This window comes from Mustela erminea, chromosome 11 (genome assembly GCF_009829155.1).
Source record: "Mustela erminea isolate mMusErm1 chromosome 11, mMusErm1.Pri, whole genome shotgun sequence".
NCBI classification, from domain to species: Eukaryota; Metazoa; Chordata; class Mammalia; order Carnivora; family Mustelidae; genus Mustela; species Mustela erminea.
The window spans coordinates 81,945,278-82,063,932 of record NC_045624.1 but is presented as its reverse complement, the minus strand read 5'-3'; the positions used below and the strand labels follow the sequence as shown (position 1 = coordinate 82,063,932).

Genomic DNA, 118,655 nt, shown 5'->3' with positions numbered 1-118,655 from the left:
ATTTCCAGTTTCACTTACAAACAGGTGCTGACATGTGACCAAAGTCTGGCCAGTAGAAAGTAGGTGAAATGTTAAGTTCAGTGTCCGGGTAATGTCATTAAGGAACAAAGTTACGCTCTACCCCTGTAGAGCGTACCCTCTTAATAGAGGGCCAGCGGAGGCCACGGCTTCAACAGCAGTTCTGAATGATTTATCTTTTGGGCCATGAGACCAGAAACCACAACAGAGAATAGTAAGAGAAGTGGTTTGGATCCCTTCCACTGTGAAGTGAAAGAAAGAATAAACTTGTTTAAATTATGATTACTCTAGAATTTCTGCCATGGGAAGCATAATCTTATCCTTCCAGAAACTAATATACTGATTTTGATTCCTATTACTTCCTCATTCCTTTTCCTATTATATATAAGTAATAAATACCTTCAATGCATAAATACCTATACTTCTATTTACATGTTATTCATTGTCTTAAATATGTTGAATGATTATTTTTAGTCATATGATTATTGTTAATATTCTTTCCTCCTGTGAAAAGTATTTTGTGTACTTGAACTTAGATATCAGGTATAATATAGAATTGAATTCATCTATTTCATATGCTAGCTGTCGGTCCATGGAAAACTCCTTAGTGCCTCTGAAAATCATTTTTCTCACCTCTAAAATAAAGACAAGAGTATCTGCCTGCCTTAAGCATCACTATGTAGAGTAAATGAAAAAATATATAGAAAATACTAAGTAAATTTTAGTTCTCCTCTAGCTCATGACTCGTGCCTGGCACACAAAATGTGGTAATTGTTGCGTGAATTCTAGTTTGACAAGTCAAAGCCCCAAAATAAATGTAGTTCAAGTATTAAACTCAAGACCATATTGTGAAAACTCTGGACGTGAGGCTAAAGAATTCTCACAATTTTTTTTTTTTTTGAGAGTTGGCTGTAACTTAATGCCTTATGTACTTTTTTCAATTTAAATTTTTCTGAATGAAAAGACTCCACGGAGAAGTATGCTCCTGGGTAAAGAAGGACTTAAATTTGTGTGCAGATACCTCAAAATTTACAGAGTATATACTCTTGGATAGTACAAAAGTAACACAAACCTTCAACTTCCGTAACATATAATATCTCAATTCTGATTCTTAGTTGACTCCCATGGACTACTCACATAAATTTGTAATACTGTATCCCATTTAAAAGGCAGTAAATATTTTGAGCTAAAGATGCCAATACTAGAATTATTTAGGTAATTATCATCAAATAAATAACACTACTAATAAATGCATAATGATAAGAATAGTTGGGAAATCTTCAAAAGAAAAGAAATGTTTCTGGAATCAGTAATGAGTTGTATAGGAAACATCATCTCTGGCTATCAAATGACCATATTTGATTTCTAGGAAAACTATGGGAACTTTAAGGACATACATGTTTCTTTAGAATGAACATCTAAGCATCTATCTAGTTCTTGTAGGGCTATGGATTGTTTCAAGTTATTTCCCTAAACAATATGTAATATATAATAAATAAATAACATACAATAAATAATTGAAAAAGGGCTTACAGAGTCATTTTGGTAGGGGACGAGAAAGAAGTTAAACAAAAAGGGTGATGACTTATTAAGGAAAGTCACTTTAGTGGCAGGAACACAAGCTTCTTTTGTCATCTTGGATGCAGTTAGGATACACATTGCTTTAAGTTACTTTAATTACTGCAGTATGTTCCTTTGAATGTGTTACTGAACACTTGGGGGGCTAGGTCATGCTCAGCATTTTGTTTAGGTTGCATGGTGGTTGTAACATGGAAAGGTTTTTTTTTTTAAATTTCCTAATAAAAGTGGGTTTTAACTACATGTAAAGAAATACTGAAACTGGTGGACCCTTTGACTCAAATATACATCAGAAACAATATGGAGCATTCATTTCAGGGACATGCATTGATGGTGTATTACATACTGCAACTTCGGAGCTAGGCAGAAAAACTGCTACATCTGTATTTTGTATGTGCTCCTTGTATCCTGTAAGAGAGGAAAAGCAAAAGGACCTAAAATAAAATAGGAAAACACACGGGTGATTACAGATAAAGCTATCATTCTTAATCTAAGCTGGACATGTACTCTCCTGTAGATAGAAATCAAGTCTCATTTATTCTTAGAACTTAGGATATGGATATACTCCACAATTATTTGTCAAATGAATAAAAGTGTAGATGGTGAATTCAAATGACCATCCCACACTATGCTACAATATCTCTTTTTTCAGTTTTATATATATATATGAGTATAAACCATGAGTGAGAGTTGATATATCTATAAATGACATACATATATATACAAATGTGTAAATTATGTGTTTATGTGTGCACATATAGGTAAGATAATGAGATTGATAATAGTAATGATATCTGGTTAATATATATTAAACTTCCACTGTATTCTAGATGCAGTACTAGGTGCTACCATTTTCTTTCTTTCTTTCTTTTTTTTTAAAGATTTTATTTGTTTATTTGACAGAGAGAGACACAGAGAGAGGGAACACAAGCATGGGGAGTGGGAAAGGGAGAAGCAGGTTTCCTGCTGAGCAGGGAGCCCAATGTGGGGCTCAATCCCAGGACCCTGGGATCATGACCTGAGCTGAAGGCAGCCGTTTGACTGAGCCGCTCAGGTGCCCACAGGTGCTGCCATTTTCTGCTTAATCATCACATGAGTCCATAAATTAAAAATTCCCACAAACATTGTACCATTAGGAAAATGAATGTGAATGCCACATTGTTAGTGGCAGAGCAAAATTTCAATGCATGTATATTTGCCCAAAGAGACTACAATTTTAACCAGTATGTATATATCTATAAAGATATCCATAAGATCAAATGAACAACCATAGTTCACTTTCTTTTTTCATGAACTTACAACAAAAGGTTTGAAAATGTTTTACTTTTGTATGCAGCCACATATACATGCACAGAATAAAGAAAACTATGTGTCATTCTCACTATCTCAGTTATATCATTTCCTTGCTTTTAAGATGTTGTTCTAAAGGAGGTAGGGGCTACACCAATGAAGCTGGTTCATTGTAATGTGTTCAGAGTGAATTATAATGTAACTTGCTTTTTTGAATGAAGCAGGAATATGATTCCTATTGGTGTTCTATTATCAACACCTATATGAAGTATTGCATAGAACATAATGTATCATTATATGGAATATGAAATCAGAATTATTTTGGCCTCTGTTCCTTTCATTAGTTTAGAGTCATAAGATTTGACCTCCAGTTAAGTCCTTAGTCCATGAAACTCTTAGCAGGTTTCTCAGCTCATAGCCTGGACATCCTCCAGAGTTCTCTCATGTTCTGGACTCTACTCAAAACTGTCAGCCTCCTGAGTCACCTGATAAATGAGCTGAAGCGGTGTTCTCAAATGTCATGTATGCTGCTTCCAAATCCAGACAGGCAAACCAAACTGTGTGCCTCTTTCTTAGACGTACAAAGTGCAAGGCCAGAGGGTCTGAAGGGTCTGCCCTTTACCTTAAGGGGGATATCCTAAAAATCAACATATCACCACACTCCTAAGACCCTCTCTGATAAGCCCATGAATCTCTGTGGGCTTATCTTGGACCCTCTAGGTCCAATGTGTCTAACTAGGCCACACAGAGTACTTGGACTTTATACACCAGTTCCAATTTCCATGAAGTTATAGTCCCTTTCTATGAAATCAGTGACTTCTGCCGCATACAAAGAAGACCAAGCATCCTGTGTACTCTCTTATGATAGAGACAGCAAACAATTGAACATGGCTTTGGACCATGATTGTAAAACCTTACGGTTGCCCTTCTTGCATAAAGGCAAGACGAAGATATAATTATCTTTGTTGATAGGATTGAAAAATATCTGTTTGCCAGATCAACAGATCCATACCAAAGCCAGCTGTTGTGTTGATATATTCGAGTAAGAACAACACATCTACCTTGCAGCAGCAATTGGAGCCACTTGGTGAAGTTGATATTCCGTTGCCATCTGTATAGTTTTTTCCAAGAGCCGTTCAAAAGAAGTTAATGGAAATATAATGGAAACTACCACACCTATATCCTTAAATCTTTAAGGATGGCACTACACCTTGCAATTATGTCTAGAATATGGTATTGCTTCTGAAGTTTCAAGAGTGAGAAATTTCAGGGGCTTTCATTTGGTCCTTTTTATGCTACTTGAATGGCTCTTACTGTCAGGTCAAGGGTCAGTATTAGGGTTTTCCAGCTACAAAATGTATGAATCCCAATGAGGCAGTTGGGGATTAAAGAAATAACCACAGAGTGGGTCTTTGGTTTAGGTCTTAGAATCTTTCTGTTACATGGTCTGTTTTACCCCACAGTTTAACTGAGAAGTCAAGCTTACTTTGATGTCCCTGATTTCAGTGTCAGGTTTTATATGAGTTTATTTCTTGAAGAGAGGAGTATCAAATAATTGGTGGACATATTTTAACCTGGCTATAATGTGTGATGGTAGAAAGTCCATGTTAACCACATACTTTTATTTTGCTTCAGGAAATACGCCAAAGATACTCTTTAATGTATACTCCATTTATCCTGTTTGGTGTTCTGTTTCTCTTAGAATTGATGGGAACAACAAAAACAAAATGACTTTCTGACCCTGACTATCTTGAACATTTTTTGGCTGGATATTGCATTTTTTTTCTATGTTTAGGATAGACTGTTTCCACTGAATCATCAGATTATTTGAAGTGGAAATAATCTATCCTAAACATAGATAGATTATTAACTAGGTCAGTGTTTTTAAAAGCTGGCTGTGGAAATGTTTGTTGTTGTTGTTGTTTTAATTGTAGTTTTCTGTGGGGGGACAGTATCTCTGCTACACATTTAGCCAAGTAAATGGAATTTCTTTTTTTAATTTCTTTTTTATTATTAGTCACCACACAGTACATCATTAGTGTTTGATGTGGTATTCAGTGATTCATTATTTACATATAACACCCAGTACTCACTACAACATGTGTCCTCCTTTAATACCGATCCCCCGGCTACCCTGTCCTTCCACCCCCACAGATACTTTTCCAAAGAAGACATACAAGTGGCTCACAGACCCATGAAAAAATGTTCAGCATCATTACCCATCACCTTACCAGTTAGGATGACAAAAAGTAACAAGGCAGGAAATCACAAATATTGGCGAGGATGTGGAGAAAGGGGAGCCCTCCTACGCTGTCGGTGGGAATGCAAGCTGGTGCAGCCACTCTGGAAAACAGTATGGAGGTTCCTCAAAAAGTTAAAAAAATAGAGCTACCGTATTACCCAGCAATTGCACTGCTGGGTAAATGAAATTTCTAAGCAGTAGGTACAATCATCTGCATTTTCAACAAACTCCACAGCTAAATTTTGCTCTATTGGTTTAAAAATTGCTGAAGTCAATTAAGTTTCTCTCTGTCTTAAATCATCACTTTCAAAGTTCTGCTTTGGTTTTATTTTCCTGGTTCACTAATGGTCACAAAATACAATTTGAGATAATAGTCTACAGCATCATAATTTACATTTCAATTAATTACTTTTATCATTACGTGATTGTGGTCTCTCTTTCTGGGACTCTGTGGCCTTCACACAGTAGAATCATCAATTCCTGGCATTGATTATTTTATATAATGGACTTCTTTTTGAATTTCTTTCTTAGACCCTAAGTTCCTATGGGAAAAGAGATAAATGTTACTGAGAGTGTGGATTATGTTCTATGATCTTTAAGTTATGGTTCTTTAGCCCTAGGCTTTCCTTTCTGTGCACACTTTAAAATATTACTGAGAGTGGTCACAGAATTATTTGAAGTTCAAAAATGAGTCTCTTGATACATGAATAATCATTTTATATTTATGTAAAAGTTTTGGGTTTTTTTGTTTGTTTTGTTTTATTTTTAATATTAGCATAGAAACTGAAAAACAGAGAAAATGCCTCATGTGTTCTGTTAGGCTGACCTAAATATAGTCACATTACTCGTATCATTCAGTTGATGTCATCCGATACCATTCAGGCCTCTTGTTTTTATCCTTTTTTTTTTTTAATTTGTTGGTTTAATTTTAAGGAATATTTGAAAATTCTTTACAAAGTAGACAATATAGAACCTCTAAAAAGAAAACACATAACCTATGTTTCGTTTTGGCCTACCCCCACTCCCATTTCTCTGAAGTAACCTCTTAATTTTTTCTAGGTTCAGTCTTGTAGTAGTTCCCGCCCCATGTATGTATGCATAGTTAGCACAATGTAGTGGCTTAAAGTGTGGAACTAAAGTACTGGCTTCAAATCCTGACTCACCGCTTACGAGCTGGGTCACCTTGGGCTTAAATTTCTATGCCTCCATTTTGTCATCTATAAAATGAAGATGAGAATGTCAAGTTTGTAAGTCCTAATACCTTAAAGTATTCTATTTTTTTTTAAGATTTTATTTATTTATTTGACAGAGAGCACAAGTAGGCAGAGAGTCAGGCAGAGAGAGAGGAGGAAGCAGACTCCCCGCCAAGCAGAGAGCCTAATGCAGGTCTCAGTCCCAGGACCCTCAGATCATGACCTGAGCTGAAGGCAGAGGCTTTAACCCACTGAGCCACCCAGGTGCCCCAACCTTAGAATACTGTTTGGCAAGTAGAACACTAGCTGTTCTTAGTACCTCCAAATCTCTAAATACTAAATAGTTAATAGCTGTATTGCTATTTTTTTTAAGTCATCAATTTAAAATATTTTCTACTGATGGGATGAAAATTTAACTCATATAGACCAGGTTATCTGTCTGCTTCACTATAGTCATTTCTGTATCTATTTTAGGCCATGTTACTTGTTTTACTTCATATTTCAGTAATTTCCAGTCCCTTTACCCTTTTCCAGAAATGTGTTGGAATCTCCTGTATACTGAAAGTCCTCCTCCAACTCATTTTATCAGAGTTATATATTTATTAGGTTTTTACTAATAAATATATGGGGTTTGAGAAGAAAGGAGATAAGTAATATGGACGATAAATAATAAGGAGATAAGTAATAATAAGATTAGATGACCTCTTGAGATTAAAAGAGATGAATTTTCATTAAAAATCATAAGTGAGATAAAGAAGGCAAAATGATATGTACTTGTATGTGAACAGGGAAGATAAAGAATTCTTTGAAAATCACTTTCAGTTATCTAATATTTTTGATACTTAATCTCCCATCTATAAGATAAAGTACATGAACATATTGACTTCTGAGTTCCTTCCAACTTGAACTTTTTATCATTATATTAGGGTTTTTTTTTCCCTTACAAATCTCTAGCCTCCTCCTCACTGAACTCTGCTAGCCTAGTCAGTATCAGCGAAACATAATCTACACATACTGCCCTCTTCCTTTATATCCTCGGTTCACATCTACACACCAAATTTGAAAGATAACACAGAAACATTCTGCCACCTTTCATTAATAATCAACTTCTTTCAAGATTAGTAATTAAAAGGAAATACTCGGTAAGCTTTTATCTTCACTGTTGTTGAAGAATTAAGCTCAGAAATGGCCATTGTAGTTAATGTATTTGGGAAATATTTAGTTACATATTTGGGGGATATATCTATTAATGGCTTCTGCATATTTTGACCTAATAAAGCTGGTAGAATATTACTGTCCTCAGGAAAGCTTACTCATTGATGAAGTTTGAGTTAAAGGGCCCTTCAGAGGCATACATCCGGGATTCATCATGATTTTTCCAGTTTCTTCACATCCATCCAATGTCAAGTCAGTTCATCAGGAACTATGCTTTACTTCTTATATGTATGTATAAGAAGTTGACCCTTGGGGGTGCCTGGATGGCTCAGTTGGTAAGCAGCTGCCTTTGCTCAAGTTATTATCCCAGGGTCCTGGGATTGAGCCCTATGTCGGGCCCTCTGCTCAGTGGGGCTTGCTTGTCCCCTCTCCCTCTGCCTGCTGCTCACCCTGCTTGGCCCCTCTCTCTCTCTTTCTCTGTCAAATGAGTAAATAAAATGAAAAAAAAAAAATCAAGTTGACCCTTGGAAACACAGGACTGAGGACACAAAACCCCTGTTCAGTAAAAAATCTGTGTAGACCTTTTGGCTCCTCAAGAATTTACTAAGAGCCTATTATTGATCAGAAGAGTTACCAATAACAAAAATAATTAACTTATATTTTGCATGTTACATGTATTATATACTAATTCTTACAATAAAGTAAGCTAAAGAAAAGATGTTATTAAAGAAATCATAAGGAAAACATACTTACTATTATACTGTACTGTGTATTTCAAAAAAATCTACATATAGGTGGACCCACATGTATGTTCAAACCCATATTGTTTAAGGGTCAACTGTTGTATATATGTATGTATTACTATATGTATTACTATGTATATATGTATGTGTATTACTATGTATTACTATGTGTGCCTTTTCTCAGCATTTTCGCTGATACTACCCTCTGTTGGGTCACCCCTATACATCTCTGGTCTCCTAAACGAATCTCCTAACGAATCCCTTTTCTCTGGTCTCCTAAACGAATCTCCTAACGAATCCCTTTGCTCCCAATCTTTTCTCTATATTGGCTTATTTTAAAGATTTTGTTTGTTTGTTTGTGTGTGTGTTTATTAGACAGAGAGAGAGAGAGACAGCGAGAGAGGGAAAACAAGCAGGGGGAAGGGGAGTGGGAGAGGGAGAAGCAGGCTTCACCCTGGGCAGGGAGCCTGATGCGGGCTCTGACCTGACTGCAAGACAGATGCTTAATGACTGAACCCCCCAGAGGTCCCTACATTTCCTTATTTTGAAAGGCTTCACACCACAATCAAAACTCCTACCACGACCTATAAACGTTTCTTAATCTGACCTGACCTCCTCCTACCTTCTCTTTGCTCTGTTCCCATAATAATGGCTTTGTTGTTTCTCTAATACACCCATACCTTTCCATCCTTTGGACTTTAGGCTTGTGGTAGCCCTGCCTAGAATGGTCTCCCAGCTTTTTCTGTGGCTGATCTATTTTATATTCGGTTCTTTGCTTCATTGAATGACCTCAGAGAAGCCTTCCGAAAGAACCATGCTCTTCCCTCATCCCCTCCCAACATAGCATTCTGTTCCCTTTATCTTAACTTATTATCCTCATAGCACTTACCATTTTGTACTGTCACATGGAATTATTTATATTTATGGATATATGTTTGTTTATATTTTACTTCTGCCTCTGTCTCTGTCTTTGTCTCTTTCTCTTTTTCCTTCCCTCACCCAAAGAAGGTGAGGCGGAGGTTTTGCCTGCCCCCTTTTCTGCTGTACTGCTCTTTATAGCACCTAGGATAGTGCCTAAAAAATAATAGGCACTTAAGATATTTTAACATTAAATTCTAATTGCATGTTTAATTACTTATAATTCTGAGTAGTCTGGAACCAATTGCAGAGCAGGAACCATGTCTGCTTTACCATTTGATTCCTAATTCAAACTAGAGTTCTTTTAATGGTCTTAAAAGAGAGAAGGAATAAAAGTTCTGAATTCAACAGTGAGTCTTATCTAGAAACTACTTTTTGTGACATTGATATGAAATGTTCTAAAAATTTAATTATTGCCTTCATGGCATTTCTAGGCTGAGGGACACTTTGAATAACTTTTTAAAAATGACAGTCAACTTTTAAAATTGAAAATCCACCCCAATTTTTTTATGATGATGACTTTGCAAGTATTTGTGGTTTTCTGTCTCTTACATACAAACATCTTCAGTTTATCAATGTCCTCCACTACAGTTAGACACACTGTGTTAGAAATGAGGACATTTTCAATAAGCCTAGGAATTCAGGCAAATCACTGAATCCTAAGGAACCCCATCTGCTTCATTTGTAAGCTGAGAAGAATGGTATAGAGGTTCTCCAAAATGCTGTTTTTCTTGCCATACCACAGGTTTTATGTCATAATGTTACTGCTTTCCATGAAAGGGTAGTGAGTCTTTATTAATCATACAGTCAAACGTTAGTACCACTTGGAGATGGGTTTAGTTCTGCATGACTGTTTCAGGAACATTGTTTTAGTGTTTGGGTAGTGGTTAACTAGTGGATTATGCTTTCATGAGCTGAGCACACTATTGTTCTGCTGTCTGTATGGATTACATAAACAGAGCCTCTTCAGTTCAGTTAGGCAAGGTTGCTGAACTTTGACTTTATTTCTTTATTGGATTATCATGTCTTATTAAGGCAGATGACTTTGAATTAAAAAAAAAACTCTAAAAAAATTCTAAAAACCATGTTCAATGCTTTATAGTATTGTTTCACAATGTTTGTGGGTAAAATGAATGTATTCTTTAGATGAACAAATCATATGTTCAGTGATGATTGTCACTCAGATTCTCTTATTTACTATAAACATATTCTTTATTCTAAGCATTTTGTCTACTTCTCTAAATACCACTATTTTGCTAATCATTTTTTTAGTTCATTCTCTTGAGCTACTCTAAAGTTCTTTAAATTTGATTTAATATAGAACCCAAACTACAAAGGCCAGACAAGGAATATGATTAATAGAGGCCATAAAGGAGTTCCTTTATAAGGTGTTAATTTTCTGCTCACTAACGTTTCAATATCATCCTAATTTTTTCAGGAATAGTTAAATCGGTGGGGCACCTGGGTAGATCAGTTGGTTAAGAAAATGCCTTCAGCTCAGGTCATGATCCTCCGGGGTCCTGGGTTTGAGCCCTGCATTGGGCTCTCTGCTCAGCAGGGAGTCTGCTTCTCCCTCTCTCTCTGCCCTTCCCCTTGCTCATACTTCCCCTCTCTCTCTCAAATAAATAAAGAAAATCCTCCTCCTCCTTTCTTTTCTCTTTCTTTTTTTTTTTTTTTCTTTCTTTCCTTCCTTCCTTCTATATGGCCCCCGCAAGGTATCTGGGTATGCTGAGGTGGGGGATGGATGGGGAAGTGTTAGAATCAGCACTTTTAGGAAAAACAGCTTAAGGAGAACTACTTTCTATTGATGATAAAGCCTTAGGCTAACCTTGATATGTGTAGTCTATACCTATGTTCTCAAGAGAGGGTGGCTAGGTTGATGTGCCACATAGGAGGCTCTCAGTTAATTGTTGAGTGGGCTATTTTCCTTATATTCCTGTAGTTTCAATCTCTGCCCTTCCTACTGACTACTTCCCAACAGCACTTCATCGAGCTTCATCTCTCCATCCCATTTCTGCTCCTCAGACCCATAGGTTCTTCTTCACTACCTTATCTCCCTTTGGCAGCCAAATTTCCTTGTGCTTACCCCTCTTCTCCCAATGTTCATGCCTCTCCAGTCTGTCTTCTACCCACAGAAGTGTGTCTGGTCAAGGTCAGCCGTAGCCCGACCTGCTAATTTCACATTGCTCAATTCTTACTGTACTTACTCTCTCCCACTGTTGAGAAATACTCTTCCATCAGCCTGTGTGACCTCAGATTTCCATTTGTTTTTTTTTTTCTTCCTCCCCCGGAGGATGCTCATCTCAGTCTCCTCGGCAGGTCCCTCTTTCTCTGCCGAGACGTTAAATGTAGTGGCTATTACCGCAGGGCTCTGGCCTTTAACCTCTCCTCTCTTCATTTTTCGTGGCTCATCTCACCTCCTTTGGCTTCAGTTACTAGTTATACTCTGTGGCTTCCCAGTCTACCTGTAACCCAAACACATCTCCTAAACCCAGAGGGATATTTTCTAGTACATATCATCAGATGTCTGGATATCCCACAGGCAGCCCAGACTCAAAATCTCCAAAGCCAACTTGCCATTTCTCCTCAAAACCCACTATTTCTTTTTTTCTTTTTCTTTTGTTTTTGTTTGTTTTGTTTTGTTTTATTGTGTTTTGTTTTGTTCTTGTTGTTATTGTTCTTTTACCTTTGGACTCTTTTCACCCATTTCTCCCCCTTCTGACAGCCATCAGTCTTTTCTTCATATCTATGAGCTTTTATCTTTCTTTTTAAGATTCCACATATAAGAGAGATCTAATGGTGTTTGTCTTTCTCTGTCTGATTTCACTTAGCATAATGTCCTTGTTGCAAATAGCAAGATTTCATTCTTTTTTTATGGCTGAATAATATCCCATTGTGTGTGTGTGTGTGTATATACTGTAATATATACTATATATATTATAATATATACATGTGTATAAACATACTGTATATAATATGTACTATGATATATCTTTATATAACAATTTCTTTATCTGTTCATCAACCAGTGGTCACTGAGGTTCCTTCCATATCTTAGCTATTAGAAATCACTGCAGTGAAATAGCTACAGTGAACATGCAAATGTATATATCTTTTTTTTTAATTTATTTGACAGACAGAAATCACAAGTAGGCAGAGAGGCAGGCAGAGAGAGAGGAAGGGAAGCAAGCTCCCTGCTGAGCAGAGAGCCCGATGCGGGGCTCCATCCCAGGACCCTGGAGTTATGACCTGAGCCGAAGGCAGACGCTTAACGCTTAACGACTGAGCCATCCAGGGCCCCCAAGATTTTATTTAATTTTCAAAATAATCTTTACACCCAATCTGGGGCTCAAATAACCTTGAGAACAAGAAACACATGCTCCACTAACTGAGCCAGTCAGCTGCCCCCTAACAAGTGTGGTTTTGAATTGCATTTCCTTGATGATTAATGATGTTGAGCATCTTTTCACGTATCTGTTTACCATGTGTATGTCTTCTTTAGGAAATCATATATTCCGTTCCTCTGTCCATTTTTGAATTGGATTGTTTGGGAATTTTTTGCCATTGAGTTCTTTATATATTATGTTCTTTATGAGTTCTTTATATATTATGGATAATGAGCTTTTTATCAGATATGTGATTTGCAAATGTTTTCTCCTGTTCAGTAGTTTACCTTGTCATTTTGTTGATGGTTTCCTTTGCTGTGCAGAATCTTTGTAGTTTGAATAGTCCCACTTGGTTTTTTTGCTTTTGTTGTTTGTGCCTTTGATATCAGATTCAAGAACTCATTGCCAGGACTGATGTCAAGGAACCTATGTTTTCTTCTTAGAGTTTTATGGTTTCAGGTCTTTTGTTCATATCTTTAGTCCATTTTGGGTTAATGTTTTGTGTATAGGACAAGATAGATGTCAAGTTTCATTCTTTTGCATGTCGCTATCCATTTTTTTCTAATGCAATTTATTGAGACACTGTCCTTTCCTCATTGTATATTCTTGACTCCTCTGTTGTAAATTAATTGACCATGTATGCATGAGTTTATTTATGGGCTCTTCATTCTGTTTTATTGATCTGTGTGTCTGTTTTAATGCCAGTACTGTACTGTTTTAATTACTACAGCTTTGTTGTATAGTTTCAAGAGAGAGAGCATGATGCTTCCAGCTTTGGTCTTCTTTCTTAATATTGCCTTTGTTGTTCGGAGATTTTTATTATTGCATTCAACTTTTAAGATTATTTGTTGTGTGTCTTTGAAAAATGCCACTGGATTTTGATAGGGATTGCATTGATGCAAAGCTATAGATTGCTTTGAGTAGTATGGGCATATTAACAATATTGACTCTTCTAATGCATAAGCACACAATATCTCTCTATTCATTTGTGTCTTTTTCAATTTCTTTCATAATTGTCTTTTCAATATGCAAGCCTTGACCTCCATGGTAAAATCTATTCCCAGGTATTTTGTTCTTTTTGATGCAATTATAAATGGGATTGTTTTCTTTTCTTTTCTTTTTTTTTTTTTTTAAAGATTTTATTTATTTATTTGACAGAGAGAGATCACAGTAGGCAGAGAGACAGGCAGAGAGAGGAGAAGGGAAGTAGGCCCCCTGCTGAGCAGAGAGCCCGATGCAGGACTCGATCCCAGGACCCTGGGATCATGACCTGAGCCCAAGGCAGCGGCTTAACCCACTGAGCCACCCAGGCACCCTGGGATTGTTTTCTTAATATTACCCTTCCAGTATTTTGTTATTAGTCTTTGAAACAGATTTTTGCATGTTGATTGCACATCCTGCAACTTTACTGGATTTGTTTATTCGAACAGATTTGTGATGGAGTTTTTAGGGTTTTCTTTGTGTAATATCCTGTCATCTGAAAATAGTGACAGTTTTACTTCTTCCCCCCCTCCCTACTCATACACTCGAACTTCAAAAAGTTTACAGATTTTGGGTCTGGGAGGCCTCAAGTTTCAGACATTAGGTAACTCAAGAAAACCTGACTGCAGACTGGGTATATAGTGACATTTTATCTTCTGCATGCCTATTTCACTTCTCAGGGCTATAACCTCAGCTCTATAGATCTTTCTGCTGGCATATCTTAGTTCCCTTCATCTCCTCACACAGCCTTTCCTAACCACTTTCCTTTGCCATCAGTACCTGAGCTGAGGTTATATTCTGTCAGTCCCTTACCTTGTTTTGAATTAAATAGCACAGTGATAAAACATGGGTCTATGAAATAAAAAGAGCCCATTCTGCAATTCAAACCAAGCCTTAAAATACTTATATCCTTAAAGCACATGAATAATATTTGCTTATTTTAAATATTAAGCAGCATAAGTGTAAGTTTTCATAATATTATTTTTTTTAAGATTTGTTTATTTATTTCAGAGAGCATGAGTTAGAGGGGTAGGGGGAGAGAAACTCTTAAGCAGACTCCATGCTGATCACAGAGCCCAGGGTGGGGTTCCATCTCATGAGCCTGAGATCAGGACCCGAGCTGAAACCAAGAGTTGGACACTCAACTGACTGGCACCCCTAAATATAAGGTTTCAAAAGAGGGTACCAATGGAAATGGCATAACAGCTTTGATGGGAGAAGAGAGAAGCCAAATCGAGAATAATTTCACAAGAATGGGAAGCCAAGGAATCAAACTAAAACTAAAACTTCGAATTTTTGCCTAAAATGAGCCTTCAGAGTCTCTCTTGCAAAGGTTCCCATCTAGGTGTACACAGCTCTCCTGAGTTCCTGCTGGTCACCAGACTTCGTTTTGGACCACTGGATCATTCTGCAGCAAACGAAAAAACTACAGATGAGCAAGGCAGTATTATTATTTCCATAACAGACAATAAGACTGAGGCCCAGAGAACTTACATAAGTAACTTGCCTGAGCTTAAGGACTGCATCAAGAATCTGGGTCTCCTCCTTGCTCTTAGGAGACCATATCCACAAATCACACTTCAAAGATATGATTCTAGGAAAGCCTGTCATGTTTGCTTACATCCTTCCCCATTTGTTCTTCACTTATTAGACTATTATTCTGCATTCTTCTCTGTCTTTTCCTCTGTTTCCCAAGCGCCTTTGTACTTGACCCTTGATATTATGTGTGTTGCTCCATTATCTTAAATAGACCCAGCCAAAGATTCACATGATAACCTCTGCCATAAGCATGTTGGTCAAGGTACTAGGGAGGCAGGAGGTGTGCCAGCACATTGCATAAGTGCCTTGATCAAGTAATCAGATACTGTGACACAGGACAAAGTGACCAAAGGAAGCAAGGAAATAGGGTAGAGTAAAAGTGAAAAGGAGAAAACCACAGAACTGCTAACACAATGTACTGGAGGCAGAATAGGCTGAAATTCTTCTGCAATCGTACTGTTAGAGACTTTACTGACAGAAGGAGGTTTAAATCAAATCTAGAATCTAATTACATGGAAACTTATTGGGCCACTTGATCCTTGATCAAAGACAAGAAATAGACATTCCCTTTGCAGCCCTGAGTATGATCTCCCCCAGCGGAGCTGGGATATACAAAGCTATAGAGGAAGCTCACTAATACTATTTGTACTTTTTTCTCTGAAATTTCTGCTCCAGAAGATCATAGAACTGGGAAAAGTCTTAGATGGCCCTTTTATGCAAACTCTGAAATGTCATTTGTTTTGTAAAATTTTTAAAGGGAAGGTATTTCATCTCATATTCTTTTATTTTAACTACCATTTTCTGCTCACCCTGAAATGATTGTTTTATAATGTCTTTGTATATTTAGCAAGAAATGCGTAATTGGTGTACTCTAATTTTATACACAGCCAAGGTTAGAAATGGCAGTGGGAAGAGCTGCTTGGGGAAGGTCCTAACATCTCTACCTGTCCCTTGTAGAACAGCCTCATGATGGTAGTTTTCCAGGGCATCTTGTTCATCCCCTACTTTCACAGACCTTAATGTCACCACTTACCAGTACCCAAGATTTTCTAAATAGTTCTTATGCTCTAAAAAGAAACATTCTGGGAGTGGGTGTATTAGACATGTCTAGATGTCAGAGAATTTAGGATATGAGCTCATTCTGTTTATTTAGAGCTTGATTTCTCTTGGGAGGAAATGTACTCCCTTTTCACTTACAGGATCTCCCAGGTGGAAGACAGTTGTGTTTAAGTCATTCTGTTGGCTCTTTCAGTCAAAGTTCTTGGGCTTGAGACTCATTTTTCTTCAAGGCTGTATAAACCTTGGAGTTGGCAGGATGATTTTGGAGGAGGTACAAGATGGCAAAAAGAGAGCACAGACTAGAAGGCAATAATTTGACATAATATTTCTTATAATTCCTTGAGGAAGCTTCAACTGTGTGGTCGATTCCTCCCAACTGAATGAATACTTATTTTAAATTGCATTAATATCGGGACGCCTGGGTGGCTCAGTTGGTTAAGCAGCTGCCTTCGGCTCAGGTCATGATCCCAGCGTCCTGGGATCGAGTCCCACATCGGGCTCCTTGCTCTGCAGGGAGCCTGCTTCTCCCTCTGTCTCTGCCTTCCACTCTGTCTGCCTGTGCTTGCTCTCACTCTCTCTCTCTCTGACAAATAAATAAATAAAATCTTTAAAAAAAAAAATTGCATTAATATCACAAAGGAGTTGTAGAAAAAAATGGAAAGTATATTGTTTATAAGGCAATGCTTGTCCTGTTTCTTATTCTACCATAAGTAATACTCTTCCATTAAAAATGTAATTATAACTGATGGGTTGCATAAAATACTTCCTTGGAAAAATATTCAAACCATAGCTTTCATATTGTCTTCCTTGATACAGTCTTTAATTTTCTGGTTGATTTATTCTGCATAAAGATGAACATGTTCTTTAAATGTATATAGGGAAATACTTGAAAATGAAAAAAAAAAATTTCACTAAGTAAAGGTGACCTTTAAAGGTTTCATGTATTTTCTTCTAGTGAAAAGGCTATTTCTTTTTTTTTTTTTTAAAGATTTTATTTATTTATTTATTTGAGAGAGAGACAGTGAGAGAGAGCATGAGCAAGGAGAAGGTCAGAGGGAGAAGCAGACTCCCCATGGAGCTGGGAGCCCGATGTGGGACTCGATCCCGGGACTCCGGGATCATGACCTGAGCCGAAGGCAGTCGTCCAACCAACTGAGCCACCCAGGCGTCCCGTCTATTTCTTATCACTTAAGAGTGGTTGAAGATAAACTATTGTATAGTATTAAAAAACTAAGAAATTCAGTGTTATTAATTTAGGATTTGAAAGGAATGATTAGAACTAAAAATGGTCAGGGTATCTGGGTGGCTCAGTGGGTTAAGCCTCTGCCTTTGGCTTGGGTCATGATCTCAGGGTCCTGGTATCAAGCCCCAGATCAGGTACTCTGTTTGGTGGGGAGCCTGCTTTCCCCTTTCTCTCTGCCTGCCTCTCTGCCTATTTGTGATCTCTGTCTGTCAAATAAATAAATAAAATCTTTAAAAAAAGAAAAAGAACTAAAAATGGAATGGTCATACTGAATTCATCAGGACAACTTAGGTACTTAGGTGTCATTCATTGAGGCTTTGCTTCTATTCTTTTATTTATTTATTTATTTTTGGTTGGAGTATTTTTCTAGTGTTCTAAATACTTCTTGTTATTTTTTTTAGTACCTCTTGTTATAATTGATTTTGACCATTATTTCTAGATGTTATGACAACAAACTTCTACAGCACATAGTAAAACACAAACAACTTTGATTCTGATTTCAGGCCCTTTGTGCATTTCAATTTCAAATTTATATAGGACAATTTTATAATACATATAACCCAAACTCTAACTTTTGAGAGCCCAGGATTCTGATACCTGTTGTTCAGACATGAGACCTGAGAGCCCAGGATTCCTGTTGTTCAGACCTGAGAAAAGGTTTTATTAAGCCCTAAAAGGGTTAGTTGAGGCATGTGAGTATTGGGAAATCGTCCAGGTGTTTGGAAAATAGAGAGTTATGGATAATCCATTAGACATTCATTTCCTATTAAGAACTCTAGTTGTAAGAGTAAAAACATAACAACTGGCTACCAGAATAAGGAAGGATATTCTAACCAACTACATTTTGACACTTGATTAGTAGCTATTCTAACAGCAAGAATAAATAATAATGCCTGGCTGATAAATAGGACAGCTTCTTCATGAAGTAGTTTATCTGCTCAATAAAAGTATTGTTAACCCAAGACACTGAATGAGGCTTAACTGAGATGTAACTGTAAGATGGAGTGTCATGGCGGGAGTAATGAAAGTGTAGGTATAAACTAGACATCAAAGGAGCATAAGCCCTGACTTATACCTTGGAGACATAAATTCAGTGTAGTGTAAGGACCAGGAGTTGGCAGTGGAGTCACTCACTAATAGCAATGAGACCAGAGGACGGCATTTAACTTTTCTCATAGGCCATATGTGTCGCCTGAGTTGACTGGTAATTTGCATTCACTTGGAATGCACTGCTTGATGTATATGTGTCAACCAGTTTGGTTTTTATAATCACAAGTCATCAGAGTGGTTCTCAAAAATCAGTCTTGGTCTAGAGAATGCAAACATTAAGAAATCATTAAGAATGGCCTGACATTGAGGAGAACTCTGTGACCCAGGGGAAAGATAGCTTATGTTGATTGTGCAATAGGAAATCCTTGTGCATCATGGAGACTCGTTATTCGTGATTCTGATAGTATGGACAATCAAAATTCAGTCAGACTCGTGATAATTATTACATTAAAGAATTCGTGAATTCCTGCATTAAAATACTGGGTGGCTGCTATGTTCTAGACACAAGGATGATTGCCAGTCACTTCCCTCCAGGAGCTTCCATTTCAGTGGATGATGATAATTAACAACACAAGGCAGCATTTGTTAATTTTCAAATGAGTATCACTGAGAGTAACTTCTCCAGGAATTCTTAAGAAGAAACAATCTTCCTAAACAGAGAGGCTCATGCTCCCTGACAGGAATTTGTTCAGCTTTCACGTGAAACCAAACACTCAACTAAATGTACATTCTTCCCCAAGGAGACTCAGCTGCTGTTTGTATTGAATTCCTTTTGGCTTGATTATTGCCATACAAACTTATTATTATGTAATTATTATTATTAACTTACTAGCATTTGTCCAGTTTCCATAGAAAGCCATCAGTGGGACGGGCCCTGAGCTTAAACAAGGAGAAACTCACTAATCCTGAGTTGTGATTGGCAAGTAACAGAGCCAAACCTCCAAAGGACTTTATATGATAATATGACAAAGGTCAAGGTCGTGGAGTCGAGTTCTCCTGTGGAGTTTTCATCAAGAAAAGTAGAAGGGACATTTTTAGACTCAATGATTTATATCATCTCTTTATTCCTATGGATTATTCTCTTTGTTCCTACGACCAACGTATTATAGCAAAATGAACCCGATCAGTTTCTTCTGGCTTGCACGCAAAACAAACATAACATTTCATGACTGCTTTTATCTAGTGACTCCCAGCCTTGGTCTTTGCAGTTCTAACCGAATCTCTGATTTAGCTTTCAACTTTCAATTTTTACATTTCATTTTTCATGTGTCCTCCATGCTTCCCTTCCTATTATTCATCAAAGGCCTTCTGGACTCAGTATATAAAAATGATTTCCTCTCCAAATAGCAAAATATTGATAAACACTGAAGCTGGGAAATGGTCATACAGGTCATTACAGCTTTATTTCCATGCTTAGAGAGTCCAAAACACAAAGTCAAAAGTGTTTTCTGTATCAGTTTTGTGTGCAGTGAAGTCATTGTACGAACGACTGTCAGTCTCCTGTGTTGGTTTTATTTATTTATTTGACAGAGATTACAAGTAGGCAGAGAGGCAGGCAGAGAAAGAAGAGGAGGTAGGCTCCCTGCCGAGCAGAGAGCCTGATGTGGGGCTCGATCCCAGGACCCTGGGATCATGACCTGAGCCAAAGGCAGAGGCTTTAACCCATTGAGCCACCCAGGCACCCCACTCTCCTGTGGTTTCTAAGTCTCCTCAATAGGGTGATACCATGTAAATCGTGATCAAGAGTGAGGCCTTAGAATCCTAACTGCTAATTTCACTATTTCTATGTGGTGGACATTGTTGTTAAATATAAAATTCCACAAGTCAGTGATTCTTTTTTAACACATTACTATTGTCAGGGACCAGATGTTTCCTTTAGATCATGTTAAGGCTTCTGAGTTGCTTCCCTTTTTGCTCTTAGAATACATATCTTGCAATATATTCCATGCAGTTGTTTAAGGAACATTACACTATAGAGTCCTTGAGCTGGAATCTTGAAATAGTGTCTCAGTGACAAGGAAGGAAGCTCTAAGTGAAAAATGTGGAAAGAAAATAATAATAATAATAAAAGAAACAAATACAGTATATGGATATACCAGATGAGGCAAAGAAAAAAAAAAAAGGCAACATTCTCCAGTTGTTTAACTATGATCTTAATGCAGAAGGAAAAATAAAACAAAACAAAAGAAACAACCTAATGGGGAAATGTTCCAGTTCACATTGTTAGTTTAATACTCAGAAAAACTTTTAGTAACTGTCTTTTAGAACATGACAGTATCTCCATGACTTAATAGTCTCACTATATTGGGGCACGTGGGTGGCTTAGTCACTTAAGCGACTGACTTGTTTTTTGGCTCAGGTCATGATTGCAAGGTCATGAGCCAGCCCCTTGGTCGGGTTCCTCCATAGGCACTGAGCATGCTTAAAATTTTTTTCAGCCCTTCCCCTACCTCTCTCTCTAATACATATATATGTATTTTTTCTCACTGTATCATTAAATTTTCTATTATGTGTCATTTAATGGGAAAACAGATATTTAGATTATTCATTATTTTTCTTTTGATGTAACTTTTTTTCCATATGATCAGATAGAAAATATGCATCAACAAAAGGCATTCAGGATTGTAATGGCTATTACAAAAATCAAGTTACTCAGGTTTTATTAGTTTATCATCTTGCTGCTGTGTTTTACAAATGATAAAATTAAGATTTACAGAAGTTAAGTGGCCTGTAATCACATATTTTATAAGTGGGAGAGTCACCATCCCAGATCTCCTGATTCAGTGCTTAATTTTCAAGGGCTCCCATTATGTAAAAAGCTCATTTTTTTTCCTTTGAATAAAAAAGAAAAATAGCATTTAAAAATATATTCCTTTTTTTTTTCAGCTTCTCAAAAGTTTTTTCCTCCATATTTAAATGTGTCTCAACTAAGTTGTCTAACATATTTAATTGGTGAATCCTGTATCTCATTTAAATCTCATTGCAAGTGGTTATGTATTTTTCCCTAACAAACATTATTTCTCAAGATCTCATTATATTTAGAAACAGGATATTTCCAAAGGAAAGAAATGACAAGGCTGTATCTTTTCTTCTTCTTTTTTAAACTAGTGCTATATTTTAGGGATAAGGCCAGCTTCTTTGAAGTCTTATCAGAAATTATGGTGAAGACTCATTTGTCACTAGGAAAAAACAGTAACTAAATTTTGTTTGTTTTTACATGCTTGACAATTCAGAGCCCAGAAAAAATTGATTGGATTTATTTTGCTATCTACTAATTTTATCTATAAACACATACACAGAATATAAGTAAATTCTTAAAATACCTTTAATTATTCAAATGTCTATTCTAAAATGTATTTTAATAGGTGATAGATGAATTCAAGAGGTCTAAATAGACTTCATTTTAAATTCCAAATTGTTAAACACAGGCTGGTCACTTGGGACACCGTATCAGTGTCAAGGAAGAAGATTGAGTTCTTCAAGGACCGAGACCTCATTGAAAATAGCCCACTCAAAAAACTAAGACACCCTCATTGCAGATAGAATGAGCCTAAGCAAAGTGAGTGAGATAAAGCTGAGATCCATCTTTCAGGCAAAGAAGGTAGGAACACCAAGGTCATGATGAGGCTTGAAGTTAAAATCAGAGAGAAGTTTCAGAGCTAGATGAGGTAGTTAGCAATGTAATGAACACAGACTGGAAATGAACAAGTAGGTCTGAATTTCATGGGTTGTCTGAGCTGAGCAGCAGAGTTCAGATGCCAGCAAGGCCCACCAATTTCTTACAGATTCTGGATGGAAACCTATGTCAGTAATTAGATAAAATGACTTGAGAAATTTTTCTTACCTCCCTGCTGGGCTTTTCTTGATCAGGAATTATAGCCTGTGCTCTCAGTGAGAGCCTCCCCACACACACCACACATACACTCAACAGGCCATTTAAACTGGAAATAAAAGGAAAGAAGTTACATGATTACATGTTCAACAATTTATTGACATCTGCCTGCTGGCAAATTTGTGACACACACACCAGGCATATCACTTAACATTTGTAATTTCGACAGTCTTCCTTCACTGAAAAATGCATGGCAGGCCCCCATTGAGTGCATTGTCATTCCCTGTGGCAGCTCTTGAAATACCTGGGGGGAACATTAAAGAAAAAAATATCCTCTATCATGATGAGCACTGAGTAATGAATAGAGTTGTTGAATCACTATACTGTATGCCTGAAACTAATCAAAGTAGGATCAGGAAACACATAGGTTTTCTTCATCATCTGGTAACAGAGACTGTTGTGATGTGTTATGCAATTATAAAATAATTCAAACTTTCTCTCACAATTATTTGAACTTTCTCTCCTACAAAAACATAAAAACATCTTGTTACATAATATTAAGTCTTTAGGCTTCCTGCCAAAAGTGTTTCAACTTTGATAGATAGGAAATCTCTTTTCCTTGTACCCTTATTGTTATGACTGATTTCTGGCTGCATGTTGAGTCACCAGCTGAATCATGGACATGACCAGTAATTATGACCTGAACTCAGTAAAGAGATACTGTGGGTTTGGTTCCAAACCACCACAATAAAGCAAATAGCATGATACAGTTGGTCAAATGAATTTTTTCATTTCCAAATGTTTATGACTCATGTTCACATATACTATAGTTTATTAAAGGGTACAATAGCATTACATCTAAAAAGTATACATACTTTTTTTGCTTTATTGCTAAAAAATGCTAACCATCAGCTGCACTTTCAGTAAGTTTTACCCTTTTCACTGGTGGAGGGTTTTGTCTCAATGTCAGCAGATGCTCACTGATCAGGGTGGTGGTGGTTGCTGAGTGTTGGGGTGACTATGGCGATTTTGTCAAATAAGACAATGAAGTTGGTCGCATTGAGTCTTCCTTTCATAAATGATTTGTCATTTATCACATGTAACATGTGACGCTGTGTGTTAGCATTTGACTCACAGCAGGATTTCTTTCAAAATTGGAATGGATCCTCTCAATCCCTTATGCTACTTTAACCACTACATTTCTGTAATATTCTAACTCCTTTGTGGTCATTTCAACAATCTTCACAACATCTTTACAAGCACAGATTACACCTCAAGAAACCACTTTCTTTCCTCATACATAAGAAGCAACTCCTTATATGTTCAACTTCTACCACAAGTTTTCATTCATTCAGTCTCATCTCTAGGCTCCACTTCTAATTCTAGTTCTCTTGCTGACTCCACCCCATCTGCAGTTAAATTCTTCACTGAAGTCTTTACCCTTCAAAGTCATCCATGATGGTTAGAATCAACTTCTTCCAAATTTGTGCTCAGGTTGCTTTTTTCACCTCTTCCCATGAGTCATGAATGTTCTTTATGGCATCTAGAGTGCTGAATTCTTTCTTGAAGCTTTTCAAGTTAACTTTCCCAGGTCCATCAAAGAAATCACTATCTGTGGCAGTTACAGCCTCATAAAGTGTATTTATTCAATAATAAGACTTGGAGATTTTGGAGCGCCTGGATGACTCAGTGAGTTGGGCCTCTGCCTTCGGCTCAGGTCATGATCTCAGGATCCTGGGGTCAAGCCCCACATCAGGTTCTCTGCAGTGGGGAGCCTGATTCCCCCTCTCTCTCTTCCTGCCTCTCTGCCTACTTGTGATCTCTCTCTGTGTCAAATAAATAAATAAAATCTTAAAGAAAAAAAAACACAGAAGACTTGGAGGTCAAAATTACTCCTCAGTCTATGGGCTGTGGAATGGATATTATGTTTGCAGGCATGAAAAAAACATTAATCTCATTGTCCACCTTCATCAAAGCTCTTGTCAATGAGCAGTAATATTTTGAAAGGAATCTTTTTTTTTTTTTCCCCCCTGTGTAGTAGGTCTCAAGAGTGGGCTTCAGATATCCAGTGAACCATGTTATAAACAGCTGTTCTCTCATCCAGGCTTTGTTGTTTCACTGATAGAGCAAAGGCAGAGTAGATTTAGCATAATCCTTGAGGGCTTTAGGATTTTCAGAGTGGTGGATAAGCCTTGGCTTCAACTTAAAGCCACCAGCTGCATTAATCCCTAACAAGAGAGTCAGCCTCTGTCCTTTGAAGTTTTGAAGCCAGGCATTGACTTCTCTTTAGTTATGAAAGTTCTACCTCGCAACTTCTTCTAATATAAGGTGGTTTTATCCACTTTAAAAAATTTTTGTTTAGTGTGGCTGCCTTCATTTGTTTAGCTAGATCTTCTAGGTAGCTTGCTGCAGGTTTTACATGATGACTTGCTGCTTTACCTGGCACTTTTATTATGTGGCGACAGCTTCTTTCCTTAAACCTCATAAACCAACTTCCGCTAGCTTCAAACTCTCTTCTGAAGCTTCCTCAACTTTCAGAAAAATTAATGAGAGTTAAAACATTGCTCTGGATTATGCTTTAGCTTGGGAAACTGTTGTGGCTGATTTGATCTTCTACTCAGACCTCTAAAACTTTGTATCAACAGTAAGGCTGTTTAACTTTTTTTTTTTTTTTTTTTTTTAATCCTTTATGTCTTCATGGAATAGAACTTCTAATTTCCTTCAAAAATTATTTTTTTTTTTCATTCACAACTTGGGTAATTGGTATAAGAGACCTGGCTTTTGGCCTGTCTCAGCTGTTGCCATGACTTCCTCTCTAAGCCTGATCATTTCTACCTTTTGACTTAACATATATGTGACTCTCCTTTCACATGAACTCTTAGATGCCATTGTAGGGTGATTGATTGATTGAAATAATTGACATACAATGTTGTATTAGTTTCAGGTGTACAAGATAGTGATTTAACAGTTCAATACATTATGCTTAACCTGATAAGTATTGTCACCATAAAATGCTATTACAATATTATCGACTATACTTTCGATGCTGTACTTTTCATCTCTATGACTATTTTATTTTATAACTGGAAGCTTGTCCCTCTTAAACCGCCTCATCCCATTTACCCATCCCCTACCCTCCTCCTCTTTGCCAACCACTAATCTGTCTTCTGTATTTGAGAGGCTGTTTGGTATTTGTTCATTTGTTTTTTAGATTTTACATATCAGTGAAATCATATGGCATTTGTGTTTCTCTGACTTGTTTCACTTAGCATAATATCTTCCAGGTCCATCCATGTTTGCACAGATGGCAAGATCTCATTCTTCTTTACTGCTAATATCTCATTGTATATGTATACAACACTTCTTTATCCATTCATGTATAGATGGACAATTGAGTTACTTTCATATCTAAGTTATTTTAAATAATGCTGCAGTAAACATAGGGGTGCATATATCTTTTTGAATTAGTGTTTTTATTTTCTTTGGGTAAATATCCAGTAGTAGAATTACTGAATCATATGGCATTTCTATTTTTTTATTTTTTGAGGAACATCCATTCTATTTGCACCATTGTGGCACCAATTTTAATTTCCACCAACAGTGCACAGGGGTTACCTTTTCTCCACATCCTTTCCCCAGTCATTATTTCTCATCTTTTAGATACTAGCCATTCTAACAGGTATGAGCTGATATCCCGTTGTGGTTTTTTATTTGCATTTCCCTGATGTTTAGTGTGTTGAGCATTTTCTTTTTTTTAAAGATTTTATTTATTCATTTGACGCAGAGAGGCAGGCAGAGAGAGAGAGGGAGGAGGAAGCAGGCTCCCCGCGGAGCAGAGAACCCGATGCGGGACTCGATCCCAGGACCCTGAGATCATGACCTGAGCCGAAGGCAGCGGCTTAACCCACTGAGCCACCCAGGCGCCCTGTGTTGAGCATTTTTAATGTGTCTGGTGGTCATTGGTCTGTCTTCTTTGAAAAAAAAAAAAAACTGTCTATTCAAGTGTTCTCAATTTTTAATAAGATTTGTGGAGTTTTGGTATTGTATAACTTATTTACACATTTTACATGTTAACCCCTTATTAGATATATTATTTGCAAATAACTTGTCCCATTCACTATGTTGCCTTTTGTTGTTGTTGTTGATAGTTTCCTTTGTTGTGCAAAGGCTTTTTATTTTGAAATAATCCCAATTGTTTATTTTTGCTTTTGTGTTTCCCTTGCCTGAGGAAACATATATGTAAATCTATTGTTGACATTCTTGCCCAAGAGAGTACTGCCTGTTTTTCTTTAAGGAGTTTTGTGGTTTCAGGTCTCAACATTTAGGTCTTTAATTCATTTTGAATTTATTTTTGGTTATGGTATAAAAAAAGTGATCCAGTTTCATTTTTTTGCATGTAGCTATCCAGTTTTCTCAACATGACATATTGAAAAGACTATCTTTTCTCCATGATATATTCTTCCTTATTTTGTTATAGATTAATTGGCCTTATAAATGTGGGTCTATTTCTGGGCTCTTTATCCTGTGCCAATGATCTATGTCTATTTTTGTACCAGTACCATACTGTTTCAATTATGATAGCTTTGTAGTATACCTTGAAATCTGTGACTATGAGTAGGGTTATTAATTGGTCTACTTTGAATATTGTTGTCTCTCAGGGAATAGGGAAGCCCCTGCAAGGGAAAGAGACCAATAACAGCTGACCAGTGCAATAGTCAGAACACACACAAGATTTATCAAGTTTGGTGTTGTAAATAGCACAGTTTGTGATACCCCAAAACAATTACAATAATAACACCAAAGATCACTGATCACACATCACCACAACAAATATAATAATAATGAGGTAAACAGTGATTTCTCTATCAGCCTTCTGAATGTGAGTAGTAACAACTTTTGTTGGACTTGATTTGGAATAATAGCATATTAGATATGGTTGACAGAATTCCATAATGGTCCCCAATATTCCTGGCCCTGATATGCACACATATGATTTCCTGCCCTTGAGAATAAGTGGGATGTCTATGTTACATTTTTCAATCCAGTGATGACAGTGTATTTTATTGCAAAATTAAAGGGAGTCAATGCTGGGGAGGTCTTAAAAGGGATCAGAGATTTCAAGTGTGAGAGATTGTCTTGCTGGCTTTCAAGAAGTAAGCTACTATGTTGCGAGAAGTCCACATACAGCTAGGGCCTTAGGGCTCCCCTAGTAGCTGAGGACAACCCCTGGCCAACAGCAAGCAAGGAAACATGAACTTCAGTCCTACAACCACAAGGAACTCATTTTGTCCAACAAACACATGAGTGTAAAAGATGACCTCAAGGCCTAACTGAGAATGTAGCTCAACAAAACCTTGATTCAGCCATTTGAGACTCTCAAAAGAGAATTTATCCACCCCATGCCCAGACTTTAGACATCTTTAGAACTATGAGATATTAAATGGATGCTGCTTTAAGTCACTAAGTTTGTGGTAATGTGTTATGAAGCAGTAGAGAACTAACTCATTAAGGGTTTTTTGTTTTGTTTTGTTTTGTTCTGTTGCTATTAATTCTCATCATTTCCTGGGGGGGCGGGATGGGGAAGAAACTCTAACTATTCTTGACCTATAAATATTCTATCCCCCATAAAAATTCTTACATGGACTTAAGTTTCAATGTTAAATCTCAAACATTTTGGTTGTGAGTTAATGTAATAAATATATGACAGATAGTTTACTTAACTTGTTAATAAATATTTTCAGTATGCCTTCTTTCTGTGTACTGGGTAGTCCAAGGAGTGTGGAATATGGCAGTGAACAAGATAGTGAAAATTCCTTGGCCTCAAGGAACTTACATTTTCATATGGTAGATTTTAAGAACTTAACGAATACCAAACGTATATTTGATAAAATCAAGTAGCATAATAAATGGAATAAAGTAGACTAAGAAGATATTGATGAGAAATTGTTCTTTAAATACATAGATCCCAAGAGAGGTAACATGTGAGCCAAGAAGCTGAATGAAGAGAGGAAGCAGCACCAATACACCAACATACGGGAGAAGAGGTTTTTAAGTAGAGGCAACAGCCATGGAAGGTCCAGATGTAGTCTGGCCTGTTTCAGAAAGACCAGTATGGTTTGAGCAGAGTCCCTGAAGTAGAGCATAGTAAGAGATAAACATGGAGAAGTGGTTAACATCAAAACGATATGAGGTCTTATTTATTTATTTTTTAAAGTAGGCTCTACAATCAATGTGGGGCTCAAACTCATGACCTCAAGATCAAGAGTCACATGCTCTACCAACTGAGCCCCCCAGGTTCCCCCATAAGAGGCTTTAAGATTCTGAATCTTTTTATTTTATTTTATTTTATTTATTTGACAGACAGATCACAAGTAGGCAGAAGGGCAGGCAGAGAGAGAGGAGGAAGCAGACTCCCTACTGAGCAGAGAGCCTGATGCGGGCTTGATCCCAGGACCCCAGGATCATGACGTGAGCCAAAGGCAGAGGCTTTAACCCACTGAGCCACCCAGGTACCCCAAGATTCTGAATCTTTTAAGATATTTTCTATTTCTGAACATTTTGTTAGAATTCTTTGGAGACACAGTGCCTTTTAATGTCTATCTCATAAAGATCTACTTAATTAACTTAGAGTACAAGAAGTTTGATGTCTTCTGAAGGACTGCTGTTTTCTTTTATGATGAGAGCTTTGACATACATTAGAGCTCCCTTTTGGGCCTGCGTGCCAGGGGACACCAATCTTGGCTTTGAGTGAACAAACATTTCTCAGGCAGGGTTTTGGAATAAATCCATTTCTCCTCCTTCATTATTATCTTTGTTATTTATTTCATGCCTCCATGGATTTTATGTTGTTTATTGCCTTAAATAACTCTTAGAAACAGGTACAATAAAAAAAGAGAGGGACAATGAAAATATATTTTAGATGTATTGTCAGAGATCTTTCTTTCTAAAACTCTGATTCATAGTAAAGCCCTTTATTAAATAATTGGTTAGTATCATGGGACTGTGGATTAAATTAAATGAAAACCCTCAGTGTCATCAAAGAGATTAAATATGTATGCTAAGTAGGGGCGCCTGGGTGGCTCAGTGGGTTAAGCTGCTGCCTTCGGCTCAGGTCATGATCTCAGGGTCCTGGGATCGAGTCCCGCATCGGGCTCTCTGCTCAGCAGGGAGTCTGCTTCCTCCTCTCTCTCTCTCTGCCTGCCTCTCTGCCTACTTGTGATCTCTCTCTGTCAAAATAAATAAATAAAATCTTTAAAAATAAAATATGTATGCTAAGTATGATAAAATATGAGATTATGGGGAAATAAGAATCAAATGTAAATACTATGGGAGGTCAGTACAGGAAAAGCTTACACTGAAGAGACTTCACAAAGACAAGACAGAGAGGAGAGGTTCTCACTGAATTTTCAAGCAGGATTACCATAGGCTGCTAAATTTGTACAATGAACAATACTAAAGGGTGTCATTAGTACTGTATATGTGATAAATTATATAAATTATAAAAGATAATAGTATAAATATATATATGGCAATTTTCTTATAGAGTATGGAAGAGTGTCTTGAAGAAGTGATTCCTTTAATTTGCAAAAAGTAACCCTATGGGCTAATAGTAGCACTAAGAGTAATTTTTAAACATGGAAGTATCCATTAATTCTAATTTAATTTGTCTGGGATGGAGATTGAGCATAGTATGTTTTTTAAAGCTTCCAGTGTACACATCATGTTAAAGGATCATTGAATTTCAAGAGTGACATTTAGGTAGAGCTTTCATAATTCTATGCAGAGGAAATATTTGAAGCAGTGGGAAATGCTAGGTGAAAATACAGGGACAATTTTACTGAAGAAGAAACTTCACACATAAATAGAAATGACATCTGAGACCCTTCAACAGTGGTCTAAGTAGTTTAAAGTCCATTCTCTGGGCAATGGGTACAGTTAATGTTTTTTTAAATAAGTCATAAAATCTAATTTGTTTTTGGAAGATTAATCTGCAAGCTGTGGAAAAGATAAATGAGATGGGAGAAATTCTGCATGCAGGAAAATTAAGAGACCATGGCAGTGAACAAGGTTCATTGGAATCAGAACCCAACTTAAGTAGAGGCAGTGAAAATAAAACACAGGAGGCAAATAGAAGGTTCATAGTGAAGTTAGAATTATTAAGAATTGGAAGATGATTGGGTGTATGGGAAAGAGTTTCAGGCTGGGTGACAGAAAACGTGGTGATGTAACACTGCAGAGATCAGGAACACAGTCTCAGAGATAGTGAGATGGAGATGTGTGTTTAAGGCAGCAGAGTAGACAAGTCCACAGCAGTGGGAGATCACAGTGAGTCCATCTCAGCAGCACCTCCCAGCTCAAGAGCTGGATCCATGGAGAACCAGACCCAAATCTGGCTACCTGGAGCCTTCTAACCATGAAGCAAGTAACTTAACTTCACTAAACCTTATTTGAATTTGTTAAATGTTAAATGTTAATTTTAGCCCAAATTTCTTTATTTTTTTTTAAATCACATGAGATAATATAGACCCTTGACTAGTGTATAGAGAATTCTCAAAAATGCTAACTAAATTTATTAGTAGGCAGAAGTTAAAGGTAAAAATAGATTTGCAGGCTAACTCTAGAGGTGCCAAATTAAGCCCATGGAGTAGGATATGTTGCCAAGAAGAGAAGATATAGGAGGAAAAGATGGGCTAGATCTAGATCTTTGTAAATGCCTACATTGAGAATGCAGACACAGCAAGGAAAACCCAAACATGGATGGGAAAAGGACAGTCAAGAAAATGGGTGTCTAATCTTTACATGAAAAAAATATATATTCAGAAAAAAAAGGAATCATTGCAAAATATGACCTAAGACTAGAGATCTTAAATCTAGAGCTTTGTTAGAACCTTCTAATGGACCTCAGGACTGTACTCTTAATCTTCCCATTTCTGGTAAAGAAAAGAAGAGCTACAGTGCACTAGACACTGCTTTGTACAATCATCCACCAAGAAAGTACTAAGAATTGCCTGATAATTAGCTGATATTATATGAGAACATCGAAACAAAATATTGTACACAGTAAGTGCTACAACATGGAAGTAATAATTATAACAAACCAAGGCTCTGTGTCTGGTTTTAAAAACCAGTGGGACATCTGCTTGGCTGCTACCATAATTGGCTTCCAGCCTGTTGTTTTGTTGTGCTGGAAGGAGGACTTTATGTTCTGTGGATATTATTTGCTTTTGGTCCAGAGGGACCCAAGTTTCCATTAGATTACAAGCTCTATAGACATAGCCACATGCGTGCAAGACACTTGCACAACTTCTCTAAGTTACTTTAAATTTCTTTGTTTTGAGCACTGGGTTCTTTCAAGCTTTCTTGATACTTTTGTATGAATTGACTGTCCCCATGACCTTCTGGTCTCTGAGGTGTCACTTGATGTGTTATGACTCCACTTGGCGGTTGCTTTGAGAAAATTGCCTGTGATAACCTAAACAAAGATATATAATGTCACAACAGAACTGTTTACTCCTGTTCTCAGTGTACTTAATTCCACTCACTCACGTGTTCATTTGTGTAGTCTCTCATTCACGAAATGTTTCAGCATCAGCTCTGTGCTGATCACTGACCTAGATGTATTCTCTCCTGTTCAATCTGAAGAGTCGTGTTCTGTTAGGGTCTAGAATGATTTCTGGAATACCTTCGATTTAAAGATTTCCTCAATTAATTATTTTTCTTCCCCTTTGCTCATATACAACAACCACAACCACCACCAAAATCTCTTGATTTTATCTCCTAAGTATATTTTTGCAAATCCATGTGTTTTTCTTTTTTTCCCCTCCATTTTTCCTGTATCCATTTTAGGTCAAGCTACCATTCAAGTTAGTGAGAGTTGCCTTACTGGCTTTCCCACATCCATTCTCCCATTCTCACCTCTCTTCAATCCCAGCAGCCGTGCTGCTCTCAGAGTTTGTTTTTCCAATCTGTAATTCAGACTTGAGCATGTATCTCTCTGGATTAAAATTCCTCAAAGGCTCCCCATTGTTCTTGGGATAAATCTCTGCCAATATCTAAGATGTCTGACTCTTCCCTAACTCTCCTGCATCATCTCCTGTTACTTTTCCCTATCCTCTCATCCAGCCATGTTGGCCTCCCGCTCTCGTCCTTCAGTGACTTGAGTCTTCTGGCTCCTTCCCTTCCATGGCAGGCTGCTTACAGTTGCTGCCTTCTTAACCCTTGAAAGCTTTCCAAATTCTTTGCCACTTAAAACCTACTCACCCTTAGATATTAGTATGTGTCTGTAAATCAGTGTAAATAAAAATGGTAAATAAAAAGTCAAAGTTTGTGCTCCCAAGTATCTTACTGTTTTGTGAAGAGAGCCAGGCATTATTTAAGAAATCATAATTGATGGTCATAAACTGAGATAAACTAAGGTAAACTGGAGCAAAGGGTAAAGGGATGTTACTCTGTAATAAGCTAAGCTGAAAGGTCACAGAGGCTTCCCTACACACACACACACACACACACAAAGTCTATGTGTGTACACTTTAAACAAGTTGATTACAATCCAAGGGCGTTTTCCAAATAAGTTTTTCCTAAAAACAAGGTAGCAAGGTTAATGTGTTGAAGTATCTTGGTGAATATTCTCATTGTTTTCAAGTGTGTACAGGGGTTTATGCCAAAATTTCCCAACAAGGCCACAAACTATTCCTTCCCTGATACGTTACAGAGCCAAGGATTCAAAAACACTTTAGTGTTAACTCTTACACAATGGACAGAAATATAAAGTGAGGGACAAATCTGAGATTTAAAATTTGAATTTCTCTGAAGGGAACTTTTTAAGGCATACGTTAATTTAAAAGTCCTGAACGCATTCATCATGGCGTGCTTAAGGAGGAAGCCGGTTCTGTTACTAATATTTGACAAAGGCTACAGGATGATGCTGGCTGGCTGAAGAAGAAAGATACCAGGAAGAAGAATGGCATCAGAGCCACAGGACTGGAAGGGGTTGGGAGGACAGAAGACAGGAGTACTGTTAATGCCCCGTATTAATGATGTTGTGTGTCTGTACAGATGAACTGCTTGTTTCGAGAAAAGCTTTTCACAGCGAAATGGGAAATTCCATAATAGCATCTTGTGAGGGCCAGGCTATCGACAGCTGGCGACAGCTGCTATTAGCAGCAGGATTATTGGTTCAACTTTAATGCCCTAAAAATCTGCCATTCGGTGTGCAACAAAAAACAGATGTTTTGGTTTTCTCTGGTTCAAAAATTTAGACTCATCAATCCTTGAAAGAGGAACAGTTAGGGGGCATGAAAAGTCCTGGGTTTAACTGACATTCTGTGGTGAAGTGTTTAATTTTGAAGACAGTTGGTGAAGAAAGTTTCTGATGATTCTCTGGATAAGGGGTTAGAGGTCTTGTCCTAGATCATTATCCCAGAGCCATAGTTTTATTTTTTTTTTAACTTTTATTTTAAGTAGGCTCTATACCCAACGTGATGCTTGAACTCATGACCCTGAGATTAAGAGTAGCATCTTCTACCAACTGAGTCAGCCAAGTGCCCCTGTAGTCTTTTTTTTTTTAAACTGGGTCTACCACTAGTCTTTCCTTTCTCTCAACACCCCCTGCTCATAGATTGGTGCCTAGCAGGGAGTGAACAATTTAATGATGATGAATAGGTAATTCATGGAAAGGAAATTCAAGATTTCCTATTCTTATTTATAGGACATAACCCTTATCCAAAAATAATGGTGCTTAGAGTGTTGGAGACATTCTATGATATTCATTGTATTCATTGAAAATATGTGTGATCCTGAGTCCACTGGATTTTTTGTCTTCTCAATTCTTGGATGAAACGTTTTATAAATAAATTCAAGTAATAGACATTTTACACACATGAAAATTGTGGAAAATCATGGAAAATCTTTTTTTTTTTTTTTTTTTTTTTTTTGAATGAACAGGCTCACATTCACATTCTATGATAGTTGAAAATACCTCACCCCCCCCCCCCACCAGTCCCAACCCTCTTCTCATGTAAAATCTCCCCTGGTACTGGTTGGTTAACCTCACTGGCTGACTCTCTGCCCTGTGGATAGCCCTCCTTTATGCTGGTCATCCAACCTCCACTTGCCAGATGTGCCATTATGGCTGAGAAGTGGCCATCAGACCTGGCCCTCCAGGGTCTGCCAGGTCGAACTCTGTTTATATAAAATGATGAGGACAAGTTGAAAAACATAAATGTAAGAGATGAGAAAGATCTCTGGCTAGAATTGTGCCTTACAGAACTGTCTTTCCCTTGTGCTGGAGACGTAATGCTTCTGGGGATTTCCTGGTGCCATAGCAATACTCCACAGGGACTGTTTCCATCCTTTCCCTAACTTGGTTTTAAAATAAAAAAAAAAATTTTAAAGCCTTGGAATCTCAACTAGGATGGCTAATCTAATACAGATAAAGCATGGATGAAACTCATTTTTAACCTGCAATTCTACTGTATGATGGGAAAGAAACATAATTTCAGGTCAAAATCGTGTAAGTTAGATTACTAGCCATATGTCCACTGTCAGTATTTACCCTTTTAAGTTCCAGCCTTCTTTTCTGCAAAATGGGACCTAAAAATATTAACTGGATTTGAAAGGATATTTTTGGATTAGGAGAAGAGAATGGGATTGTATGATATCTACTTCTCAAAGTGCCAAGAGCACAGTGCTCCATACATTGGACTTACTAAAACACAAAAATACTGCTTTTAGTCATTGGAAAAAAGAATCATTCTCCTTTGTGGGATGATAGGTACTACTAGGTACAGGTCAGCATCACTTAGAAAGTGGTAACCCAAAGTCCATTATTTTTTTCTAATGTCATTCTGTAAGACATACTATTAAAATATTTAGTACCTCAAAATATTTAGTACCACAAAATATTTAGTACCTCAAAATACTTGTTGCCTCAAAAATCTCAGGGGAGCCGTGTGACTTTTCTAGTTCCTCTGTTCACTTCTAATATAGAATTAGATTCTTAAATTATGAATCCTAGAAAGTGATTGATCAGAAAGTTTGCCATCATATCTTCAGAGTCATAACTTTAATCATAGTTTTGCAGGCCAAAGGTAATCTTTTTTATATATTTACAAATAGTACTAAACAAAATTCAATTGAAATCAGCTACATTACACAACTATATGGAAAGATTAACTTAAACCAAAGCACCTGGCAACCCATAACACTTTCTGCCTCACTGAGTCAACCAATAAAGGACCAAATTACTCCCCCACCATATAAGAGAAAAGATACTAGAGAGTTTACCAAATAGATATTCACATTTAAGGACTCGCCTGCAAAAGAAACTCAAAAAAAAGTTAAGTTATTCTTAATATTCACTATTCTGTTTCTTTTATACTTAACCAGAAAAGGAGATTTTGAGCTTGTCTCTATGCTATCACAACAAATGGTAATTATGGAGAGAAGCAAATTGATTACTAATGATTATTCGATTTCTCATGTTTCATAAGCACAGAAACTATTTTTTATGGGACATAAAAGGTTTTAATAGGAAAAGGATTATAGGTTTTATTTTCCTCAACTGAGGCACAAAATGAATGAGATTTTTCAAGTTAACTTTCATTCCATCTGGCTCAGGTGTCAGGGATCTATATTTATCTCGAGTTAGGCATGCGCCTGAAGAGCTGGAAGGCTCAGGATGTCAATGGCTTTCAGATGTCAGGATAACCTTAAAGACAGATGAATGGTCAAGACCCCGTGCCTCATTTCTGAGTTCTCAGCTGCTGTGCTGTGGAAATCATGTGTTTATTTTCTGCGTCTCCTCCTACAACAGTGTCTCTGAAGCCACACTTCAGATCCTACTTCTAGGCAAGCAAGCTACTCCAGAAGTTGGTGAGCAAAATATTTTTACTTAGGGGTGAGGTTATAAATGTCTTTGTTGTGGAAGGGCTATCATCTAGTAAATATTAATAATTATTATTTTTAACTCTTTAAGAAGATCATACTGTCTGTTCTAATAATTTAGGATGCTTTTTTTTTAAACATTTGTAAGCCTTCAACTAAATAGATGAATAGCCTTTTGACACTTAAACAATTCTACTAGTCTCCAAATTTATCTTTTGATATTTCCATTTGCCCCCTTCATGGCTTTGACTTGGAAAGTATAAGAAAAACATAAATTTCTTATTTCAAAAGTGTAATTTTACTGGAAATCTTATTCCTTCAGATTCTCTTAAGTTAATATGGCTTGTCCCAATCTAGTCTGTGTTATTTTAATTTCTGTTTACCTTCTTCTAAGCTTTAAAAATACTATCCTTTTGAAAAGGACACTAAAAATCAGACCAATTAAATTTTTCTCTTCCAAATTGGAAAAACTTTTATTTGTTTATTTTTTTAAGTGAGACGAGAGGTTGAATGACCTTTGTTCTTGGGACTCTGAAAATGTTTTTTGGCACACCATTAAGACTAACAAGTATATCGAAGAAATAATTTAAAAGATCAGATCCTCTTAAGCTGACTCATAGAAGGAAAAAAAAGTAAAGATCTTGATATATACTTACTGATCACTGGTGATAATACAAATTGTGCTGACGGTGGGAACCAGATAACTTACTTTGGAGGGGAGGGGGTTTTGTCACATAGCAGAACTTTGCTACCTGGGGTGTTTCATAGTAAGGCTGTGTGAGATCAGAGAACACTGCAGAGAATGACAGAGGAGTGACTTACGCAGAAAGGAAACTTAAGGACATACTTAGCTTACAGACAAAACCAGATGCTGATTTAAAAACAGTCCCCTCAGACACCCCACGCTATTTTTAAAAGTTTCAAAAAGAATCGGGTAGAATTCTTTACCTTTAAGAGATCATTTCCTTTTGTTCTTTGGAGAAGTGGTCGTTTGGAGCTGTGCTGAATTCTGGGGCGAACATTCTGAACTGATGCTTACAAAAGTGTTAACCTCTCGTCCACTCCCTGTGTGAGAACTCACAGCTCAGGTGGGAAGTGGATCAGATGAAGAGAAACAGGCAACCTGTCTTGTTCTCAGGTACACCTGACTAAAGAATGAAAGCAGGATTTGCAGGGCAATACACGAGACTCCTGTAATCCTGACAAGGAAAGGAGAAATGTTTTCAGATGATGTACAACGCAAACACTAATTATTTGGAATCTGATCCTTTTGTAAAGGACAATGACAACTTTGCAGCTAACTGTTTTGAGAGTTTAAGAAAGCAAACACCTGAGGATAATAAAACAATTTTCACCTGGGAAAAGTTAAGCTTTTGAACTCAGAAGAATCGTTGTCAGGCAAAAGCAGGGGGAAGGAAAAAGGTGGGGGGGACTATAATGTGGCTAACAAATCAGTAGTAAAGACTATTTAAGACTGCAGAGCAGGCCAGTTAAATGGAAGAATATGTTTTTCTTGGAGTGAAGAAATACATAATAATCTACTGATGTTAATGTGACTGTGGTTAATTTTGCTTTTGGCACAAATGGCTAATTAGGATTATTCATTAAGGAATTTAATATTCTTAGTATTTACAAACTAAACTTCATAGGATTCTGAAATTCAAAAGAAATGCTTAAAATGAATGACAGGAGAAAATGTCTTTTATTGGTCCGTTGTTCATGTTTTTCATCGTTCTTTGGATGAAAACTGCTACGTGCATTACCACTTTCCTGCAGCCTGTAGGAAGTATTCAGAAGTGAGGAACGGGGAGGTGCCCGCAGGTGAAGTGACCTTGTGTTTTCATCGGGTTCCTGGAATCCTAAATTCTGCTGGGTTAAGTGTGATTCTCTCCATCATAAACAATGAACTGTTGTCAGGAAAAAGGAAACAGTCTAAAACTAACTTAAGTGCAGGGAGAATAAAAAAAGAAATACAGTTTTATAAGTAATTAGTGTTACCGTTTGTTGTATTGTAGCAAAGTGCAGAAATTGGCTAAGCCACTAAAAACTTTTGTCTTTTACTAAAGACAGTGAGTCTATGCCCCTGGTTTCCCCATGAACTTTCTAGCCACTTCTTTATGAAGGCGAGTAAGGTGGATTCTGTTTTGTGTCTTCTGAGGAATTTAGCTGTGTGGAAATTGAGTAACACTTTAAAAGAAGGTGCTTGGTGGTACATTGTTAAATTGTTTAAAATGTTTTTGAAATATACCCAGAGACCTTTGTCACACAAACACTATCATCTGAAAGAGGAAATGACAGAAATTTGGCAAGCATCATTGAGGGGCATAGCAAACAGCTTGGCTACATTCGTCAAGGAGTCCAGTGTCCCCAAATAGAAAAGCATTGTTCAGTGCTTGTGGAGTTTAAAAGCAGAATAAGAACAGTGCTTTAAAAAAAAATAATAATAATAGTTTCATCTCTTAATGTTGTTTTTCTCATTAAGTCTTCCAAATATAAATGTTACATTTTTTCCCACTTTAATTTTTAGGAAATCAAAAAATATTAGTAGTCATGTCATAGTTTTAAAAATTAAGAACACAGTCTAAACAAAATTCATGTGGAGGCCCATTTTGTCCTATTCTGGAATCTCATTATTATTCCATTTGAAATGTAACAGATGCCATTGTAAAGTGTCCTTCCTGTATCTCCATCTAGGAAGATTTAGAAACGAAGTAAAAAGAGTTAATTTATTCAGGACACTGGCTCCATAGCATGGACCCTAAATACAGTATCTTTATAGAACAAGCATAAATTTGCAATAAGTGAGTGGGATCTTTTCAACAAGTGTTGTTACTTTAAGAGTGAACCCTAAAACAGTGAACCTGATGGAATCAACTACCTGTCAGTCAATTATTCGTTGTTGCATTCATTAAAATATACATATGAGTATTTATTCTGTGTCAGACACTGTTGTAGGCTCTAGAGAACATGATTAACGATATTGTGCTGGATGTTTATAAGGATCCAGGATCTTTCTTCAGGTGCTTGTTCTCCCCTCCTCCCCACCCCCTCACCCACCAGGTTCTAAATTTTGTTTATATGGAATGAAACTTTTTTTTAAAAGATCTTATTTATTTATTTATTTATTTATTTGACAGAGAGAGAGAGAGAGAGAGAAAGAGATCACAAGTAGGCAGAGAGGCAGGCAGAGAGAGAGAGAGAAGCAGGCTCCCCCTTGAGCAGAGAGCCTGACCTCATGACCTGAGCCAAAGGCAGAGGCTTAACCCACTGAGCCACCTAGGCACCCTAGAATGAAACGGTTTGATGGAAGTTTCAAAAAACCTGTTAACTTAGTAAATCATAAAGATGTGGGATGATTTTTGTGGACACTTTCCACACCACTGCACACAGACCCCATAATGAATCATCTCTCCTGAAGAAGACGGGCTGGACAGGTGACTGCTAACTTTACAGAACTGGAAGGAAGAGACTGGGCAGAGTTACTTCTTTGCTCCCTCCTAACTTCTTGTCACTGCCCCTACAGATGAGCAATGCATTCTTAAAAAGCTAAGGAACTAACAGAATGTAGAAAACCCTTCTGGAATACGATCACATAACTGTGTATGTACTCTCAGCTTTGGGTTTGATAGCTCCTTAGGCTTACTTTGTGATGAACTATTTCATCTGAATGGGGGAACCAACACTCCTCTAAACTTTAGATCTGTCTCTTGGAGGGGAAAGGAAAGACATCGAGTTTCTCTGGAAACTTCTAGTTTCTGGGAGCTGTCTCCTTTTCAGAGCTGCTTGGTCAAAAGTTAAATCTAAGCTGACACATGGAGGGGCAGTTACAGAGCAGGACACAAGCTGTGATAACTATAATGAACAGTGATTAAACCTTCACTGTGCCCTCGGAGTTGGCCCTTTGGCGAGGCTGTAAACTCCAAGGAGGCAGGGGTCATTTGTAACTGAGCATCAGCGCTGCCCTGTGCCTGACACAGATTAAGCCCTTGATAGTTAGATTTTACTCCTTTATTCAATACAAAAAGTTTTACATCTAAATCTTTCCTAACCCAAAATGTTCACCTTCCACTAAGCGCTCTGACTAAAATTTTCAGAAGTTTTAATCATTTAAATGCATCTCTTATGCTTGGTGCTTTAAAAAAAAAAACAAAAACAAAAAAACAAACAAAAAAAACCCACAACCAAATGAGTACAAATCTCTACCACAAAGTGATAGATCTGTGCAGTGTTTTGTGTGTGAAATCCTTAGGTAGGTACTTTCAGGGGACGTTACCACGACGAGCACCACTCCTCCCTTCTCAGCACGACTGGGGTTTTGTTATTCTGTCATACAGGGTAGAACATCTGTTAAAAATTGAATTATGAAATGTAACACCCAAGTATTCTGTAATTCACATAACACGATAATCTCCCAGTGGGTCAAGTCCATGAAGTTCATTTATTCCCCAAATGCCACTGATTTCTTAGTCTTCCTCCCACCCCCCTCTGTGTGCAAAACTCAGATATGCTTGTTTTGACATTCAGTCTGCAGTCTTTACTCTGTGTACCAAGTTTTGGAGAATAAGAGAAAATCTCTCTCTTATTTCTATCCGTTCCATTCTCCGCAGGGTCCAGTAGACATCATCTAGATTTGCTAACCCGGCCCCAAGTACAGATTATGATTCCTTCACGTCTCACACACTTAATGGGAAACCACAGCAAAGAGAGAATCTGTTGTTCGCAAGCCTAGTCACACAGAACCCCAGAATCCTCCCTTGGGGTGGAAGGAATGGCCAGCTGGGGGAGAGGCATAATCATCCTCTGTTGTCTTCCTCTTGGTCAGGGGACTTCCTTCGGTTTTCCAAGCCTCTGTATTGCATCCTTATCCTGCCCAACTCTTATAATCATTCAGTGACATTTTATGTTTACCCAATGAAGTCAGGAAAAAAAAGATTAAGCGGGGAAAATGGTAAATCCTGGTACTCAGAGGCACACTGTAGGAAGCTCACTGGGATGATGCCCATTATCTTCTCCACCCCATTAGTATTCCTCTTAAGTAACAGAGGTGCCATTTTGTTTTTCTCTCTCAAATCTCCCACACAGAACTTCTGTACATAGTAACCGCAGGAACATTTCTGAAGCTGAAATCCTGTAGAATAAATAAAAGCAGTTGAAACTCACTGAATGGTCTTTTGTGAAAAGAAAACGACTTACTAATTATCTCCCATGGCAAAGCAACAGCTACGAAGCTTGGCTTTTTTTCTGAGGTTTAAAGCTGGAAGTCGACTTTCGGCAGCCCTCCCAATGTTCACAGTTGCTCACAGCAGAAGCTGCAAACCTTAGAAGTGGGAAGAGTTCTTAGCATACTCTTAAACCAAGATCCACCAAGATCCACTGATTTTATAAATGAGGACTCCAAGGCCCAGAGATGTTAAATGAGCTGTTTATGCCATTGCCTTTGAAGTGCTATGGCATAAACAAAGCACAGGCTTTGAAGTGACAGTCCCCTGTTTCCTGGTCTTCGGTTTTTTAGGGCCCCGTTCCCCATCAGCACCTACTAAGTGATCTTACCAGTTTTTATAGTTTTGCCAATAATCTACACATTCAAGAGAACGCAAGTCTGTATCTCGTGGCCCCAGTGCCTGCTGATCAAGGTCTCCATGTGGACACTTTGTATCCTGTGTTGAAAGTATCTGACCCCTTTAAACTTCTAGTTTTGTCTTCTGTTTCATGATGTGCATTTTACGTTCAAGATTCAACTGGAAGCAACCCCAGGATAGGTATGTCACTTACTATGCTTGGATCGATCCTCTTGCTGAGTAAAATATATGTACATACATAGACTCTGCAAACACTTCTTAAACAAATGAATAGGTTGAATCGGTAATTATATCCTGCCAGTGAAACCAGAAATTATAACCGCTCTGATCGCAATGATGTAAAATAATTAGTATTTAATGAGAGGCATTGTAAACTGTTGGTGGAAACACTGTCTCTGTAGTCCGATGGAAGAGGTGTGAAATTTGGATCTGCCATTTCCCTCAGCCATGACCCTGGCAAAGTTGGTAAACCTCTCTGAGCTTCTACTTCCTCATCCGTAAAATGGGGATGATGAAAGTACCTACCTCATAAGTCAGTTGCTCAAAGTCAGCGAGTTACTGCATGCAAGGTATTTACGCAAGTGCCTTGTATGTGATAAGTGCTTAGAGGGATTAACTATTGTTATTTCGCATATTAATTTAGACATGGGTAGTGTTAGCCTCATTTTAAGTATGAGTAAACAGAGATTAGGAAACTGGCCCGGGATCTTGCAGCTAGTTCAGTGAAAATGGCATAAACCTAACCTCATCCCACACCCACATCTATTCCTAGTATTTCCTCTTCATTCTTTGCTTTCTTCTTGTTACTAGAGCCTGAAACGTAGGACCCCTTCTTGATTTTTTTTTTTTTTAACTTTTACCTAGCTAATTATTTCGCAAGGCTGAGCTATTCCTGCTACTTTCTAAATATCTCTCCATCTCTACTAAATATTTCTGAAATCTTTCCCAACTACTTCCTTCCAGCCACTACTTTAATTCAGACCATATAATTTTCTGCCTGGGTTATTTTCAAATGATTCCTCTGGGTTTCTGTCCAATCTGTTCTCCACATCGTGCCAAAGCCATCTTCCTAAACCTAGATTTTATTATGTATGCCTTCCCTAAAATTCTTGAGTAGCTCTAGATTGTTTTCAAGAGAAATTCCCAAGAGAATGAATTCCTGGGTCTTCAGGCACACAACTCAGTCTGGTGTGGGTTGTGGTAGGACTTCGCGTTGTCATCTGTCCCTGTCTCTCGAATATCCCGTCTTGTCTTTCCAAAACCCATATCTGGTACCAACGCTTTCTCAAATAGCTATATTTACTCAGTATGGTTTTTGTTTGTTTGTTTGTTTGTTTTTGGTTTTTGGTTTTTTTTTTAAGATTTATATGTTATTTTATAGAGCTCAAGGTGAAGGGGCAGAAAGAGAAGGAGAATCTCAAGCAGATTCTACTGAGCAGGGAGCCCAATGGGAGATGACAGATGGGGCAGGTGCTTGATCACATGACCCTGATATCATGACCTGAGCTGAAATCAAGAATCAGAGGCTTAACAGATAGAGCCATCCAGCCACCCTGTCAGTGTGTATTTTCTTATGGAGATTATAAATATTCACATACATACACATATAATATATTTATATTTATATTATTTATATATAAATAAATTTATATGTACTTTATATATTTATAAATGCATAAGTATACTTTATGCATTTATAAATATATAAAGTATATATATAAATAAATAATTGATATAAATAATATAAATACTTATATAAATAAATAAATATCTTTTATCCATTTTACCCTTTCCCACTTGCTTTACCTGGACCTGTATTGTTTACCTCTCAAGTAAGCTAACAGTTTTTTCACCAAAATGTCCTTCATCACCCTTCCCCAATCCACTATTCTTCTCCCAACCTCGGTGTACGTGTCACAGTGTAAAATAATTTACAATTATTTATAAAATTGTACAAATACAATTATTGGTAAAGAAACAAATGTATCTTCCTAGCCATGCCTTGAGCTCCTGGAGGGGAAATAGCAGCTTTTTGTTTTGTTTGTTCTCCCATTTTTCCCAGTCAGAAGTCCAGACTTAGACTACCTCAGACTACCTTTACTCTTGCAAAGGCTACAGAAACATTTGCCAGTGTCGCTGAAGAAATAAGTCGAAGTAAGTGAGAAGCAAAGTTAATGATTCAGACGATGATAGGGAAGTGGCTTCAGAAGTATTCTGGAGCTTTCAAGAATGAGGAAGAGTTTGATAGGGGAAGTGATCTAGTATTAGAACCTGCAAAAGTGGGTGCCTGGGTGGCTCAGTTGGTTAAGGGATTGCTTTTGGCTCAGGTCATGATCCTGGAGTCCTGGGTTGGAGTCCAGAGTTGGACTCCCTGCTCTGCAGGGTGTCTGCATCTCCCTCTGACCCTCCCCCCTCTCATGCTCTCTCTCAAATAAATAAAGTCTTTAAAAAAGAAAGAAAGAAAGAAAGAAAGAACTTGTTAAAGTGATTGCAAAAAAGCCTGAAGCAAGAATTTGTGTATCTCCTGGGCTGTGAATGTGACGAAGGGAGCGGAACCAGAGCTGGGTTCAGGTTGCAAGCATGACCACTCAGCAGGTGCTTGCTATGTGGGCAAAGGGTGAAGGGCAAGATAAGATTAGGGAAGGACAACACCGTGATGGCTGAGCCAAACTCAGAGTCTGCTGTAGTTTTAAATCCTTCCTTCTTTTGGAAAACAAGGACAAGCAAGGGAATGTTGGAAACTAGAGAGTGAGAAGTGCTATGTCCTAGCACTCTGCTCAGTTTTGACAGCTGCTTCAATCGGACTAGATTTAGCACAGGAGTTCTCAAAAAAATTGGTGTATATGTGAATAACCAAAAATGTTTAACTTGGTTCTCATAATGCCTGCTTTTAAAAGATCTGTTGTTATGTGGCGTAATTAGCCTCGTCATCACCATCGTCATGACCGTCGTCACCATCGTCATGACCGTCATCACCATCGTCATGACCGTCATCACCATCGTCATGACCGTCATCACCATCGTCATGACCGCGGTTTTCTTCATCTCCTCTCGCATCCTATACCTCCCACCTTACGGATTACCATGAAAATTTGATCCCTTAATATACAAACTTTATCTTAATCCCTTTAAGAAGTTGTTTAAAATCAACCTACTATTATCTTGATAGCCCTTTATTGGGAGAGTCATTGGTTCTCTAATTATATGGTGCTGTTTCTAGGCTTTGTGGCAATTAGAATTGCATAATATCTTCAGTGTAGTGGCTGAGAAGCCTCTCTCTTAGTGGGATTTCGGTGATAAAGACTCAACATACTTGGGACGCCTGTGTGGCTCAGTCATTAAGCATCTGCCTTCGGCTCAGGTCATGATCCCAGGATCCTGGGATCGAGCCCCACATTGGGCTCCCTGCTCAGTGGGAAGCCTGCTTCTCCCCTCTCCCACTCCCCCTGCTTCTGTTTTCTCTCTTGCTGTGTCTTTCTCTGTCAAATAAATAAAATCTTAAAAAAAAAAAAAGACTGAACATACTCTTCTAGCTTCTCTTGAAGCAGAACTATGAAGCTCTTCATTACTTCAATGTCCTTCAGCTCCTGATGGGTTTCTCCTCCCCTGCCCTGGCTTATGTGTCTCATCTTGACATATTCTTTTATTCTCCATTTGATACAGTTGCTCTAACCTCAAAATCATTGTTTAATGCCACTTTGCAAAACTATAATCATCTCTCTTGTTCCTCATCACCATAGTATCTTCTAATTTTTCTTCAAGTTCCATTTAGTCTTCTACAACATTCTGGGGAACCGTGGTACTAAATCTGTCAGAGCCTCCTGATACCAGGGGCACGAGAGCCAGGCTTTTGAGATAGTTCATAGTCATTGTGTTCTTCAGCCAAAGACAAGCAGGAACACACCTGCAGTTGAACAAGTTGAGTTGATTACTCATTGCTGAGGGCAGAGTGTACCACAGGGAACCAAGGGTGACTCAGATAGGTGTTTGAAAGATTCTTACAGAATTTGGACTTCGATTGGGTGATTGGGTGGCAGAGGGCAGGGAGAGAGGGCAGTGGCAAGGAAACAGCTTTGCCCTGAATAGAATATTGTTGGGAAGCAAGGTAATTTTACAACTGGGTGTCTAATATAGCTAATCTAGGAAGAGGCAAGATGAGACTGGCAGAGGCTGTAGTTGGCACAGAAACAGCGATAACCTTTATTAGCTGGGAAAGGGGTTGCGTCTTATCTTAGTGTTCATAACTGGTCTATGTTTGTTTATTTTTAAAAGATTATATTTATTGGAGAGAGAGAGAGAGAGGACACAAGCAGGAAGGAGGGGCAGCGGGGGAGGGAAAAGCAGACTTCCCACTGAGCTGGGAGCCCCATGCAGGGGTTGGATCCCAGGACCCTGGGATCGTGACCTGAGCAGAAGGCAGACACTTAACCAACTCAGCCACCCAGTGGCCCCGATGATTGGTCTATATTTAGACACAATTACAGAGTGTTTTGTTTTTGTCATGACCCACCGTGATCATAGAGTGGCCATGTCTAAAGCTGATATTTGTGAAATTGTTCCTGTTTGACAAGCAGATACTAAAGCCTGGCTCTTGAGTACCAGGCCAGTGTCCAGAGACAGCAAGACCTACCTGTCACATAGCAGTGGGTGAGGTCCTGACATCAGGGGCGGTTTTCTCTTTCTTGTGACAAAATTCTTTGTTATTTCACTGATGAAACCTACTTCTATGAAGTCCACTTTCCGCTACATTGGTGATAAGATTCTAATAGAGCTTCTTTGTAATTTTCTTCCTAAGCCCTAAGGTACGGTCAATGCACTGAGTATTTTAATACAAAATTTTATTTATTTTATGCTAGCTTATTTTTTTATAATTTTATTTATGATTTGACAGAGAGAGACAGCAAGAGAGGGAACACAAGCAGGGGCAGAGGGAAAAGCAGGCTCCCTGCTGAGGCTCCCTGCGGAGCCTGATGCGGGGCTGGATCCCAGGACTGTGGGATCATGACCTGAGCCACCCAGGCACCCCATGCTAGCATTTTGATAGTTAGTAAGAACCACAAGGGATCCATCTGTGTAACTATAATGCATACCAGTTTCAGGAATTGATTCATTTCTTTGCACTTGTACCATGAAAATGAATTTGTTATGTAAATGAAAAAATATACCATTGACTGATGTGAAATAAATGGAATAAAATCTTAATTTCACTTAGTGAAAGTTACTTGTGGAGAAATTAGAGGGTCTTTCCACTTAGTGCATAGGGGAAGAGCTTAATTAATCAGATTGCAGAATCTTGGAGTTGAGAATTACTATAAATCAAAGTATTTCTGGAAATAGATCTAAGTTGAACTTAAATAAATGTGGTTAAAAATAAATATGCCAAACTTCTACTTAGATATTCTAGATGCCTCCTGAAATAAAAGGCATAATCTTACTTTTTCTTTTACATAATAGACTATCATTGTAAGTTTTGCTTGAAAGAATATCTAGGAAGTGATTCAAGTTCATGATTGAATAATTTTCAATATTTTAGTAATGTGTGGATTTAAGATCATTAGAAACATTGACAAATACCCCATGCTTATAATTTGCTTTAGAACTTGTTAGGCTTCTGTAGAGGAGGTGTGGGTTGGGATGGCATAGGTTGTGGGGGCGGTGGGGAAAAGAAGAGATAAAATACAAATTAAGCTTGATTCCATAGGTCACATATGGGAAAAATACTTTTCATAATATAATATTTAAGACACTTGGAATATTGTTAAATATACCACTTGTTTTATATGTACTTACTTTTTAAACATGAGACGCATCATAAATCCAAGATTTCAGTCCCATATGTAAGATTAAATTTCTCCATCTTGGGGTGTTTTTCCGATTAGTCTTAAAATAGAATAAAGGCAGTACAAAATAGAGATTTGTTTTTCACCTCTGCTTTTTTTTTTTTTATCATATTATCTTCTTAACAAATAGAAGTTATTTTCATTGAACTTTATAGAATTTGCCCTTTAGTTGCCCTGAAGATAGGATCTAAACAAAGAAAGATGTGCATTTTTTATTTTCCCAGTAAGATTTACCCTTTCACATGATCCTATTTCATCTTTCCTGTTTTCAAGTGAAACATGTAGCTTTGTTTTATGGAAGCCAGGAATAATAATTTACCTAATGGGAAACTGAAATTGAGAAGTTAAAGCTCCAGTTAAACATTTCAACTGTTAATTAAGCAATAAGGCTTAAGTCTTTTTAAATATTACAGATATCTGTTAGGAGCCTAGGTGATGTGGGTTTATTCAAGTCTTGTACAACCACTGGAAGCACTTTGGATCCTGAAATCCTGATAGTTCAGTGGTTATAGCAAGATCCTGATAACTGACTTGATTCCTTGTTTATAGTAATAAAAGAGAAATAATACCAATAAATATAAAAATATCCATTTGTTACTTGGGAAGTTAGTATTCTTGGACAGTGTTCTTTATTTTATGCAGGGTCAAATTTGCATAAATGTACTTGTGGATATGCATTTTCTTTAATACTGCTGGAAGTTTGCTACAGATAAACATTACTGATTTTTGTAATGGTCAAAGTAATTAATTACTGCTTTTTGTAATGGTCAAAGTATTTTTGTGTGCTCAGTTTAGCAAGAGATACCTATTTTAAATGGAAATAAAAGAGGATTAGGGCCACTTTCCTTACCTGAAACATTCCTGCACTTGGTGTATTTCCGCAAACTGCTCACACATCACAGGTACTATTAAAACAGTTGTTATGACTTAGGTCAGAATAAAATGGCAACTTTCTCCTCCTGCCTATATCTAATCCTTGTTTCTCCAGAGCATATCAGGCTTAGGGGCAAACAGAGGTGATTGTTTTTAATTGCAAAAACTAACCAGATTATTTCTTGGAAAGTCTTCGTGTTTTCCACCGGCTTAAATTCTCTTCCATTCTTTATCCTGTACCTCTTTAAACTGTCCTAATGCATTTATGTTTTGTGCACCACTGGCCAAACAAGACACTGTGCATATGTACACCAAAAAGCAGGTTCATACAATCTTTTTACTTATTGCTTAACAACATAAGTTGTTAAGGTACTTCTCAAAGATACGCAGACTAGACTGACCAGTGTGTCCTACTCATTGATCCATGGCCTTCATAACAGAGCCCTCTGTCTCTTGACCTTTGTTCCCCAACCTTAGCCCCTGTGTCTCTCCCCGACCCCCCACGATGCTGCAGGGCTCCCCCAATTCTGCTCGACCTTGTGAGCCATACTGCAGCCTGGGAAAAGTGAGAAATGAGGAGTTTAAATGCTTCTTAATAGCGGCTGAAGGCCGTGGGTGCCCTGGTTATCTGCTTTGCTATTTGTTCGCATTATATTATAGTTGGCACTTCAGCCAGTGTATGAGAAATGCTCCATCCTAGGTTTCTTGGGGTGTTAGTGTTTTTGTCTCTGCCTTTACTGGGGCTATTGGTTCAGCTCTTACTCCGTTTTCTGTACTTCTCCTCTTCCTAGCCCTGCTGTTCTGCTCCAGAGCCCCGTCAAACAGGCTTTCCAGGATTATTGCTCCCAGTTAGGAGGAGGACTCCAGGGGCTGGCTTCTCAGTTTGATGACCCCCTTGCCGCGGCTGTCGCAGTAACTGCAAATATTCCCAGGACGCCCTGTTCTGTCTAGAATGACTCTGTCTCCTCCTCGTTAGACCGGATACAGAGCCTCGTGTTGTGCTTCTGTGGACTTCCATTCCAATCTACTACTTTTAGTGCAACCCTTTATAAGGGAAAACTCTTATCTTGTCATTTCCTCTACTTACAGTTGCTTAATGAGTCTCTTCAGCTTACAGAATAAAATTCGAGTTTCTTAGAAATATGCAGGGGGCCTCAAAATCTTGTTTCCACCTATTTTCTTCACTTTTTGCTGCTTCCTTAAAAGTGATTTTGTGGTCTTCCAAATACATCATTCCCTTCTGACTTCGAATTTATTCATACTGTTCACTTTGCTTGTCCTGCCTTTTCTTCCTCTCGCATGATTGGAAAATATCTACTTATCCATTGAAGCCCTTCCTTTAATGTATAGTGTATCTCCTCTCAACAAAACCATAATCTATTAAACACCCTGTTTTTACTCCTCTTGTATCCCAGTGCCAACCTCAGTGTCTGGATAAAATCAGTGGCCAGTAAGTGTTAAAATGAACATATGAGTAAATGAGTTTCCTAACACGTTTCCTCCCTTTTAATCCAAAGCTTGGAACTTTCTTTACTTCTATTTTTTATAATTTATCCCAGAAAAGCTTAGGAGAAAAGCTTTATGAAAACTCTTGGAGTTTTCCCCAATAGCAATTCCTAAGTGTAAAATTTATATGGCATTAAGTAGATCTGAATTCAAGTCTTAGTTACAGTTTCATTCCCTTGGACAAATTGGGCAGCTCTCAGTGTCTCAGTTCCCATCTGTAAAATGGGTGCAAAATTATTATACGGTTATGATTTTAAAATCCAAACTATACTAAAAAAGTTGGAACTCTAAATGTTTTTTTAATGTCCCTCTCAGGTTCAGAATTAGAAGACATGAACTTCGTTTCCTGTTCTCTTACTGTCTGTGATAAAAATAAATTTTAAGTTCCCCTCTCTGCTTTTTAGCTAAAATGAGGCAGCTATACCAGATGATCTATAAAGAATCACCCAGTCTAAGTTTACTTGATCATCTGTCATCTGAATCTATTTCCTTTCTTATGTATATATGATTATACTATAGTTTCCCAAGTATGTTTTTTTGTTTTAATTAAATTTTTATTTTTTTTTTTAGTTTTCCCAAGTGTGTTTTTAAAATTATTGACAAATGAGGATAATTTCAGCAGGGGAAAGTGTTCTAAATTTACAGGATAGGTGTCTGGGAGCTTGTAAGCAACAGGCTACAATATCCTGGTCAAATTCCAAACACAGAAGTAAATTTTGGTGTGTTGATTTTCTGATCTACAGGCTTGTGTAGCAACTATTTATAAAGATTCCCAATAAAATTTTTAGACTAAATAGGAATGATGTCAGCAAGAGAGCAGTTTTGGAAATTTCTAGCACCCATTCTGTCCCAGACACATCAATCTGAACAACTACCTACACATGAAAATCCCTTCACGAGAGCTAAGAATTCCAGGTGAGGAATTATTGTACCTGCGTGAAGCAGGTGTCCTGTTTTTATAAAGATGTTGAGACTGTATTAGATGACCTCAATATTTTCAGTGAAGTAAAAAATAAAGCAGTTTTCTGAGAAGATATATTTCCTGGGAAACTCTTGAGAAGATCAAGACACAGAAAAAACGAGGCAGTGATGGTAAGAGACCCAAGGTTAGGAAGAAAAATTAAAGGATTGAAAGTCCTTACTGTGGACAGCTCAGTTCAGATACAATATTGTTTCAAAATGTATTTGATTGGGGCACCTGGATGGCTCAGTTGGCTAAGTGTCCCCCTTCAGCTTAAGCCATGACCCTAGCATCCTGGGATCCAGCCCTGAGGTTCAGCGACAGGAGATCCAGCTCCTGTTCATTGAGGAGCCTGCTTCTCTCTCTCTGCCCTTCACCCCACTATTGCTCACTCATTTGCTGACTCTCTCTCAAATACATAAAATCTTGAATAAATAAATAAATGTAGGGGCGCCTGGGTGGCTCAGTGGGTTAAGCCGCTGCCTTCAGCTCAGGTCATGATCTCAGGGTCCTGGGATCGAGTCCCGCATCGGGCTCTCTGCTCAGCAGGGAGCCTGCTTCCTCCTCTCTCTCTCTCTCTCTGCCTGCCTCTCTGCCTACTTGTGATCTCTCTCTGTCAAATATATAAATAAAATCTTAAATAAATAAATAAATAAATAAATGTATGTATTTGATTACCAAATGAATGTGATTGAGCGAAAGTCAAATAGTATTTTAGCACTTAAAGGAAAACAATTCAGGGATGCCTGGGTGGCTCAGTTGGTTAAGTGGCTGCCTTCAGCTCAGGTCATGATCCTAGTGTCCTGGGATCGCGTCCCACATAGGGCTCCTTTCTTGACAGGGAGCCTGCTTCTGCCTCTGCCTGCCTGTGCTCTCTCTCTCTGTCTCTCTCTCTCTCTCTCTCTGACAAATAAATAAAATACTAAAAAAAAAAAAATGAATTGCCCTGGTTTCCCAGTCTTCTCCCATTCCCCATGTCTCCTCCCAGGAGAAGAGTACCTTGGACTTTTTCTAGATAACATACCTATAGTGTTGATGCTTGATTTAAAAAAAAAAAAAAAAAAAACTGTTGTCTTTTACACATTAGCCTTTGATTTGCTCCTGTGGAGAAGGAGGACCTCCCTTTTATTGTATATACACACAAACCCCTCCCCCCAGTCAACCACAACCCCCACATATATACCTTTTCCAATCCAATCAGGGTTCCTTCCTGATACTACTGACTGCATTCATATGTACATTTTCTGAAAAGCAGAGCAACAAGTTGAGAATGAGTGCTTGCTTTCTGGTCAAATTTACCTTTTCCTGGTGATGCTAATTGCCTCCTTCAGTCTTCTTTCATCCTCCTGATCCAATATTACCTTTCTACCCCCCCAAGCCTCTGACATAATTCTTACCCTGAAACTGCCTTTAAATTTCCTCATGGAAATTCCCTTTTTGTCTCTCAGTTGTCAGACCAGCTATTTCTTCAATCCTCTGTCTTCTGGTTTCTTGGTTTAACTTCCTTGCTTTGGTGGAGTTTCTGTTCTGGGAGTTCCTTGAGCTCCTTAGGAAAGGGTAAAAAACAAATTTGGGAACTTGCAGACATTAAAATGTCTTTACCCTCATTCTTGAAAACCTGTTTGCATATAGAATGACAGATCATTTTCCCTCAGATGGTTGAAGAGATTGCTCATGTGACTTCTAAATTCTCAGTGTTGCTATTGAACGTTGTTGTCTTTCAGACTTGGGTGTGACATTACTCCCAAGCCCACCAGAGGCTTTTAAGGCTTTTGTTTATTCTTGGTAGTCTCAAGGCTCATGAGTACAGACATCTAGGACACCGCAGGGGCCCTGTGAATCCACTGTGCTATGGCTGGGTGACTTCTTGCGCTCCAGACATTTCTGTCCCTCAATTCTCGAAAATACTATGAATGCTACCCTTATTCCTTCATTTTGTTTCTGGTTTTATTTTGCTTTCCCTGGAAATGGCTTCACGTGGATGTTGCCTCTGCTCTGCTCCAGTGATGATGCTCTCATGACTTCTCTGCGCAGCCAACACTCTGACTCAGACACTTGAACGGCTCTGCTGACTCTGCCATTTCTGTGAGCATCACTTACATTTTCCAGATTGCTCCCTTTTATTTCCCTCTTTGTGATTTTATGATTTTCTATTTCACTATTCAGTCTAAAGACATTAATCACAAAAATATTTAGTGTTTTCTTTATCCCCTTTCGTTTTATTTATCCTTATTGTTTGCTTGTCTGTTTTAAATTTTGTCTTGCATGTCAGGTGTTCCTCAAATGTCTGATGATGGTCCATTTATATTGAAAATGGTGGCAGATAAATAAAAATCTCATTCATATGGGTTTTCTCTTACCAGTAGGGTAGCCACTAGCCATAGGTTGTTCTTGAGAATTCACTTAGTCCAAAATGAGATGTGCTGTTTTTTAAAATTTTATTTGATTTTATTTATGTTCAGTTAATTATAGCATATCATCAGTTTCAGAGGTAGAGGTCAGTGACTCATCAGTTGTATATAACACCCAGTGCTCATAACCTCATGTGCCCTCTTTAATGTCCATCACCCAGTTACACTATCCCCCACCCTGCAACCCTCAGTTTGTTTCCTGTGGTTAATGAGATGTGCTCTAATAGTAAAATAAACTTGCACTTCTAAAACTTTGTATAAAAAAGGCAAAATATCTCATTAATAAAAACTATAATTTTTATTTTGGTTATTAAAAAATAATGCACTGTAACACTATAATACAATACATATGATATTATTTATACATACAGATGATAGTACTTGTGATGTTGGGCTAATTTATATATTAATATGAAAATTAATGTCACCCATTTATGCTTTTAATGGGCACCTGGACATTTCAAAAGTATAACATAAGGCTCATGGTATACTTCTATTGGTCAGTATCGCTCTAGAGGAATCAGGTAAAGTCCCAGCCGTGTTGTTGTCCTACTCCACGGCCCATCTCCACTAGGATGTCCTAGCAACACATTTTCTCTTACACCAGTCAGCTCCCCCAGAAAGAATCCTGTCACTTCTGGCTTGCTAGAGTTCTGTCACTTCTGGCAATCGATAAGGAATCAGTATGTAGAATTTCACTTAAACTTATCGCAGCGTGGATCTCCCTTGTGCCCATAACTGGGCCTCCTGCTCTTAAGCCCAGAATTCTCTGGCTCAGTACCGCCAAAGAGAAAAGACCCCACCTCTCAGCAGGGTGAGGAGGGAGAGAGAGCAGGCTGAGTGGAGTGTGTGGAGAGAGGATCTAGGGTATAGGACTTACAAAGATATTCAACCAAATTATTCCCTGCTTCCCATGGCACCCCATGCTGCTAATCCATGGCCCCATCTCTGGGACTCTAGAAGAGATTCCTTTTGCTTCTCACTGGCCTCGTGTTCTAGGCATAGATGCTGAGAATCTCATGCTCTAGGGTCTGCTGAGCAATTACCATTGGTCCATTTGCTTTCTAATTATTGAGTTGTCTCTGGCCTCTCTCATCTAAATACTTGGGCTGAACACATGCATTCATGTTTTCGTAAGCTCTGTTACTTGCATTTTAATGAAATTTCAAGTCCAAGTGAAAAAGCATACAATCTGCCATGTTGAACCAAAAGTCTTAGAAGCACTTCATCTTTCCTGTCTTCATTCTTTTCCATCAGGTTGTTCTCAGGCATTTAAGTCTCCTATAACCCAGTCTAAATATACTTACCTCTACCTGTATATATATCAAACCAGGCATAGTTTGTTCATACGCCTTTTTTCAATCATGCCAGTTACAGTGCTAAATGCTTTGTGTAATGACCTAGTTTTATTTTCTGAGAATCCTACTTCCTTCTACTTGGATCTCAGAGTTCTGCAAATATATTCTTAGAATTCCATGTGATTGTTTCCTACAACTTACAGTTTTTTTAATAGGATATAATGTTGTTGGGACATATTAATCCAGCTAGTTTTGTCCCTCCCATGCTCGTCATTTGAACTGCAAAATAGGAAGCTGCAAATCGGGGAAGGGCCTTAAGTGGAGGCAAGAAATGGACTTTATGTGACTCTTCAGTTTTTGTTTTTGTTTTTTGAAGATGTATGTATATGACAGAGAGAGCATACAAGCAGGGGGAGTGGGGGAGGGAGAAGCAAGCTCCCTGTTGAGCAGGGAGCCTGATGTGGGGGCTGGATCCCTGCACCCTGGGATCATGTCCTGAGTCAAAGGCAGAAACTCAACCAACTGAGCCCCCTAGGCTCCTGTTTCTTTTTTTTTAATTAGAGAGAGAGAGAGAAAGAGCATGAGGGAGGAGGAGACGGGCCGAGGGAGGAGGAGAGAGAGAATCTGAAGCGGACTCCACACTGAGCATGGAGCCCCAAGGAGCCCCACATGGTGCTTGATCTCATGTCCCTGAGATGATGAGCTGAGCCAAAACCAAGAGTCAGATGCTTAAGGGACCGAGCCACCCGGTCACCCCAACTCTTCAGTTTCAATAAAGATCTGGAAAGCAGTCATGATCAACCTGAAACATTTTTCATCCTCAACATTATCCTAAGGCAGATAAAAGATCATTAAGCTTGGACTGGAGTGGGAAAACAGCAGCTTAGATGTGAAGGAATCCCAGAAAGTTACTGTGGTCTCCCTTACGGTAGACCCATTGACTAAGGCACGCTTTCTCCCCTTTCTCCCCTTAGGTGAGTATGACACTCTTAGAGCTGAGGTGTGGCTCAGAGACTACAGTCTTGGAAAACACTGTGTCCTTCATGGCGCCAGAGCCGTGGTATATCCGTGGTGTATCCGTGGTATATCCTGGGCTCTCTGTGACATATAGGCAGCTGTGTTTAGAAGCACATTCATGAAGACCCTGGGACCCTAATAGTGTGCTCAGGGTTCTAGAAGGTTGTGTAACTAAGCAGAAGAGCAACCATCATCTGCCAAGTGCTCATGGCCGGGGAAAGCCATAGCCACCATTCAGAGCAGGTTCTGTGTTCTCATCTCTTCCTCTGAATCTAACCCCTACTGAGAAACCTATTGTTGAGAGTTTAAACCTGAAATGACTGAGAATTGTTCAAAAAAAGGCGGGGCAGGAGTTTCTTGAAAGTGCCGATATGAAATATGCTGGAGCAGATCAACGAAGACTTGAAATAAAAAATAAAATGTAGAAAAGAAGAATTTCATTTCTGCACACCTGAGTCAGTGATTCTGAAGCTCATTTCCATTTCAGTAATAAACAGCTATTCCCAAAGTCACCAACTCTGACAGCCATCTTTTGCCAAAACAAATGGAAAAGTCTTTGAAGTTTACCAGGCCTGCTTCCCTGTGTTGTGTAGAAGTGAATTCTCTATTCCACATTTCCTTTGTCAGGATAGACTGTTCTCTTTCCTGGAGGGGTGGAAACTTCGACTGGATTTTTATTTTATTTTATTTTTTTATTTTTTAAAGGTTTTATTTATTTATTTGACAGACAGAGATCACAAGTAGGCAGAGAGAGAGGAGGAAGCAGGCTCCCCACTGAGCAAAGAGCCCGATGCGGGGCTCGATCCCAGGACCCTGGGATCATGACCTGATCTGAAGGCAGAGGCTTTAACCCACTGAGCCACCCAGGTGCCCTGTATTTTTATTTTAAACTTTGATTTTATTTTGAAACCTTAACATGGAACATTTTCTCCCTTTAAAGCAATACACACCCTTCTATGTGACGGGTGATCCTGTGGCATTTCTGTGGTCTCTGGTTCAAGTTGATGGCACGCACACACACATGCATAAGCAATTTGATCACATAACTGGTTTCAAGATGGTAAAACAGCACAGTGTTCTAGTGGCTGCTTCCGAGAAAAGGTAGCATTTCGGAAGCTGATCATTATTTCCTAATAAGTATTATTTGACAAGTGTGTCGGTGTTCTTCCATACTTGGCCGACTTTTCTTGGAGCAGTCTGCTGCTTGTAGACGAAAGCACCCCCATCAGTGCGGCCCGGGCTCAGCCCTCTTAGACCTTGAGCCAGAGACTTAATCTGTGTCAGTCCTTTTGTCCCTCCGTACTTGGGTACTTTGGCCATTTCCAATACCGGGAAAACAATAATCCTTCAGATGGTTGTGAGATGTAATAAGACCCCTATCAAGTTCGTGGAATGGTGTGTGGTCTGTAATGAACACCCTCAGGGTTAACACAACACAGTTTGGGTTTTTCAGAAAGAAAATGTGCTTTTGATAAGATGACCCTTTCACAAATGAAATACAATGTGATTCTACAAGAAATAAAAATGATGTGATTAGTTAAAAAGTCAGCTGACACACGATAAGACTCTGTCAACCCGGCCTGCAATCAGATTCTGGAGATAACTGCAGTGACTTTTGAAATTACTCATGAGGCAAAACTTTGGTTTTACTTAATCTTAAGGCTGAAGGGGCAGGAGGTTCCGTTGAGGCAACTAGACTAAAATAATTATTTGCCCGGTTGTCTCATTCTAGAAGCTTGCCCATATATCCGAACATTTATCTGTGAGTTTAAACTTGGAAGCTCAGTGATGTTTGGAGAGAAGAGGAATCCAGTCCCTGCCTCCGGGGACTTTGGGAGTTACCTCTTTGATAGAGGACAAAGCAAGACTTGACTTTTTATTACCTAATCCAGTTGAGCAATAAAGAGGGAGAGACTCCAGGATAAACTGCCTGACAGAGGTCACAGGGAGGATTGCGTGCTGAGAGTGTTGTGTTCTCATTGACTCTTTGTCTTGTTAGGAAAGCCTCGAAGTAAATGATCATGACCAGAGAGCATTTTATTTGGGTGGCACCTGTAGGAGTTTAGATTTTAAAATGAGTGATCTGGAGTTGGGAAAAGACTTTTAAAGTGAGGGAAATAGAGGTGATTAGGGGACAGTCAGCACTTTTAGAAAGCCAACTTTTTGACCTAAGGCTGCAGTGTAGGCTGTCCATATTTTAAGAATGTTTTACAGTGAAAAATAGGGGAACTAATAAATTTTTCTTTAAGAATTTTTCCTCTGTGCTTCCAACTGGAAACAAATTTCACCCCTCACTCCTGCATTTAATTTCTTTAAATAAGAATACATTGCTTAAGTTTCTATCTTTTGTGAATTAGTATTTGTACAACCTCAGGTTTCTTGTTTCCTGAGGCATATGAATGTTTGCTTTCTCTAACGCCTAACATTCACAGTAAGATGATAAGTTTTAGCCATAACAAGAGATATATAAATATATGAAGATCTTCTTAAAACTTACTTAATACAAAAGGAAATTTACAACAGTCATAAGCATGTACATTTTGATATGTTTAGCCTGACTAGTTTTAGATTTAAAAATCATTAAAGTGCTTTGAAAGTTATAGGTACACCTTTACTTTTCATCTTCATTATTTCCAAATTAAATTGGTATGTTTTGGGGTGCCTGGGTGGCTCAGAGTGGGTTAAAGCCTCTGCCTTCGGCTCAGGTCATGATCTCAGGGTCCCAGGCCTCTCTCTGCTCAGTGGGGAGCCGGCTTCCTCCTCTCTCTCTCTCTCTCTCTCTCTGCCTGCCTCTCTGCCTACTTGTGATCTCTATCTGTCAAATAAATAAATAAAATATTTTAAAAAAAAAAGAAAAGAAAAAATCGTTATGTTTTTATAGCAGTCAACATATTTGTACTCATTTTCTAAATTTAAATGACCTTTCATTATCTATGAAAGTACCAAACAACCAATGATGTTCAGAAAATGCATCCAGTATTTTCTGTTTTGTTGTTTTGCTTTTCTTTTCTTTTCTTTTCTTTTTTTCTCAGCACTGAGTAAACTTTTGTGCTTCGAAGTAGAATTTTTAGTTCTTTCCTGGACTGACTTATGCAAAGTTATAACTCACAGCAACTTAATACAAATTGCTTTTGAGTTTTAAGATGAAACCACATTTTAACCTAACAGTGCCTGAACTTAGCAGACACTCGGTTGGAAATTAATTTCCTCTAATCTTGTTCATTTTGATACTGCCACATTTTTTTACATTTTCTTCCTTGAAGTCACTAGCTTTCTGGTAGAAATTGCTATATCTTTCTGGTAGAAATTGCTATATCTTTCTGAAGATGGAGAAATATCGTCTGTCTTTCACTCTTCTCTGAGTTGGCCAGTACATGGTAATTGGTGTGTGAATCATGTGCCTGTGGAAGGAACTGGAAATAGTTCCTCTCTGAACCCTGGCATCTCTTTTTCTGAAATCTCCCCCGTCTGCAAGTCACCCACTGCACCGTAAACTTTCCATCAGACCACCTGTTGTCCTAGTATAGTAATTTTTCTGTATGTCTGTCTTACTCCATGAAGCTAAGGTTTTATTTTATTTATTTTCATAATGTCTGCCCCCAGAAATACCCAGTGCCAAGAGGAATAGATTTTTAAGACCACGAATTTATTATTTTATTTAACTATAATCTCTACATAAAAGTAATGAAAATAATTCTAAAACCTCAAAGTAGCTTAGCAAAATGCATATGCTGAGAGCTTTATTTGGACAAAAGGTAAAGATTTAGATCTTGGCAAGGAAATGGTTATATGTAACCATATATACTTACATTTTTCTACCAATCTTTGATACTACTTGTCATTAGATGCGTAAACTCAAGGTCATACATTTCATACTAATACTGAAAATCTTAGCATTTTTCTAATTTTCCTAGTTTCCCCTGAGTTAGTTATCTTCTCTGTAAAAATGTAGCTAATAACACCTAATTACAGAGTTTCTTGTGGACTTGAATAATGACACATGGAAGCATTTAGCATGATGCCTGGCCCATGGTATAGTGTTAACAAATATTTGTCTTCTCCCTTGCCCTTTCCTAGAATTTTCACATTGTCCCATGTGAAAGGGAAGAAGTAGAATATATTAATCAATTAGAAATGTTTTCTTTTCATGTTTAGTAATTTAAGTAACTTTTAAAATGTTTAAAGATTTAAAATTAAATTTGAGAGGTCAAAAAAGCAAGAACCAGAATAGTTTTACAAAACTTTAGTAACAGGGGCTAGCATATGGGAATCAAAAAGAGGGGTAAATTATTCTAATTATCCAGAAACTGAATATTAAATTAACATTGCTGAAGAAGAACAAAGTATAACAGAACGCACACAAAATTAAAGCATTGCCTTAGCAAATTATCAAGGTAGAACCTGGAAGAAGATATGTGAAAAAGAGGTAAAAATTGGAGAAAATAGACACGTAAGGAGAAAAAGCAGTATTCTGGTTGAGGTTTTTGTTTTGTTCTATTTCATTTTGTTTGGGGTTTTTTCTGGTTTTGTTTTTGGTTAGGACAAGCATTTCCCATTTCCGGCTCTCTGGGTCTTTGTAACCTCTTTTGTTAAATGATTGGGACCAGATGACTCTTAAGGTTCCTTCAGTTTCTGCAGTGTAAAGGTCATGAACAGAGAGAAGAAATGTGTCATACGCAGAAGTGGGCGAAAGGTCTTTGAACGAAGAGTCACAGCTATTTATATCTGAATACATGTGGATGTTCTGGGAACCCAGGAAACTCTGTGGTCTTCTACCCTAGAAGATTGATGTGGAATTGCCCTTTGTGTGTGAGCTATATCCTTAGAATGAGAGCTCCTTGCAGGTAGGTGTTGCTCAAGGATCCAAGCCAATTTGAGCATCCACTATTACCAGGTTATTTTAGTAAATAGTGGTAGCCTTTAATAACTAACAGCAGGGAGATCTCAGATCTCCTGCCCACAATGGACAAAGGGAAAGCTCTCTCAGATGGACTTCTGACTGAAACAGATGAATAACAAGCAGGAACTCAACCTGGTGCTCATGCTCCGGGAACCCTTCGCTCTCCGTAGGCCCAGTACGTCTTACATGGATGAGTCGGAGGCATATGCGTTAACATACTCACAATGGAATTCTGCTAACCACCCAGTCCCAGGCAGATAACCAGGAATACCCCCAAATCAAAAGCTAGACAACGGGTCATTTCTCAGTGAGCCTTACGCAACCAGGCTTGGTGGGTATAAAGAGCCTACAGTGTAAGAGGAGGGAGTTAGCCATATGTCTAGCCAACTCAAAAATCTTTCACTTCATCACTGAAAACTTTACGATTTTCAGTGGACATTTTTTAGGGACATTCTCTGACTTTAGGAGATAAAGATAACAAAATTATAGACTTCGGTTACATGCTAAATAGCTTGACGATGAGCATTCGTAGCCAGGATAGCAGCCCGTTTTGAGAAGGTAGCTTAAAAATGCTTAGTGCTCGTGGGCTGTTTTCCTATATGCCGCTTCCAGTCGGCGACGAGAGAAGAATTAGACACAAACAAGTCAGCTGCAAAAGACTGGGAGCAGGGGACCACAGTCGAAAAGGACGGCCGCCAGGAGCAACTCCACCGTCTCACTTTTATTGGATAGAAAACAATAGCCAACAGAAGGATTGATGAAGGTCACACGTTAATCCCGTCTTGCAGACACGCAGGAAGGAGGATAAAGTTTGTAGTTAACCGAGCACATTCAAAGGACTCATCTAACTAACAACGGGCTCTTCTGGGAAGAGAAAGGAGCGATCACGATCACGAAAAAGGGAAGCAGGCGGTTTTCGTTCCACCCTGAGCTGACCGGGCGTTCCCGGGTGCTCGGCTTCCCTGAAGCAGGCGGCGCTCCGCCCTGGGCGGGCCGGGCGTTCCCGGCTGCCCGGCTTCAGTGAAGGGGCTGCCTTCCGCCCTGAGCAAGCCGGGCATCCCCAGCTGCCCAGCTTCACTGTTGTACATCGTCCTTCTCCCCAAAGACCTGTTGTCAGTATATGTATTTCTTTTTTTTTTTTTTTTTTTTTAAGATTTTATTTATGTATTTCTTAAGGCCGTGTCTAAATGTGCTTGGCAACTAGTAAAATTCTCCAGGGGTTACAGTTTAAGTAACAAATTGTTCCGAGGGGCAGCAGCACTATAGAAGTATTTGAAGTACCTATAGAAGTATTTGAAGTACTTTACAGAAAACCTCACAATAGGAGTCATGCTTTCTTCCTTTTTGGGACGGACTTCTGGGCACCTCGTGGCCACATGATAAATCTTTATGGAGCACGTGTATGGATAAGGACTCATGTTATCAACAGTCGTCCCCAGGGAACTATTGCCTAAATGATGTGGGGAAAATCAGCTTTCATTTTGTCCAATTTAGCATATACCATATTGGCTTGATTTGGTGTTGGAGTGTCTTTGTTTCAATTTTTTATTCTAATGAGTTGCGTGTATAATAATATGCCCACCAAATACTGCTATCCTGGTTCTCTTCTATGGCCAAAGAATGTCATGATTCTTGTAGACCAGAATTTGCTCATTTTGTGAGGCCCTGCACCAGAAACCTCTTCTCTCCAGCTTTCACAAACTAGAATAGTCATCAATGCTTTGTTTCTTATCCTAAAGACAAGCATGCATGTTGTTGTATGGTTCCTAGGAGGATTGCGGAGTCCTATAACAAAGACACAGGATGAAAAGAGTCTAGGGAGTTGCCTTGAGAAAGTAAGTAGGGAGATCCCTGGAGAGGGACCTGCTTCTGTGTTCTTTTAAACGTCACAGAGTAATTGTTTCTCTCTCTCTCTTTTTTTAAGGGAAAGAACCAGAGTGAGGAGCAGCTCACTCTCTTGCTGGGGAGGTTGGTAAACACTGGCGGCAGGGTTTATTGTGGCTTAGGAATCCCACTGCCTAAGTGGAGTGTCACTCAAAATTCCACAGCCATTCTTGGATACTTGGAGGTGGGGCTGACTGATGTACAGCAGGGACTTGACCCTGAACTTGGGCCAGACTCAACCACAGTTATCAGTGTTAATTCCGTTGTCTTCCAACCAGCATCTTGCAAGTGAGTTAATATTGGCGGCCCTGGGTTTTTTCACCGGACTTCGAACTGGTAACTACGCTTATGTAATCACTGTGAAGTTTTCTAGCTTAACAACGTAGGACTCAAGACCAGTGCCTGCAACACTCAGATCTCTACGTTGATCTGATCGTTGCTTTCTTCTTGTCCACTGTAAGCTCTACTTGTAGTTTTTCTCTTCTCTCAGTGAGTGAGACCTGCACCTACAGGCAGCCTAACCAAAGCTTTTAGATAAGAAGTTATATGTAAAAGAAAATGTAAAGAGTTGGTCAGGTGGAGTAACTTGGCTGTGAACTTGTCAGTGAGAAGTACAATACTAAGTGATAAGAGGTTATTCAAAGATACTTGAAAGTCTTCAGACCCTCCAGTGTACAAATGCTTATACGCACACACAGCGACGGAGGAATATCTTAATAGAGCAATAACATACTAAAGGGCAAATTCATGCTCTGTTGTCTTTTACTCTTAAGAATACCTATGCCCAGGAAGACTGATGTAGACGGTCATTTCTTACGTGAAGAAGCAGTTACAATATCATTACGCAAGTTTTGAACTCGCCGGTATTAAGATTGTAAGGCAGAGTGTTCTCTTCCCAGTCTCAGAGGAAGCAGTGGCTCTCTTCCACACTTAGAGTCAGCAGTAATCCCTAGAGGTCACAGGTGGAGTTTGTCCTGCGGACATTCCTGGTGTGACTCGAGTGGACAGCTGGCTCCTGTGACTTGTTTGAGAGGTGACTTTGCAACTTTATTTTTTTATACTCAGGTGAGAGAACTTGGTCATCGTATTGTGATTATCAAATCTTTGATTCAAAGGCTAAGAAGATATAGGAATTAACATTAAAAAATTAGCCATTCCATGAAAGGCAGTTTTCGGGTAGCACATCATTCCTACACTGTTTCTGATGGTAAGAACCAGCCACATGGAATGATGATAGGAGGCATCAAAGACCAGATACAAGAATTTGGTAACATTTTTACAGATTTCAGACATAGCCATTTTACTGGTCGCATACAACCATTTCTAGTCATGGCATTTTTTTTTGACCTGCATTGTGATACAGTGTTCTGCGGGAAAAAATGATATCTGTATCCCTTAACTTAAATGATCTTAAATAGTTGGAAAGTAAACCTTGTGAATTATAAGACAGCTTTCAGTTCACATCTGTGGGTATTGTGTGAAGACAAGGGGACCAAGGAGAGAGAGTGTTTGACAGAGCTAGGGACAGGAAATGCTAATAGAACCTCATTCAAAGAATCATTTGTGACCTTGCTTGTACCTCAGACCTATACAATTCTGTTTGACATCTGGGTGGTTAATACTACTTGAGCATTCTGGACATGCTGTAACTAAACATTTCGGTACCAGATTACAGGCCATTACATATGTTACCTAAATGTAAGCCATTAGAAAACAAACAAAAAATTGAAATGATGTGCTGTGAGGTAATGCAACTAAACAGATATAGTTTTTCTACTAAAGGGTCAGGATTTTGTAAATGCCAGCATTATGCAGATGACTTTGTCTTTAGACAGTTTGAATATGAATATATATATATATATATATACATACATATATATATGATCAGAGTGTTAAGTGGGTGATATCAGGTACAGAAAATGATCAGTACCAAGTACGGGTTGGGCAGACAAATATTTGTTGAATGAATATTTGTCTGCCCAGCCCGTACTTGGTACTGATCATTTTCTGTACCTAATATCACCCACTTAACACTCTGATCATCAATTCCATATACATACATACATATATGTATTCTATATATATACATATATATATACACACACGTATATATATATATATATATAATCAAATACTATTATTTAATAAGTTAAATGGGTGTCAACACAGGAGCATTTTATAGGAGGTCTACTGGGTCATCAGGGAATCCCACACTAAATTTGATACCACGGGTTTTCGTATTTCTCCCTTAAGGATGATGAAAGATCAGTGAATTCCTAAGTATCTGAAGTCTGCGGAGTCTTAGGTTGCTTAGAGACTGAGTGACTATGGGCTTGCTATGGTAACCCAGTTTATCAGTGAATGCAGAGCCAACATAGCTGGCGCGGTGCCACATCTCCGTACTTCGCTGGTAAGACTATTCAGATCAGGTCCTCTGTTGTAACAGTACTTTCTATTATTTATACAGTCAAACTAAAAATAAAATCACAGACTACCAGATTTCAAAGTAGCGACCTATAGTTTATAATGGGTAGAAACTACATGAAAATTAAGCTTCCATTTACGGTGTAATTTTGGTTATTTCCAGCACATTATGTGTGCTGGTTATTAGTCCATTGCCTACCTTGCTTTTATACAAATGATTTTCATTACATTGAAAGCATGAGAAAGCAGGACTAGTAAAGTATTTAATCTATGTGATAATAAAAAGGTTCTGTAAATTTGACTTAGATTAATCGTTCCATGCAAATGATCTGTAAATATATCTATGTATGTTATGTTAAACATTTTAGCAATATTTTCATTTTATATTAACTCTTTATTTGCATACAGTAAGTGTGTTTTACACAAATTTTTTCTTTTTAAATCTTGTGCTTTAAGTGATATGCCATGTCATCTGACATACAAATGTATTAGATAATTTATTTGGAAAGCACATTTTTGCAATAATGGAAAAGACCTTAGAGACCTACTCTCATCCTCACTTTGAATATTTGCTCCCTGTAGTACCTTTGCAGCTATTTTGTCCTTTCTGCTTTTAGACATGGTTTCTGATTTTAATGACATCTTTTCATACTTTTTGTATATTCATGCTCTGTTTGACAGTAATCTCTGCACCTCTCCGTGGGTGGGTGCCGTATCCTTCTCCTCTCCCTGTTGATCCCACCTTCCCCGTGTTTATTCCAGTCCCTAGCAGAGCTGGAGCCTGCAGCCTCTCCTGAGGAAAGAATGCTACCAGGTTCTACCTGCCGTCCTTCTCTCCTGGGTTTTGGCATTTATGCATTTTGTTTTGATATTTAAGAGTTCATTGTATTAAAGGTTCTCCTGAGAGAGAAAAAAAAAAAAAAAAATCAGTGTGGCTCAGGTTTTCATGGGACAAGGAAGGATACATTTGGTGATATTTCCAATTTGTTCTTTGTACTTTGTTCATTTCGACAGAATTCTGAAACTGATCAGTGTGTTGGATCCTCCAGCATGTCTTTTTCAGCTGGCTGATGCCCAACTTAATGATAATATGTCTCAGCTCATGGATGGAAAGAAGTACAAAGACGGAACTTAGGTCATTTTTCTTGAACCAACTGCTCTCAGAACAGAAAAGCCACTTCCCAGGGGTGCCTGTTTAAGGCTCCAATGACTGCATCATACTACCCCTCTTGCCAAAGGTGCATTTTGAAGTCAGATAAAGGCCCACTGTTTTGTAACAAAATAAGTGTGCAGTCCAGAACAAGTCTTCTAGACAACCCAGAGGAGTCAAACTATTAGCAAAGGATTACCTAAATTAGTTTGTAAAAAGATAGATTGGCATGTAAAAAGTTAGATGGTAGAGTATAATATTTGGAAAACTTGGAAAAAAATTCTAATAGGCAAAATAATATAACACCCTGGGGCACCTGGGTGGCTCAGTGGGTTAAGCCGCTGCCTTCGGCTCAGGTCATGATCCCAGGGTCCTGGGATCGAGCCCCGCATCAGGCTCTCTGCTCAGCAGGGAGCCTGCTTCCCTTCCTCTCTCTCTGCCTGCCTCTCTGCCTACTTGTGATCTCTATCTGTCAAATAATAAATAAATAAATAAATAAATAAATAAATAAATAAATAAATCTTTAAAACAATATTTGGAAATCTTCATTTTTTTTTTTAAAGATTTATTTTAGAGAGTGCGTATGTGCACACACAGGTGGGGGAGGAACAGAGGTGGAGAAAAGGGGGAGAGAAGCAGACTTCCCACTAAGTGCAGAGCTCATCACAGGGCTCAGGCTCAGTCCCTTGACCCCGAGATCATGACCTGAGCCCAATCAAGAGTTGGATACCCAAACAAGTGAAACTCTCAGGCGACTGTAGAGATCTTCATTTTAATAAATAAATGTCTCTTCCTTGCTGTGGACCGATAAACATAACTGGTATATTAGATTCATTTAAAACACTTGCAAAGATCTTATTATATAGGACCATGTCCTTCATCCTTGCATTGCAGTTCGCAGTAAATATCTGTGAACTGATAGAAGTAAAGCCCTTCATAAGGACATGGTCTCATGTGGAAGAATCAGACTGTTGGTTCAATATGTGCAGATTTTTGCTGAAAGCAGATCCCAACTGTACTTTGTTTGATTTCATGCCTGGTGTCTACTGGGAAAAAAATATATATATATACACACACACACATACATACATATACATACACATACCTGGAAAATAAGAAGTCTTTTTTTTTTTAATTAATATGTAATGTATTATTTGCTTCCGGGGTACAGGTCTGTGAATCAATAGTCTTGAATCAACAATTCACAGCACTCACCATAGCACATACCCTCCCCAGTGTCCATCACCCAGCCACCCTATCCCTAACCCCCCACCCTCCAGCAACTCTGTTTGTTTCCTGAGGTTAAGAGTCTCTTATAGTTTGTCTCCCTCCCCAGTCCCATCCTGTTTCATTTTTTCCCTCTGACCCCTACAACCACCCCACCCTTCCTCTCAGAGTCTAATCAGAGATATATATGGTAATTGTCTTTCTTTGATTGACTTATTTGGCTTTGGCTTAGCATCATACCCTCTAGTTTCATCCATGTCATTGCAAATGGCAAGATTTCAGGGGTTTTTAATGGCTGCATAGTATTCTGTTGTACATATATACCACACCTTTATCCATTCATCTGTTGATGGACATCTAGGTTCTTTTCCATAGTTTGGCTATTGTGGTCATTGCTGCTATAAACATTGGGGTGCACGTACCCCTTCGGATCACTACATTTGTACCTTTAGGGTAAATACCCCATAGTGCAATTGCTGGGTCATAGGGAGCTCTATTTTCAACTTTTGGAGGAACTTCATACCGTTTTCCAGAGTGGCTGCAGCAGCTGCATTCCCACCAACAGTATGGGAGGGTTCCCCTTTCTCCGCATCCTTGCCAACATCTGTTGTTTCCTCACTGGTTTATTTGAGCCGTTCTGACTGGTGTGAGGTGGTATCTCACTGTGGTTTTGATTCTTATTTCCCTGATGCCAAGTGATATTGAACACTTTTTCATGTGTCTGTTGGCCTTTGGATGTCTTCTCTGTAGAAATGTCTGTTCATGTCTTCTGCCCGTTTCTTGGTTGGATTATTTGTTCTTTGAGTGTTGAGTTTGATAAGCTCTTATAGATTTTGTATACTAGCCCTTTATCTGATATGTCATTTGCGAATATCTTCTCCTATTCTGTCAGTTGTCTTTTGGTTGTGTTGACTGTTTCCTTTGCTGTGAAAAAGATAAGCAGTCCTTTTAAACTTGATGTCAGATAACCTGGTAACTCCTCTTCTACCAAAGTATTCAACATACCCATGTCTCTTTTTTATCTATGCTGCGGTACCTCTCCTATAGGCTTTTCAGTATCTATTCAATGCGTATTTGAACACCTATTATGTGGCAGCCACTGTTTTAAAATCTGGGATATAATGATAAACACTACTGACATAGTTCCCAATAAGTACATTATAGGGAGCTCCATGGTGACGGACTCCCTTGCAAGTCATGAATAAACAAACAAATGATGAATTGAGCTTTTTGTAACACCTTTTGTGAGTATAACACTAAGGAGTTCTGGAGATACATAGAAGAAAATATAGTCACATGGTATTTTATATGTGCTTAATATTAATATCTCTGTAGCATGTAGTGTAGAAAACCATATTTCTTGCTTTTTTTCTTTTTAAAGGCCTCCTGGTTAAGTCCTATTTCTTGACCACACTTAATGAACCAGAATTTTGGTTAGATATTTTAGTTGCTTGAAATATATGTGACCTGAGGTCTACCTTTTACATAGACTTTGGGTCTTGTAACCCAAGCTAGCTGAAGCAACCCAGGGATTTTTGGCTGTCCACATAACTGAAAACCCCAGTTAGTACTCTTTATGCATAGTTGGATCAAACTTGCTAGTTCTTTCTCCTTAACTTTTTCTGTACTTCCCTTTTTTTGGGGTGTTGTCTTTGACTTGGACTAACTTTCCTTGAGATTTTGAGACGTTCTGCAGCAGCATGCATATGTGTTTCCTTATTCTTCTACATTGAGGATGGGGATGGGGGAGAAATAATAGTAGAAAGAGTGATTCCCACCCATGTTGTGCAATGTTGACCAATGTCTTTTTGAGTCCTGAGGGAAAATGTATGTTCTGGTAACACTCTCCATTTAATTAAAGGAAAGTATTAAATGGAACATACGTATTTTTAGAGGAAAGTCTCTAGAATCAAAACCTTTATAAATAAAAACAGGGAGCGGTTTTTGAATTTTCCTTCTGAACTTAATATTTAAGGGCATCTCTAAAAGCTGAGTCAGCTTCTCATGGCTTCCATGTCACAAGCTGCTCCTTCCTACATGGGAGGAACTAAGGATCTGAGGGTGTGAAGCTCCTGAAGAAATGTTACTGTCTGTCTTTCCTCTGGGAAGTTCTCAAGCATAATGAAATATCCCTTACAGATCATGATTTAGTGAGTTAAAATGGCCGAATTTAGTCAGATTTATTCATTATGTTTCATCTTTAAAAATCAAAGCCAGTTTCCCAAAGCATGTCTTAACACTTGTGTACTGGACTTAAAAAAAAAAAATTATTCTCCGTTTTAATTTATTCCCCTAGGATCAGAGGAAGATTGAAAGAGTGACCTATACAGTGGTAGACTATTCTAGAAAGAAAAGTTTTCCAAGTAATAAATTTGCACCAAAAGACTTAAAAAGAAAATCAGACAGTATTTTTCCCCTAACCTAGCTGACATGAGCCAGAGAAAGTCTACTAGTAAATAGTACAAATATAATTAAATCTTCATTTTTTTTAGTTTCATGGTTTGAATAATTTAAATATTTTATACTTCACAGGGCGGTAAATATGAGGTTAAAAGAACAAGTGACAAAATAAGGCAAAGTTTAGGCAAAAGTATTTTCTGATAACATTTGGTATATTGAATTCCCATTTGGAGGCTGGATGCCTTTCAAAACAGAAATATCTGTTAAGTGGATAATGTGAGCCTGTTTGTAAAAGGAGCGAAGGGTCAAATGAATTCATGATTTCCGCTGATTTAGGGATAGCCATGCTTCTGTAAATGCAACTGCGCGAAGTAATTTTGGATGCAACTCCAAATTTATATAACCAAAATCATGGACCCTTTTGACAAAATACTAGAAAAATAAAAACGAAATACCCAATAGGTGCATAGAAACCAACCAGGACAAATACATGTAGGGTGACCAAGGAAAAGAAGGAAAAATTAAAAGAGAAGCTTATGAAAGGTAGAAATCTATGCTGAGACTTATTATAAAAACAATATTTGGGGACATGCCTCTTTATAACGTAGGAAATATTTTCATGGTTTCTATTTTTGAAATGAGTTAGTTCATGAAATGGTATGGTTTCCGTGCTTTCATGGACTCCCTTCAGCTCCCAGTATTACCCGAGGTAGCTGCCTTTCCTCCAGCCTACCATGATGACCCAGTTTTCCCTGAGGAGTTGTAGGAAATGAGAGGAAAAACAGGCCTAGCCTCATTCTTGGATCATATCCAGGAAATGGTTTTTAGCCCTTGGAATACATGGAGGATGCTGCTCCGAGCCTTGTATCTGTGGCTTGGGAAAACAATCATATTCTCAGCATTCACTCGGAACAGGAAAGCACTGTGCTGTTAACAGAAGAGCCTCACAGAGTCCAGTGAAACGCCCTCAGAGAACAGAAGCACTCCAGTTCACAATTGTCTCCTTACCCATGAGCTGGAGGCAGGGTGGAGGGGGACAGTTTGCCTGCCTGCATACCACAACAGACAGACCTCAGGCCCCCACGGCCAGGAAAACAGTTGGGTCCCAGCAGTCCCTGAGGAGAGCGGAGGTCATGAAGCAGAACAAAACCAGCAGGACTGAGAGAGTCAGGCGAGGCTGACATTCTGTAGCAATTCATACTCTACAAGCCGCCGCTGTTTACTTGAATCACACCCTCAGAACAAAAGAGAAGAATGACCTTCAGGAATCTGAAAGGGATGGTCATGAGAAACATGTTTTGGGTCCTGGGTTGCTTGTTGCAGAGCTAGGACGAGGACAGAGACTTGTGCAGAGAGACAGGGCGGATGCTGCCTAAATCCACCTAAACCTCCCCAGTACAGTTACCTCCAGGTCATTTCCTTGATGAGTTTTACTCTCAATGCCCCAAAGTGCAACGTAAGCTTTTTTTTTCTTTTCTCTCTTTTTTTTTTTTTTTAAGATTTTATTTGAGAGAGAGAGAAAGAGACAGATAGCGAGAGAGAGCAGGAGTGGGAGGAGAGGGAGAAGGAGCCCAATGCGGGCTCTATCCCAGGCCCCTGGGATCATGAGCCTAGCAGAAGGCAGATGCTTAAGGGACTGAGCCACCCAGGTGCCCCACAGTGCAGGCTTTAACGCTGCTGCTACTGAAATGTCACAGCCAAAATTCAGTTTCATAGGCAAGTCAAACTTCTTTATGATTCAGAATCAAAGTGTAGAGATTACAGAGGGGAAGGTTTTACTCTACCTCTAATGAGCCATGAGCAGATAACCTTGCGATCACAGAGACACATGGAGGCCAGTTTCAGGGTTTTGATATTTTAGAATTATCCTGAATTCACCTATCTGTCTGTGTCACAGAGTGGTAGTGTATCACTTTTTATTCCATCTAGGTTCTTATGTTTATGGTATCTGGAATATGCCTGTTGAAATATTTAAAAGACGTGAGCTAAATGATTCATAACATTTGCAGGTAAATATTTGCTTCTGGAAACTTTATCATATATATTTATATAAACAGTCTGTGTGTGCATGTGTATATTTTCAGTGTTTTTGTTGTTGTTTTCTTACTACTGTACGAGGCTTTATTCAAACTGAAAACTACCTCTAGTGTAAGATGTTCCCACCTTAAATCCAGTGGATTCTTGGAAATCTTAAGAATATATTTCAAGTTCTTCCAAGGAGCTCATTGGAAACGTAGCACTCTAACGTAAACTTGTGGGTCTCTTTGAAGGCAGGAAACTCAGGCTTGCCCAGGAGCAAACCCTTCCTTTAAGCCCACTAAGAACCAGCCTGAATGACGCTGATGATTTGATTTCACTCTAGGACTGATAGACTGTTTTATGTTCCCTTAAACCTTCTAGCAGAGGCGGCTGTGTCACTCAAATGTAGGCTTTGTGCCAAGTGATTCTTTGTAGTGTAAAACTCTTCCACTTTAGACAAACAGAAAAAGAAAGGCAACAGGAGTGTATTTTTTCCTGTGTGGTGATTTTTAAAAATAAATTGTTGTTGTATAACCTGCATCTTAGAAACTTCTTTTCATCTTTAAAGAGACCTAATTAGGTATGCTTCTATGTCCCTGGAAAAGTGTGTGCATACATGTGCGTGCGTGTGTGTGTGGATGTGTGGGTGTGTGGGTGTGCACATGCATGTGCATTTAACTCTTACAGGAATCTGATGTCCAAGTGTTGTGTATCTTTGAACTTAAGGTAACAGATTGTCCAGTGGCATGGATGTCCATACAATTAAGGTGGTTAGTATGTCTACGAAACGGAACAAAATCACTTTGATTCTCATTATTCAGCTGATTTCTTTGTGTAATTTTTTTTTGTTATGCCTTTGCCACACTCTTCAATTTTCCCTGATGGTTTCTCTGATATCGTTAGTGTTTGAAAGTACCTCATTTTGATCAAGCCATGAGCTAACACAAACATAACTGGATTTTGCTAAGCCTTCTTTATTTTATTTCATTTTTAAGACCCCACTTCAGGGGCTATCTGTATAGTCCGATTACATTTCTTTTTTTTTAAGATTTTATTTATTTATTTGACAGAGAGAGATCACAAGTAGGCAGAGAGGCAGGCAGAGAAAGAGAAGGGGAAGCAGGCTCCTCGCTGAGCAGAGAGCCCGATGCGGGGCTTGATTCCAGGACCCTGAGATCATGACCTGAGCCGAAGGCAGCGGCTTAACCCACTGAGCCACCCAGGCGCCCCATTTCTTAGGAATCAAATGTGCTTCCTCTTTAGCTCAGTCATTTTTTAAATATTTATCCTGTGAAATTTCAAAATAATAGGTTATATATATTTTTTTACTCAACCTTTTCTAATTTGGCATTTGTTAACGGCTTGTTTTCCTTATTGATTATTGTGCTTTCTTTCCTACTATTTCACCATGCCGTGTTTTCAGACCTAGTTATCCTTTCACCTGAATATTTTTGTTTTTACCCCTAATAATTTTCCATTTAGTGCATGAGCACAAATTACTCTAACAACTACGCTGATCATACCTTTTCCTTATGTTTCTTAGTATCATTTAAATATTGCCTTATTTTCTTCCCCCTTCCTGAGCTGAGTCAGCTTAGCAAACTGTTGAAGTAAAGACTAGGTCTGTCAACATTATTAGATGGCCTGTGAAATTTACATATTGATTTGGCCCTGCCCACAGAGCACTGGCCACATATACAGAGGTGTTCTCCCTTCAATCTCTTTTCCACACAGCTCCTACCATGGCTTCTATTAAATATATGGGTAAGTTTACTTTCTCATTTTAATGTAGTGTCTTTGCTTTAATCCTGTGTTTCCAGTCTTAGATTACATGGTTTAAATCTGAACTTTAATTACCCTGACATTCTGCATTTTACCTTTAATGGTGTCCTTGAAATTCTCTTCTAAGGCCATCTTACAAGCCTCTGTTTTAGTTTCTAAAGCTTTGACTGACATGACATTATACTGTTATGTCTTAATTATGTGCATCTATATTCATTTATTTTTATTCCTGCATGTGAAGTCCTTTCTCACCATAGAAAGCAGGTAAAACATGCCATTGGTTTGATGCTTTCACAAATAAGCAAGGTAGCAATTGAAAATAATAGATGTATTATATCTATTATATATATGTCTATGTGTGTATATACATACGCATAAATATGTATACATATGTGTATATGTTATGATTAGTTATCCCCAAAGATTAAAGTGATAAATTTTACTTATGGTTTGACATTGGTAGCTAATGTTCTGAAATCATTTACAGGCCTTTAGGAGGATTTTATTTAATTTCAAAATAATTCACTTAGTAACCACTTACAGACTACACATTTACTGTTCATTCTCTGTTGTGGTTAGAAATCATTTTCTTCTAAAGGTAACATCAGTTTTTTAAAAATTGTTGTTCAATGTGCACAAATGTGTCAGGGTATATGCAAATTTAGGTATTGATTAAGAACTTTTTATTCTTCTTGTTTTCTTTCAGAAAAGAGTATAGGCTCTTCATTCAGTCTATCTGGGTTTTAATCCGTGCTTTGACGCACACCAGCTTTGTGACCTCAGTTATCTAAAGGCACAGGGAGGTGGTATTGCAGGTCCTTGAGGTAACACAGGTGAAAGACTTAGTTCAACAAGCCTCCAGTGTGTCTGAGCTCCCTTATGTCATCATCATAATTAGTAGGTCTTTAAATACCCATGCAACTAAAATTGCATTGTATATTATACTAAGATTCTTCTATCATACTAAGATGATTTTTCATTTCCTGGCCTGTAAAAAAACAAAAACAAAAACAAACAAGCAAAAAAGCCAAACACCTAAAAAATTCCATCTCCTAGTAGAAGCTGCATACAGATTTATATTAGGTTTAAATCTAATACCTGATTTGATCTTTCTGCCTGAGGGTGTAGGTGAATTCTGTATGATTATCCCCTTTGTGATGAATGGAAATCAGAATTACAATGACTGTGTGTTACAGAGTCCACAAATCTTGTTGTTGTTAATAAGCAGTGATCAGAACCCAGGCCATGTGACCCCTCTTTTAGAGTCCTCACACTGTGTACATCATCTGCTTCTCAAATATGTTGCAATATTTGTTACTCAATTCCCTTTCTTCTTCCTCTTTTACTTCATAAGCGTTAAATTCCATGAATCAGCTTATCCAAAAATATTGTTACAAATGATTTTATTTAAACCCTACAAATACTAAAAGAATGATTACTTTTAATATTTTTGAAATGAAGAGAGTCTTTCAAAGTATGACACAATATGTTAAAGGAAATTACTGTGAAAGTTAATGGCATAAAAACTTGAAACTTTCGTAGTATAAAATTAGACAAAAAATGAAGTTAAATATTATCAATTTTTTAAAAACTGTCAAATGTCAAAAGACTGGCTAGTTCCTTAGTAATTAACAAGGAAAGGACAAACAAATTCATAGAAGAAAGATGGACCAGAATAGAATCACAAATACTTTAGAGATTTATTGGTTTTAGAGACAGCGTGTGTGCACGAGCATAGGAGGGACGGAGAGAGAGGGAGAGAGAGAATCCCAAGCAGACTTGCTCTTGAGCATGGAACCCACGCAGGGTTAGGTCTCACAACCCTGAGACATCAGGACCTGAGCAGACACCAAGAATCAGACACTCAACTGACTAAGCCACCCAGGCACCCCTCACAAATATTTTAGAATAGAAATGGCTAATATACCTAAGAAAATAGGTTCAACTTCATTCGTTTGAATACTTACCAATAAAAAAGTACTTCTTAAAAACTCAAAATTCAGTATAAACCAGTATGAGTGTGTTTGTAGATAGGTAGTCTCACACGTTGTGGTGTAGATGTATAAACAGAAATCTGGTAAAACTCTACTCCCCACTCCTGCAAAAAAAAGTACACACTTTTGACATAGAAATTTCACTCACTGCTGTTTACTGGTGTCCTAGAACATGGAAACAAAACTATATATGCATACAGTGATATTATAATAATGTTGTAGGTGACAGGTGAGAGCGACACCTGGAAGCATGGCACAACACAGAGCTGTTGAATCACCATGTTGTACACCTAAAACTAACATTGTGTGTCAGCTGTACTCAAAAAAAATTTTTTTTCATTTTCTTTTCAGTGTTCCAGAATTCATTTTTTATGCACTCAAAAAATTTTAAAACTGGGGGTGCCTGGGTGGCTCAGTGGGTTAAAGCCTCTGCCTTCGGGTCAGGTCAGGATCCCAGGGTCCTGGGATCGAGCCCCACATCGGGCTCTCTGCTCATCAGGGAGCCTGCTTCCTCCGCTCTCTCTCTCTCTCTCTTTCTCTCTCTCTCTCTGCCTGCCTGCCTACTTGTGATCTCTGTCTGTCAAATAAATAAATTAAAAAAAATTTTTTTAACTGTATATGAATTTTAGCTTTTTTTGTAAGATCATAGAACTGCCAATAAAAGAAAGTATCCATTAAAAAAGAGATCAGTTATTTCAAAGACAATACATCCTTCACTCTGGGATATTTTTCAATAATGGAAAAAGAGAACAATAACTCTATCCAAAATAGGATATCTCCAAGGCATATAGTTTGAGAAGAGTCAGTTGCAGAAAGTATGATTTGGTATGTGTAGTATTCCATATACATACTATGTCAATTTAAAATTCATAAAGCTAAGGCAGTTGAGGAGAACATAACTAAATTGGGGATTGAAACTTCTCATTTTATACATTTTTATAATTTTCAGTATTTCTTATTTGTCCATATTACTTTAATAAATTCCCCAACATAAACATTTGATTAATAGCCAATGATCACCATAGTTGATTAAACACTATACGTTAGGCTCTGTGCTAAATCCTTAGTATTATCAACTTCATCTTTACAACAGTTCTGAAAAGGCAGTATTTCTACTGTAACCAAGAGAGGCAAAGTAGTTAGCAATAAGGCACATACTTTAGGAAGTGATGAACTCCAAATTCAAACTCTGGTCCGTTGACTGTCAAAGCAGATGCTCTGCATCTCAAACCATTGAATATTTGTGGTATGAACAGACAGCCTAGTAACTTCTGATTTCTGACCATCCTTGCTATTTTTTTTTTAAGGGGGAGGGAGGGAAGGAGAGGGGAGAGAGAATTTTAAGCAGGCTCCAAGCCCAGTATGAAGCCTGATGTGGGGCTCGATGTCATGATCCTGAGATCATGACCTGAGCCCAAATCAATAGTCAGAAACAGTCTACTGAGCCACCCAGGGGCCCCCATTCTGACTCCTTTTAAAATATTATGGTTATGACAATTACTGTGTGTATCCATTTATTTAATTGGTTACCAGCTTTGAGTCTGGTCTTCACTCTGGGGATTGAGCAGTGAACTAACTGAACAAATGTCTCCCTCTTCTTGGAGCCAGTATTCTAGCAGTTGCAAAAACAGGACAAAAAAATAAGCCAAATCTATGTAGAATAGTGCTGTATAATCATCAGATAATAGAACAGAAGGGAGAAAAGGGGCAGGGGCCCAGTGGAAGGGGTTTGAATTTGAGTGCTAGCGATCAGGCCCCTGTCATGTGTTGCAAAGAAGTCCCTCACTTAGTTCTTTCCATTCTCTTACTCAGTTTTGTCCATTTTTTGATTAAAAAATAAGAGTAAGAGGTTCTTTAACTACTAACCTCTCCACTCGATTCAACCAGTGCCCAGTAACCTCAGGATTCACTTGTCTGTGTGATTTCAAACCCTATGTGGTCACCAAAAAGGGTTCCTAGAGAGCTGCGCCTAAACAGACTTTATTCTGTTGCAAGTTTCATCTTTCATTTTACTAGATCTGTCTTGTGCTCTAGTGGATGTACATATGGCAAGGTGTACTCTCATATAAAATACATCCCTTCAAAATACTGTGGGTACATATTCTTTTCTCAAAATGAAAACCTCAACATTGTTTACTCAGAAATGGGTGCAGCGTTTTTCTGCTTTATTGTCCCAGTTATAGATTTTGCTCAAAATCTAAATGTATGGTTACAGATTTTACCCAGCTCTGCTCTTTCTGGGTCTTAGCACACAAGACTCAGAAAGCTGCTCAGGAACTGCTGTCTATGGGATTGAACACAGCTGCCCTCTGGGAATGTAAATTTGATTCTTGGACTGCTTGGGAGTGTGTGACATTTCTCTCTCCAGAGACAGTCAGAGGGTTTGGATAGCATTAGCCTACTGATGAGTGTTCCAAGTAAGTTCAGTGTCAAAACATCTATTTTGCTTGTATTTTTTTCTGAAGTATCTTTCTGTGATGGTGTTCATGTTTTCATCGTCATTTAACTATCCTTGCAATATGTTTAAAATTTGCTCTTTATAATAGGAGCTATCTGAACTCCTGTGTCTACGAGCTATTTTTGAATCATCATGTTGGGGGCGGGGGAAGTGTGTGAGAATTCAAGTTGAGAAGAAAATATATCAAAGCAGTTCAAAAACAATAAGATAGATACTCTTAAAATAGTTATTGAAATAGCCCTTTATTACCATTTTACTAATACAGCAAAGGTCACAGTCCTTTCAAGGACTCCTCTTATTAAAGTTACCTGAAATCTCTAAGCTCTTTTGTTGAAATGAAAAGCATAAATCACAAGGGGATTGTACAAGTTCATTTCTACTTTATCTTAATGGAGCGGTCTCAAGATTTAGAAAGAAAAAGCCTAATATACCTAATACCTAATAAGTACTAATATCTAAGCATTCATTTTTAAATATAAGCATCCGCGAAAATACCTGGGAAAAAGAAAGCTTGAGGGAAAAAGGGCAGTTGAGATTCCTGTCCAGTTGCACTGCAGTGCTTACAAACGAAGAGAGTCCCCCATACTCAGAAGGGAGAACACAGGCAATCCAGTGAGAAGGACTGCTTTAAATATGATCTAATGAACTAAATATATCCTGCCTGATATTGTCAGCTCGCTTTATTTCAAGGTTGACTTGGAGGCATTTATGCAGCGGCCTGTCTGATAGATGGGAGTTTAACTTTGTAAAGATGTTGACCTTCCTTACATGATTTTGGCAATTTCATCGTATTCTTAGTATTGATGCTCTCTCTCCCGCAAGACCTTCTCTCTTCATTAGATTTTAAAATCTTGCCTTTCCTTTAAAGTACCTTAAGTATATACCTTTCTACATTAAAAGGTCATCTTAAATGTAATTCTATTTAAGTTATTGAATAGTTGTCTTTTGGCTGAAGAAACCTAAGGGGAATTTCATTTTTGTCTTCATATGGATATTTTGCTGAGCTCATGACAGTTGTTGGAAAACTAACAGAAAATGATAAACATTAGTTATGAATTTCCAGTTAGAACAATATGCTCTTTCCTTTTTTAAAGTCCGTTGATCATCCTTGTTGATTGACAGTGTCTCCAACTGTTTTCAAAATCCTTAGTCTTCATGTACTTTAGATTAATGCTGTCTAGAGAAGTGCATTTTCTTTCAGTTTTGTGGAGTTTTGCAAGCTAAATCATGACAAGGAAGTAAGATTACCAGTTCTTCTTAATTTACACTTTCCACCCCCTGGACCCAGTTCATCATCTGGAATAATGATTACGCTGGAAAATAGAATATATTAGAGGCAGATCAGCAGGTCAGTGCCTTTTGTTTCTCTGGCCTCTGACTTACTTGGATGGGAAAATGGCCAAAAAAAAAAAAAAAAAAAAAAAAAAAGTCTGCTGAGTATCTCAGATATAGGTAATGGGTCCTCACCAGATCATAAAAATAGACCCGTAAGAGCCATACCAGTAGTGTGATGTGGGTGGGTTTCTTTTCCCTTTTTTTTTTTTTTTTCCTAATTCCTCTGGCAACAAACCACTCACTGGGATTTGATATCGTACTTTTTTTTTTAAGCATATTTAAACTCACAGGCTTTATGTAATGAGGATTTTAGTGTAGAGTTTTTCTGCAGAGTACCATTTGGTCCTACCAAGAACTGTCTGTTCAAATGTTTGAGCCTTTGATTGAAAAATCTTGCTTAGCCTATTTAAAGGTAAGTCATATGATTTGTTTCTAACAAAAAAGATTTCTATCTCCTAAATGATAGGAGATGACTGTAGTATAATAACACTCTTAAGAAGTAGCACAATAACAACATAAAGCTGTAGCTGTTTTTTCAAAGTCATTAGGCTTTTTTTAAAAATTAGATTTGTGTTGTTTTCCAAGTTACAAGTCTTTCTACATTTTATGTTTAAAAAATATTAAAACCTTGTTCAATGGTCAGTGGCATTTTCTTTTTTGATGTTCAAAATTTTACATCTGTAAACATTTATTAACATTTAAAATGATCTATGATCCAGTTTGATTACAGTAAAACTTTCACTGTACACTTAAGCTATTTATACCTGATTTTTAATTTAGGAATAAAAATTCATGGTAAGATTAATATAATGCATTAATTATTATAAATGACTTGCTATTCTTATGTCCACAACATTTCTAGTTTGCAATTAACTACTTATTACTTGACAGAGTCATTAGTGTGTTTAATTTTCTATCTGAATACTATTAATTGCTCGTGAACTTTGTCACTATGGTTAAATGCAATGTGTATTTTGGATATGTTCTTGTTAAACATTTTTTTCCTTAATGAACAAAGAAACTATAATTGCTACTTGGAAAGGTAAATTATATTCCAAATAATGATTCTAGATTTAATTAATTAGTATAAATTATGTAAAACTTGGTAGGTAGGATAATAAAAAGAAATCAAAATTAATATTTTGGGCTCTGTAGAAAACTTATTACAAATAAATATTAGTATTATAAATAATAAATAAATAAATAAATAAATTTGCATTATTACAAATACAAATTATTTCCTTGAATGATGACACCAAATTTATTTATTTTTTAAAGATTTTTTTTTTAAAAGATTTTATTTATTTATTTGACAGAGAGCGAGAGAGGGAACTTAAGCAGGGGGAATGGAAGAGGGAGAAGCAGACTTCCCGCCAAGCAGAGAGCCCTGTAAGGGGCTCGATCCCAGGACTCTGGGATCGTGATCTGAGCTAAAGGCGGACACTTAGACTGAGCTGCCCAGGATCCCCTAAGTTTAAATTAAGGATAAATCATGCTAGGAAAATTAAAAGTTTCAATTTAATTAAGCAAGTTAAAATTCATACTGGAAATGGCATAAATTCTCTGGAGTAAATCTCACACAGTTTCTGGAATTATTAAGAAACATAATGAAAGACGTTTTTAAAATGTTTGTGTGCATTTTTCAGTCCTCTCCTATGTGGTTTTGAGTTAATAATGTCTTTTGAACCTAAAAGAAGCATTACTTCCAATATTGGTTCAGAAAAAGACCAAAATGAAATTGTAAAAGGGTTTTGTTATGTGGGGTCCAGTGGTCCACTGGATTTTATGAGAGAAAAATATGTAGAAAATCTTTATTTACCAGAATCATTATTATAGCAGAACAATGAATCCAGTCCACCATCATCAGATAACAGCTTAGTCCGGGAGGTACACCGACCTTACAATTGGAGAGTACTTGCACAGGATGTACTGGAAAGTTTGGAATTTATAGTTGCCTCCCTTATTTTTTAAGAAAATGTTTGGCCCTGTTTACTCAAGCACACTTGAATCTTCTGGGTTTTCTGTTTCTGAAGGAGGAAATTCTGTAACCGTCTTTTGATTTAATCTCAAGGTGTTTTCATTCACTGGTCCAAGTTATGGCTAAAAGCTTTAAGCAGCATCTCCTAAATTATTCTCCTATATATGTATAAAAAACCTGATTAAATTTGTGTATATATATATACAAATTTAATGAGAGTTTATTGTCATCTAAGTGTTTTGCAAATAATTGTTCCTACTTGAATACACTATATACATTTATTAGATTAAAAAATTGGCCAGTATGAAATAACATTTTACTGTTTAATTGTATGGCTGTTCAAAATAATATTTCATGATAACATGTCAAAATAACATTTTTTTAAAGATTTATTTATTTGACAGGCAGAGAGTAAGGGAAGTAGGCTTCCTGCTGAGCAGAGAACCCGATGAGGGGCTCTATCCCAGGACGTGGGGATCACGACCCAAGCTGAAACCCAGGCACCCCAAAATTACATTTTTTATGATAGGAAATTTTATACATAATCTAATTTACTTTTGAAATTTACAACCTTATTTGATTAGTGATACAGCCATTTTAGAGAAAATTTAGCCACAGAGAAACTATCCTATCAAGACCCAAATTAAACCTAAATCACTTGACTTCAAAGTCCAGAATCTGAACCATTGCTAAGCACATGATATCTTACTGTTTATAGTATAATTTAAGGTGGGAAAAAGTAGAATTCCTGTCTGAGGTTCAAAGATTAAGAAAAGCTCTAGACAGTCCTATTTAAACTGGTATGATCTTAAGAAAATCATTTCAAACCTATAGTAATTTCTCCAAGTACTCCAAAAAGTAGCCTTGTTTTTAGATGGACTTAGTAATGAAGTCCAGTGTACTTACTGTTTTAAGACTACCACCGAAATAAGTTTTAAATTACAGTATTTGAAAGTATAATTTAGTGATCTGTATTTTTGTTTCATATTATAGATGTTTATAATTTTTTTCTGTTGTATATTTTTACCTCCACTTTTTTTTTTTAATTAATTTATTTATTTTAGAGGAGGCAGGGGACAGAGAGAATCCCAAGGAAACTCCCTGGGCTTGATACCAAGGACCCTGAGATCATGACCTGAGCTGAAACCAAGAGTCAGCCACTTAGGTGTCCCTACCCCGTCATATTCTAATAGGATAGACATGCACATGTAAAAAGGACTATGGTAACTTCAGTAAGAAAAGATACTGGATAACTTCTCATCTAGTTATTGAAGTATTTTTCTGCAGAGCCCTAGAGTTCTGTGAGGATGACTCAGAGCCCAAGCGAAGTAGGACAGGAAGGAGAAAGGGCCACACTTCTTGCCCCCTTTAACCAGAATAGCTTTTCTTTTAGCTATGTTTATACACTGGAATTGCATGTAAAGAATTCTGTCTCTGAATAGAAGATTATAAGGTACGGATCTAATGACTTCTGTTTCCACATGATGAAATGCAAGCAGATTTAAATTATGGGTTTACACCCATTGCAACTAGCTTGGGTTTGAACCTGCATCATATTTATGTCTAGGAAATCATGGCATGTAAACACACCTAGGTATGGTGTAGGGTCAGAGTGTGAAAAGGAATCTAATTTTGAAAACTAACTTTAATCATCCATATGCAACCTGTTGAATCAATAACACCAAAAATGGGTTTTGTGGGCACCATATTTATTAGGTGAGGAAGGCCTGTGTACCAAAAGAACAGTGTATGTGTGTGTGGTTGAAAACAGAAGAGTATGATCTGGTTTTCTGTTCTAAGGAAACGTGCAAGGAAGGTTTATGGATAGAATAGGAATTCTGAGCTACTCACTCATGAGTAAGAAAATGTCATGAAGGGCCTAACATTCTTTTATGGTACAAATACTCTTGTAATCTGAGCTTTTTCAAGTTTTGCAGTTCACATCCCAGGAAATTTTACCTCTAGGCTATGCCTTCCCTGGGAGGAGGAACACAGCTTTATCCACACATGGGAAGAATTACAGGGAATTTTCCTGGGAATTTTCTGGGAATTTTCTCTGATTTTCTGATCTATTTATTGCAGAGGCTTCTTAGAGCTCAATCTCTCAGTTTCAACCACCAGGTTTCCAACATAGTGGAAATGCACAATGCTCCTAAATTCATTATGGAAACACTTTTTTGATTTGACAAGGGAAAAAAAAGAAGAAAGAAAAATTGTATTCTTCTTCCTTCTTTCAAAGATAACCCAAGGGAATAAGATACACTTACAAATTCTACAAAAAGAATAGGATTTATAATCTGTAAGTTGATAAGATACAGCTGGTCTCCCCATAGAGTCAAGAAAGGTATGTGATAACTGATATTTTTAAATATGCCTTTTTCTTTTCTCTTCTTTAGAAAACGTTCAGCCATTAGTTTTCTGTCCTGTACCTGTGATTGCTCTTTGCTTTCCAGATTTAAGTATCTCAAGCAAGAAGTAAATTATTGCAGATATCAATGTCTTGTCTATTCTTATGAGGGAGAAATAACAATAAATGTAATCCAAAATTAGCAAGTGAAATAAATCACTATTTGAATATGTAAGGAACTATGTTTTGAAGAAAATCAAATGTGCAAGACACACATTTTACGTGCCCTAGCTAAATGTGAGAGAAGAATGGGAAGGAACTATACTTTTTTTTTTTCCCCGTGAAGATAAACATGGGTGGAAAAACTATTCAGTAGAATGTACTGTAACCTGAGCTTTTCTCTTATGTATGCAGTGTGTGTCTTATGTAACGTTTGGCCCTCCTTTGCCTCAGGTGAATAAAACTGATTTTAATTTTATAATATGAAGCATAAGGTTAAAGTATGAGTTGAATAACAATACCTAATTACTCCTGGTATCAAGGCACTGAAGGAAAATAAATGAACCCAAGTAATGTCAAATATCTTGCCTATTATTACGGGAAAAGGTCGGAAAGTTACAAGAGTGTACCAAAAATGAATCAGTTGAAAATGTGGAGGAAAAAAAAAGACACAAACTTGGTCTTTCTCTCTCAAAAATATTAATACACATGTGAAATAATGTCGGATTACTACTTGTAGCTTTCCTTACATAACATCCAAACCAGTGTTATCCCAGTAACTGTCTAACAATGAGATTCAACAGGATAAAGTACTTGATAAATTACTTGATACTTCTGTTTTCTGATAAACTTAAAACTCACAAGCAGTGGGATGGATCCACTCTCTCACTTCAGTTTTAAGTTTAAAACAGACAGAGCCTGGGCAGGACCCAGGTTTCCCCATTACTTGACATCTTTGGATCCTTAGTAGTCACAAGAATGGATTTCCTGGTACAGAGAGGAAGGCATTGGACAACATGTGCTGTCCCCTGGGTCTTCCGGTAGACGTTCCTGGGACTCTTCCCTCTAGTACATGGGCTACTTGAATAAAGGAAAATAATTCTGGAAACAGTGAGATCGATTTATGACTTGATTACAGTACAAAATCTGGAAAAGGGCAAATATATGCACATGGATCTATTTTAGCAACAGTAGAATTTAATTTTTAAATCATTTTATGTTCCCTCTGTCAGAGTTGCAAATGACATGACTATTAGTGAAGATTTTTAGTGAAGTTTATATGGAACATAAAATGACTTTCCAAAAGGTATGACTTAATATTTGAGGTTTTTTTTTTAATAGATTCATGATATTTAATAAAGAGAACTGCAATTTAACCATGGGGATTTCCTGTACTAATTTTTAAATGGGTTTGCAAAGCCATTGATTTCTATAGAGATTCTCCTAGAGCTTCCTCCGTGTGAAGGAAAGGAGAGTATCAGGTGGGAGAGGGGGACGAAGCTGGGAATCTAGACCCAGGGTTCCCACCACGGTTGTACGCCATAGTCACTCTGCCCATTTGTCACCCATGTAAGAATCTGAAGAACCAGTTCAGCCCCTTGAAAATTGCAGATCTCGTTGTAGCATCTTACTTTACACATGAGGAAACTGAAGTGTGAGAGATTAAGTGGTCCCCACCCCCCCACCCCCCCACCCCGCCACCCCCCACCCCCTAACCCCCGTCATCTGGCAAGATAGTTGCAGATCAGTTTTTTGGCTTAATCTCTAGTCAGTGTACTAAGTCTCAACTACACTAGGTTAGAACTCTGTATTCGGATTGCTACTTGAGGTAAAACGTGCAACTGGGAGTTGGAGGATGGTCTGTGAAATGAGTATTCAGTAAGATATTACTTAATAAGCTACCCTGATTCGATTATTTGTTCATAGTGTACAGACCACCAGATTAGCAATGCATGTTACATGATTTCAGAGAGTAGGGAAAGCTTTTCTTCACACTTCACCCCCAAGCAATTAATAAAAAGCCAAATCCAGACCGCAGGAAACCTAAGTCACTTGTTTAGGCTTATATATTTGCTTTTTACATTGGAAAAAACGTTTGACACTAATAGGATTCAGGCTTCTTAGCCATCAGAACCTCCATGTGAAGGAGTTCAGTGCACCCTGATTTACAGTGGAAGTATGCAGGGTGTAAGGCATGGATAAAGAGATATGACAAAGATAAGAATGAGTAGAGGTAAGTAAATAAAATTGCCCTGGAAAAACCGTACCACTTACCTTTCTCCATTTTGAGGACAAGTCTAATTTTTCTTATTTTCTTACCTATACAAGTAATATTCTTAAAAAAAGAAATGGTTCCTCCCACGGAAATAAGTGCTCATGATGTCATAAGAGTGGCACTTCTGTTGCAACAACACTGTAGAGGGAAAATCTGAGACCATAAGAAAAGTAGAATTTTTATTATTATTTTTTTAAGATTTATTTATTTATTTATTTGACAGAGATCACAAGTAGGCAGAGAGGCAGGCAGAGAGAGAGAGAAGGAAGCAGGCTCCCTGCTGAGCAGAGAGCCCGATGCGGGGCTCAATTCCAGGACCCTGGGATCATGTCCTGAGCTGAAGGCAGAGGCTTCAACCCACTGAGCCACCCAGCCACCCTGAATTTTTATTATTAAATTTAAAGTATTGGCAAAAAATATTTTGTGTGATTTTTTTTTTTTTTTTTTTTTGTCTGCAGTCTCCATTCTTTTGGCATTTATGTTTTCCAAGGTCTTGGGCAATGAAGCAGGGAATATTTGTTTCTAAGCTACAAGGCACATTTTAACTGTTCGTCAGTGACAGGTCATCTCCACTTAAAAAAAAATAAGTTGTAACCAAAAATATGAATGTGCTTTCAAATACTAGAAGGAACAAATTCTTATTTCTTACAATAGAATCCACTCATATCAGAAATAATTTCCTTTCAGTCTTTGTGATATAACCACATAGTGTATAAAGATACCAAAAATAAGATCGGTGCAATACATACAAGCACAAATTAGTTGATTTTAGCACAATTGGTGTGAAGCAATTGCCCATGATGACAAAATAATACTGCAGTTGAATATGCAAAAAAGAAAAACAACAAAAAACAAAAAAACTGAGGCTCGCAACAAAGCAGTGCCTGTCATTAAAACTACATATCCTCTACCTCATGTATTTAAATTCTTCACATCTATGGTCTATCCAAAATTCAGTTATTAACAATAAAATTGAAAGTGAAGTACACTTCTTTCAAATAGTTCAGGTTTTAACATTATTTATAAAACAAAAAATCAGGCATGAGCTCAATATTCATGAAAATGAGATATTTTTCTTTTAGTAGTGGTTATAATTTTGGTGCCATGAGAGAGATTCTAGTATTAATTCCCAGTTTATTTTCCCAATTTAACCCTGCATTTTTGTTTTAACAGAGAGCTTACGAATGATTAGAAGAATTGATTCTTTCTGAGACTGCTCAGAACATTCCCTCTAAAATCTGTATCTTGCTGGATACTCGTGAATAAGGTATAGTAGAAACTGTGTGTGTTATCATAATTAGCATTTGGCAGAGAAGACCTCAGTCCACACATCTTCATGAGCAGGAGAGCTCCAGGAAGGCTGTGGCTGGCTGTGTTTGGGAAGTGAAGCCAGATAAAGAACTAGCCAGCATCCAAGGGTCCCAGGAAAGCAGATGAGGCCAGAAGTACAGCAGACATGTTCTCCTGAGATAAGATTTCAGTGCTCATCGTCCAACGGTAGAAAATTGAAAAGATGAGAATTTTGAGGAAATACTCTCCGACGAAATCTTTTAGATCTTCCACCAGTAGACAGTTAACATCGAGAAGGGGAGGACCGAACCTAGAAAGTCCATCTCTAAAACAAAAAGGAAAAGCATCTGTTTATTTATAACTGGCAAAATGACTTTTCAGTTGCGTTGTCTTTGTACTTTGATCTTCTCATACTGATTATTTAAGCTTCTGTTTTATGATCTGTTTCTAAGGCTAAACCCAGGCCTCTTGAAACCATCTAATCAAAGCCAGGAGTTTGGAAGAAGCAGGTGCTGAACAGTCCTGTTTCCCCTATAAAGAAAATGGGCTGTGATCGAAACTGTGGGCTCATCGCTGGTGCCGTCATCGGCGCAGTGCTGGCTGTGTTTGGAGGTATTCTGATGCCGGTTGGAGACATGCTTATTGAGAAGACCATTAAGAAGGTACAAGTAGTCTAAAGGGTATTTCTTGTCATTGGGATTCAGTCTGCTGTCCCTGTTTTTTCTATTTCATGGTCACAGGCAACGTTGTGTCTTTAATAAAAAGGGGGTAATGAACCATTGCAACTTCCCATGCTAGAGAAATGTTAAAAGTATAATGTACATGGAACATGAACGCATCGCTATCTTAAGCATAATATTCCAATTCTGACAAAAGCTGTGTAGAGGTACACAGGTTAGTAGAAGTGATTGCTTTTCACTATGTCTCAGGACTATGTTGATATGCTTTTGAAAGAGAAATAAGTGTGCTTTGTGAGAGTACATTTATAAAATTAGTTGTACTTTGGTTCATACTGATAGAAGTTAATATATTTATATGTAGGTAGATAGATACACATACATACATACACATTTAAAATGGATTATATTTCATAATGAAGCAGGAATCTTTGGTAAAACTGGTATAAACTTTTTTATTTTTCAAACTGCTGCTTTTTATAATATGTAATGACATATGATTGTCTTATAAACATCTCCTATTTATAAAGGTTTATTCTGCGAAAATACTTTCAGAAAGTTAGGTAGGACATAAGCCAACATATATGCATTGAGTTGCCTGTTGTTTTAGCAAAAATTAGACAAACTAGAATTCATCTACTACCGTCATTCTTCCTAATGAGCTTCACATCCACCAAACTTTGACTGAGGGGCGGGGCGGGGAGAGCCCGAGAGTAAGAAGCAGGTTGGCTGCAGTCCTAAACCATGGGTGGCAAATTCAAATGGCTTCAGGGGTTATGAAACAGGGTTTTTAAAAATTAAAAAAAAAAAAAAAATTCCAAGAACAAAATAACATAAGAACAGGAACTGTTGTGAACCCTGAGAGCATGTGTCCTGCCCCAGGGCATGTATACTTAGGTTTTATTTGGCAGGTATTATATGTAAAAAAACCTATCTGAGTGCTGGCCTCAGTTTGCAGCCTGTCTAGCTGTCAGTGGCCCAGGCAGAGGGTTAAGGAGCATAGTACACAATGGAGAGCAACAAAAATCCATAAAATGGGCTAGACCTACCAATGTATACTGAAATTTCTGTTACTGCCAAAACCTTTACTTCCCTCATCCATTCATCCCTGTTGACCTCTTGTTCTTACAATGAGTATAAATAATAAATAGTTTTAAAGATTATTTTTTTTATTTATTTGACAGACAGAAATCACAAGTAGGCAGAGAGGCAGGTAGAGAGAGAGGAAGGGAAGCAGGCTCCCCGCTGAGCAGAGAGCCCAACATGGGGCTTGATTCTAGGATTCTGATATCATGACCCAAGCCGAAGACAGAGGGTTTAACCCACTGAGCTACCCAGGTGCCCCAAATAATAAATAGTTTTAAAATTAAAAGACAATGTCTCGGGCCATTGGGTGGCTCAGTTAGTTAAGCACCTGCCTTCAGCTCAGGTCATGATCTCTGGGTCCTGGGATGGAGTTCCACATGAGGCTCCTTGCTCAGCAGAGAGCCTGCTTCCCCTTCTCCCTGCTGCTCCCCTTGCTTGTGGCCTCTTTCTCTGTCTGTCAAATAAATAAATAATAAATCAATTATTTCTCACTATAGCTATTGTCTTAGTATACAAGATAGGACAGTAGGCCATTTTTGAGATAATGGCTCCTCTATATGAGTGCTGTATTTTCTCAGTAATAATCTAGGCATTTCTGGCATTGCTATTACTAACACATTGCAAAGCTGAAACCCCATGCATTTAACTTCAACTTTAAAAATATACTGTAGGGGCGCCTGGGTGGCTCAGTGGTTTGGGCTGCTGCCTTCGGCTCGGGTCATGATCTCAGGGTCCTGGGATCGAGCCCCGCATCGGGCTCTCTGCTCCGCGGGAAGCCTGCTTCCCTCTCTCTCTCTCTCTGTCTCTGCCTGCCTCTCTGCCTACTTGTGATCTCTGTCTGTCAAATAAATTTAAAAAAATCTTTAAAAAATATACTGTAAAAAAAATAATAAAAAGTAAAAATATATTGTAAATGGAATGTTACCCCTCCCTCCTTGGAATTCCCAGTTTTCTTGCTATTATTTATGATCCGCTTCAAGAGAGACAAGCAGATGCTGGTGAGGTGGGGCTCACGTGACCCTGTGAGATGGAATTCCACTGCATAGTCCTCTTCCTACTTTATCAACTGTGCTTCCCTTCTGGAACTTCTGTGGCGAGAGCACAGAATCAGTGTCTCTGCTAATGTAAAGGCTACAATGTATCTTTTGGGAAAGTCTCCAGAATGGAAAGTCACCATAATCTCCCACTGTGCAGCTAAATTTTAGGCTTTTTTTTTTCTGACACATAATTGATGTTCAGTAGCTAAATATTGATCATTTATCTTTTTCTTCTTCATTCAACAGCAGTAGTACAGATAGCCTCTCCAGTCAACAGTGTGTGAAGTGCTAACATCTATTTTAAGTGTTTAACGTTTATCTCTACATTCGTAACATTGAATGATTAACTAATCATGAGAAAAGTAAGGGTTTTGAGATGCCAAAAATGTGCTTTTATATAGTGACAGAGAGGAAAAAATTTTTTTTTTTAACCTCAACAAGTTTAAGATTTAACTGGAGAAGGTATATCATACCAACATACAGAGAACTCTGAGCCTCATGTATCCTATGGGAAAATGTTACTTGGAGTTCTTTCTTAGAATAGTAACTTCAGAAATGTGAACATGTTGGATTTTGATCAAGCATAGGATTTTGAAAGTCCAAAGAGGGCTGCAATAAATGCATCAGAGGACCGATTAATATTATGGAAAAAGTTGTGAAAATGCAACTAACAGCTATGAAGAGGGAGGGAAGAATCTAGAAAATGTGCCCAAATACAGGATCAACAAGAGATGATTAGAAAAACAGCACGGGGTAAAATTTAGGAAGCTTTGACAATCAGGCAGAAGAATTATTGACTGAATGGCAGGCAGTAGTAGTTGGTGGCTGTTATCTTGTAGGCGTAAGAGATAACAAAACAGGCACGTAGAGATTGATATCACATGGCCAGCATTTATTCAGAGCTGTGAAGAGCTTCAAATATACCAATTCATTTAATCTTTTCAGATCTCTATGAGAAGCAGTTATTTTATCCATTTTAGTCACACGACCTTAAAATGACTTGCCAACTCATGTGGCCAGAAGAGTCCGTTGCCAAACCCCGACAGTGTGTAGGCAGAGACTAGATCACACACAGTCTTGTGCACTGTGATCCTGCCATAGAAAGGGTTGAAGCGTGAGGAGGCCAAAAACAGAAGAACAAGGAAAGCCTATGTAAGACATAGCCACTTTCAGGGAGAACCTTAAAAGAGTCCCGTTCAGCAAAATCTCTGCACAGTCTGCACGTGATACCACAAAGGTGCTCTGGGCTCACATGGTAGAGTACAAGGGAAAAAAAAAAAAAAAAAAAAAAAAGGTGATGGTGTGTGGTGCAGTTTGGATATGGAACTAAATTAGGAAAGAGGGTAAAAATACTTCAAGATGTCCCGCTGAGCTATTGGGAAAGATGTGCTATAGGAGGGAGAAAAAAAAAAAAAAAAAAAAAAGACTGAGGTTTTATGAGTGTTTTGATTAGGATATCAGTGTATATTTCAAAGGTCAGAACTCGGATTGATCATTGCTATAGAGATTACAGATAAAACTAAACAGTCGTGTTTTCTCAAGAACTTGAGTATAGAGACAAAAAAGCAGATCACAACAAGTTTTATGCATAATTCAGAGATAAGAAGACAAAAACAATTGTATGTGAAGAAATAAAAACAAAAGAGTGTAATTAATTTGGAAGTTGGTGGGGGGCCAGCATTCAAGAAAAGAGAAAATCAAATGCTCTCGGGCCGATGAAAATTCAGGAAATAATGGTTAGAACATGTCACTAAGGTTACTGAATCTATAAATTCAGTAGGGTAGGATAACAAATTTAGCAGGGAAATGCAGCATAGAGATGGAGGACTTTCTCTTCTTGTTGTTGAAGAGTTGTCTGTGCAACCTTTGACAAGACCAGGTGGGAGAGTACGGATCTAGAACGTAGAAGGAGAAGGAGGCACGAAACAAATTGAGGAGGAATAAGTTTCAAAAAACTCCTGATAGTTTATATCGTATGGCTGCCACATGTCCGTAGACTAAGACGAACCATTAGAATCCCTTCAGGGGTCAGAATCTCTGATATATTTAAGACTAAGTCTGATTTTCTCCCAGATTTCCATATAGCCACGTTGATCTTGTCAGTTTTAGTCCTATAAAGATGCCAGGGCTTTTTCTTTCATTATACTGGGCTGTTTCTTTTTTCTTCAGTTTACAAAAACTGTTCTAAAAATAAGATTGCAGGGAGAAGTGGTGAAGCCTCTGCCTTCGGCTCCAGTCATGGTCCCGGGGTCCTGGGATTGAGCCCCGCGTCAGGGCTCTCTGCCGGGCAGAGAGCCTGCTCTCCCCCACCCCTGCCGGCCTGCCTCTCTGCCTACTTGTGATCTCTGTCTGTCAAATAAGTAAATAAAATCTTTAATAAATAAATAAATAAATAAATAAGATTGCAACATGTATCTGCTTGACTCTGAGTAGGAGTCAAATCTCTGAGTAAACCCATGGAGCCCAATGCCTTTAAGACCCCCTGCTTTAGGAGCACTTAGGTTAAAGCTATTATTTTGCAAACATATAAATGTTTTAGTTCTGGTTATTGTTTGCTACTGAAACTCACTGAAGATTACTTTCTTCATTTAACTGACTAATAGCAAATTGGGCAAGTTGTTACCTGCATACAAGCACCCTTTAAAAAAAAATGAAGTGTTTACTTGAAAAAGGTCAGAAAATCATCCTATACTGTTATCTCATTTATAAAGTGGAGTTGGAACTATGTGCGGTCTTCTGATATCATTTAAACCTAAATGATATCAGAGAAGACCTCTTTCTAAGGGATGTTTTCTAGGGACATCATGCTTTTACGGATTATAGCTGAATACTTTCCCAGCAGTACTTCCGACTCTGATTGCTAAAAAAGTTCTGTTGAGTCAGCAGGTTTATGCAGTCTTAAATAGCTAGACAAAGTCATTGGCACTAGCTGTCACAAATGTGGAAACTACCACAGCACTTTGGAAAAAGGTCAAAGTTCTGCCACCACTTACAAAAGATAATTGGTTACTTGATGTTGTTTATATCACTTGATAAATATTTGTATAACATTGGTAATTTTAAATAAATCTTTATTTCCCTATCATAGTAAGTATAGAACACCAAGAAGGAAATTAAAGCTTCCTTTCTTTCCTCCTAAGAGACTGATATTAAATTATACCATCAGTCAATTACACCCTATTCTTGAAAAGAACAACCCTTTGGTAGCTTATACGACATGCCTTCAGATAAAATAAATTGAAATGATAATTATTTATTAAAATAGCCCAGATTTGACTTGATAGTTCATATTTTAAATAGTGTATTTATATTCTATAATACCATCTTACAGTGTTTCCAGGTATGAAAAAATGATTTGTAGAAATTGTATTATTTAATGACAATATATGAGAACGTAAACATGAACATGAAACAGTATAAATTTTAAATTAGAGGTGTAAAAATGAATTAAACACTACATAAATTTTTTATTTGAACTGCGATAATAAAATTAACATAGTGTTTCAAGAAATAGCAGGTATGTGTATATGATTTTCAGCCTCCCATCCAAGTTGTATCAATGTATCAGCATAATTTGGTACTCACGCTGAATGCACAGCCTCTTATATTAAGTTCTCACATCAGTTTTTGGAGGCTAATTTCCTGGGTTTCAACAAATCTTGTGCTGGGTTTTAATTGATGACTTGAGGCTGAAGCTCTTCTTTGACTGTTGGCACAACTGCCACTAATACCATAATTCAGTGTGGTTGGTGTGCACGTGCACACTCACTTGCATGCATAATGCACACATTTTTTTGCTTGTGAGGAAATGGCTTGTAACTTGTCCTAAACGGAACAAATTGTGGTAGTGAATGGGGAGGGTGAAGACTATTTCCGGTATGTTTCTGCATTTTAAGGAAGTTTTAATGTCACTGTGGTGAGAATAAATTTTAAAATGACTAAATAGCAGGAAAGAAGTGCCAGAGAATTCTATGTGAGTTATCGCCACATGACTGGTTGAGACAAAAAATGCTATGAATGAAACAATTCAAGCAGCCTAGAGACTAATGATGTTAGAATTCTCCCCGCAAAGGGTGGATAGGATCTGTATGAGAATAATAGCTAAGATTTACTGAATGTTGCTAGCTATGTGCAAACACTGTTCGAAGTGCTCACATTTATTAATCTCTACAACTAGGAGGCTAAATATTCAATTAAACCATATTCAACTTATGTTGTTTCAAAAATGCTAATTTCATGTGGTTCAGCCTAATACTATTTTTTATCCCTATTTTACAGATAAACTGACATGATAAACTTGACAGTATAAAGACATTAAATAACCTGCCTCAGTTTGAGTGGTTTGCCCAGGACCGAACTGGGGATGTCAGCCAAGTGAGAGGACCTTAAATTATATTATTTTTTCATGTACATCATTATCGACTCCATACTTTGAATATAGTGAGAGATTTGCAAAATTGGCTAGATAGCCCAAATCCAATTTAAAAGTCAGGCATAAAATTCTTTGTTCCTTTTAAAATTAGAGGAACTTGTGGGTGGCCTATTTGGTCTTGGTACTTAAAGAGTGGCTGTACTATTTTCTAATACTTACAGTAGTATTAGGACCGGAAGAAATGCATCCCTAATTTGGCAGTTTCTGTATTTTTTCTCATTGTCTCTTATCAAACCATGCATTATGGAAACTACACAAGTTTGGAGTAAGAACTGATTTCTCTATTACCTGCTACTAAACTATCACATAACATTGACTCAGAACTCATTTCTAGATGGGGAAATCTAGAAATGAGACTTTCTCCAGAACTCATTTCTCCAGAACTCATTTCTACCCCTGGAAAAAAAAAAGAGATGGGTTAGATGACCCTACTTCTAACAGCTGATAATTCAATGTGTTCATTTCAATTTTTGTGTTTCAACTTGCCCATTTAAGAAAAATACCTCCTGATCAACAAATAAGTCAGAATGATTCCTGGCCTTTAGAAGAAAAGCATGATAGCACTGACAGTCTTTTTGATTTTAAATGCACACACCTTAGGGTTAGGGAGGCTTTCTGTCCTACCAAGTACTTTCCATCACAGTTCCTTTTCAATTCTGTAAACATTTACTGAGTTTCTTTCATTAAGAACTAAAGTAAAATGTGTGCCTTATATGATAAATAATTGCTATTGCATTAGTCCTGGAGATTCTTACAGTGCAAGAGTAGTAGTGCCCATGTTCTCGTGTTCTTTCCCTCATACAGGCTTGTGAAATTGGTAAATTATCCTAGGGTCAGTTTCAAAACCCTCATCAAAACCTTTACATTTAGAATAGCCGTAAGACTTCATCTACTTGTAACTCTGTCTTATTATTGAGCTTGTTTGTATTGGAAAGAAGACTTCTGGGGAGCTAATAAAAAGTTTTTCAAGGACCTGTGGTTGCAAAAATAATGGTCTCACATCATTTTAGCAGCTCCAGTGAGCCCAGTGAAAATGCATTGCCACAGCGTGGAGTTTTGTAATAGCATTTTAGCTTGGTGCCCTGTTCTTCTCTAAGGAATTTCCTTATTCTCTGCATTAAGCAATAAGTAATCTATCCTGAAGATATGAAACTTAGTTTTACTTCTTCCAGCTAAGTGCAGAGGTAACGGGGGGGGGGGGGGGGGGGGGAGATAGTAATAGCATGGTGTAAAAGAGGACTAGTCTAAGAGTCAGAGACCAGGATTTTCATGATGGTTCTGCTGCTCTTAGAGTGCCCGTGGGCCAGCCACATAGTTCCTCAGAGCCTCAGAGAGCTCGCCTAGAAAATGTGATAATGTTCGGTGTCCTTTCCCAATTCATCATTCTATGAATTGATGCTTCCTGGTGAGGGAAATGAACAGGTCACATTGTTCTGTATTCATGGGTTTGTTTGGGCGCATTTTCTGTGAAATACTTTTCTTCCTCTTCCTCAAGCACAAAGATGGAGTTCCATTCTGGGCAATCTTCCTAAGATACTTAACCGGAAATATCAAATCACCTTTGTTTGCACTGGTTACCATAGCTTTACAGACTTACTCAGAGAGTGGAAGCCACGGACAGAAACTGGGAGAGCACCCATTACTCCCTCAATTAATAGGTAATGAAATTGACCCTGAGGGGTCTGGTGACTTTCTACTCAGTCCCACGGCATTTAAAACAAGGGAACAGGTTTCTAATATAGGGTTTTGTGGTTCCATCATTGGTACTTTTTCTACTTGTTTAGCCTCACTACAGGGGGCATTGATAATTTGTAAAGAATTCCACAAAAGAATAATAAGACAACTTCCTTATTTCATCCTTTTATTCTAAAAGTGGTAACTTAATAATGTTAGACTATTGCAGCTTTTGGAAACATGTCCTTTTCATTTACCACAAATATATTGAGTTAGGGATTGAGAAGGATTTTGAGAGAGAGAAAATATGGGAGCAGACATGGGGGGATGGAGAGGGAGGGAGAGAATCTTAAGCAGGCTCCACACCCGGCAAGGAGCCCTGCTCAGGGCTCCATCTGACTACTCTGAAATCATGACCTGAACAAGAGTTGGATGCTTAATTGACTGAGCCACCCAGTTGCCCCAGGATTGAAGATTTTGAAGAGAAGTCAGATTTGTGTTTTTCATCGAGAAGCCTTTTCCCCCCCCTTAATTGAACAAATGTTAAGTGATCATCCTCCGAAGTGTACAACTTTTGAGGAAAAATCAAAGCTTTCAATACTGCCAGATTTTTCTCCACTTTTCTGTTTTGTCTCCTCAGTCTGAGGGCAGAAGAGAAGTTAATGCTCAAGCTGATAGGAACTTTTTGGAAGAGGTTTAATAAAATTTGCTTAATAATTGTGTTTAACTGTTGCAGTATTACCAGAGAGTCACTGTAAACCTTGCCAACTGATGGCCTTAATTCACCAGCCATGTCTGCAGTATCACATACTGATTGCCTTTATAAAAGGTTGACTAAAAGAGGTTGCTGTAATAATTTATTGAAAACATTTCTGTTGCAATTGTATGACAGGTTTGCAAGAGTTCTCTTGAATAAGGTCCTTCAGCTTGGTCCTTGCAGTGGCTCACCAAAAGTTCTAAATTCCCAGAAGCGCCCATATTTATTACAAAGAAATAACACAAACTTGTTTTCCTTTTTGTAGCAAGTTGTACTGGAAGAAGGTACAATTGCCTTTCAAAATTGGGTTAAAACAGGCACAGAAGTTTACAGACAGTTTTGGATCTTTGACGTGCAAAACCCAGAAGAAGTGGTTGCAAACAGCAGCAAAATCAAAGTCAAACAAAGGGGTCCTTACACATACAGGTGAGTCCCCACAAGTTAGTGGCATTCTTTCCTTGACCATTTGTATTTCTGAAAAGACTTTCACTTGCAAAATGACGTTTTCAGATGTACTTATTATTTTTTCCAGTAATATATATTGAAATATTTTATTCCTGCCTATAGAAAATCTTAATCTAAGAGATTTAATGATTATAGGAAATACAAATTTTATTAGAAATTTGGCAGCATCAAATAACTGCCTTACATTTAAGAAATTATAGGCGTTTCACACTTGTGACACATACTTTTGGCAACTCTGAAATATGCATGCTTAATAGCAAGAAATCTATGAGAACTCTTAAAACCAGAGAATTTTAAAATCCAAAAATTGACTGTATACATTATACCAGTGGTTCTCGAAGTGTGGTTCGCGCCCCGGCGGCATCAGCCTCCCCTGGAAATTTGCTAGAAATGCAAACTGTCAGATGGCACCGCTGGTCAAATGAGGCAGACTCTTGGGTTGGAGCCCAGGAGTGAGTTTTGCAGACTCTCTGGGTGATTTCAGTTCATAACCAGTTTTGCAAATCATAGCATTAAACTGATTTTATTTAACTGCAGGATCTGCTAAGGATTTCTATCGAAACTAATTTCCAAGTCAGACAGGTGTTTGTTTCGATTCAGTGGTTTCATCCTTCTGTTTTCTCTAGGACTGAGACTGAAGATGCTACACCTATATCTTATAGTCCCTAATAGTTTAACATACTTTTGAATAGAATCTTCAGGTATTGATACTAGAGGGGAATGATTAGCCAGAAGTTTTCATTTTGTAAACTAAATAAAACTGACACCAGAGGAAGTGAAGTGATGTGTCCGTGTTCTCACAGACCTAGGAAGTGGTGACTCCTAGATTTTTGTATTTTTTTTTCTTATTTAAGTTGAAGATGATGTAGTTTTTCCAACTATAAGGAAGGAAAAGGGGGAGGGACTGAGGTGCTAAGGGCACTAACCATCACCAAGGATAGGGAATACATTTACGATATCCATGTGGGAAGTTAGGTAAGTCCTACTGTATTATTCGTTATACCAATGTGTGATTTTTTCCCCTCAAAGATAATTATAACTCATTATATAGCACGACCCATTATTATTACAAAATTTCATATTTACAATGATTTCTTATAATTGATAATTTTAATATGTTTTAGCTAGTCTATAATTACATAATTTATTTGTTTATACATTTGTATGTTTTTAGATTGACAACTCCCACTCAAAATGTAATATAACAGCCATTTTGAAGGTAGTGCCTGTTGCCCTAGTGTATGATACATACTTTTGTCCTGGCGATTGTCCCCAAGCCTCTTGTTTCTGTGCACACCTCTGTGACTATTCACAGTGCCCTTGAAGAACACTTGGTTTTCATTGTTGAAAAAAAAAAAAAAAAAAAAAACCTTGCAAAATGTTTTCATTTTTTTCATGGTCTTAGAGTTCTCATGTCATTATCAAAAGCCTAAAATGAGTATTTTGCCCCCCCCAAAAATGTTGTAGCAATGATGTATACCTATGAAAATCTAGAATTCAATGTGAACTAATGAGAATCTAAGAAAAATTAAGAAAATTACAACCCGAGAGAACTGAATACATGTGAGGAAAGCAGATAGTTGTTAGAATTTGAGAACTCCTTTTCTGTTTTATTTTTGTTTTGGGGAGGTCACGTTTCCTATTTTTAAGGATATTGCTTGAGATATGGAGAAATGTAAACATAATACAGAATCCAGCCCAAGTCATGCTCTGATATTTCCTTTTTAGAGACTTTAGCCTACCTCTCCAAGGAACAGAAGGGTTAGATACACTTGACTGACTTGGAGAGGCAGTGAGGGGAAGGTTGAATTAGAGAAGTTGGCTTTGCAGCTAAAGTTTATAATCAATAAATTCCCATTTGTATAACAACGTTAAAGGGATATCTCATTAACTAGGGATCATCCTGTCTTATGATGTCACCAAAATGAAGCCATTAGTGTCTGTTTAGATGCCTTAATAATGGGAAAACAATCAGTTACCTTTCAGAAAAAGTTAATAATTTCAGAGTCTTCCTAATAGCTAATAGGTTGAAGCGAACTTGCCACATAAATTATACACTGAATGCAGTTGAAACTGGCAGAGAAGTAGGATTTCCCTCCCTCAGAACCACAGGCTCATTTGACTCATGTCGGCTAAAGTGAGTTCAGTGAAACTTTGATTGACAAGGTATAACATGGGTCAAAGCAGAAATTGCCTGGATTGAGATCTTTATTATGTATACTGCAATTTCATCGTCTCTATGAAGATTCAGTAATTCCCTGAGAATCTCTGATCCAACATCACTGCTTTTTTTGTTGTTTTTAAGTTACTTTGCTCTGGCAGAAGGACAAGGAAAGCAATATGCAGTAAAATCTAAGGCACATTTCTCCCTTTGACCTTACTAACTAACACTTTGCAAAACCTATGTACATTCTTATTTTTTAAACAAAGGAAGTGAGCAGTTATGTTCTCTTTCTAAATGTACATTCTAAACACAGGCGTCAGTGTAAAGGCTTTTTCTCTTAGTGCCATCTACTGGTGTAATGTTGTTAGTACAACTTAAGTAAGCTAGAATCTGGGTCACATAGGTTGCTATTGTTTCAGTTATTACACATATGTAAGTCTTCCTGAAAATTAAAGTGCTTCAGTTTTGAATGTTAATAGCAGGTTGTCTAATTTTAAGATATAATTACATAAGAAAAAATAGTAGTTGACTAGTAATAGACTGTCCAGTTTGCCTTTCAGATTTGTATATTCCTGGTATGTCTACAGTACTCCAAGAAGAATAACTAATAAGACTTTGACAAAATTATGTTAAAAATAAATTATCTCTCCATCCCACTGTGAACTCTTTTGAAGAAATGTTATCCATTAATTAATTTATTCATCCAAAAATTATTTATCCATAACTCACTAGGTGCCAGTCACTGTGCTTGGGGATATAAAACACTCCTAATTTTTACCCTACAGAAATTTACTTTTTTTTTGTTTTGTTTTAAAGATTCTATTTATTTATTTATTTAGAGAGTAAGAGAGTGCACATGCATGTGCATGAGCAGGGACAGGAAGAGGGTGAGAGGAAGAGAAAGAATCTTGAGGGGACTTTGTGCTGAGCATGGAGCCCAACCTGGGACTAGATCCCACTACCCTGAGACCACGACACCAGCCGAAATCAAGAGTCCAGTGCCCAACCTACTGAGCCACCCAAGCGCCACCAAGCAATTTACATTTTTATTATACTTGAGTGAAATGTTGTGTCTTTTGGTTTTACATCTTTTTAGTCCCATGTGTTTTTAGTCTCTACCTCAGCTATCTGTTCATCTCCTTTATAGATATTCACATATGGTAATGCAGTGAATGATGTGTAACTTATTTTGTCTCAGTAAATATCCTGTAGTTGCAAAATATATTTTTTTTATAATAATCAGCCTTCACCATGTTCCTAAAAAGTGGTTGGTACTCTTTACAGCCAGGAACTTAGAACTAATGAGTATTTAATATATGGCAGGAGTGGGGAGGGGAACTGGCCTGTAAAATGGAAATTTATTTCATTAGTTATCTTTCATTCTCATTAAAGTACTAGAAAATACAGAAATACCAGTGCTGGACAGGCTGTATACATTCAGCATTCTTTCTAATGTAAGAAAAGGGACTTACTATTCCCCTAAGGGAACCTTTCTGTGGTATCCTACATACCCTCAGGATAAAGGCTGAATAATAGAGGATAGGATGCAGCCCTTTTATGCTTGAGATCTTACTTATTTTGATGGCTTTATTTCCCACTACTCTTACTCACTCTGCCATCCAACCAAATTCAACAATTTGCATTTCTCCCATCCAAGTACTAACCAGGCCCGACCCTGCTTAGCTTCCGAGATCAGACGAGATCGGGCGCGTTCAGGGTGGTATGGCCGTAGACTGCATTTCTAACAATACACAATGTGGCTTTTACCCTGTTTCTCCTCATTTAACTTCCGTCAGTCAGACCACTTACATGGAATTGCTACCAAATCGTGTCTTAACCCTTACTCCTACAATGACCATCATAAACCTGGATTTGTATCTATTTCCCATGGATTCTGTGAAAACTCTTATAAACACCTATTACCTTTCCCATGTATGCAGATTTTACGTCCCCTTCTCTATTTGCCCAAGACCCAGCATTGGCTTATTTATCGTTTTAAACAAATTGGTTAGCATAATTTTTGACATATTCTATATACTCAAAAGTTATTTGTTACCTGAATGGATGGCAGTGGAGACCTGCTCACTTGAGACATTTATTCTAAATTTTATTGATTTCTGTTTTGCAGAGTTCGTTATCTAGCCAAAGAAAATATAACCCACGACTCCGAGAGCCACACAGTCTCTTTTATCCAGCCCAATGGTGCCATCTTCGAACCTTCACTTTCTGTTGGAACAGAGAATGACACTTTGACCGTTCTCAATCTGGCTGTAGCTGTGAGTAGACTAGACAAATAACAAAATTGTTTTGAAATACCCTAGAACTGACGATCATTAGTCTATCATCAGATAATATTCTTGTCATTTTTATAAAAATATATTCCTATGTCATTATTTGAATGGCGTGTAGGACATTTGGAAAGAAGACAAAATCAGAACAACTGAATTAGAAGACCACTTAAAGTAGTATACCATTTAAAAAAAAAATAGGGTCTAACTTTAAATGTCTCCTTGTGACTGGCACTGAGGCAGAGAAATGTAATTATCTAGGGATTAGACAAACTACATTTTTTTGTCCTGGCAAGACTGGGTAATAATTTTAAAGATCCAGTCAGATTTTTTTCCCCCATTGAACGTAATTGTAGTATTGGATCCATCTATTTGTTAGGTACTAAATAGGTACTAAAATTGATGTCTCAAGCAGTAATTTATTTTTTTTTTTTTGTAGGCTGCACCCCATCTCTATCCAAATGCATTTGTTCAAGTGGTACTCAATTCACTTATCAAAAAGTCAAAATCTGCTATGTTTCAAAGAAGAACTGTGAGAGAGTTCTTGTGGGGCTATACAGATCCGTTCTTGAGTTTGGTTCCATATCCTATTTCTACGACAGTTGGTGTGTTTTATCCCGTGAGTGCTCAAATATGAATGTTGATTTTTTCATATGTTAATTGGATAAATATGATGGCATTGGTAATCTATAATTTTATAATTTAGTGTGTTTACATGATTTCTGATCTGGGAATAAATATCCTAATTTTTTAACATCTCTGTCTCAGATGGCTTCAGCTTTCCTGGTTGGAAAACTTAATTCATCTAAATTTAACAATTAAATTTAAAATGAAGAAGCTGAGATTTAATTACTTTTCCACTCTTGGAGAAATTCACAATTTGTCTAAAGTAGGTCGTAAAATACAAAATAAGGCTTTGAATTCTATTTTCAGTTTTGATTTCCCTTCTCAAAAAATCAAGTTTAATAATCATATTTTTATTTGTGTTAAATGGATTCATCTTATCATTCCTCCTTCAGACCTCTTACAGATTTGTGTTAATATAAATTTAAGTTTGCACGCAATGAGACGGATGAATCAGCAATGTCCTATTTTAATGTGCTTGTCATGAAATAACAGCAGATTTCAGAAGGAGCGAACCTGGCAATGCACTTACTTATAGCTTAAGGTTTTAAATTATAAACAGGACAAGCTAACTATCGAATTGGAATTTTGACTGTGGCTTATTTGGCACTATACGTAGTATTAGTTATATTCTCCAATTTGTTGTTGTTTAGTTTTAGTGTTCAGGATTGCAAGGCTATAGGTCAATAAATATGAATGTAGAAAGCCTTAAAAGGACCAGAGATTCAGCTAGTATCTTTTCTTTTTTTAAAAACTCAAAAACTCATAACTCTTTCCTTGGCTAATTCTGTTTTAATTTTGTAGGCCTAATTTTTAGTATCCACTTATTAAAGATCATAGCATTTAGAAAGAAAGAAAAGACCATGACATTTGGAATACCTCTAGAAGTCTGTCCTTGTTCTCATAGGTATTTTTTAATATCCCCTCACCTCAGTATAATAGTCTCATAGGTATTTTTTAATATCCTCCTCACCTCAGTATAATAAGGTAAAATTACCTTACCGGCTTAGCTAGGACAAAGAGCACTACAATTTGGATCATGTCAGCTTCTGCTACAGGTTTTCCTTCCTTTGTCTCAACCTCGAGCACTTATTTCTAGGTGCCTTTTATATGCAATCTTTTTAAAATGTTTGAGACCAATAATGTTAAACCTTCATTGCATATGTATTTCCAGCCATGTAATCACAAACCACCAGAATCTGGAAAAACGCAAAAGCGAGTTACATATTTTAAAACTTGGAAAATATGGCTTGTCCTAGAAGTGATTTCTTCTTGTATCTATCTTTTCAGTACAACAACACTGCAGATGGCGTGTATACGGTTTTCACTGGGAAAGACAACATAAGCCAAGTTGCCATAATTGACACTTACAAAGGTAAAAGGTGAGTAAGTATCCAGCGGAAGTGTGTGTACGGGGAGGCAGGTGTGGTCTTCGTTCAACAAGGCACAGGCACCAACTGTGGTCCAGACCTGCCTGTATCTCAGCCTTGGAAAGTTTGTTCTGCCTGGTATTAACCCTTTAGTTATGACAGCTGGTCACACCCACGCGTAGCTGCTGAAAATCAGTCCCAGTTGAGAATTTGGTTTACCCTCATGCACAGGTTCTCTTATGTAAAGAAATCCAAAGGGACTATTTCCATCTTTGCCGCAGGATGGGTCTACAGTTTGTGACTGCAAAGGAAGGGATGAAAATCAATACATAAGCCAACAACTAGCAGCTAGAAAAACAGTGTGCAGGGTGTGTTACACTTCTATGAAGCCTATCAAATAAAAATTGTTCATGTCACGGCATGACTGCCTGGGTCTATAAAGATGAAAACTTAGTGAATTCATGCAAATGTTTTCATGACTTTTCCCTTCAAAAATTTCTTGAAATAATTTTCTGTATTGGCAAATCAGCATTTTTAAGCCTTTATTAGTGCAAAAACGGAATTAGTATTTCAAATGCAGTTCTAAAATGGGCATATTAAACTTGAAAATAAAGACTGTGCCTCCTTTGAAGGAGTAATAGAATGAGATAAATTCATATAGTCATGATTTGCTTTTTTCCCCCCTAACTCCTGACTGTTCATCTGGAGTATACATAATTTATCCTATGTGTAAAAAATAGGAAGATTTTCAGTAAGTGTCAGGGAAGAGAGTCCTTTTCTAATCAAAGTTAATAAATGTGCTTTAGCTCAGTTATTTCCTGGTAAAGAATACAGTAGTCAGAATTGAAAGAGATGAAATGTTTTTATTAATATAAGTAACCACTGCCTCACACTGTCTATCTAAAAATTGCATACAGCCATTAAATATTCACTAAGGTAGTACATCTTTCTGTAGAAAAGTCTAGTGGAAGAAAAACACTTCTAAATGCTTATTTTGGGGGAAATAGCATCACTGTATATTGGGGAACATGAGCATTTCTGCCATTTCAATATTACAGAGACATTTTGAGGAGAGTTGCTAAGTGCTTCTAATCAGAGTGAGAATTCCACAGCATTTTGAGATTATGACAAGATCCTGGCAAGACTGAGCATGACTGTCCACTTATTCTGTTTAAAAAAAAAAAAAAGCAACAGCTTGCCTTGACATGTCACTGGATGATACGTTAACAGTGGGAAAAAGGTTTTCCATCACCAAAAAGTGACTGAAGATACAGAGAAACTATTACTACTGTTGTTTGTAGTGCTTCCAGATACATATATATATATATATATATATATATATATATATATATATATATCTTGCGTAGACACCAGGGTAGGAATTAGCTCCGTCCTACTTGAATGCCAGCTTCTGCAAGCGTTAAAAGGGTGAAAAGTATAAATTGATGATCTGCAGGTTTCCAGTCTCTTCTCTTTCTTCAACATCTGCTTTTCTTTCCTTCTCCCCACACCCCTCTTCTCCCTCAGACTGAGCTTACATCAGTTAACCACTTATTTTTCTCCTATTTATTTTGAACACTTAAAATATTACCAATTCGTCCATTTCTCCCAATGGGGTGAAAAAAAATTTCTCCCCTAGGTAGAGGTCTAAATTTCAGATGTATTTCTCCATTTTCTTTCTTCAGAAATGTTCTCTAAGTTGTTTTGAATTAGCATTTGGCAATTTTTAATATATAATCTGGCCACTTAAGGGATCCTTCAGACAAAACATGGGCTCAGTGGTTTAGAACAATTCTTCAACTTGGCTTTTGTCACACATCTAATCTTTATTATTTTAGCAGAAGTACCAAATCATAATAGATAAAGTAATGTGAGAAACGTGCTGTAAAGAGAGAATGTTTGTTGATTTCCTTTCTTTTTATTGCTCAGGAATCTCTCCTATTGGCCAAGTTATTGTGACATGATTAATGGTACAGGTAAGGGCATTTGTTTCGTGGTAATACAATGAACCTCCCTCTATCGCACAAATTCCACCCCTGTACCTACAGTGTTCTGAAAGTTAAGGATATGCATTTACCTATCTTTAGAACCATGCAATTCAGTCTCTATTGTTACATAGGCTTAGTAAATGTCTGTCTAATGTGATGGGATTTTGGAGGATTATCTCTGAGGGACTAGCCTTTCCTGCAAGACTAGGGAAGCATTTGCTTTATAAAAGCTCAACTTCATGAGCCACCTTCCTGGCAAAGAAGTAAAGGGTTAAAAAAAAAAAAACTTAGAGCAGAGTTACTATTCACATATTTTATAAGTAATGTACAGATAATTTAAAATTGACAGAACTTTTAAAATAAAGATAATTACAAAAGGTAAAACAGATTTCAAAATGGGATTTCAAGCTTAGGTAGAATCCATGAAGTCTCAAGACAGCCATCTCTTTTGAATAAAGTGGTCAGAGTGCGGGGCGGGGTGGGGGGGCGGGGAGAACAAAAACTTAAGGTTAGAGGTGTACTCTCCATGAAAAACATGTGCAAAATGAACATTCTAAATTAGAAGTGGGGAAAAGTAGTATGAACTTAAATTTTACAGCAGGGTTAGATCTGGCTGCTTACTCTCCTTGAAGAAAAGCGAAGGCAAAGTGCAGGTAGACCTATTAGTTAAAAAATTAAGGTTTTAAAAAGCAAATGGGAATCAAATACCATGAGGTAATTAAAACTTGAGATGAGGAGAGCTCCCAGCAATGCAGAAGCTGAGACAGAAGCATGAGGTTTCCAAAGTTGGTGAGGCTGTACCTTGTAGGAAAAAATACATAATAAAGATGAAGACAGTTAAATACAAAGTTATGTAAAGGGTACAGAATAAAAAGGAAACACAGGGAATATTTACTCTTCCAAAGGTACTGTTGGGTTTCACCCATCTGTTTAATTTTGTTGCCACTATCTTATAGAAAAAGAACAGCAAAACCTTGTTGAGTTTGCTTTGTACCGAATTTCAGGAAATCCCTAAGTAAAGCATTTCTGCAAATAAATTGTCAAGTGTTCTAATGCTACTCACTTCCGTAATTACAGAAGCATAATACTTCAGACCTTAGATACAGAGAAATACATTGTACTGCTCCTGTATACTAAAGGATTCTTTATGGGTTTAAGAAAAAAAAAAACAAGCAATTAAATTCTATCCAAAGGTAAGTTTTAAAAGGAGAGGTAAAGGATTCATTAATCACACACACAAAAATAAATATATGAGCATCAAGCATAAAGTTAAAGGTATCTAAGAAGAAAATAGAAGGAAAACAAACAGGATCAGAGGTAGATTGGACAGGGCAGGGGACTCTGATGTGATCTCTGAGAGAGATTCTTGGTTTATAGCACTGGAGAAAAGAGACTGACAAAACAGAAAAGGTTATGATTATTTAAAAGTGCCTCCTCTGCCTTCTCCAGTAAGTAAGAAGAGACATAAAATGAAAATATTGATATACATCTGAACTTTAAAAAAAAAGTCAGCATCCTGTAAGTTATTTCCCTGGTAATTAAGAAGAGTTGTGGCATAATCTTCAATGATGTTTCAGATGATGAGTCTTGGAGCTTTTTAAATTATTTTTTATATTAGTCACCATACAGTACATCGTTAGTTTTTGATGGAGTGTTCCATGATTCATTGTTTGCATATGACACCCAGTGCTCCTTGCTATACCAGCCCTCCTTAATACCCATTACCAGGATAACCCATCCCTCTATCCCCAATCTGAAGCCTTCTGTTTCCTGGAGCTTTTTCCTTTTCCTTTAATGGTCACAGTGTTGGGAAGGCAGTCGTAGACAATGTCCATTGAGTGACCTATCTGGAGAGTTCAAGCCATCCTTGAAGATCCAGTTCTCTCAATGCCGGAATCAAGTTCACTGAGATCTTCTATTATATTTCACTTATTACAAGAGTGTAAGTGAAATGTAACAAGATCACAAGGCTGAGGCATTTAACCAGAAAAAGAACCCAGAATGCATAATTGAAGAAGGGGTCTTCCTGTTTTCAACAAACACATTCAGTGGTATGGCTCATTTTAGTGAAACTAACTGGAGAAGCAAATGCAGGAGTTATCCAGTTATTTCTTCATGTACCAGGTGTGTGATAGGTATGTTTTCCAAGCGTGGGGAAGAAATTTTGGTTAGTGAATTTTAATAAATGATTTTTTAAAAATATTAACCAGCCATTAGGACAGACTAGTGTATCACTCCCTAAAGAACAACATAAATCTAACAGAAGTTCTAAGGGAACTTCATAGTAAGAAAAGTGCCACCTACTGATGGGGTGAGGGATTTCAAAAACAAACGCAATCACAATTTTAACATGTGATTTTGCCATTATTTTTGTAAACTTTCATTTTTAAGGAGTGGGAAGATTTAATATGAAATTAAATACCAAAGAGTATATATAGTATATAGACTTATTGAATAGGGTAACTGCTAAGCACATGTTGCTATTAAGGTATGAAATTAAGAAATGGGCTTAGTGGAATTATGAATTGAAATGTGCTGTAAATATACACATTGTATTTTGTTAATTTTTGTATCAATTACATGCTGAAATGATGGCATTTGAGATATGCTGGGTTAAATCAAATATACCTGTTTCTTTTTACTTGCTAAAAAATATGTGGCTACTGAAGAATTTAAAAATTACATATACAGGTTGCCTTATATTTCTATTGATCATACTGGCATAGAGATCACAGGATTTTTCTAGAATACATGTTACATCTAATCCCTTTTCACTGGTTTGATTTTTAAACAGATGCAGCCTCATTTCCACCTTTTGTTGAGAAGACACGAGTATTGCGTTTCTTTTCCTCTGACATTTGCAGGTAATACAAAGACAACAATGCAGTTCTGGAAGTCAAAACGTTTTTCCCCAAGTGACAAAACACAGACCTCAAGCTCACACTTAATAATGATATTATCTGGGGGAAAAAAGTACACATAGGGAAATTTTTTCCTGCTTTATTCAGAATAAACAAATATTCATAATGTGCTTAATAACTTTTATAAAAATTGACAGTTGCAGATGGATCATATACATTATACAAATTATTTTTCTCAATTTTTAAGACCTATTTTTCCTTATTTATTTATTGACTACACTAGACTATATTCAATAACAGTCCCATCTAGAAGGTCATGCCCATCTTTCTAATGATGTCCAGAGAAGGGGATGCCATTAATACAGAACAATGGTCACTTGCTCTGCTACTCCAGCCTCTTAAAATGGGTGGCTCCCAGCAGATATCACCAAAGCACTGGAGCCTGGGCCAGTTGAGTCTTAGCCCTGTTCCTAAAGTCTAGATGATGGGAAAACATTTGAAATATCTCAATATTTTCCTTACCTGTGACATTGAAGAGAGCAGTGTTTCTTTACATAGGGTTACTTGGGGATTCGAATATGTATTGAGTCCCAGCACATTGTCTTGATGTTGGTGAGTACTCGGTACCTGAAGCAATCACTTAGGAAATAATGAGATAGGTATATCAAGAACTCACATGCACATGCCGCAGTGTGTACTTGGTCTTCCTCTCCAGGACTGAGTTTTGAAAGAAAAAAATTTTCATTGTATTTCATTTAACCTGGGCACAAATAAAAGATTTGAGGGAAGTCATATGAATATTTAATCTATAGAGGAAATGAACTGTGAGGAAAGTCTTCCATATAAATTCCCATGGTAGTTCACAGCAAAAATTGCTCTTGGAAACTTTTGAGCATAAAGGTAAAAATAGTTCATACTCAGGTAGTATGTCTTGGTGTGCATTGCAGTTTCCCAAGATTTTTTTTCCTGTGAAATAAGTGAGAATTTAAAATTCTGACAAGAGTATCCAATGCAGTTTCTCTAAATTAAAGCAAGAATAGAAATCTAAAAATAAAAGAAAAAAAATCTCCAGAATGTAGTTCAGTTTCCTCGAATAAATCTCTTTCTTATCTGTGTTTAGGTCAATCTACGCTGTATTTGGAGCTGACATTAATCTGAAAGGAATCCCTGTCTATAGATTTGTTCTTCCATCCATGGCCTTTGCATCTCCAGTTCAAAATCCAGATAACCATTGTTTCTGCACAGAAAAAGTTATCTCAAAAAATTGTACATCATATGGTGTGCTAGACATTGGCAAATGCAAAGAAGGTGAGTAAATGTTCTCAGTAGCACAGTCCATGATACAATTTGCAGTATTCTTTAAAATGCAACCTTTACTCAAGATCCCTTTCCACCAAAAATTTAAAATCAAAGCAAGAAAGCAATAAGGCCAGGAAGTAAATGTGGTGGTAGAAAAGTGTTGTTTTGATTTTGTTTTGTTTTTCAGGTCCCAGTTTTGTTTTTCAGGTCCCACTTAGTTATTATTAGGTGGCATTATTATTTTCTCTGCTGCTTTGGAAAATACCTATTTAGGTCCTTAGCCCATTTTTTAAAATGGGTTACATGGTGTTTTTTTTCCCTATAAATTCACTGTATATTTTTAAATAATTTTTATTTTTTATAAACATATATTTTTTATCCCCTGGGGTACAGGTATGTGAATCACCAGGTTTACACACTTCACATCATTGTATATTTTTGATATTAAGTACTGATTGGATATTGGTTTGTAACCATTCCTGTGTCTTTTCAGATAGATGATAAGATAAAAATAATTCCTAGACTCCTCTGAGCATCCCAACTTATCCATCTTCCATTTTTCTAGCTTTTTCTTCCCAAGAAATTGGTTAATAAAAATATGTTTTCAGTATGTCTTTGAAACAAGAATTGACTTAAATGCAATTTGGAGTCTGTCTTATTTAGCTTACCTCCTTGTACTGGGATTAATGTGAATGAAGAAAGAAAACCTCTTAAATTAATTTTCAGTTCACAGATATATCACTGCCTGAAACAAGAACATAATGCTTGAAATTTTGTGCTTAGCAGATAAACTTAACATACTGAAAATTAACACCTAAGGAAGAACAGTAGACATTGGACATTAACTGCTTAGGATGATGAAGAGATTTGTATTTTATTTCTGTACAGTAGTGATCAGGTCATATCATTTCCTCCCAACCTTTATTCCCCAGTCAGTGTTTAAGCCCAGCTATGCCTTCTTTTATTTAAAAAGTTTTATTTTTAAGGAAATATTTTCTGAGTGGTATGTGAAATGAGGGAAATGATTTATCCCCAATTATTTTTTAAAATTTGTTTTCAGGAAAGCCTGTATACATTTCACTTCCTCATTTTCTACATGCGAGTCCTGATATTGGAGAACCTATTGAAGGCTTAAGTCCAAATGAAGATGAACACAGCACATACTTAGATGTTGAACCTGTAAGCAAATATATTATTGATTAAACTGAAAGAAAAAATAAATTCTCTCCTTCTTGTTAATCACATTTATTGAATCACAATCTTGATAAATTATTATTTTCATTTCAGTGAAAATTACATTGATTTCTTTCTATTGTTGCTTATAAAATGCCAAAGTCATTAAACGTTAGTTTTTCAGTGTATGGAACTTTATAGGCCTATTCAGTGGTTCGTAAGTCAGGAATATCGATGAGAAAGTTTCTAATTGGCTTAAAACAGTAAATATTAGATAAGCATAAAACAGCAGTTTATGGGACACCTGGGTGGCTCAGTCAGTTAAGCCTCTTTTTTTTTTTTTAAAGATTTTTATTTATTTATCTGACAGAGAGAGATCACAAGTAAGCAGAGAGAGAGGAAGGGAAGCAGGCTCCCCGCCGAGCAGAGAGCCTGAGGCGGGGCTCGATCCCAGAACCCTAAGATCATGACTTGAGTCAAAAGCAGAGGCTTTAACCCACTGAGCCACCCAGGTGCCCCCCCACTTGCTTTTGGCTCAGGTTATAATTTCATGGGTCCTGAGATCAAACCTGCCTCATGCTCAGTGGAGAGTCTGCTTGAAGATTCTCTGCCCCTGTCCCTCTCTACTCATACCCTCTTCTCTCTTTTTCTCTAAAATAAATCTTTAAAAATAAATTTGTAACTATAAATATTGCTTGCCTGAGGAAATAGTGTGTATTATGAGGAATTAAAAGATTTTTATGGATATATGTGCGCTGGGGGCAAGATCTATTATAGTTAGTGTGAAGAAAAATCAATAAAAAAGTTAAATATCAAAATTTTAGTGGTCATGTGTCAGTTTAAATAATGAGAAAGGTAGTACTATAAATAAACTGATGATACATTGATTCTGAGTAAATATACATTTGATGATGCAGAGTTCAGGAATCTATATGATCAGCTCAGCACTGCAGTATTTTGTTCATTACCCAAAACCATTTTTGGTAGATACCACACATCTAACTAAAACCTTGACATCTGTTTGGGTGAGGAAATTGTGTGTGCTTGCACAGGCATACCCATGCTTACCTGCATGTACACATGTGATTCTTATAATATGCAGTGTAATATGTAATATACTTAACATGTCAAAATTAATTTCACAAGTTTCAAGTAGTAGAATTTCATCTTAATTTCTATATAACAATAAAAATTGGGGATTTTTTTAAAGTTAATAACTAGTTTGTTCTCTTTGTAGATAACTGGATTCACTTTACGATTTGCAAAACGGCTGCAAGTCAACATATTGGTCAAGCCAGCAAGAAAAATTGAGTGAGTCTCTTGAACAAGTTTATGGTTACCTGATTTTTAGTATTTTCTTGTAAGAATGTGAGTTAGTCTATTAAAGTAAGTGGAAAGAATACAAATTTTCAACTTCTCTTTGGCTTAATTAAGGTCATTAAATCATTATTAAATGCATATGATGATTTTCATTTGTAATTTAGAATTATATCCAGTGTTTATTGAAATGATAACTATACATATTTTGGAGTGTTTTGAGTGTTTGGTGCTATCTCTCATTTTGTAAGCTGTCCAAATATTTCTATGACCAGTTTTTGGAATTCCTATTTCACTTTCCCATTGAGGAAAGGGAAAATCTGTGCTTAGAAAAAGTCAGTCTAATTAGAAATAGGTATTAGAAAGTTTTTTAAGAGTGAAATCTGTCTGAGAAACAGTCACATTAACATTTAAATGATTTATTATAGGGAAAAAAAAATCAAGGAACTTAACCAAGTTGCAAAAGCAGCTAATTTCTGAACATATATTTACATTAGTACTTATTGAAATTTCTGTCATATATGTGTTTTCATAATTATTTTTTATGTATGTATTACAGAGCATTAAAGAATCTGAAGCGAAACTATATTGTGCCTGTTCTTTGGCTTAATGAGGTTAGTATTTTTTAATCTCTGTCATTAAAAGCAGTAAACTTCCATGTATATAAAAAAAGTTTTTGGTGTCTCAAAACTGAAAATGTATGTATAGTATTTGAAATTGTGTATGTTTTCTTACCCATATAGATGAGTACTATATATATTCTACCTATTTGAAAAAACCCAACCACACAGAAATACCAAGTTTGTGTTAGTTTTCAGTGTTTTTCTTTTAAAAAGTCAAAGCATTTTCTGTCATTTTGCTTATTTTCAAAATTTATCTTTTAAGCACTTTTTCTTGTCATAGTGCTTGTTTCAGGAGAAGTCATATGTACATGTAACTCCAAATAACTCAAGACTCTGCGAATATTACAGTGTTAATAAAATCAACCAAGCTTGTAAAGACCCGGTTAGAGTAGGTACAGGCCATCTATCCTATTGCCTGATGAGATATTTGTAGTGTAAACCGTGGAATTTATTAGCCCTAGAATTAGAAAATGCAGAACATAAAACTTGAGAGGGATCAGAACTGTTGACCTTTGCCACTTCATCTGTCAATAGGAAACATCTATTAGAAAATTGTGGAATATGTTAATAAGGCCATTTGGAAGATCAATGAAGCTTAGTATGTTCAATAGCACTATATAACATATTCAAAGGGAAGGGGATTATTACAACATAATTCAAAGGGAAGGGGATTATATTTCACTCTGTAAGTATACTACCTTGGTATTTATTGCTGCCCTTGACATGCAAGGTGAATTCTATTGGCTTGTCTTAAAGATACAGATGACTAACACCTATGCAAGTGTTTGGAGAAAAGAGTAATAAGTAAGTGGAAGGTTTCAAGTATTTTGCTCCACTGATCTACTCCTATAATGCTAATTATTAATCTGATTACAGACTGGTACCATTGGTGATGAGAAGGCAGAAAAGTTCAGAAAACAAGTGACTGGAAAAATAAACCTCCTTGGCCTGGTAGAAATTATCTTACTCAGTGTTGGTGTGGTGATGTTTGTTGCTTTTATGATTTCATACTGTGCATGCAGATCAAAGAGAGTAAAATAAGTAAGTATACCAAGAAATTTATATAGTGCTTCAGTAATATTAGTTTTCATATGTTTTCATTTTACTAAAGAGGAGTTACAAATTAGGCTGTGACCATTTCTAGACTTGTCTAGACTACTATCATTTTTAATATACCCTCCAAGTTTTGGGATGTCTAAATTAGAACAAAAACAAAGACTGGACAAGTAAATGTGGCCTGTGAATAGCAAGCAGATCACTACATTACATCTTAAGTTCTGGGAGGAATGAAATAAAAGATGAAATTATCACCTTTGAAAAGCTAGTATGAATATAGCTTTATTCTGATTCTCACTAATTATAAAGAAATAAAAGATAATTAATATATCACTGCCTAGAGAAGGTTATGCAAGGGGAAAGGGGGAAAAAAACTTAAGCTAGAAATTAGTAAACAAACTAAAAACTCATTACAAAACAATAGAGATAGAAGAAAAATATGCTGTTAAAAGAACACTGAAGTAAAATGAACAAAACTTGTTAATATAAAAACAGAATTCCTGCATATAGACATGCTGGTCTAAAATTAGGGTGTACACCCCAAATGTTTTGTGGAAGCCCCAATATATGATTAAATTGTATGATTTGACTTTGAATATAACAGTACAAGAGAATATGAAAGGATCATGTTCAACACAACAAAACTAAATTATTCAGTTTAAAGGAAAACTCTCTTAAATGTGGGCAATATTTGAGTTTTAGAAAAATGTAGTAGTTCAGACCTCTGTGTTTTAGGTATCAGTGCCCATGCCCCCTTGTTCATAAACAGGAATGAAAGCCTGATCCTATCTCCCCTAATGGAAGCCTTTAATCATCATGGGTGGCATTGGTATGGCCTCTAAGGGAGAATTTTCCATTTCCCCCTATGTTTCTTCTACTTCCCCAAATGTTTCCACCAGCCTCTCTTCCCAAGCTCTTCAGAACAACAAAATACAACCTCAGTAAAAGCAATATGCTTACTTGGAAAGTCACAACTTCAAATCAGACTGTTGACCCCAAGATGTCTTATATAGAAATTCTGGAGTTGCTATCCATAACTATGGAGCTTTTTACTTTGTACCAAGAATAATCTTGGAAAAAATTTTTTGCTAATTCTTGCTAAACAGTTTTCATGTATTATCACAGTTAATCCCTAATAAAATTTCATGAGTTCCCAATAGTCAGGGACTATTTAGCATTCATTCTCTCTTCTGGAGACATTCCAGAACATTATAACAGTGCAGAATTGTTCATCTTTAATATGTGAATCAGTCAAATTGATTGCTAAAAAAAAAAATGTACAGTGGAATTTTCTGTTCAATATTTTTGTGTGAGATTCACAGCCTGTGTCTAGGAAAGCAGCTGAATCTTGTTCTGATCATTTTAGCCATTATTTATTCACTAGGAAGTAGACTAGATAACTTTGCCTACATACATTCACATTAGAATAGAGGACATATTGCATCACCTTAAGACCTATCATTAACACTGTAAAAAATAAGTTATGATTAGACAAAGATATTCATATGACAATTTATCTAATAAGTTACTGCAAAAACTTGTTCTAGTGGGAAAGTATACTTTTCAAAAGGTTGTAGTTATAATTTGTTTTCTGTATTCTCTAGCACAATTACATGATAAATTTCATCAGTGTTTAACAAGCCCTGAATGTCAAATTTCTTCAGTCCATACATGCCTAAGTTAAGGTGAATAAGTGAAAGCTTTCAGAGTGTCTTCGTCAGCAAGTATGTTAGTTTTGCTTTGACATGATGTTGTTACAAGAAAAAGTTACTGCTTTTTATAAAACTATTTCTTTGTAAGAGAAGAAAAATTTTCTTTGCAGATTACTAGTTCTAGAAAAATCATGGAAGATAGAAATTTCCTTTAATGAGCATCAGTTTTGAATATTATAAAAGTTAGGTCTTTGGATAGATTTGTAAACAGTTGAAAAACTAAGATGGACATACAAGAGGGAATAAAGATGGTGGAGTTAACATATGGTTTTACTCCATGGATCACAGATTAAGCCAATAGTTCTTTCGAAAGCAATAGTGTAAACACCTTTAAATGAAAGGTGGCCTGAAGGGATGGCAAAAAGTGGTTTAATTAGCTACCACTCTTTATCTGGCTAATTCTTGAAAGTCAAAAAGTAGCCTTCCATGATTGGGAATATATAGTGCCTTATCCATAATGTCCATCTGAGAACTTCTCTTTGTCATTTGAAAAATTAGGCTAAATAAAAAGAATGATATCTTGTATATTTAGAACATAAATATTACCTGTTTTATTTTTCCACTGCTTTAAAAAAGTAACATTTCTTCTATTTTTCAGGCAGTAAATGAGTTTTCACCTTTCTCTACCAGCTACATCAGGACCTTTGTTACTGTTGGCCTACAAAACGAAGACTTAAGATGCTTTATTTTTTCAAAACACACCTTATCCTCTAATTAAAGAAATGGTGGCATTTTTTTTTCACTAAGCAGCAGCACATTTCTAAAGGATTTTAAGATGTTGGTAAAATCCACTTTGCACACAAAACTGGAACTTTTTAGAATTCATCATGTGCACAATCAAATTGATTTCAGTTTTTATAGACATGGCTCAAGAATGAACCAACTGTTTTTATTTGGTACTGATTCACTAACTGGTTCCCTGGTGGCAAATTCAACACAGTGGACATTCTCAACAAATCTTGGACCCAAACTCCTATCTTCATTATCAAGGGAAAAACATCAGTGTCCCCGTTCATTTGCAATAGACTGACCCCAGGACTGTCAGTACATCACAGTTCGTGAGCACCGACTATTTTGAAAGACATTTAAGAATGGAAAGTAAAGTTATATATTACTCAAGATTCTCTCTCTATGGAATCCTCTGTACAGCAACTGCAGGCATTGTAACCATTCTCTTACTGTATAACAATATGGGCTTATATTTTGACACTGATTATGCAAATGGACATTGTTTTCAGCACATTTTGGCTCTTCATGTTTAAGGACTTTGCCATTTTCCACATTCTGCAGCTCTTCTGGCAATATGAATATGTGCTCTTTCTACTCAGTTACATACAATTTACGCTTGGCACCTTCAGAATACTGTGCTAGGTGTTAAGAGATGTAAATGGTAATAAAAGAATTACTGTATGAAAGACTACCAAGCATAGAATGTGCATTAACAGTTATTTTTTGTAATAGTTCTTGCTTTCATAGTCACCTCAGAATGGTCTCAACCATTAAAATACGTTCTTCCTTCCTATACTTTGCGTGGTTCTTCTGTCACAAGACATTTACCCTAGTTTTCTGTAAGAAGTATTCTGTCTGAATCTCCATTTCCTTCTGGCACTATGCTGAGTTCAACCATGACCATTTTGTCCTAGGCTGTTTTTAAGCCCATATGAGGAAAAACAAAAGATATACTCGATTTCATCCTTGACAGCACTAGGACTTCAATCTAGAGCTTAAGGATTTTTCCTTCTTATTAGGAGACCTACTATTAGGTAAATCTTCTTTCTTTAGCAAGGGTTCACTTAATGCAGAGCACTAGTTCTCCTGAAAAGCTTTCACAGGAAGGGAAGATAGACCACATTCTATCTTGTGTTTTATTCACAGTGGTTTACATGACAAAGTAGTCATAACTGGTTTGGATACTAAAATAAAAAAATAACTTGTTTTCCTCACATTATCTTCCAGGGCAAATACTGAAAATCCCAAAGACACCTCCAGTTTGGAGGGATCTTAAGAAAATCTCAAAAAGTATACTGATCTGTGTCTTTATATTTAGTTGAGAGGCAGCGGGTGAGGAGAGGTATCCCTGTGAGGTATTGAGATTCTAGACATCTGATACTTAAAAGTTGACATGGTGATCTAAAAGATATATGAAGGAAATTTAATTCCTTCAGCTAAGTGGGATGAAGAATTGGAGGAAAAACATATATATCCACCGCACACAAGATCTGTGTATCCAAGCAGTGCTTCAGACTTTAAAATCTTCACAAAGAAAATCATCTCACAGCATTTAGGTATCAGGAAAAAGATTTCACTTATGTGTCTTTAGTATTTAGCTAATTGCATGTATATTCTAATCTTTATCATTACTCAACATTTTCTTTAAATTGTATAAAATATATACAAGAGGAAAGACAATACATATGCAAAGTAAATTATATTAAAAATACCCTATAGGAAAGACAATACTTTCTTTAAAGAACAGGAGCTAGGGCAGGGTTGAACAATAAGGGTCATCTACAGGAGGAAACTCAAGACTATTTCATTTAAGGCAAAGAAAACCACAGAGAGCCAAGTAAAATGAAGACCACAGAAGAATATGTTCCAAATTTTAAAAAAATAATAATAAAACTTAAGCGAAAAAGCCCTTCACATAGATAAGTAATTTACCTGATAAAGAATTCAAAGAAATTCTCATAAAGATACTCAAAAGACCCAGAATAAGAATGGAGAAACACAGCAAACTTCAATAGAGGGACAGAAGATAGTATTATCAAACAGCAGTGACAGAGCTAAAGCATAAATAACTGCACTGAAAGTACATGAGAGGGATTCAGCAGACTAGAAGACAAGATGAAACAGAGGAAAGGGTCAATGAATTCAAGACACAGCAGAGGAACTCCCCCAAAAAAGGAAAAATGTGAAGATAGCTTAAAGGACTTAAGGAAAACATCAAGCAGGCTGACATCTGCATTAAAGGGGACCCAGAGAAAAGGAGACAG

General features: G+C 37.3%; 1 protein-coding gene across 4 annotated transcripts; it reads left to right on the top strand.

The window, feature by feature from the left end:
• The first annotated feature begins 35,940 nt into the window (after window positions 1–35,940).
• CD36 (CD36 molecule) lies at window positions 35,941–117,184 on the top strand. Of its 4 annotated transcripts, none has more exons than XM_032304638.1 (15): window positions 35,941–36,099; window positions 86,943–87,036; window positions 87,512–87,721; window positions 96,988–97,148; window positions 101,480–101,627; window positions 102,079–102,258; window positions 103,554–103,645; window positions 105,563–105,609; window positions 108,416–108,485; window positions 109,603–109,790; window positions 110,842–110,960; window positions 112,192–112,265; window positions 112,831–112,885; window positions 113,771–113,935; window positions 116,261–117,184. In XM_032304638.1, the coding sequence occupies exons 3-14, from the start codon at window positions 87,602–87,604 to the stop codon at window positions 113,933–113,935; spliced, it is 1,419 nt and encodes a 472-aa protein (XP_032160529.1). In that variant the 5' UTR covers window positions 35,941–36,099; window positions 86,943–87,036; window positions 87,512–87,601; the 3' UTR covers window positions 116,261–117,184. The 4 variants fall into 4 exon arrangements, with proteins under 4 accessions (XP_032160529.1, XP_032160527.1, XP_032160531.1 ...); XM_032304636.1 differs by lacking the exon at window positions 35,941–36,099 and adding an exon at window positions 73,265–73,364; XM_032304640.1 differs by lacking the exon at window positions 35,941–36,099 and adding an exon at window positions 79,095–79,182.
• Window positions 117,185–118,655: the final 1,471 nt, after the last annotated feature.

What these genes read in the sequence shown, in the direction of transcription:
- CD36 (XM_032304638.1), top strand. Translation starts at nt 87,602, where the DNA reads ATGGGCTGTGATCGAAACTGTGGGCTCATCGCTGGTGCCGTCATCGGC. An exon ending in TTGAGAAGACCATTAAGAAG is followed by an intron (nt 87,722 to 96,987) that starts GTACAAGTAGTC and finishes TCCTTTTTGTAG; the next exon opens with CAAGTTGTACTGGAAGAAGG. An exon ending in TTCTCAATCTGGCTGTAGCT is followed by an intron (nt 101,628 to 102,078) that starts GTGAGTAGACTA and finishes TTTTTTTTGTAG; the next exon opens with GCTGCACCCCATCTCTATCC.